Below are 110,482 nucleotides of genomic sequence, written 5' to 3' on the forward strand. Positions count from 1 at the left end.
TATTAGAATAACCGTTATTAAATGTTATTTGTCTTATGAATATATTGTTTTATGGTTATATGCAAAAAAAAATTTCAGGTCTTAAAATACTTCACACAGGATATAAAGCATCACAAATAAATAATTTCGAAATTTTAGAAATAAGAGAACATGTTTATAAAAGTAGATGTAATTAACAAGAATTTTTTTTTATAAACTCTCTTTTAAATATTTTCCCACTTAACTGGTCTTTCATATTGTAATTCATAATTCTTATAAACCCAGCCTACTCTTACCCCTCCCCCCTCCTTCCACTTCTTTTTTCCAATTGTAATCTATATTTAATTTTTGACTTCGGTGTATACTTCGTTCATGAAACATGTATTGGTTGTATATAATAAAGTGAAGTTAAAAAGTTATTTGTTTCTTAATAAAATAAAGTTTAATCGGATAACATTATTTTATCTATTTCCATTGTATATCAATGCATACGTACATAATAAAATGTAAACATTATATTTATTTATTAATTGGACAATTTGCATGGCGCCGCTTTTGTGAGATATCACCTCAGGGGCGCTATATTGTAATAATCTACCTTTATATATAGATTTTTACTCTCCTGATGAAGGTGTATATATAATCTAACTTTAAACTTTATTAGATACAGTAACAGTTTTAGGAAAAGAATTACCACCAGTTGGAGTAAAATTCACACCTTTTAATTAAACCGACTGCTAATCACATTGCACAATTACCCTCCTTTTATCCATAAACACGGGTACAATTAATCAATATGTAATAATGTATTATTTCTGTCAACTTTGTTGTAACTATCTTTAATTGTTGTGACAAACTATACGATATTGATTCAACTTATAGACATTGACGGTTGTAACACATATTTAAGCACTGCAAGTCTCATATGAGCAAATTATATTAGGTACCATAACAGTTAATATCAGTTGTAGACATGTAGTCAATAATAGTGTTTCATTTGAAATAATCCATCACAAATACGTAAAATTTCATTTATTCAAACAACTGTCATTCTTATTATGCCTAAATTGAGCATGTTATTATTCATTAACTCCTTCCTGTTCCGTGTTTTAACTATATATACTCACCCTCTCTCTGTGAATGACCTAATATCTATCTATTAAATGTAACTGTTGTTAATATCACTTAAACTGGGCGCAGCCCAAGCAAGTGCCGCCCGCAGGGCCTAGCAGCAAAAACCCGCGGAGCGGGTTTTTAACTGCTAGTTATTTAGTTAATACTACAAAAGGGTTAGGTTGATTAACTAAACTTCGGTTGGAATAGCCCTACCGATATAGGTGTTTTAGCTCTCTACTGCTAGCTAGCTTTAGGTACTGTAGCTTAGCTTTTTGGTTAGATTATCTATATTAAATAGGAAGTGCAGCTTTGCAGTTTAGCTGAAAACAATACAGGGTGTAAATGTAACCACCATCAACTCGAAGGATTATACCCATAATTCAGAATCATGGGTTAAATACTTTGATTGATAAGTATATTGCGTAAGTCCTAGAAAAAAAAAATTGCATATTGATTACATAACTAATAACCACTTCTATAATCATCATCATATCAGTCACAGGACGGCTATTCTACGCTGCCACTACTAAAATACATAGATCGGAATGTATAAAACAATTAACCTACGTTACTTAGGTATCTGAAACTTACTAAAATTATTTAACTTACATTCAAAATTTGCTCTTCAAAAGCTTCCTGCGTTATTCTTTGTGATTTGTTTATATTTTCCAACAAGGAAATGTCATTTTCAACGAAGTCATCGTGTTGATAATATATGGGCGTTGTTTGTTTGGAAGTTGAAGGTATATCTTCAATCTGAAACAAAAAGCAGGTATGTACACAGAGGGGAAAAAAGGGGTCAAGCTTTGTTTTTATCCCTTTGGAATTGCTTGACCCCCCCGGCAGTCGATTTATTCATTAATTACAGGAATTATTATTTTAAATACATTTATGTACAATGAACTATTTAAGTACTAACTAACAACAACATTTATGTACACTCCCCTTCCATACACAAGCAAATGCTTTCAATGGAAGAGTAGTAAAAAGACCCAAGATGTAAAATGAATTATGTACCATGTAAACATATTATTAAAAAAAAAAAAAAAAAACTATTATTTTTGTATCAAAATCGCGTCCGGTACAACTATTTCCAAATGGTTAACCAAAAAAGGCCTAGGTATACAATATGTCATCGTTACTGCTTTTAAAAACTTACACTTATGACAGGTGGATTAATAACATCCTTGAGCGCATTAATGTGTGCTGTAAACATTGCCCGGTACCCTATAGTCGGAATCAATTCTTTAATATTATCTTCAGATATTATCAGTAGTGTTTTAGAGTCTATGGCTTGTTCTGAAATAAAGAAAAAAAACGACAAGAAAATACAAAAGTTTTCAAAACAAGAAAATAAAAATTTATTTTTCAAAGGAATGAAAATTATTAAAAAAAATATTCATTAAAAAATGTATATTTATACAACAGCAGATACCGAACACCCTGTATCATGAATCAAGCGGAGATAAATTGTTTTAATAATGTAATTATTTCATTTATATGAAAATTTCCAATGTAAACATAAACAATGGGTGGTCACCCTGTATTTAAAAAAACATAGATATCCCTCCCAAAAAAATCAATAGAATTCAATGTTCAAAATGTTATGTCCGAATTAATAATTGCAATACATATTTTTTAAAATTAAACATAACCTGCTATGATTGACCATCCATCGGTACGATTTCAAAGCTAGTTTGGTTGGTTCTAGTTTCTGGCTAGGGTAAAACTGTAACTTAGAAAATACTGCAGTTTCAAACAACATTCGTTCAATACAAAATAATACTGGCGGAAACGAACAAAGATATAAAGGCGCCCTTGAGGTGATTTTGCACAAAAACGGCGCTATACAAGTCATCTAATTATTATTATTATTTTTGGTAAATATTCGGAATCGCTGAACACGGATTATACGAAATATTTTTTTGATAAAGCCTTCTGATTTACCTTAATTAATATAAAAGGAATCTGACTGCATTTGGGATATTTTTAATTTTAGCATTTTAATTTTTAATTACGTAAATCGAAAATTCACTTTCGTTAAAAATTAAAAATGAAAAAAAAACACCTTTTTTATAATTTTTTTTATCAATGAATTTTATATACTCAAAATATATATCCTCATATAAAAGCCATTTCGGGCCATATTGATGTTTTGGTGCATAGTGTGAAAAAATAATAAAAAAATTTTCTTTCGTATGAATTCCGAATTCTGGCCGCCCGAGTATACTCGGGCGTGGTCCTTTAGAGGTTAAATTACACAGCAGAACTTGCTTATAAATTGGATATTAATATTATTGAAAAAATAAAAGAAAAATTAAATAGAGTTCTACAACTTAAGAGTAAAACATAAATTCAGTCATACACATTGAATTGATATTGCAAAGAATGAAACAGTGGGTTAATTTTCTGATTCGGTTCTGTGCTTTTCTTGAACCTTTGCACCAGGTTCATAAGTAAATCGCTGCTAAGGAATTTATCGACTGTGCGTTGACACGAGCCGATACAGAGGACACTTTGCCATCAAAACCAGGCGTTTATTTACTGACGTATCAAACTTTATTCAAGGCATAAATTACTGTCACTTATCATTTTAAATGGCGGAGATATATCAACCTGCCAATATTTACACGCTGTTTTGCAATAATACAATAGCAAACTTGGAGATAAAGGAATGAATTTAACCCTTCAAACTCAAGAGAACTTTATTAACCGGATAACTCATCAAAATGACAATTCAACACAAAAGGTGATTTAAAATAATAAAAAGCGTTGAAACCTAAGATAATTTAACTATGACTGAAGCAAATACTAAGTTAAGTAGGTTTGGTTTTTACTGGAAAGAAAAACGAGCATGGCTGATTTATTAAATCCTGTTAAAATGTGAGAGTATTCCATTTCCCAACAGAGTATTAGTTGTTTCATAATATATCGGAATACTTGTTCAAGCAGCTGCGCTTATACTGTTATTATATAAGGAGGCATCATAAGGATGCACTATTCCTGTATAAAGTAGTTAACAATAATATTCAATGCCCAGAGTTGCTAAACAAGATTCCATTCAATGTACCTGCGCGTTCAACACGCTCTTGTGTCCTGTTCAGGGTTGATCAAAGCAAAACGAACTCTAAGAAGAATTCTTGCCTGAACAGACTATGCATTAATTAGAATAGCGTATTATCCAAGGTTGATATTTTCAGTTCCGAACTTACCAAATACAAGAGGTCAATAAAAGAATATTTCTCTGATGGTTTTTGAATAATGTTTATGTCTCTATTGTCTATATCTCTATTATGATTTGATTTATACCTACAACCTCTCTCCATGGCTATAAATGTATTGTTTTGTAATTTTTCGTGTTTTTTTTTATTTTTTATAATTTATTTAAATAACTTATTCCTTATTATGCTGTCTCAGTTAAAGTCACAAGGAGGAAATCCATAATTGGTTTTATTTTACTATTTAATAATTGTCACTGTGTTGAGTTATCGTGGAACCAAATCCCATCAGGGGTCAAGCTGCCGAAATTGGGGAAAGCAACTTTAGAGGCTGTGCGAGGTTGATTCTGAAATCCCCGACCCAAATTAAACAATGTGTTTGGTTTTGAAATTACAATATGCATAGTTCCTACTGGAATGTTATTTATACAGTTCCTACCTATCTCCAATCATTACCTTGCTGGAAAAGGATTTGAAATTTAGAACAATGACAATAATATTTTGCAAATTTGAATGCATTTTTTTGGAAAAGACAGAAGAAGAATTGAACTATTGGAAGTAAGTCGTTGATGTTTATCGTGTATATAATCTTTGAAAAGAAGGAATTAAACCAATTTGAAAGTTCTTATACATGAGTTGTGTTGTGACCACAGGTATCGCTGTGGAACTCATTTGATTATGTTGTACTTTAACTAACTATACTGTGTTGTGTGTTGTTTCGTGGTGAGTGATTGGTCAATGGTCTCCTTTTTTCCTTCTCTCATACCTTGTTTCATTGCTACACGTATGATCACCAAATTCCAACAAACATAATTCATTTATTTTAGTTTCAAATTTATATACAGTACATTAGCGTTAGTTCAGACACGGCGGATTCCGCGCGGATGCAAACCGCGAGGTTCCCATCCGCGCGGATTGAAAGTGTTCAGACACGCGCGGTGAGCGTGAGGAGTGGGGTAAGGTGACAGGTTGACGGCCGCTTCATTTCAGTAATGGAAGTCGAAGAAGCAATATGTGTGTACTTACTCCTAAAAAAAAAAAAAACGAAAGTATTGGGTGCATCCAATTTTGCGTGATCGGCTCACCCATGGTCAGTTTATGACTTTATACCCAAAGTTGAGGAATTTTGAGCCTAAATTTTTTAACTATTTAAGAATGTCTACAAATTCGTTTGATGAATTACTTGAAACGATCAGTGAACAAATTGCGTTTTCTGATACCCATAAGAGGTCGAGCGTGTCAAAAGAAGAAAAACTCGTGATTACTCTAAGGTAAGGTCTTTATTTTTACATAATATCAGCATATATATTTTGTATGATAGAAGACTGTGAGTCAGTGCTAATGCTTGATGAAGGAGATGGAGACGCTGGTGGGATTGTATATCCAGTAAAATATCCTAGTGGGTTCGAGTACTGTTGACTCTGCAAAAATCCTGTATTAGGCATGTTTTGTTGATTTATTATACGAACCGGCAATGGTAATATCTGCCCCTTCTCTATTACCTTGAGCAATTCGATTTTGGTAGCCAAACGCTTGTTTTCTGGAACTTTTTTTAGTTCCTTGTACAGCGATAAACAAAAAAGCTTATCATCATCTTGATTAGAAATATTATCATTGATTTGTCTCTGTATTTTATCTCGTGACTGAATACTCTCTTCCAATATGCTAGCCAATCGATCTTCTGATGCCATTTTAATTTTCTTTCTTTTATTGGGCAGGGAGCGTATTTCACGTGCGTTGACAAAATTGTTTTGGTCTTTGTTAATGTCTTCACTTTCCTCAGTTTTCGTTTCTTCTATGTTTGTTGTTGTTTCTTTGTTTTCTACCGACTTTTGAAGAAAAGAAAGCCGTTCAAAATACATGTATTTTGAACCTTTACATGCACCTGAACCAGAAGGAATTGATTTTCCTTTCTTGAATTCCTTATTGTAAGCATCACGTATGTTCTTCCACTTTTTTTGCAATGATACACCTGAAAAAAATATCACTATCGTTAAGGAATTGTTTAGTCTTATAAATTTGTGTTGTTATTTTATTGTTTCAGATATCTGGGTACTGGTTGTTCCTTTGGAGAACTTCATTACAACTTTCGTCTTGGCAAATCTACAATTACGGGAATTGTCCGTGAAGTATGTCAAGCTTTGTGGAAAACAATCGCCAAAAAGCTCATGCCCGAACCAAGTGAAGACACGTGGAAGAAAATAGCTATAGACTTTGAAAAGTCTGCAAATTTCCCGAATTGCATAGGCGCCATCGATGGCAAGCATATAAGGATAACAATGCCTAAAGATTCTGGATCTTTGTATTATAATTACAAAAACTTTTTTTCTATAGTGCTGCTGGCACTTTGTGATGCTAACTATTGCTTTACTTTTATTGACATTGCACTGAAAGAAATGTTTAGGTACGATTTACCAAATTTTCAGTAATTATCTACTAAACAGTTTAGTTGCTGTGGTGACTGCCGAACTTTTAGCTACTGTTTGCTAAACAGCAGTTTATTTATGACAGCTTAACGATTCAGATATTCTAGCTAAACTAATCGGTTGAGACAGCTTTCTGTGTTTAGTTGTGTTACCTAAACTGTATTTATGACAGCTTAACGATTCAGATATTCTAGCTAAACTAATCGGTTGAGACAGCTTTTTGTTTAGTTGTGTTACCTAAACTGTATTTATGACAGCTAAACGATTCAGATATTCTAGCTAAACTAATCGGTTGAGACAGCTTTGTGTTTAGTTGTGTTACCTAAACTGTATTTATGACAGCTTAACGATTCAGGTATTCTAGCTAAACTAATCGGCTGAGACAGCTTTGTGTTTAGTTGTGTTACCTAAACTAAAAATTATATACCTAAACCATTTTGTAGTGTTCGGTTAGAAAAACTTAACTGTTTAGATGTAGTAACCTTATTATTTAGTTAATATTACAAAATAGTTAGGTTGATTAACTAAACTTCGGTTGTAATAGCCCTACCGATATAGGTGTTTTAGCTCTCTACTGCTAGCTAGCTTTAGGTACTGTAGCTTAGCTTTTTGGTTAGATTATCTAAATTAAATAGGAAGTGCAGCTTTGCAGTTTAGCTGAAAACAATACAGGGTGTAAATGTAACCACCATCAACTCGAAGGATTATACCCATAATTCAGAATCATGGGTTAAATACTTTGAGTTGCAGGTAGTTTATTACAACCCTTTTGAGAGATGAAACCTAAATAAATAAATATTATGTTTTGTAAGACTAGAAAGTACTTATTAAAAACCTCATTCATATAAAAGTTATTTTGTTAAGAATCGTCTCTCAAAATATTGTTTCCAGCTACCAGCAAAGCCTCAAAAAAGAAAACACGTTTGATCATACACACATTTATATTATCATTTTTTATTATAATTTTTTTTTAAATATAGTAAAAGATGTTTGTGTCCTGATTTGGCAAATTCTTTTCGGCGCTGCCTGTATGTGTCTAGTAATTTACCTTTTGCAGCAATTTTTTGGGTAGGCCCAAAACACACATATGGGGTGAAATATACAGCTGCGCTTTCTTTATTAAAGACTTTGGTGATTTGAAAAGCAAATTCATAAAATCTCTTGCTTGTAATGGATCTATCTGGATTACCCTGCAATTCATTACTTATAATAGTACTGCACAGTCTGGCAGAATTGTCCAACAGACCCTTTGACTCAAACTGCATTAAAAGTGCTTGCCCTTCATTGATTGATAGGAGATGATTGCGTAAGTCCTGGAAAACAAAATTAAATTGCATATTGATTACATAACTAATAACCACTTCTATAATCATCATAATATCAGTCACAGGATGGCTATTCTACGCTGCCACTACTAAAATACATATATCGGAATGTATAAAACAATTAACCTAAGTTACTTAGGTATCTGAAACTTACTAAAATTATTTAACTTACATTCGAAATTTGCTCTTCAAAAGCTTCTTGCGTTATTCTTTGTGATTTGTTTTTATTTTCCAACAAGGAAATGTCATTTACAAGGAAGTCATCGTGTTGATAATATATGGGCGTTGTTTGTTTGGAAGTTGAAGGTATATCTTCAATCTGAAACAAAAAGCGGGTATGTACACAAAGGGGAAAGAAAGGGTGAAGGGGTCAAGCTTTGTTTTTATCCCTTTGGAATTGCTTGACCCCCCCGGCAGTCGATTTATTCATTAATTACAGGAATTATTATTTTAAATACTATTATTTTTGTATCAAAATCGCGTCCGGTACAACTATTTCCAAATGATTAGCCAAAAAAAGCCTAGGTATACAATATGTCATCATTACTGCTTTTAAAAACTTACACTTATGACAGGTGGATTAATAACATCCTTGAGCGCATTAATGTGTGCTGTAGGCAGTGCCCGGTGCCCTACAGTCGGAATCAATTCTTTAATATCATCTTGAGATATTATCAGGAGTGTTTTCGAGTCTATGGCTTGAGTCTGAAATAAAGAAAAAAAACGACGAGATAATACAAAAAATTTCAAAACAAGAAAATAAAAATTTATTTTTCAAAGGTATGAAAATTATTCATTAAAAAAAATGTATATTTATACAACAGCAGATACCGAACACCCTGTATCATGAATCAAGCGGAGATAAAATAGTTTTAATAATGAAATTATTTCATTTATATGAAAATTTCAAATGTAAACATTAACAATGGGTGGTCACCCTGTATTTAAAAAAAAATATCCCTCCCAAAAAAAAAAACAACAGAATTCAATGTTCAAAATGTTATGTCCGAATTAATAATTTGCAATACACATTTATTAAAATTAAATATAACCTGCTATGATTTAGTTTCTGGCTAGGGTAAAATTGTAACTTAGAAAATACTACAGTTTCAAACAACATTCGTTCAATACAAAATAATACTGGCGGAAACAAACAAAGAAATAAAGGCGCCCTTGAGGTGATTTTGCACAAAAACGGCGCTATACAAGTGATCCAATTATTATTTTTTTTATATACCACTCTCTGTAACTTGTGTCATGACTCCTGACACAATCTTGGTTGTAGCGTCAACACGCACTCTTCAAACTAGGTACATAATAAATACAAATCTTCTAAATCTATTGCGTAGGTACTTGAGTCATGGAATAATGAAGGTGCCAGTTTCTAAATCAAATAGAATGGATATTATCATAATATATAATATCATAGTTCCATGATCTAAATTCTAAATCAATAAAAAAATGAAAAAAGAAAACTCACCTTTAAATGTTTCTATGTAAGCCTCCATATTCCAAGAAATTAAATAATCCTCCACGGTTTTGTCTGCCATTATCACTAGGAACTAGGAACAGCGGTTAACATAAATTCAATTCAATTCAAAAATAAATTCGCAACGCGCGCAACGAACGTCAATTCACGTATGGGTATGGAGCGAACTGTGGCGATCTGAGAACTGCGTCGTAAATGAACACCTGCGCGTCGACCGTTAGCGACGATAAAAAGATCTACCAAAGTTCGGGACATTTTAACTAAAGTTTTGTTGCACTTTGCCTAAGTTTGTGCAAAGCAACTAATTGTTATGTAAAAATACCAAATTTAGATATTCCAACCTCAGTTTTGCTATATGAACAAAACATTTAACCAAACTAGATGTTTAGTTAAATTTAGCTAAATACTTTGGGAAGTAACACATAAACTTAAGTTACTAAAGTGAAATAGGTTTAGTAAATTACTTTAGCTTGATTAACCAAACCGATTATTTTGTTCAGGTAAGTATGCTTTTAGTGTGCTATTATTAAAGTTTAGTTGTATTAGCTCAAGCACATTTTACTAAACAACGACGGTATCTGCACATAAAGTATTTTAGGTAAAGTAGCTGAACTTTAGGCGATGGTTACACAACTTCAATTAGCTTAACACTTTAGCTAACTCATTTTTTTCAGTGTGGATCGTATGGAAAAAGTAGTGATACTGCAATATTTAAAAATTCAGTATTTTATAAAAGATTAATAGAAAAATCATTACATATACCAAAACCTACACCAATATCTAACACAGATCCTACACCATTACCATATGTTATAGTTGGCGATGAAGCGTTTGGTTTATCGGAAAATTTAATGCGACCCTTTCCAGGAAAAGGGTTAACATATGAAAAAAGAATTTTTAACTATAGGTTATCTAGAGCCCGACGTAATATTGAGTGCACTTTTGGGATTTTAGCAAACAAGTGGCGTATTTTTCATAGGCCTATAAACGTTAACATAGACTTTGCCGAAGACATAATAAAGGCATGTTGCGTGCTACACAATTTTGTTAGAAAAAGAGATGGTATGCAGTATGAAGATACTTTATACACTGCGCCAATGAGTAATCTCAATAGATTACATGCAGGAAGAGGTACACCGTCATCTTTAAACATTAGAGATAGATATGCTAATTACTTTGTAAATGAGGGTCGTGTAGAATGGCAAGACACAAAAATATAATCTTACGTATAAGTTGGTATCTATCACAAAGAATGTAAACTACTTAACTTAACATGTAAAATAAATAAAAATTACTAACCAAAAAGTGCCTTTTTTTCTAATGAATCCTCGTTTTCACCGAAAAATTCCACCGCGCGGTACCTATTGTATGAACGTTCTAGTAGGATGCCATATTATTAAGATCCGCGCGGTCGATCCGCGCGGTTTGCATCCGCGCGGAATCCGCCGTGTCTGAACTAGCCTTTATTCATGTTCATCTGAAACTGTAATTCGGAAGCAGTTTCTGATGAAACAAAGGAAAGATGATAATATGAGATGTCCCCAACCTAAGAAATTCAAAATACATAACAAGGTGAAAACCGATTTTTTTCAGTGTAATATCTACATAGTACAAACAATGCAAAATCATTATGTATCTTTGGCTTTATAAAATGAGAATAGCTGCTAATGATATGTTTATGTTTTATCTACCTTTATTGCTGACGGAACAGCGAAGGCATCAGCATTAAAATGATTGCGATGATTTGAGACACTGGAATAGGATCTATTGCGTCAGATAGTCGGATGCAAACACACGTCCACTAGAGATGGTTGATAGGTTACCTGAAATGGGTTATCACTGCAGTTCCAGTTACCGGAGACCGATGTGGTACCGGTTGTCTGTTCAGAAAAAACATGGGGTTTCTAGGAAATTCTGGGAAACACTGACAGCTGTTTCGCCTTCTGAAGGTATTGTCAAACATTCAAACATTTCAATGTTATTTGATAATGCATTCAGAAGCAAAACAGCTGTCACGCGTAATAATAGCTACACGGCAGAACTTCTTTATAAAAAACTGTTATTTTAGAAATTGTATATGTATAATATCATTGAATATAGGTAATAAAAGAAACACTTTCAATTAAAACGGATTTCTGCAAATTAAGCTTGAAAACAATATATATTTTTTGATAAATATTCCAAAAGTAACCAGTTAAAATAATCGGTTGCTCAGAGAAATATTATCGACGGTCGCAGTGATAGCAAGGGAACTGGTTCCATGTAACTGGGACATGAATATCAACAAGCTCTAAAGTCCACAACCTTATGATCAGTTGAAATCAATATTTGAATGATGTTCTCTTCGAGTTGGTACCGAGATATTCAGCACCTGGGGCCATTGCACTGGAATCTATAAATTTAAAAAATATATGTAAATACGGCACAAGAGTCCTAACCGCCGAAACCAGTTGGACTATGGGATATAATAATGGTTATAAGAAGTAAGCTGGATTATACTAGTGATGTGGACTCCGCGCCAAACTAAATATATAAACTATATCCCGACGAGCAATACGGCAATGTATCAACAGACACACACACAGAGGCGGATTTGCCCTTAGGCCTATGTAGGCCCGGGCCTAGGGCGGCCAGATATTAGGGGCGGCCAATCGTGACAAAAAAGTCACAGATGATAACAAGAAATTACTTCCTAAGTACCTAAATATTCTACGTACGAAATAGCGATATGCAAGAGCGTGTTCACACACAGCACACAGCGCGCCCCCACGCCCCGCAGCTGCCCTCGCCATACCTATCAAAATAGTTTAGTCTAGTTTTAAATGTTTTATTCAAATCCTTGAAACCTTAGAAAGTATTACAAACTAGCAGCTATTATAGTTAACTAAATTTCTGAATCGATTTCGATAAAAGTTGTCAATAAAGTAAATTCATTATGTAGTCTATAGTCTATATCAGGGGTCTCCAAACAACGGCCCGCCAATGTCATCAATCCGGCCTGCGACAATCGACAATTATACAGTAATTGAACTAGCGAATTTAGCAAGCGTATTTTTTTACATTAATTCCACACAGGAGGCTTTGAGGAAAATATTTTCCCTCACGAACTATGTCATCTTAGGTGATGCTGTGTGGAGGGTCTTTTTAAGGAAGGGAAGGATAGGAAGTTCTGAAAAGGAAAATGTATGAGGGGTGGGTAGGAATTTGGGGATTAGTGTGTCCAGGAGTGACAAACGTATGAATACATCCCTCCAACTGCGGTGCAAGGCGATGGGTCAAGATAGTCCGGCTGGAAAGGTCGAAAGGCCTCCCTCACCCAGTCTCTCTCGATCCGGCCCGCCACGCAGCAGGTTGGCAAACGTATCCGCCGCCAAGACCTGGACAAATCTCACCCCATGAACCATGAATGATAATGGCAGGAAAATTAAAACGGTTTTGACCCTAGGAACTTACTAAGAAATTTGGATACTCCTGGTCAATATGATGGGTACTGAGAAAGGGGCGGCTACATGGTCTGGGGCCTAGGGCGGCCAAGACTGCAAATCCGCCTCTGCACACACATACTTGGGACCTAAACTGTACAACAAAATCCCCCCTGAATTAAATATAAAAACTTGTAATATTTCCTACATAGGACCAAAAATAACTAAATGGTTGATTGGACTGGGTAGAGGAGAATCTGAAAAAATGTTGAAAAACGTCACATAATAAATAGACATAGTGTAGACATAGACTAATCACACACTATATGTATCTTTCACTATTCTAATTATTGCTCATACACAATTGAAACATACACAACAGCTCAAGTTCGACTCTATCATAAGATTTTAACGATTAAACATCACCAATTAAAACATTAATGAGATATATTATAGACATAGACAAATCACACACTTACTTTCACATATTTTTGGTTCCTTGGAACGGGCAATTTGCCTAGTTAGGAACCAATAATTTCGACCTGATAAGGTACAATAATCTATAATCACTAAAAATATTTTAATTATATCATATTGTACTGTGTGTAAATCTAAAGGAATAAATAAAATAAAATAAATAAATAAACATGCTGGATGAAATCCAGAAAAATAAATCCTTACGTGCACGCATGGAACTTAACCGAGGTGTATGGAACTTATCCGAGGTGCATGGAACTTGTCCGAGGTGCATGGAACTTATCCGAGGTGCATGGAACTTATCCGAGGTGCATGGAACTTGTCCGAGGTGCATGGAACTTGTCCGAGGTGCATGGAACTTATCCGAGGTGCATGGAACTTATCAGAGGTTTAGCCTAGAAAACAGACTTTATGCAAATATTTTAATATAATTCATAACTCTATTGGTAACCCATTCCTCTTGATATGATATGACCAGAGATGTGCAAAATGGGTACCCAAAACCATTTGAAATGCAAAATGGAAATGGGTCAAAACTTTTCCATTTGAAAATGCAAAATGCAAAATGGTTTTTAGAAAAGCATTTCAAATGCAAAATGCAAAATACTTATTTTCAAAATGCATTGAAAATGCAAAATGGTTTCTCAGGTCAAACAATCAAAATAATTAGAGAATTTTTAAACAATTTTGTCATTTACCAATGTACATCACTGTAGAACATATTACATGATGGTAAATCAAAAAACACCACGACTACAGATTATGAAACCACAAAAAATTTGCGCGGGACTAATGTTGCCAACGTAAAAACATAGAAACTGATATCTAACATTTAATATTACAGCGTCATGGCCGGGCCTCCATGTTCAGTATTTGAATCAGTATTTTTTGTAATGGTATCACTCAATTGCCAGGGCTCCTACCAGGGAGCAACTTGACAAATGTAAATTATCTCTCATAGCGAGGTTGAGGACCGACGGATATTTGGGGCTTATGAAAAAAAGATGAGTGGAGATAGTAGGAAGAATGTTGCAAAAAAGCATTTAAAATGGAAAATGCATTGAGAAAGGCATTTAAAATGCAAAATGGTTTTTAGAAAAGCATTTAAAATGCAAAATACCCATTTTGCATTTCCATTTGAAATGGATTTATTTGAAATAAAGCACATCTCTGGATATGACTAAGCTAAGCTGTGGCAGAACTGATGCTATACCACAGTATAGCATGACACAAGGAATAGTGCTTTTGAATTAAATTTTTGAAACAGTTGACGTATTTAATGTATCTTTTTAGCCTTAAGATTTTTTGTACAATTATCTTACCGAAATTGTTAATACTGTCAGAATGAGAAGATTGTACTTTCATTGGATGAATAATCTGTCGAGTAATAAAAAAAAATTGTATGATTTTCACAGAACTTGAATAGAATCTTTGAGATTCAAATTCCGTGAAACATACCGCTTTAAATCGTCTCCATTTTTTCACAGTTCTTATTTTCAACCATTTTTAATCGCATGTGAAAATTACAAATAAAAATAAATACATGTTTTTAAATAAAATATCAACACGTATCTTTCGAATTAAAATGATTGCCGCTTATAAAACTGAGCCGGTTTTAAAGAAATCATTGCTACCTGCAGCAATTTTATTATTTCAAATTGCCTGCAGGTACAAGAAACTACGTGTGTGAATATTATTTATTTATTTTATTTAAAGGAACAAAGGGCTTTTACATGCAATGCAGTACATATTTTTATAAAAAATTACAGTGAATATATAATAACAAAATATAAGTAACATAGATTTACTGTCAACAAAATACAGGTAGGTTATATAAGGTACGAATAAGTAACTAAGAAATAAATAATTTGCCGATTTTCTCCAAATCAAGGACAATAAAGTCGCTATCCGCGTCTGTCTGTTTATGCGTTTAGTTCTTCTAAATTACCCAAAGGATTTTGACAGGGTTTTTACTATAATTTAGAGAATTTCTTCCGAAAGGTTTTTATATATAACACATGCATATGCCATATATAGAAAGTTGATAAAAGTCGATGTTTATCCTAGAACTCGCAACCTCAAAATTTTACTCCAATTCATTCACAACCTCGAGTAACGCCGGGTGCTCGTCAGCTAGTTAAGGCCCCGTAGTAAGCGTCCAAAGATGGTTTGAAAGGGAGATATGTAAATACGAATGTTAGAGGGAGCGCGCCAATATTAAAAACGATAATAATTATGCGAAAAAGGTGAAAATATTTTATAAAACACGACTCGTTTGAAATAGAGCAAAAATTTCTCTAAAAATTCTTTAGTTGCATTTAAAGATACACTGCGATTTTTTTCATGCCTTTAACATATTAAATAACAGGAAAAAACGTGTTTTTTAAATAATTTTCGGAGCTTAGTTTGCAATTTTTTTCTATCAAGGGAATCTCATATAATTAACGTTTCGGCAAAACAAATGTATTGATATTATTTTCAAAAATAACACTTTTAAGAAAAACTTAGAAACTTAAAGGGTCAACGAAAAACTTGTAATAAATCGGTAGAAATTGGGAATGCGGGGGCTTTGTAATTAATAAATAGGTTAGAAATAGTTCGCACATGGTGTTATACGTTTGCAAAGTTTAAATTATTGTCAAATACATCCATATCGTTTGAATATTTCTTACAAAGACTATGTAAACGTTTTGTATTGGGGAATTTTGTTATTGTTTGTCTAGTGTTTGTATAGGTACAAGTATTTTTATTAAATTCAGGAGTTCACAACAATCGAGTTTAGAGTTTAACAATTTTTACAAAAAGGTTTGGTGGTATAATTTTCATCTGTTTTCTAAAGTTAGAATATTTAAAATATGCATTAACGATAGGTACATTATGTACTCTAAAAAGACTTAAGTTGAAAATGTACGAAACGTAGAAATTTTCTTTGAATTCTTTCTACATTATGAATGTATAATTCATAGAAGGGCAACTAAACTATGGAGTTATGTTCTCTTAGGCCTCTAACTGGGGATATGTATAACCGTTTTATGATGTTCTTAATATAAATAGTAATACAGGGTTTTCCAATAAAATGTGTTATTTTGAATAGCCCGCTATTTTGGTAGAAGTTACTTTTGAAGCTGTCATTTTTTGACATTTGACAAGTAAAAACTACGCCATTAATAAAAATGGAACGATACACGCTTCAACAACGCATTGAAGTTATTAAAATTCACTTGATTGAATCAAATGCAAATCATCTTGATTGATGAGGCCCATTTCCACCTCGGTGGCTTCGTAAACAAGCAAAATTGTCGCATCTGGGGCTCGGAAAACCCAAGAGTTTTGTTTGCGATTGTTGAAAAGAATCTTTATCCTCAACGTGTGACTGTTTGGTGCGGTTTATGGTCCGGCGGAGTCATTGGACCTTCATTTTTTCGAAAATGAGGCTGGAGCAACAGTTACGGTGAATGGATCGCTATCGAGAGATGATTAATGATTTTTTATGGCTGGAATTGGATGGTATTGATCTGGAAAACGTTTAATTTCAACAAGACGGCGCTACGTGCTACACAAGCAACGAAACCATTGATCTTTTACGATTGAATATCAAAATAACACCTCTTATTGGAAAACCCTGTATAATACTTGAGCAGGTTACAGATGCCAGATGAAAAAAATATCTTTAATAAATCTAATTGATTAATGTACGCACGTTTTATCCGTTTTATTTTATTTTGGAGTAATCAACAATTTATAAAGTGACTGAGAAACCTATTATAGAATTCCTTATTATTCTAATAAATTAATAATTTAACAATTACAGCCCTATTCGGGCGCAATTGGAGAAGTTTCGCTCCGTGCGCCGAATTGTCTAGGCGCTGATAAATAGACCTAACGCATCGCCCTTGAGATTATTTTTCATAAAAAACACAAAAATGCAAATCATAGGAATATTATTGATTATAATATCTTTACACAATACATGTCATAACATAATATATCATTTTATAATATATCATTACATAATGTAGCATTACATAATATGTGTCGTCACATTATATATCAATACATAATATAACATTACATAATATATCATTATATTATATATCATTTCTTAATATAACATTACATAATCTAACATTACTCATAATGCATCATTACATAATATATACTAACATAATATATCGTTAAATAATATGTATATCATTACATAATGTAGCATTACATAATATGTGTCGTCACATTATATATCGTTAAATAATATGTATATCATTACATAATGTAGCATTACATAATATGTGTCGTCACATTATATATCAATACATAATATAACATTACATAATATATCAATACATAATATAACATTACATAATATATCATTACATAATATAACATTACATAATATATCATTACATAATATAACATTACTCATAATACATCATTACATAATATAATCGTTACATTATATATCCTAACATAATATATCGTTAAATAATATGTATATCATTAGATAATATATAAAAGGACATAATACATGTCATAACATAATGTAAATTTCATAATATGTCATTTCATAATATATGTCATTACATAATATAATAAGTTATAAGGCAAGTATTTTTATTTGACAGAACAATAGACGGCCTCTCACTAGCGATCCGAAGGTCGAGGGTTCAATACCGGCGTGCGCAAGTAAAATTTATTTTATTGATTTGTCTTATTTCATAATTTAATTATACAAGGTATATTTGCGGCACGTTCCAAAGTGGAAAATACTCTCAGTGTCGCCCTGGTATATAAGACAAACGATGCTTGAAATGGCTTTAGCCGTGTTTGTTGACCAGCCTGAATAGCCAGGTACTTCCCCACCATCCTCTTCCTCAACTACTTCCCTCCCATTACTTTCAGCCTTACAACATAGCCCAATTGGGATGCCATAGTCTCACTGGCTCCAGATGGCTGTGAGCAGTTGAGACTATTGTGCGGTATTAACATAAAAAAAATAATCATAAAGTCGGTATATTTAAGCTGGATATAACCTGCCTCACCAGACAAAACGGTGTTGAGACAGAGTTTTTTGAAAAAAAATTAAGGCACTGGCTATTATTTATCAATTACATGTTACATATTATTTCCTAAAAAACCATTTAATTACTAATAAAACATTTCTCACCGTCAGACGTACAATATTTTATACGAAATTCGCTAGTGCAAGAACTGCTGTGCCGTTTAATATTTAAGCTGTAGATTTTTTTTAAAGACGCTGGTATTTTCGTATTCAGTCCGAAGAAGCTATATCGTAAAGCGCCTTTTGAAATACACGCCCGAGGCGTCTAAATATTTCTTTCCAGTTCTGCTGAGATGTTGTTAAAGACGAATTATTAAATATGGAAGCTAACTACCAACCCACTTTAAGATAAGAAGACAGGTCATGGATAAAAGCTAGACAGATGAATCATTTTACGTTGTTATGTCTCGATTTATTAATCTGTGACACGACAAGAACTGGCCATAGAAGATATTGAAACGTGTTATTTTACAGCCTAGGCGTATGCTTCTTTTATATAAATGCCTGAATACTGAGAACGAAGATGGCCGCCAATCTTGTTCTAACATAGACCTAAAAAGCCCTGGACGGAGCGATTCGAGAACCTTTGAAAAACTGCGGAATGGGGGGAAAATGTATAAAAAATGCCAAAACGTACTTAATTTTTCCCATCCTTGTCTATTAAATACCCCAAAAATCATCAAGCCGTTGTAACTGCATTAACAGCACAAACATAAAATAATAATACTTCATTATGCACCACTTTGCATACAAATCAGTTCAAAAGATAGTCATACAAGATGGGTGCCGGGCAATTTCCCTCACCTTCGATTTGGATTCAATGCTATTTATACAAAATCTCACTAATGCTCTGACCGGGGCTTTTTAGGTCTATGTGTTCAAACGAGACAACACAAATTACACTAAATGGAAATTGGACACTAAATCTTAGATCCAAGACAGATCAAACATCAACGATTTTTTTTAATCTCCTTTTATTCACATATTATCACCAATGGTACGATGTTGACTGTTTTTTTAGTGTACACGTTATTGATTGACTTTTTATAGTAATATTGGGTATATTTGATATGAAAATATCTGGAGTCGGTGAATTATTTTCCCATTTGATCTCTGGTGAGTTGACGTGTTGTATTTGTATTATTTTGTATTTATTATGCTTACATAATGCACTTGCATAATGTGGATTGACTAGATTATCATTTGTGGAAAAGTGTGTGGAAGGGTTTAGTTTTTCCTTTGGGGAAGATTTAACCCGGACATAAAGTCAAATTTTCGCTAATTTATCGCTAGTACATATTATATTCATTAAATAAAAATATCAATTTGAGGTTTTACTCATTAAGTTATTAAAACAAAAAACTTTTCTTTTACAATAACCTCACACAGAAGGCTCTGAGAATAATAATTTCCCTGTAGGCCTATTGTGGAGGGTCTTTTTTAAGGAAAGGAAGGAGAAGAAGTTCTTAAAAAGTCTCTTAAAAATGATTAGCCGTAAGTACGTGGATTGTGTAGTTATTTCCAATTTACTATATAAACATAATATGTATTTAGAGTCGCCGACTCATGACGTATTTATCTACAAATTGATATAGATAATAATATATGGGCATTTTTCACAATATCAAATTAAGATTAGTCTCAAATTTTTTTCAAATAACCCACCTCTACTTACTTTAAAGCATTTGCACAAGAGATCATTTATATTAATGCGTAAGTATTATAATGTTTAAATAAGTATTGGGGTTAAATACATCGGTGGGTTACAAGAACTTGTTTGTTGTATTAGAATTTTTATCGTCTAGCTTTTATGAAACGAAACAGTGTGCGCTGAAGTATTCAGGCATTTTATTTAGTAAGGTGTTGCCAGAAGTCACTATTATTTCGGTAGCTTGATTTTAATAGGACTAATTTAAAGGAGTATAGTTTTACAATGCCACGCTCATATAAAATCACTTTATTATTTGATGATACAATGGAATGCAGGTTTATATCTTTACAATGGGCATTTATTATCACCAAATATTAAACAGTGGTCAATCGTTTCGTAACAGAACGCGTTAGGTTTTTATGAAATTATATTTGTTGTTTGCAGTGGGCAGAAATAAAAGTACGTTGACTAGATTTTTGGAGTAGTGATTGAAAGCCGAAACAAATATTCCTGTCTGAGACATTCTGATAATACATCTAGATATTAACTTGTGAAGGGTTTAAGATCCCCATACAGGCTCACACCAACCCAACCCAAACCCAAACTCATTCCAAATTCACTTCAACGCTAATCTAATCCCACCCAAATCAATTATCAATCCAAATTTAAACCAAACATCTAAATCCAATCTTTACCTTATCCTTAACTTGATTCCAATCTTTCACAGACAATTCGAATCTTATTCAAATCCATTCCAAACCAAAGTCAAACATAGCCCAAATCTAAACAAAACACTATCCAAATTTAATTTGACCTCAACCTTACCCAACCCCATTCATACCCATTCCGACCACAAACCTAATCCAAATCTAATTTAACCCCAATCCTACCTAACCCCATTTAAAAATTAACATTTCGAGTACAAACCCTATCCAAAGCTAATTTAATCCCAATCCCATTCATACCCATTCCTAGCACAAGCCCTATCCAAACCTATTAAAATCAAGCTACCGAAATAATAGTGACTTCTGGCAAATTTAACCCCAATCCTATCCAATCCCATTCATACCCATTCTGAGCACAAACCCTATCCAAACCTAATTTAACATTTATACCCATTCGTAGCACAAACCTTATCCAAACCTAATTTAACCCCAATCCTATCAAAGCCCATTCGTACCCACTTCGAGCACAAACCCTCTCCAAACCTAATTTAAAATGTATTCCAATTCCTAGCACAGACCCTATCCAAACCCAATTTAACCCCAATCCTATCCAATCGCATTCATACCCATTCCGAGCACAAACCTATCCAAACCCAATTTAACCCCAATCTTACCAAACCCATTCCGAGCACAAACCCTATCCAAACCTAATTTAACCCAAATGCTACCCAACCATTCATACCCATTCCGAGCACAAATTTATCCAAACCTAATTTAACCCCAATCCTCCCAACCCAATTCATGCCCATTCTGAGCACAAACCTATCCAAGCCTAATTTATTCTCAATCTTACCAAACCCATTTCGAGCACAAACCCTATCCAAACCTAATTTAACCCCAATCCCATTCATACTAGGCACAAACATTCCAAGCACAAACCCTATCCAAACCTAATTTAACATTTATACCCATTCCTAGCACAAACCCTATCCAAACCTAATTTAACCCCAATCCCATTCATACTAGGCACAAACATTCCAAGCACAAACCCTATCCAAACCTAATTTAACATTTATACCCATTCCTAGCACAAACCCTATCCAAACCTAATTTAACCCCAATCCCATTCATACTAGGCACAAACATTCCAAGCACAAACCCTATCCAAACCTAATTTAACATTTATACCCATTCCTAGCACAAACCCTATCCAAACCTAATTTAACCCCAATCCCATTCATACTAGGCACAAACATTCCAAGCACAAACCCTATCCAAACCTAATTTAACATTTATACCCATTCCTAGCACAAACCCTATCCAAACCTAATTTAACCCCAATCCCATTCATACTAGGCACAAACATTCCAAGCACAAACCCTATCCAAACCTAATTTAACATTTATACCCATTCCTAGCACAAACCCTATCCAAACCTAATTTAACCCTAATCCTATCCAATTGCATTCATACCCATTCCGAGCACAAACCTATCCATACCCAATTTAATCCCAATCCTACCAAACCCATTTCGAGCACAAACCTTATCCAAACCTAATTTAACCCCAATGCCACCCAACCATTCATACCCATTCCGAGCACAAACTTATCCAAACCTAATTTAACCCCAATCTTCCCAACCCAATTCATACCCATTCCGAGCACAAACCTATCCAAAACTAATTTATTCTCAATCCTACCAAACCCATTCCGAGCACAAATCCTATCCAAACCTAATTTAACCCCAATCCCATTCATACCCATTCCAAGCACAAACCCTATCCAAACCTAATTTAACCCCAATCCCATTCATACCCATTCCAAGCACAAACCCTATCCAAACCTAATTTAACCCCAATCCCATTCATACCCTTTCCAAGCACAAACCCTATCAAACCTAATTTAACCCCAATCCCATTAATACCCATTCCGATCTCAAATCATATCAAAATCTAATCAAACATCCAAACTCAATTTAAACCTAATCCAAATTCTATCCAATCGCTATCAACAATTTTCCAAACCCAATCCGAACAGAGTGGAAGATACTCTCAGTATTACCCTGGTGAAAGACCACCATTCAGAATAGAAACTTTACTTGAAATGGCTTTAGCCGTGTTTAATAGTCAAGTACTTTGTCAACTCCATCTCCTCCCTCTTCTCACCGCCCTACCTTAGCCCAACAACATTTATCAATAATTGGAAACGCCATCGTCATACTAGTTGATACAGAAGAGGCAGTCAACTCTTAGATCACAACATCAACAGCTGTAGGCAGACTGATGGAACCTAAGCGCAAGCCAAATACTAAGTTTGGTGATCGCGCTTTCAGAGCATCTGGGCCGAAGCCTTGAAATAAACTCCCTCCGGAACTAAGATCATAACAGTCCAACAGAATTCAGGTGTAAACTAAAAACTCAATTTTTTAAGCTATCATACCCTTAAATTAAATATATCATTCCTGAGAGAAGGTCCAGTTATATCCTATTTTTCAATTATGTCCCAAATCCTGTATCTAAATTTCGCCAATAAACAATTAGTTAATGTTAATTAAGTGTTAATCTCAAGTGACCTACCAGATAAGTATTGTACTGTATATTATCTCCATACGTTTATTTTATTTTATTTTTATTTTATTTATTGTGTATATAAATATAAATTACAAACAATACAAAACAAAATGAACCTTTGTCTGTCCAACTGGGAAGGATTCCCGTTTCAGGACAGCCTATTTAGTACATAATATTCTTACAATGGAATGGCGATGCTGTCAAAACAAATTTTGAGAACATAGTTGATTGCATTCGAAGTGACAGGATGGTTTCTTTATCCTTGAAAGAATCGCAAAGATGTAATTTATTACCAGGGTCAATTTGGATAACATTAGTAATTGCATTCAGAACAGATGATTAATTTGGTTTCTTTCGGGACATCACAAGTCTGAGATTCTTTCCAGGGCATTTTGGAGAACATTTACAATTGTATAGTTAGAATTTAAATGTTCGTAATAACATATATCATTGTAGAAATGTGTTAAAAAAAATTACAGCGCCCTTGAGGTGATTTTGCACAAAAACGGCGCTATACAAATCATCCAAATATTTTTCAACTTCCGATTTTATTGTCCGGGTTAAATCTTCCCCATAGGAAAAACTAAACCCTTCCACTCACTTTTCCACAAATGATCATCTAGTCAATCAACACTATGCAAGTGCATTATATAAGCAAAATAAATACAAAACAATACAAGAACAACACGTCAACTCACCAGAGATCAAATGGGAAAATAATTCACCGACTCCAGATATTTTCATATCAGAGGGTTCGGCTCGGTAGAACTAAATTATTAATATTATTATTGGGAGCAATTCGAATTGTTTTACTATATCCACATTAAAAGGATAATTCAAACAACAAAACAGTAAAATTCAATAATAACCCAATACACTTGTTATTGACCCATTTAACTACGTCAGTCACTCATTTCAAAATATTTGTCTGCATTATCAATCCCATTATGCTTTCTCACGAAGCCATTAAGCATAATTAAAAGTGTGCAATTTGGCCGCCATTAAAAAAAGAGAAGCTAGCAAAAATGTTGACTGCATTTAACAATAATTTCCCACACAATAAATTATTAGTGTCCAGAAAACTTTAATGAAAAGTGCTAATGGAACCCATTGATCAACGTCTCTCATATCTAAATCAATTCCATTAGATAATGGTATTAAAAAAAGACTTGATTAGTCAACCCATTGTTTGTGAATCAAAAATTTACTAGCAGATATTTTTTAACATTAAATTTATATACAGGGCCCTAAGGAAAATAATTTATCTTGTGGGATCTTCCTTGGGGATGCTGTGTGAAGGCTCGTTGTGAGGAGAGGAAGGAGTTAACATAAACAATCTGTTGAACTCGAGAACATGTCGTAAAAAGACCCGTTCTCATGTAATAAATGTTACATCAGCTCCACACTATTTCATTTTTAGGGATGCTGTGAGAGTGTCTTTTTATGAAAAGAAGGAGAGGAATTTCTGGGAAGGAAAATGGTACGAGGAGTGGGTAGAAATCATGGTGATGAATCCATCCCTCCCACTGGGATGCAAGGAGATGTTCCGAGAGAGTCCTGTTGGAGAGGTCAAAAGGTCTCCCTCAACCAGTCTCTCCCGATCCAGCATGCCACACAGTTGGTGGACAAACGCATCCGCCGCCAAGACCAGGATAAACCTCACCCCATGAACCCGGGCACCCCTGCTAAGTCAACAAACGTAGCGAACCTCATAATGTAACCTATGGCGGAGGTGTTGGTTATCAAATAAATTATTACCGGGGCGGCGGTACTCATACCCACCTTCCAATGATTTTATAACAGTTACTTAAATATCTACCAACTTAATTATACAGGGTGTATCGGCAAGTACCCGACAAACTTTAACCAGCTATTCCTCAGCACATTTGGAGTAAAAAATGTTATGGGCGCTTTGCTGTCCGGTAACATTTTTTTTCCATTAAAAACAAAAAATAAATAAAAAAAATCCACACTCCGTCACTGTCATTTGCCTTGATTCTCGCGTTCAACAGCTGTTATTAGCAAGTGCGTCAAAAAGTGTCCTCGCTCTTTCGTACACACTAAATAATAATAGTTAAAAATGAGACGAATGGTGCTGTGCCATTTCGTTGTGATTGTAAAAGCGCGCCAACGTAGGTACGTACGTACATTATTCAATGAAACTCGAACAAAATATTACCAGTCGGGTTTTCAAACTTTGACAAAGGATAAAACATTGGTGACATGTCGTGAAAATATGAATAATATTTTTTTTATTAAAAAAAAATGTTACCGGACAGCAAAGTGCCCAAAACATTTTTTACTCCAAATGTGCTAAGGAATAGCTGGTTAAAGTTTGTCGGGTACGTGCCGATACACCCTGTATAGCATAAATTTTATGCAACTCTTTTATAATTTCAAATAATGAATTCGTTTTTCAAACTTTCTTCATTAGCTTTTACTTATTTCTTTCCTGAACTATTAAAACTGCCACCATCTTGAAACGGAAACGGAACGTACAAAGAAATTTACAGACAGACCAAAGGCAAAACGGTCGAGTAAAGCAGGATTTATCTACACGGTCAGTCAATAAAATGTTACAATACGAGTAAGTTGATCTAATGATTCAGACTAAAATATACCAACGAGTTTCTGTTGGAGACATTAAAAAAAAGACTGTTTTATTTTTATCAGAAATATCAATTTTAAGTGACTGAACTTAAAACAGGGTTGGCAGAGACAATTTATAAAAATAAATACCTATTTTCCTTAGAATGAATGACCTTTAAAAAATGTAATACTTAATATAATATACATATATAAAAAAATTTCTATACTTTCAGAAATGCGTCTAAGGACATCATATTTTAGATTTGTTTTCCGAATTAGTAAAATGTCGATTTATCGATCAATCGATTTAAAAATCGACTAGTGATGAAATTTAAATTTCTCTTCTGTCGTGAATTTCTAGATTTCCAGGTAAAACATAATTGTTTTTAGCTCTGAACGACATTTCCATCATGAGCCTTGGAGCTCTGAAAGATCAATGTTTATCTATTTTATTTACTATAAAAATAAGTTTTTGAACTCAGGTGACATCGATTTGCAACTTCTAGAAAAAAAACTCGCAAAGTTCAACATCATTTTATTCTTACGAGGTTTTATTGGTAAACAGAAGATATATAGCTACTTTTAAAATTTACACATACGATGTAAAGTTTTTCTGTTTCAAATTTTTGTTTAGGTAATATTATCTTCAATAATTAAATATGACAATTTGAGGTTTTACTCATTACGTTATTCAAAAAATAAAATATTCATCCTAGATTTGCAGGAAAAGTCAACAGATGTCGCACATTAAATTAAAAATAAGAGATATTTATCTAAGACACTAGATTAGACACTAGACACGTCTAGATTGCATTTAGTTCGGCTTGAATCTTGCGATCATACATAAAGATGTTGGTAATTCAAGATACAGTTAAATATGACCGAAGGAGATAGGGTCCCATTAGCTCAGTTGGTAGAGCGGTGCTCCAGCAAGGCAAGGGTCCTGAGTTCAAGTCCTAGATGTGACCGTATCTTTCTATGGTTTTTCTGTTTCAAGCTTTCGTTTAGGAATCGCTAATATTGTCTTCAACAATTAAATTATATTATATTGTATCCGGAAACTAGTGAATCTGTGAACTGTGGTACAAATTTTTTATGATTTTGGCTTTCGTTTACTAATAATGGAAAATTTCGGTCAAATTTTACAAAAATGTGTCGCTTCTGGGTTATTATAAGCTGTTTATTGTAATTTAAAATTAGATCCGGCTCCAATAGTTAAATAAATTACCAAAAAAAAATCAAACAAGTTCACGCAAATATTAATTGGCAGCCCTGAGTATTAAGTGAGGTCTCATTTGTTTGATGGCATTGTGTCTCCTAAGTGTTATTGTTTCGTTCAATCGGTTTGGTTTGGTCGTTCCTTTTTTCAGTCTGCAGAGATTCCTCTATTCCCTTCCCTTCCCTCCCTCTACCTGGCGCCCGGTAACCGACACCCCGACCTATACCTTTTCCCTGTACCCTTTAAACACCGAGAATAATAATATTATCTAAATCAACTACATTTACATTTAGGCATAGTCAAGTTTTAAAAATAATTCACCAAAGTTTGGTAATTAAAAATAATTAATTTGGTAATAATAATACTTGGATGACTTGTATAGCGCCGCTTTTGTGCAAAAACACCTCATTCAAAATTAAATTAATTCCTATGAAAGCTGCTTTAAAGTAAAAAATCTCCTAATTACGAACCCATTTTCAGTTATGGTTTTATTGTATGATGTGGCAATTTAAGCTAATAATAAAATGATCGAAAAACATTTAAATATTTATGCCTGAACATCCACAAAATAAAATAAAAGGAACTTTTTGTCCATGTTTTTTTCTTGCATAAATCAAACATGTGGATGGTGTTAAGCGGGAATTTAAGCATTATCGCCATCTACTACGTAAGGTGTGTTATTGATAGCGGCTCGATTCAAAATATTACATGACGTAGTGCATTCCAGGAGCGTCTTATATTTTACTTCAATATGAGGTTTAGTCATTATTATTCCGTTGATGAAGTAATGAGTTATTTTAACTGTTGTATTTTTCAATTAAAATATTCCCGGCCCTACCCGGGCATTCAGGGGGTTATGTCGTTACTTCGGTATTAGCGATAAGCAGAAATGGTCGTCGTAAGTATCGATAGATGGCATTCGATGTATTATTTGTCTGGAGTGACGCCATCATTATCTGCTGCTCAAGTACCCGCCGATAATACACGAATATAATTGAACTTTTAGATAGGATTTCGTTTGAGAAACTATTCTATTATAGTTGAAAGGTTTTAATTAAATCGGTGCTGTGTTTTTTTTTTATTCTGAAGGAATTTCTGGTATTTTCATTTTTGAGTTCCAGACTTCGATTAACGTCGATTCGTTCTGTAGGTACCTACTTATCTTAATAGCCCTTAAAATTCAAACCTTTTGGTTTTAATCAATATTTTAACTATCAGCCATTCTTCATTTTGACGGAGTCCGTGGTCTAATGGTAAGGGTCTCGACTAGCAAGTTGGAGGTCGCGGGTTAAAATCCATGTAAATAATAAGTAAAATTCATTTGATTAATTTGCATTTTTTCACGATTTACTCATTTAAGGCGATGCACTACGTCGTGTAATATTTTAAATTAAGCCGCTTTATATAATAACCCTTACGTAGATGGCGATAAGCTTTAAATTCCCGCTTAACACCATCCGCCTGTTTTGATTTATGCAAGAAAAAAACATGGCCAAAAAGTGCCTTTTATTTTATTTTGTGGATGTTCAGTATTGTTCAGGCATAAATATTTAATTTTTTTCCGATCATTTTATAAATAACTTAATTTGCCACAATATACAATAAAATTATAACCGAAAATGGGTTCGTAAGTAGGAGGTTTTAAACTTTAAAGCAGTTTTCATAGGCCTTATACATTGTGTTTTTCTGGGCTTATAAAAAGATTAATCTAAAAAATACTCAATTATTTCAAAGGCCAAGATGTATTCTTCTCGCAGTATTTAATTAAAGCATCTAAAACATTTCTAGGCGACCAAATTTTCAAACCAAAAACACTTGATTTTGCATTACTACGTAGTGTATCGCCTTAAATAATATATTGTATATTTGTGGCACGCTCCTAATTGAAAGATACTCTCAGTATCACCCTGGTGTAAGACCACAAATCAGATTTTAAACGTTGCTTGAAATGGCTTTGGCCGTGTTTGGTGACCAGACCTGAATAGCCAGGTATTTCCCCACCTTCCTTTTCCCCATCTCCTTCCTCTCGCCACCACCTTCAGCCTCACAACATACCCCGATTAAGGGTGCCAAAGTCTCACTGGCTCCAGACGGTAGGGAGCAGTTGATACTCAGATAAAAAAAAATCTCATAAACAGCATACATAATTCAAAAAAATATCTCTCTGCGCAGATGTTACAGAATTAGATTTTAATTTGACTAGCTGACGTTTACCTGGCGTTTTCTCTACTTTCTACAAATATCATAGGCATGTATTATATATATATAAATCGTCCGAAATAAATTCTCTTGTGATAGTGAAAACCCTATCTAAATCCGTTGCTTAGTTTAGAAGAACTAAGCGCATAACAGACAGATGCGGATAGCGACTATGTTTTATACTGTTTAGAGATTCGAACCAAGAATTCAAACTTCTCCTAAATTCATTTGATTATCTGGATTTTGATTTATTTAGAATTTACGGCCTAAGTACCATTTACATACATACAAGTTATTGACAGTCAATATGGAATGAACGCAACAATTATAAGATTACAGATTGATGCAATCCTATTACAATACACGTGAAAATAACAATATATTACAAAAATATACAAAGCAATAACCGATATTTTAGAGTTCTTGCCTAATCTTCTAATCTTCAAGGCCAATGTTGGAAATGTCAAGAGACCTAGAGGTATCATTCAGCAGCACCATACCTCTTGTCATGCTATGCTGGGCCATAACGTCCGTTCTTCCGTGTGGAATACAGAGCAAGTCGTGGCGTCGACCCTGACGGTAGTTGTTCGGTACAAACCATTTATAGCATTCCAAGAGGTATGGGCTGTCAATGTAATAAATAGTTCATGATTTTAAAAGCTGTTACTTGAAGGGTCCAATTTCTCCTAGATTGGAGACTTTCTTAGTGCCTTTCGGAGAGCAAATCTATGTGATGCATAAATCGTGGGTATTCACCATGCGTTCTCATATAAAGATAGCTTAGAATTTTTTTTTGAATTTCTTCTAATAATTCTATGTATTTTTATAGCAGAAGCGTATTCTAATTTAGATCGTATAAGGCAGTTGAACATCGATGTCATTGCTTTGGGCTTGGAGAATTGTTTGCTTATTCTTATCACAAATCCAAGAAGTTTATAAGTTATATAAGTTAACAAGAAAAATGCAGGTAACTCCATTAATGAAGGACTGAACGCAGTTGGCGCTAACAAAAAATTGTCCAAGGAAGCGAAGCTAGCATTCCACAATGGAGTGTTGGTGTATGGAAGTTAGGCATGGAACTGGCAAAGAAAGAATGAAAGTAGATTGAATACTGTTGAAATGAGATTCCTGGAGCGTATGTGTGGTAAAACCATGTTTGATCGTGTGAGGAATGTGGAGATCCGCAAATAGTGCAAGGCTGATGTAAGCGTAATGAGTAAGATTAATAAAGGGACGCTTAGATGGTTTGGACATATAGAGTGAATGAGCGAAGAAAGGAGTGTAAGGAGGATATATGATGCAAATGCGAATGGTAGCAGAATTCGAGGACGCCCGAGGAAGACATGGCACGATCAAGTGAATCAGATACTCGAGTCGGGCCATGTCAAGAGTCAGAATAATAGAAGAGTATGTATGAGACGATGTATGAATGTGAATGAGGCAAGGAGTGTGTGCCAAGACCGAGTTGTTTGGCGGTCCGTCCTCTCTGCCTACCCCTTCGGTGAAACGGCGTGATGGTTAGTTAGTTAGTTAAGAATACACATTAGTAGAAAGTTATTAAAAGAAATAAAGAAAAAACAAAACAAAAACCCTGTAACGCAGTCATCTCATTAAAATCTGCACTGCCAAAATCAGTACAAATTTATATTTCGGTGGAGGCATATTAAAAACATCAGCTAATATAGAATGCGAGTGACAAGTGGTGTGTTATCTATTAACAGAATGGAACCGTAGTAAAATTGTTACAACAATACATTATGGAACCTTGATATTATGGTAGGAACATTAAAATGAATCAACATCAATATATCAGGGCTATCCATTTGATTTTAAGAATATGTTCTGTCGTTTATGTTTATAGTGATTAAAAATAATATACAAAATTTAAAAAAAAAAAACAATTGCAGCAAATTCGGCAAATTTCAACATTGCCCCACGTTGGGCGCCATTATACAAAATAACACCTCCCATAGACCATAATACGCCATACACAGCAACTCTCCGCATTTCGCTGAAGTAAAAATCGGCGCGGATATGCGAAATTACAGCGCGGCCTTTGGGGCTCGATGCAAACCTAATTACAAAGCAATCGGGCTAAGAGGATGGGATGGCTGTTTCGCCTGGCGCGGGTAAAGTCCCGGCGCGGGGCAAACATATTAATACACCCATAAAATTGGGGGCCAACGTTCATTTGTTCCTATAAAAATTCAACCGAAACGACGTTAGCCGCGCCACGGCGGGAAAAGAATGAACTAGATGGGAATTTATAGAAATAAACGGGAACAATAATTTATCAAAAAGTTTAGTCGTGTTAGGTTAGGTTAACTATCTAATTAATGATAATCGTTAATGTGATATCAAAACAAATACTTTTGACGGCGCAAAGTGGGCTGAAAATCGCCTTTCATAGACATAGAGACTTGAATTTTCAAGGGCATTTTTTTGGCTAGAAATGGATTCTGCTGATCATTACTATGTTATAAAATTTCGTACGAAGCAATTGCGTGTACAAATGAAGGAGTTATCATTTTTTAAAGAAAAAATCATTTGATTAACTTGCATTTTTTCACGATTTACTCATTTAAGGCGATGCACTACGTCGTGTAATATTTTAAATTGAGCCGCTATCAATAATAACCCTTAAGTAGATGGCGATAAGGTTTAAATTCCCGCTTAACACCATCCACCTGTTTTGATTTATGCAAGAAAAAAACATGGCCAAAAAGTGCCTTTTATTTTATTTTGTGGATGTTCAGGCATAAATATTTAAATGTTTTCCGATCATTCCATAAATAACTTAATTTGCCACATTATACAATAAAACCATAAACGAAAATGGGTTCGTAAGTAGGAAATTTTGATCTTTAAAGCATTTTTCATAGGCCTTATAAATTATTTTTTTCTGGTCTTATAAAAAGACTTATGTAAAAAATACTCGTTTATTTCAAAGGCCAAGATGTATTGTACTCGCGGTATTTAATTAAAGCATCTGAAACATTTCTAGGCAACCAAATTTTCAAACCAAAAACACATGATTTTGCATTACTACGTAGTGCATCGCCTTAAAAATCCAAGTTCAGGAGTTCATTAGACCAGAGTCACAGAGAGACAGAGTCACAATTGAAATTAGTATTTTTAATTAGCTTTAATTTAGAAAACCCTTGCTCGATAATACGGTAACAAAGCATACGAGTAGAGACAAAACAAGAATAAAATCACGATGTCATTTTAATTGTCCATCACACACAAAATAATTCGTTTCTTTTGGTTAGTCTACTGCTAATTGAATTTGTTGTACAAAATTTATAAAAAATATTTGCTAAAATATAATATTGAAAACAAAATATACTATTAGATGGTTTGGGCATGTAGAGCGAATGAGCGAAGAAAGGAGTGTAAGGAGAATATACGATGCAATTGTGAATGGTAGCAGAAGTCGGGGGCGCCCGAGGAAGACATGGCACGACCAAGTGAATCAGATACTTGAGTCGGGCCATGTCAAGAGTCAGAACAATAGAAGAGTATGTATGAGACGATGCATGAATGTGAATGAGGCAAGGAGTGTGTGCCAAGACCGAGTTGTTTGGCGGTCCGTCCTCTCTGCCTACCCCTGCGGGGAAACGGCGTGATGGTTAGTTAGTTAGTTTTTAAATATACTATTAAAACATACGGAATCCTCTACTAGACCGCTAATTCATCACATTAAATCGAAGAAAAAAGACAAAAAATTTCCACGTTTAAAACCACATTTGGAAAAAGAAACTACATTTATTTTGCAACAAAACTCCACATCATCCTTCCCCAAACATAAAACGAATAGAAAAGTTTAATTTGTACAAATAAAGAATAAAAATCTGGCTGAAAGAATTCAATGAATATCTCGAGAAAAAATATGACATTGAATACAAATAAAATAGAAATAAATAAATTTAGTACGCCTCAGCACAAAAAATCCTAGAAAGGGGGACTAAGAAATACAATTACTATACATAAATTAACTCTAATATTTTGTATTTATAATTTTTTATATGTAGCTAAAATAAAATGAATATTGTATGCTCGTTGGGCGGAGGGCGTACCTAGTATATCATATGTCAAAGTCTTTACAAACCAAACGCGATTCATGCGATTACAATTCAATTGTTCCCCCCGTGTTGCCGGCGTTCGAGATTTGAATTTTGATACTTTGTAATTGGAATAGGTAAGCAGGTACTATCACTAATTGATTTCGTATTAGATTTATCGAGTTTCAATTATAACAGACGATAGGGAACTCTTGACGATTTTGTAAATGGATTTTCGAATAAGAATAAATAATATATATGACACTAGCAATTTAAGGATAAATAATTGAGGAGATAAATGCGGACTTTTCTGTAAGTCTTTTTAAGATAAATATTTCCGTAGTTACATTATTTTTATGTATCTCATAAGGTTTTGCGAGCGTTAGCAATGTAAGCGCCCGAACATATTTTCAACTTTTCTATGCTTTATATAAATATAATATGCATATATTATATATATAAACCTTCCGGAAGGAATTTTCTAGATGCTAGTGAAAAGCCTGTCAAAATCCGTTGCGTAGTTTAGTATAACTGAGCGCACAAACAGACAGACGTGTAGAGCAAAATTGTTTTATACTATTTAGAGATTATTTGTTTTGTCTGTAGGATGTTGTTTTGCTGTAGGTGGGAACTGAGTAGGTGAAGAGATTAGGGTAGGAGTAGAAAGGAAGAGGAAAAAATACAAAATAAATCAGTTGGGTTGTCGTGGGAAAAACACTAGACAGAGAAAAAGTGTGCTGTTTTCAAAGAAAATTTAAAATTACAGCATGTTATACAGTCCAGTAGAATCATTAGCGATTATTGCTTGTGTGGAGTGGTGTACTTACTGTATCGTAGGACTACTGTGGGGTAAAAGGGGACTGATGTAGGGTATTCTAAACTATATCCAACCAATTTGAACCACTATCGGCGTGCACAAATACATTCAAACGTGCGCTCTTTAAAATGATTTGCAATATATGCAAGCTTTCAAATGGGAACCTATCAATTTATTATTATTATGTACATTTCTTAATTGATAAAGACATGCCAACTGGTTTCGTCGATGATAAAAAAGTGTCCAAAAACTAATAAAGTGGTAATCACACGGAGTAAAAAGACTAATATTCAATTCTGCTAATCTATTAAGAATCTTCAAATTTACGAATAATTAATATCAGGAAACGGCGTCCAATCCCGTTTTTAACCGGATTAACAATAATAGAGATTCTTTACAAATTAGCAATACTCAACATGGAAGACATAGCATTATCAAGTGCGCCAAATACTTAAGTCGGGCCAAGCCAAGAGTCAGAACATTAGAAGGGTATTTTGAGACGAAGTATGAATGTGAATCAATCAAGAGATATGTGCCAAGGAATCAACCACTCTGCGACATTCTCAATTGCACGGAAAACCCGTGATTTGCAGTCCAAGCCACCCATCAATCCCAGAAATGTTTCTGCCCCACCCACCATAGGCCACTTACTTCCATAAATACCTACCCCCATGGATAATGCAAGCCACCCTAATATCTTATAGACAATAGCCGAATAGCCACAGCGTTCGGCTTCTGTTAAATTCATTGGATTTGTAGCTTGAATAATTCAGGGTGGCCCTTCTTTCACAGTCGTAAACGTCTCCTTGTATTGTTCAGAAAGGAGATATTATTTGGGATTCAAGTGACTAGCGAGACGATCCGAGGCTATGTGCTATGGGCTGTGTTGCGGGGTATGTGGTATGGGCTGTGCGCTATGTGTGGTTTGTGGTCGGGGCCTTGGAGGATAGTTTGAGAGGGCCTGGATATATGGGGAACGCGGCTAATAAAACCATATTATAAAGAAAGACTTATTGTTGCGGACGCTTTTCCGAGGCTTCTCAAACTTTTGACAGATGTGTTTAAGCTTATGCCAGAATTTTTTTATTTTTTTGATTTTAAATACTTTTGTTCTAAGCTAAAAATTAGGCAAAGTCTGATATAAAAATTCACGTTCTTGACTCCTCAGATTGTACATTCTGTGCAAATAACCTCTCTCATCAAGCTTTATCTAAAATTGCCTATCCATCCATTCAACATCTTATCTCTTCTAAGTCTGAACTCGACTGTAATTTTCATTTAATTTTAAAATTTTCCCATTCGGCGGTCCGTCATCTCTGCCTAGTGATAATAATAATAACATGGCATTTATATAGCGCAGTTTAGTGTCATATCACTTCAAGTGCACTTAACTATAACCAAAAACGGTAATTTAGTATTAGTTGTCATGTTCTTAAAATTATTGCTACAGTGTGCCTTACTCAATACAGATCTAATATGATAACACTAAATATACTGTTTATACAAAGTGATGACAAAACTTATAGTAACAATAACAGCAGGACAGGACAAAACTAGAATATTAAAACTAAAAACATAATATAAAACAGGAAGCAGTTTGTGCTTAGAAATCAGAATCTTCTGAGCAGACATTTTAAAAGGTACAATAAGGAGGCAACCGAAACCAAACAATAACCGGAAGTTTTAGAATATGGCTTATTATAAAATATCGAAAAGAAGTTAAGATTTATGAATGGTAAGATTTTTTAAATAATTTTGGTTTTAAAGCCCGTTTAAATTCAGCCAAATTCTAGAGATTAGTAAGAGCTGGGGGAAGTTTATTCCAGATGAGCGGGCATGTTACACTGAAAGAGCGATTATAGTATACGGCTCGATTTGACATAGAATGTTCGATTAGACGATTACTAACATCTAGATCTGTTGACCTTAGAGTAAGCTGTCCTCTGCGGTATACGGTGTGATGGTTAGTTGATGTTAGTTATTATTTATTAACTTTCGGGAAATCGACAGCTGATTAAATATCAGTTTGTATATAAGTATTATATGGCCAAAATAAAACCAATTATGGATTTCCTCCTTGTGACTTTACCTCTACTGAGATAGCATAATATGGAATAAGTAAATTAAATTTGGAAGAAAGGAATATGAATTAAAAAAATTATACAAAACAAAAGATTGTATTAAACGAAAAATTTACAAAACAAAACATTTATAGCCACGGAGAGAGGTTGTAGATATAAATCAAATCATAATATAAATATAAACAGTAGAGACATAACATTATTCACAAAACATCAGAGAAATATTCTTTTATGGACCTCTTGTATTTGGTAAGTTCGCAACTGAAAATATCAACCTTGGATAATACGGTATTGTTATTATTGCATGGTCAATATCTTTATGTTATCTGAAACTGTAGACTTCAACCTAAAATAAAGCAGTTTATTAAAAAAACATATATTATATTTTTTAAACACACGTTTTGACTCTTGCGTCTGTTTGTAAGATCTCCTCGTGATGAATATTGGAATTTTTTTCGACTTTCTCAAAAACAGTAAATAAAAATATTTAGAGCCGCTGCTCCACGTCTCAGCACGATCCACTTGTAATGCATGTAACAAAACAATAAGTTAGTGCCGCCCCCGCTTGCTCACGTGACCAGCATGCTGATGTCCCCCATAGGGAGACGGGAGGTCACCCCATCCGAATACAATGCAAAATGAGGGAGTGGGGGAGGGATTGTTCTGGAGGTAGGGTGACCATGGTAATATGCTAATTTGGGTTTTTTTAAGTTGATTTTTATATTTTCTTTTCATCAGGAGAACGCAAAAGAAAGGTTGAATTAATTGCATTAATTTGAGATTTCTAGAGGCGAAAGTTACTATTAGTTATATTAGTATTTTGCTTCCTCCTACTTTATCTAGCACAGCACCACATCATCAGGTCTACATCTTCCCTGATGATGAACAGTATGAACAATGTTTTTAGTCAGGAATAACTTTTTCTTTTAACTTATTTTGACGGTTTTCTGTCCCAGAAAGACAAGAGTTCGATTCCTAGTATATTGTTCTGTTTCATGTTTTGTTTAGATTTATTATTATTATCTTCTTCTTCAATATAGTTAGACATTTACACATAGAATTTTAAACAATAACATCGACTGTACCGAATTTCTGTCTCTTATTAATTTTAAAATACCTTTGAAGGGTACACGACATGCAGTGCTATTCCACACGCTTAATTTCAAAACAAATACAGCGTCTAATTCGCCAATTAACCAAGTTCTTCATTTATTTTATTTATTTATTTATTTATTTATCGTTTCTTTACATTGTATTTTTTTTTAAGTTATAATTTTTAACCTCACTAGGACAAGCCTGTGTTGAGGTTAATAATTTTACAAAATATTAAAAAAATAGTACAAAGATTATAAGAGATTTAAAATAGTACAAATATTAAAAAAAAAATAATTCAAATATTAAGATAACAATATTGTTACATTGACGTTTCTGCGAATTGGATACCTACATGGTACCTATCAGCCTATTCATTACAATATAATACTGTAAACATGTAGGGTGACCATGATATTTAATTGCAATAAAAATGTAACAAACTATTATTTTTTTTTTAAACAGAGAAGAAAAAAAGAGAGAAAAAAACATTTACATTAAAAAAAGAAAAGGATGAAAAAATTAACTTATTCAAAATATTATGCCACAATTTAAAAGGACAAAGATGAAAGAATATGTTGGAAATCCTCGGATGGCAGAAATAATTTAACATTCTTTTTAAATGTACACAAGGAATTTGACGATTTAATGTGATCTGGAAGCCTGGTACAAATAATGTCTCTGCCCAAATGAGGATTTAGGGTGAATTGCCATAAAGTTCAGACCAGAGCCAATTCTTGTAGTACGAATTTGTTGCGTTCTTTTAGCAGAACTAATATTGTTAAAAAATCTGCATAACGTTTGTAGGATAAATAGTTGTTTTAAATTCATGATATTACATTCCTTATAAAGTAACTGTGTAGGATATGTAAATTTTTTCTTATACATAACTTTGAGAATCAGTTTTTGGGCAATATTAAGTGGTTCTATTACAGTCTTCAGGCAGGAACCCCAGCACACTATATTATATGAAAGTAGGCACTGAATTATAGCAAAATACACTGTTTTTAATTTTTCCTTGTCTAGTACATGTCTGAGATCTTTAAAAATATAGATAAGTCTCCTAACTTTATTTACTAACATTTCGACATGATCATTCCACCTCAAAAATTTATCAATTTTTACCCCCAGGTATTTGAGGCTGTCTACACTTTCCAAGGGGTTGCAGTTACACGTTTGCACACAATTGTGAATAATCAAATTATGAGAGGTAGATGGCTGACTTTTATAAGAAATGCTAAAAGTGATGTATTTGGTTTTTTGTGTATTTAAAGTTAAAATATTATTACTCAGATAATTATTAACTATTCCTAAACCTGTATCACATTTTTCAAAAGTTTCACTCCAATTTTTACCCTCAAATATTAAGGCAGTGTCATCTGCAAAACTAACAATGTTACCTGGAATTTTTAGACTGCATAAATCGTTTATATAAATAAGAAATAATATTGGCCCGAGTACACTACCTTGTGGTACTCCAAATGAGATAGATTTACTATCGCTTAACATTTTATTTATTTCTACTTGCTGTGTTCTATCACTAAGGTAAGATCTGAACCAACCCATAGCTGTATTATCAATGCCTAAAGATAATAATTTCTTAAGAAGCAACTCGTGGGAAACCGTATCGAAGGCCTTTGATAAGTCTAAAAATACCGCTATAGCTTTGTTGCCATAGTCCAGTGCGTTTATAACTTTGGTCAATACCTTTAATATAGCATCACTCGTACTTCTGTTCTCTCTGAAACCAAATTGGCTGTCGGAGAGTATTTTGTATTTTTCTAAAAATGATACTAATCTTGACTTAGCCAGTCTTTCTATTATTTTTGAGAGAGTATTGAGCAAAGATATTGGTCTGTAATTATTAACATTTTCGTGATCTCCACCTTTGAAAAGAGGTATAATCTTGGCATTTTTACAATGGGAAGGAAATATGCCATTCTTAAAACTAAGATTAACAATATGAGTTATAGGACCAGCTAACTCATAAACATGCTGTTTATACACCATTATACTTAAGCCATCGATACCACAGGAAAAAGACATTTTTAATTCATTTATAACTTTAGTAACTTCAAAAATGTTAGTAGTTTTAAATTCAAAACTATCTCCTGTAACTTGAGTACCAGGTTTAAAATTGTTAACAAGATACATTTCGTTGGTTTTATTAGCACTGCACAAGTTTTTTGCGTATGTAGGACCAATATCACTGAAGAAGTTATTAACATGGTTGGTAATTATATGTGGATCCTCCTCCAATGAGATAGTTTTGTTATTGATTACTAATTTTTTTATGGACACTTGCTCCTTTTGAATATTTATGGCTTCCTTTATAATCTTCCACTGTTGCTTGTTATTACCGTTGACTTTATCCAGTTTCCTTCTGTAATACGTTTGCTTTGTATATTTTATAATTTTTGTACACCAGTTTCTGTATCTCTTATAATAAGCCAGCAGTTGAATATTATTAACCTCTCCTCGACATTTGTTGTGCAGTTTGTCGCGGGTTCTAAGGCATTTGATAATTCCATCATTTATCCAAGGTTTTAAGTATTTGATGTTATGTTTTACACTTTGTACCGACGAGCAACTTTCCACGTGCATTTTTAAACATTTTACGAAGTTTTCAGTAGCTGAATTAACATCTTGCGATGACAGGACTGACTGCCATGATTGTTCTTTTAATTTAGCCTTCAAAAGAATGTTATTTATGACGGTTTTGATTTTTTCATTTTCCTTTGCTATTTTCTTTTGTCTAAAGCTCATAAATCTCAGCAATACCGCATCATGATCTGTTATGTCAGTAGTGAAGACAGCTCCCTGTGGTTCAAATTTAGATTTTACCATAATGTGATCGATGCAACTTGAAGCAGTAGACGAAACTCTTGTAGGTGAAATTATAATAGGCTTTAAGCCGTGAAAAGCCAAAAGTGAGAGGTATTTTTGAGTTTTTATACTGTTCAAATCTAATGTATTAATATTTATATCACCACATAAAATGATTTCCTTATTTTGTATAGATGTAGAATCAAGTAGGACACTCAGTGATTCAAGGAAACTATCTATATGAGTCTGGGACGGAGATCTGTAAATGGCTATTAAACATATATTATTCGATATCTGCATTCTTAAGCAGTTTGCTCCAGGGAAAACAATTTCCTCAACAGTCGCCTGAACATTTTGTTTCACGTAGGCAACTACACCATCGTTTTGCAAATAGTTATTATTTGTATTGTAAACTGTGTATCCTGGGATGCTAGGTATATTGATCAAATTTTTTAGCCAAGCTTCTGTAAAAACTAATACCTCAGGACGATGTTCTATGCCATCAAGCATAGTTAAGGTTTCATCAAAGTTTTTACTTAAACTTCTAATGTTTAAACAAACTAAAGAAAAGTTTGAATGTTTCAAAAAATTTTTGCAAGTAAATGAATCTTTAATAGTTAAATTAGGTTCTGTATTGTCATCCAAATCAATGTTTTTTCCTAAATCGATGTCCATTTTTAATATATTATTTTTTAATATAATATCATTCTCTAAATAATATTTGTCTAAACTCAAACATTGACATTTTTCGGATTCACTGCCTAAATTCAAACGTGGCATCATGTCAATAATATAAACTGTTCAAGGCGCATAAATATACACACGAACTCACACATTCATTCACACACACCTATATACTACATAGGTCACTTGGTAATTAAGGAATAAACATACCACTTCGCAGACATTAGAAGAAAACATGTCATAGCTACCCAACATAAAATATCTAATTCCTGTATATTGTTTCATCACTGTAACTCAATAAATTAAAATAAACAATAATTAAATTAAATGAAATATCTAATTTCTGTATATTTTTTCATTACTTATTATGCAAGATGCCAAAAACATACCAGCGTGCCTATTCAAACAAAGAAATGTTTTTAACAATGTCCAAACTGCTCGTAATATATCTGGAAAATTTTAGTACAAGCGGGAAACTGGTGGATCTGAATCACATTTTGTAGTACATTTTTTTTTTTATTTGAGATTTTGAAGTTTGATTTTTTTAATGTTAAAAAAGTTTAAATATAATCGAAATGCTCAGATCGAATTAAAGAAGATTTTTGGGTCTTCTGTGTACAAGTAGGTACTACAAGTTTCCGGAAACCATGAGGTATTGTTGTTGTAAAAATAAAAATGCTACTGATATCGATAATTTTACGTTAGTAAGTAGCGATCCAATAGGAAATTCTTCTTAGGTAAAATAATTATTAATATCTCTTTATTAAATAAATTTCTTATACATTATAGTCCGGGGGTAAAGTGCGCTAACTTCGGGAGGTGATTCTTCATGATGGTAGAAATAAAAAAAACATTAATAACTCTTTAGGAAAATCCAAGGTTGATTTTCCCATAAAAAAGATTTTTTTTCCATACAATTAATTCAACTTCTTTACCTAAAAACTTCCTTAAAACGTTGAAATTTCGAAAATATAATTCTTTTTTTTACTTGTAGTATCATGTAGAATATCACCCCTCGAAGTTTACGCACTTTACCCCCGGACACCCTGTATAGGCAATATTACAATTAAAATTCATGTTCATTACTTCGTTGATTTCGAAGTATGGAGTTAATGGAGATACAATATTTTGACCTCTAGCCGATCATATTGACAAAATACGAAAAAAACTACACTGGCTTTGTTATGATTGCAGTATAGCACTTGTATGTTTATTACCCAGCAAAAACAAAAGGAAACCCCCTAACGTTTGAACCCATTCTCCCCAGGGGGGTGGAGTCCCCATCATTTATTTATAATATCGTAAAAATGAGCAGTGGGGTCCTCCCAGCCCCCACTTCCCCATTTATTTACTTATATGGGAGGACGCCACTGGGCTGGTACAATTATTAGTATCAGCGCACATCGTACGTCTATACGCTGTCCGTGGTATCGTTACTCTTATTGTCATGGATGTTAGAAGGAGGGTGGATATGGCTTAACTATGCTTGGAATTACGAAAACACTTTTTATATGGAAACTAAATCGGTACCCATATGAAAATCGCTGCTTTTCATACTTACGATTTCATACAGATAGTTTCCAATAGAGAAGAAATAATATTTTGGGACGTTGAGGACTCCAACCACTTTCCCAAACCGTTTTAAGGACCAGATATTAGTTCTAGCGTCTGTTGTTTTTAAAATACTTATAAGAACTAGTCGATCCAAAATTCTTTTAATTGCAACAACAATATCAGGACTGAGTCATTTAGATACTCCCTTATACCTAGATTGCATGCAGTTGGCCATGTTTTCTCAGAAGTAGTAGATGTATTCAACTACACCGAACATAGTTACAAGAAGGCTATAATAACATACCTCAATCATATTACCCGGAGTGCCGCAGGGATCCAATTTGGGACCCCTATAGTTTTTAATTTTTATAAACAATATTCGGGAAAAGATTAAATTCGTCCGTTTTCTACTTTTCGCCGATGACATTAAACTCTTTCTGAGAATAAGGTCGTTAGAAGACTGTAGAAAGCTCCAGGAAGATATCGATGCAATTATTGACTTGAGTATTGATAACAAACTTGGGTTCAACTTCCAAAAATGTTCAGTCATATGCTTTACAAGGGCACACAAGACCATATATTTTAATTACAAAATGAAAGATACGTCACTGAAGCACATGGTGACTTGCAAGGACTTAGGAATTGTGTACGACATTCGCTTAACATTTCACGCTCATATTGAAAAGATATTTAAATCAGCCACTAATATGTTGGGTTTTGTCATACACAATTCAAAAGACTTGACCAACCTTGCAGTTATAAGACTGCTTTACTTTAGCTTAGTGCTTAGCATTCTCGAGAATGGATCTCAGGTATGGGGGCCATAGGATGTACTAACATAGGTCTATGTACTAATGGTCGAGAAGATAAAAAAGAATTTTTTACGATACCTCTACATGAGAGAGTTTGGTTATTACCCATGGCTGTTTCCAACAGCATTTATCTCTGGAATGCTGGTTATATGCAGCCTTAGTTCCAGAAGGGATGTTGCATTACTCCTGATGGCGTATAAGCTTCTAAACGGTTTAGTATCAATACAATACATTCTGGCTAAAATAGGCTTCCAACGCCAACAGAGGCTTTTGATTCTTCCTAGCTGCAGAACTAACTACTACCAATGGTGATGCCCTTAGGAAGAATCACTAGGTTAATTAACTGCCTCGCAGGAAATGTGGATATTTTCCACATGTCCTACAATGTATTTAAACGTGAAATATTATTCAAGACTTAACATTGTAAACCAAAATTTGAAACATTTTTTTGTCCCACTTGTAAATGTATTTGTTATTCACTTTTTTGTAATCTTTAATTACAGATATTGCAATGAACTGATATATACTGTTTTTTCAAATAAATAAATAATCAATGTTAGGCATGATAAAATTCTTGTGCGTGGGTCTTTTATAATATTTTACTACATCTAAACTATTTACTCCAGATATATTATATATAGTGTTAGCTATCATATGCACCTATTATTTTATTAAAAATTATTATTTCTTTTCCAAAAGTATCATTAAAACGCTGACAGCCCTGAATTATTAGAATCAAATTGCGATACTTGCCCAGCTATTCCAAGTAGAATTAATTTTGAAGGCAACAATAAACTCACTACTAATTATTCTTTTATAATATTTTGCTAGATTACACATGTTAACAAGTCACATTTTTGATACATAATAATATTCTGTTCAAATAAAATATTCTCTGTTATTATTACATTCTATACCTCAATAAAATTTATTTTATATTAATTACTATCTATTATCATAAACACCTCATATTTGATTTATGTCAGATCTTATATAAACCTAGTATTCATTCAACTGTTATTACACTGGTAGATATATTTTTTAAATTATTTATTGCCACACTGCTGTACCACACTTTATATCCTGTGTGACGTATTTTAAGACCTGAATTTTTATCAAAAGTGTGATCATTATTCAAAAGGTGATCTGCAAACTCAGATTCACTATTTCCATTTTGAGCTCTGAGATGTTCTTTAGTTCTGACTTCAAAGTTTCTATTGGTTCTACATTTGTAAAATAAATTACAATCATTACAATTGAGTTTATAAACTCGTGATTTTTTTGTTTGATTATCGCCATCTTTTCATTTTGTTCTTCATTTTGTTATTAGTGTAAAACTCCGGTTGAATAGTACCAGGAATGATTTATTTATAATTTTGGAAGTATCATTATCCACAAATAGAATTCTACGTCATTGTTTATTTCTATCTTTAGAAATAGGGTAAATATACCGTTTGAAGAGATTATGTTTAATTTTGTATTTAGTATTTCAACTATCAATTTATTAGAATAACCGTTATCAAATGATATTTGTTTATGGTTACATGATTTTTTTTTCAGGTCTTAAAATACTTCACACGGGATATAAAGCATCGCAAATAAATAATTTTTAAATTAAATTTTTAAAAGTAATTTTTTGTAACCCTTTCAAATTATAAAGCGAAATAATAGAAGAAAAACATAACATTATACAAAAAAAATATATAGCGGAGAAAGGTACAAAATAAAAACATAACATTATACAAGAAAAATATATAGTGGAGAAAGGTACAGAATAAAAACATAACATAACGTTAATCTTTGTTATGTTGCAAACATTTTATCTACATTCTTCTTTCCCGTGTCCATAATTCATATCTTAATATTTCTTTTGAAGTCGATTATTTTTTTTAATGGTTTTTATTCCGACAGGAAGGATATAGAAGGGTATAGGTAATAAGGTATATTATAAGCAATAATTAGTCTCCTGTAATATCAATACAAAGTAAAAATAACGTAGCTCAGTGGTCCAGAGCGTCTGACCGGACATCAGAGGGCGCGGGTTCAATTCCCGTCGGCGGCATTTATTTTTACTCGGGAGATATTTTTCTTGATAAATTTGTATTGATATTACAGGTGACTAATTATTGCATATAATAATTTATTATCCTTTGCGCTATGCATAAAAACCTTGTCTCATAAACATTGGTTTGTCATTAAAAACAATTAAAGTATGTTGCCTGTTGTATGCTGATGATGCGGGGTTGATTTAGGGTGAACGAAGTATGTATGAAGAATGAGTTAATGATAAATGAAAGTAAGTCTAAAGTCATATTGTTTGAAAAGGGGAGTACGAAAACAATGTGCAATATAGTTGTGAATGATGAATACTTGGAGCAGGTGGATGAGTTTGTGTATTTAGGAATGGATGTAAATCTAGAGAGATGGGAAGGCTGACAGAGATATTGAAAGAAGGTTAAATGCAGGTAACTCCATTAATGAAGGACCGAACACGGTTGGCGCTAGCAAAAAAATGTCCATAGAAGCGAATCTAGCAGTCCACAATGGAGTGCTGGTACCTACCCTGATATATTGAAGTGAGGCATGGAACTGGCAGAGAAAGGATGAAAGAAGACTGAATGCTTTAGAATTGAGATCCCTGAGGCGTATGTGTGGTTAAACCATGTATGCTCGTGTGAGAAATGTGGAGAATGCAAGGCTGATGTTAGCGTAATGAGTAAGATTAAGAAAGGGACGCTTAGATGGTTGGGGCATGTAGATTTAATCAGTGAAGAAAGGAATGTAAGGAGAATATATGCCACAAATGTGAATGGTAGCAGAAGTCGGGGACGCCCGAGGAAGACATGGCACGATCAAGTGAATCAGATACTTGAGTCGGGCCATGTCAAGAGTCAGAATAATAGAAGAGTATGTATGAATGTGAATGAGGCTAGAAGTGTGTTCCAAGACCGAGTTGTTTGGGGGTACAACCACTCTGAAACGGCGTGATGGTTAGTTAGGAAGGATATTAAATAGTTTTATAAATAAATATTGTGACTTATTGTGAGAAATATTATTATCTAGTGACTTACGACTAGGTCTATAAATATATATTTACAACTGTGTTTTAAAGTTAGAGACTTACAACTTGCATGCCTACTTACATTTAAAAATCAGCCCTTGATTACTTCATAACGGCCGGCAAAGTCCAGTGGTAACGCATTGGACTGCCATTCCGAAGGTCGCGGGTTCGAACCCGGCGTGCGCAAATAAATTTTATTTGATTAATTTGTGTTATTTCACAATTAATTAATTAAAATAATATATAGTATATTTGCGGCACGTTCCAGAGTGGAAGATACTACCAGTATCGCCCTGGTGTAAGACCACCATTCAGAATTGAAACGTTGCTCCAAATGGCTTTAGCCGTCTTTAGTGACTAGATCTGAATAGCCAGGTACTTCCCCACCTTCATCTTTCCCTTCCCCACTTACCTTCAGCCTCACAACATCCCCCGATTGGGGATGCCATAGTCTCACTGGCTCCAGACGGGAGCAGTTGGGACTCTTGTCACTATAAAAAATAAAAATAATATATCATAATAAATTTATTCATAACATTACATAATTCCTGAATGTGGCGTAGTAAAAACTGATTTTCTCGTGTGATTTTTGGTATCCTCCAGTTATGATTATAATCATTATAAAACCGTATTGAAAAGTATATTTTGTATTATGTACCGATTTCGGTATGGTATAGATTTCTATACCATTAAATCTGTGTCTGTTATTTGAGGTACAGACTGTCTATGGATAGATTCGAGACAGACACAGGAAATGTAAAATCATAAATAACATATCGATTTGTCGCCCTCAAAAGACCTTCACTAAAGAAATACCGAAATGTCATCCGTCAAATAATCAATGAAACAACCTAAATATTTAACAACACAATTAGAATTTTATAAAAAAAATGAGGACACATTAATAATAGAGCATTTCTTGTGACACATTTAGTAAAAGGTACAATGAATATATATGTGATGAGATTTTTGTTGTAGAATTTATTTAGAACCTTTTTGTGTATGGTGATGTCTGCATGCGTATTTTGACATATCCTGGAGGAACCTTTCTGAAAATGTTAAAATATGTTGAGTGGATTTTACACGGTTTTCTTGATTAATCTTATTATTTTAGAATGATAGACTAATGTTTATAAGACAAGGTTTTTTATGCATAGCACAAAGGATAACAAATTATTATAAGCAACATTTGTACATGTACCTACTTTTTTAATGTGAAATCGCACAAGAGTGCTAATTGCTCCCAAACGTTTGGATTCAGTGAGACTATGGCATCCCCATCGGGGGACGTTGTGAGGCTTAAGGTAGTGGAGAAGTGAAGGAGATGGGAAAGAGGAAGGTGGGGAAGTACCCGGCTATTCATATCTGGTCACCAAACGCGACCAAAGCCATTTCAAGCAACGTTTCAATTCTGAATGGTGGTCTTACACCAGGGCGATACTGAGAGTATCTTCCACTCTGGAACGTGCCGCAAATATAATATATAAATATATAATTATAAATTCTTACCCTTTCTGTATATGGGCGTAGCTATAGCATTCACATGGGAGGGCGATTCAACCCCAAGAGGGCGGTTCGACCTGGGGGGGTAGGCAGGGGCAAAATAATTAGAATTTTTTGTTACCTCTACTTAACACATGTTATTATTTAAATCACATTGATTAAAAAGATGGTGCAAATAATATTGTTATATTTTCCAGGAATTTCATCTAAAAGTAAATTTCTATTTAAGCCGATTTGGGGGGGGGGGATTTGATCTCTCTAACTTTATCACTATAACTACAGGGTTTTCCAACAAGAGGTGTTATTTTGAATAGCCCGCTATTTCGGTAGATGTTACTTTTGAAGCTGTCATTTTTTGACATTTGACAAGTAAAAACTACGTTTTTAATAAAAATTGAACGATACACGCTTCAAAAACGCATTGAAATTATTAAAATTCACTTGAGTGAATCAAATGCAAATCATCTTGAGTGATGAGGCCCATTTCCACCTCGGTGACTTCGTTAACAAGCAAAATTGTCGCATCTGGGGTTAGGAAAACCCAAGAGTTATTGTTGAAAAGCTTCTCTATCCTCAACGTGTGACTGTTTGGGGCGGTTTATGGTCCGGCGGAGTCATTGGACTTTACTTTTTTCGAAAATGAGGCTGGAGCAACAGTTACGGTGAATGGATTGCGCTATCGAGAGATGATTAATGATTTTTTATGGCCGGAATTGAATGGTATTGATCTAGACCAATGATACTCAACCTTTTTCTTCTGCGGGCCACATTCATATGTTTGTAAGGCTACGCGGACCGCAACACTATACTGGTATGACAAAAAATATCACGAAACCCACCACCCCCGTTTTTTTGGAAAACCATTTGAGTAACCATCAGTGTTGCCAACGGATCTTGGTGATCCTAATGTCGCCGTTCTTAGCCGAATTTCAATTGCAGTAATTCTAATGAACTCACATAAATTCTGCCCACATATTCCCCACAAATATTCTACGTGAGAGTGATTCCCCCTTTTATTATTCGAAATCCGTGGGGGGGGGGGGTTTGTTAGAGAATTTCTGTAAAACATAATTCCCCACAAAATAATTTTTATCCAGGGGGGGAGGGAGGGTTGTTACAGAACTTCGCTGAACATTTTTTCGAAATCCATGGGGGGGGGGGAGTAGCTACGGAATTCCATTTTGAAAAATTCCTCACATTTTTCCGGTTGCAAAAAATATTATGTCAAATACCGGTGTATTTTTGTTCAAAAGGTAAGTTCAAGAGGTTTTTGTTATGTTTAGTAGCCTAAATGGCGATAAATCGCCTTCGTTGGCAACACTGGTAACCGTTTAACTTTGGAGCTGTCAAAAATTTATGTGTTGCCACGAGCAAAATTATTTGCGCGCATATTTGTCTTTCAAATCTTTGTTTTTTGGAGATAGATCTAGCGTGTGCAGTAGCAACACTCTTATACCAGATCTGATGTTGACACGACAATGACTATCCTCTTCGGGTTTCAATGTCTGTACGTCAAACTCGCAATTAATCTCAAATTAACGTGATATAGAATGCCAGATTTTGTAAATCATGTTCCTGATATTAAATGTATTGAGTGCCGCACAAAATAGCTTGGCGGGCCGCAGGTTGAGTATGACTGATCTAGACAATGTTTACTTTTAACAAAACGGTGCTACGTGCCACACAAGCAACGAAACCATTGATCTTTTACGATTGAATATCAAAATAACACCTCTTATTGGAAAACTTTTTATTATATATTTTTCCTGTAGGTGCCTTATCGAATTCAATTTATCACAAAAACAATAATACTTTCTCCACAAAACTAAAACCAGAAATCGAACCAAATTTTTTCGTATCTATAAAAAAAGTGTCGTGGGTTTTGGCGCCGCCCTAATGAATGGCCGGGAGATAGAATGGGAGGGAGAACCCGAGGTGATGGGTGTGATAGATACAGACAAGAAGTAGAACGCCCAGAAGGTGAAGGAATGGTCGGATCTTGGATCTCTGATCGCCCACTACTCTTTCCAGCCACTTCCGCAAATTAGTGTAGCTTGGTAAATTTGTTGCTTTCTTTGTCAAAATGCCGACGTATTTTTTAGGTTTATGTTTGTTTAAATACGCAAGGTTGTAGGAACTGCTCTCTCGTATTTAATTTTTATTTACTGGCAAGGTCTACCAGCTTGTTACACCAAAACGACACGTAGCCCCCATCAGCTGGCGCGGCGATCAGATGTAACATTCCGACCCGTGCACTCTTTTATTAGAGACAAATATATATACACTAGCAGTTAAAAACCCGCTCCGCGGGTTTTTTTCTGCTAGGCCCTGCGGGCGGCTATTCGTTGGGCTTCGCCCATTTTAAGTGATATTAAAAACAGTTACATTTAATAGATAGATATTAGGACATTCACAGAGAGAGGGTGAGTATATATATTGTTAAACACGGAACAGGAAGGAGTTAATTAATAATAACATGCTAAATTTACGCATAATAAGAATGACAGTTGTTTGAATATTACGTATTTGTGATGGATTATTTCAAATGAAACACTATTATTGACTACATGTCTACAACTGATTTTAACTGTTATCGTTCCTAATATAATTAGCTCATAGGAGACTTGCAGTGCTTTAATATGTGTTACAACCGTCAGTGTCTATAAGTTGAATCAATATCGTTTAGTTTGTCACAATTAAAGATAGTTATAAAAAAGTTGACTTAAATAATAGATTATTACATGTTGATTAATTGTACCCGTGTTTATGAATAAAAGGAAGGTAATTTTGCGATGAGATTAGCAGGCGGTTTAATTAAAAGGTGTTAATTTTACTCCAACTGGTGGTAATTCTTTACCTACAACTGTTACTGTATCTAATAAAGTTTAAAGTTAGATTATATATACACCTTCATCAGGAGAGTAAAAATCTATTTATAAAGGTAGATTATTACAATATAGCGCCCCTGAGGTGATATCTCACAAAAGCGGCGCTATGCAAATTGTCCGATAAATAAATCAATATAATGTTTACATTTTATTGTGTATACACCGAAGTCAAAAATTAAATATAGATTGCAATTGGGAAAGAAGAAGTGGAAGGAGGGGGGAGGGGTAAGAGTAGGCTGGGTTTATAATAATTAGGAATTACAATATCATTAGATGGGAAAGACCAGTTGAGTGGGAAAATATTTAAAAGAAAGTTTATAAAAAAATTCTTGTTAATTATATCTGCTTTTATATTAACAAATATAGTATATAGTGAAGTATTTTTAGACCTGAAAAAAACAAATAGCATATAACCATAAAACAATATATTTATAAGACAAATAGCATTTAATAACGGTTATTCTAATAAATTGATAGTTGAAATACTAAATAAAAACATATTCTCTTCAAACGGTCTTTCTAAAGATAGAAATAAATAATGGCGTAGAATTCTGTTTGTGGATAACGATACTTCTAAAATTATATATAAATCCTGGTACTATTCAACTGGCGTTTTACACTAATAACAATGAAGAAATATATTCTTAATAATAAAGATAGAAAAATTCAAACAAAAAATCGGATGATTGTAATTTCTTTTACAAAGGTAGAGCCAATACAAAACTTTGAAGTCAGAACTAAAGAATATCGCAGGGCTCTAAATGGAAATATTGAATCTGAGTTTGAATAATGATAACACTTTCGATAAAAAAATCAGGTCTTAAAATACTTCACTCAGGATATAAAGCATCGCAAATAAATAATTTTGAAATTTTAGAAATTAGAAAACATGGCAATATAAAATCAGATATAATTAATAAACAAAAAAAATATAAATAATAATAAAAAATGCCATTACAAAGTGATAAGCTTCCAGAAGAAACCTTCTTATTAAACGCTTGTTAATCGTAAGTAGTCAAATATTGTGAGCTGCATATTTAAATATTCGCGCCATTCATTTGATTGGTTTTTATACCGCCAGAGGTGAGCTCTGTCGGCCATCTAATCTATAGCCGTGCGTATCGGCCATTGAAGGAACGCATGATTTTTTTTTATAAACGTCAAACATAATCACGTAACTGTGGATAATTTTCACTGTAATGTAATTAATCCAATGGATTATGAACTTTCTAAAACATATTTACTTCGATATTATCCAAAAATTATATGAGCAGAAACAATGCTTTTGAAGAAATCTCGTATTATTATGAGGCGATCCTATTTTAGTATGAAATCGTGTCTTAATTTTCAAGTTACCCGAAACAGACAATTTTAATTTGACCAATCAGAGGGCCTACATCGTCCAGACGCTGGGACAATAATACTATCAGATATGTAAAAATGTATCACAAAGTAAAGTAATCAACGAAAAGACTCAAAATTCGTTTTTCTTATAACAACACTGTTAATATAAGCTAAAAAGCAGTAAGATCGTAGATGGGTTAGATAATATATATTTTTTAATTATCTATTTCCACGATTTATTAACATAAAATAAAGAAAATATTTCACATAAAATCCAGAATGTATGAAAGAAAAGCAATCCGCTAAACTCTCGCCGCTAGGAGGCGGTACTGTAGACTGTAGTGTACTGCCATCAGAATGTATGGGAAATGTCAGAAGTTAGAGATGTCTCATTATGTCTATGAAATTAAATATGTAATCAACAAATCGTGAGCTTACTTAATATAAAATTGACGTTGCATTTCCATTTAGTTCCATTTTAGGACGTGTTGAATTTGAATAATCCATCAAATTTCGAAATTATTTTTTTTAAGTTCTGGTAATATTGATAAAGTTGCTTCGCAAAAGTTAAGTAATAACCAATTTTGAATAGAACTTTCACCAAACTTGAAAAATAACTTTTAAATTTTATGAATTGTTCTGATTCTGTGAAAAAAACCGTCCTTTATAGGTAGGTAACTAATAAATAGATTTATCACACTAAGGGGGTATTTCATTATGTCGGGCTAAATATCTGACTAGCTATCCGTTGGCTGGCTTTAAAGATCAGAATAACTTCGTTATTCAACGGCGACCGTTTCACCATTGTTTCCGAGCTTCCGGATAGATAACACTCGAAATAGTCTGGCAACATCGCAAAATGTTTGCAGTTACTCCATCTACTGCCACGGCTGTCATGCGTCACAGTCCGCACACCGCAAAGTGTGCATTTTTTTGGTTATGTTATGTTGATTATCAGGTCATTTTAGATAGATTCGTGTCGAATTAATACATTGTTTCTTATTTTGAACACAATCAAATAATTCAGGATGGATCATACAAGCATTCAAATTCATTCAACAAAATTCGACTCACTTCTCCGCTGTCAAACTCGGAATGTTTTGACGCCATCTTTGATTCGAGGAATAGCGCCTAACGTGAAGTTCGAGCACTGATTAGTCAAATCGAACTTTAACCCGAGCGTTAGCGTTATTCAGATATAGTGAAAACGAAAAAATGACTAATCCGCGGATTAGTGCTTAGTCAGAACATAATCAGATATAGTGAAATACCCCCTAAACTAACTAACTAACTAACCATCACGCCGCTCCCCGAAGTGGTAGGCAGAGAGGACGGACCGCCAAACAACTCGATCTTGGCACACACTCCTTGCCTCATTCACATTCATACATACTCTTCTATTATTCTGACTCTTGACATGGCCCGAATCAAGTATATGATTCACTTGATAGTGTCATGTCTTCCTTGGGCGTCCCCGACTTCTGTTACCATTCAGATTTGTGGCATATGTTCTCCTTACATTCCTTTACTTTGCACTGATGGGATGCCCAAACCAACTAAGCGTCCCTTTCTTAATCTTACTTATCTCGCTTACATCAGTCTTGCACTCTTTGCGGATCTCCACATTAGTCACACGATCATACATTGTTTTATCACACATACGCCTCAGGGATCTCATTTCAGTGTACTTTCACTAGCGCCAACTGCGTTCAGTCCTCCATTAACAGAGTTACCTGCATTTACCCTTATTTCAATATCTCTGTCAGCCTTCCCATCTCTCGTAAACACACTCCCTAAATACACAAACTCATCCACCTGCTCGCTTTATTACAATCAATTCCAAATTCAAAAATGACACTTAAATTCAAAGCAAATCCGAGTTCTAGAGTTCATTGAACTAGAGTTACATACATACACACAACCGAATTTAGTATTTTTGATAATCATTTTTGAAAAATTCAAGTAAATCCGGGTTCTAGAGTTCATTGAAGCTGGGTTACAGACAGACACACAACCGAAATAAGTATTTTTGAAAGTGTAATAAGTACATAATATTTTTATCTTCATTATTTCTTGCTTTAAACGTTTTCATTCAGGAGCTATTTTGTTAAAAAAGGCGCTATAAATATTCGAGTTGGTACCTATCAAACAAAAACATTATCCAATAAATGATACCCAAAACACAAGCAATCGTTCGTCAATGTTTGGTTTTTATGACAGACTGAGATTCGATCCCAAATGATGATTACAGATTGCAGGTAGAGAAACGATGATAAATATTTTCCCCGAACACATAAATTGCCTCGCAGACGGATGTGGCCAAAAAGGGTCTATAGGTAACAACTTGCTGACTAATTGGCTTGTTAAGTGTCCTTTTCTGTTAAACACTTCTGTTCAGTGGATTTTTTGCTTGTTTATAAACGGGTAAATACTTGTTATTTTTAACAAAATTACAAGTATTTTTGAAGGTCAAACTTTTCAATAAAATAACTGCTATCAATATATTAATTATGTGTGAGTTTTGTATGTATCGTTACGAAATCGTCACCTATTTGTGAAGTGCTTAACGGTAAGCAATTAACATTTCTGATATTTAGATACTTAGGTAGATTTCTGTAGAAAAGCAATATACCTAATATACAGGGTGGTTATTGATGATTTCGTTCTTCTTGTCGGAGAATGACTTTCTTCAATGTTTCGAATACATGAGGTGCGGCGTCTTCTCAGCGGGTTTCTAGGGAATTCCGGAAACCAATAAATAACGTTGTATTAAATGATAAATGCTTCTTTGCTAGCAATGATTACAGACCGCCACAACACGTTGTATCATAGGTAGGTACTGAATAAAGAAACAAAATAGACACCATATATAAGTGTGATAATTTCAAGCGGGAAACTGGAGAATCTACCCCAAATTTGGAATCGATTTATGGTACCGATATATAGCTTTTTTGATTTGAGCTTTCGTTTTCGAGAAAATCAAGGCCGAAGTTGCAATTTTTAAGGTCAAATTTGAATAAAATCGATCGCTTTGAGGTTAATATCATTTGTGTAATGTCTTTTAATGCGTCAAAGCGTAGACCTCGCTGCATGAGATTTTAACCATAAATTTGCATGAAGAAATGGAAAAAAAAAAGTTAAATAGAAATTAGGAATACATTTATTATTAAAATAATTATATTGTAATACATAATAGTAATTAATTAAGTGTATTGTTTTTAATGTATTTTTAGTTTTTATTTTCTGTATGTTTTCGCGTGCTCAAAATTACTATTTCTCGTGTATAAAGAGACTTAAACCATGTAAAAATAGTATTTCTCTTGAATAAAGAGATTTAGGGCATGTAAACTTAGTATTTCTCGTATATGAAGAGACTTAAACCATGTAAAAATAGTATTTCTCTTGAATAAAGAGATTTAGGGCATGTAAACTTAGTATTTCTCGTATATGAAGAGATTTAGGCCATATAAAATTAGTATTTCTCGTATATAGGAAGATTTAGGCCATGTAAACTTAGTATTTTTCGTATATGAAGAGATTTAGGCCATGTAAAATTAGTATTTCTCGTGTATAGAGAGATTTAGGCAATGTAAACTTAGTATTTCTCGTATATAAAGAGATTTAGGCCATGTAAAATTAGTATTTCTCGTGTATAGAGAGATTTAGGCCATGTAAACTTAGTATTTCTCGTGCATTGAGAGATTTAGACCATGTACACTTAGTATTTCTCGTATATGAAGAGATTTAGGCCATGTAAAATTAGTATTGAACGTGTATAAAGAGATTTCGGCCATGTAAAATTAGTATATCTCTTGTATGAAGAGATTTAGGCCATGTGAAAGCTCTCTGGTCGTAACATAATATTAAATTAGTTTCGTTTATTAATGATCTATTCCATCGGAGGTTGATCATGATTAGGTCATGAGGGCAATATTTTTATTTATAAGTAAATAAAATAGCGGTAATATTATTTACGTTGCGTCATTATTTTGTATATATATTTTTACATCTATCGATTACAGGTCATGATACAATAATTGACACAGCCGTGCGGAATGTGACGAAGTAATAATATTACATCAATCAAGCAATTACTATTAAGCCATTATTAACTCTGTAGTTTCCATAGTTGACGTCCTCCGCGGCCGAGGGGTAGGGCTCTTGACTAGCAAGCCAGAGGTCTCGGGTTCAAATCGCGACGAAAGTAAATTTTATTTGATTAATATACTCTCAGTATCGCCCTGGTGTAAGACTACCATTCAGAACTGAAATATTGCTTGATTTGGCTTTGGACAAGTTTTGTGACTAGATCTGAATAGCCAGATACTTCCCTATCTTCCTCTTCCACAAATCATTTCCCTCCCCGCTGCCTTCAACCTCACAACATCCCAATAGGGGATGCCATAGTTTCACTGGCTCCAGACTATTGGGAGCAATTGGGACTCTTGTGCAGTTTCACATTAATAAAAAGTATTGCAAGTTCCTACCGACGCGCTGTACTTGTATTAACGTCTTTAAAGATCCAGATTAATGAGTCCTTTGACATGTTGAACTAAATTATGGCTATTACACCCCTCCCCCCACCCCCGATCACTCTGCATTATCACACTCTTAAAGCACTCCCACCAACATTTAAAACCTACACAGAACCGGACCATATTATGTACAAACCGTCAACCAGCAATTTGCAAAATCTGACTCTCTGGTGAAACCTAATTCATTAATAGTGAAATATAATACACCGAACCGAAAAGTTCAACGTGGGTTCACAACCTTAAAACTTTAAAATAATTATATTCAAAGAATAAATTCACGAGTAGCTATATTTATATACCTACATATATTTTTATATAAACAAGTTTATACAAATGTTTTGCCATTCCGATAGTTTGCTTTGATATTTATTGATGTTCTTTTCTTCTATTTACTATCTTTTAACTTCTATTTACTTCTATTTACTATATTTTTACTTCTATTTATTATTTTGTAACTTCCATGTTCTATCTTACAACTTCCTTTGCTATCTTTCAACTTCTATTTATTATCTTTTTAATTATACTATATTTAAACTTCTATTTACTATCTCGTAACTTCTATTTACTATATTTTAACTTCCATTTACTATCTTTTAACTTCTATTTACTATCTTTTAACTATATTTAAACTTCTATTTATTATCTAGCAACTCCTATTTACTATATTTTAAATTCGATTTACTATCTTTTAACTTATATTTACTATCTTTTAACTTCTATTTACTATATTTTAACTTCTATTTACTATATTTTAACTTCTATTTACTATCTTTTAAGTACTATTTACTATCTTTTAACTTCTAGTTACTATCTTTTATCTTCTAGTTACTATCTTTTATCTTCTAGTTACTATCTTTTAACTTCTATTTACAATCTTTTAACTATATTTAAACTTCTATTTATTATCTAGCAACTCCTATTTACTATATTTTAAATTCGATTTACTATCTTTTAACTTATATTTACTATCTTTTAACTTCTATTTACTATATTTTAACTTCTATTTACTATATTTTAACTTCTATTTACTATCTTTTTACTTCTATTTATTATTTTGTAACTTCCATGTTCTATCTTACAACTTCCTTTGCTATCTTTCAACTTCTATTTATTATCTTTTTAATTATACTATATTTAAACTTCTATTTACTATCTCGTAACTTCTATTTACTATCTCGTAACTTCTATTTACTATCTCGTAACTTCTATTTACTATATTTTAACTTCCATTTACTATCTTTTAACTTCTATTTACTATCTTTTAACTATATTTAAACTTCTATTTATTATCTAGCAACTCCTATTTACTATATTTTAAATTCGATTTACTATCTTTTAACTTATATTTACTATCTTTTAACTTCTATTTACTATATTTTAACTTCTATTTACTATATTTTAACTTCTATTTACTATCTTTTAAGTACTATTTACTATCTTTTAACTTCTAGTTACTATCTTTTATCTTCTAGTTACTATCTTTTATCTTCTAGTTACTATCTTTTAACTTCTATTTACAATCTTTTAACTATATTTAAACTTCTATTTATTATCTAGCAACTCCTATTTACTATATTTTAAATTCGATTTACTATCTTTTAACTTATATTTACTATCTTTTAACTTCTATTTACTATATTTTAACTTCTATTTACTATATTTTAACTTCTATTTACTATCTTTTAAGTACTATTTACTATCTTTTAACTTCTAGTTACTATCTTTTATCTTCTAGTTACTATCTTTTATCTTCTAGTTACTATCTTTTAACTTCTATTTACAATCTTTTAACTATATTTAAACTTCTATTTACTATAGAGCAACTTCTGTTTCCTATCTAGCAACTTATATTTACTATCTAGCAATTTCTATTTACTTTGTTTTAACTTCTTTTTACTATTTTTAACTTCTATTTATTATCGTTTTATGTTTTAAAGGCTCATAAGCGCTCTTTATTACTTACACGATTGTAATTTCACGTTATAGTTCTTATAATATAGGTATCACATGTGAAAGTCGAAATACGTTTATTGTATAAATAAATAAATATTGCGGAAAAATCCATGTAATAACAATAATAATATTTGGATGATTTGCATAGCGCCATTTTTGTGAAAAATCACCTCAAGGGCGCTGTACAAATACATAACATTTTTTTTGTTTGTTTTTGGGGTGTCATGCCGTGTTGTGCTAACTCCTTCTTTAGCCGACGTTTCGGACAGCGTTGCAGTGTCCATCATCAGGGCAGATCCGGTAGATCCGAAGATGTACCGGATCTGCCCTGATGATTGACACTGCAACGCTGTCCGAAACGTCGGCTAAAGAAGGAGTTAGCGCAACACGGCATAACACCCCAAAAACAAACGACAAAAATGCTTTTGGCCGTGAAAATCTAAAAACTTACCTAAATACAAAACATATTTCTACAATATTCTTATTGATTTATATGTGCTTTGAGCTAGAAGAAATTAAAACAATTTCATTGAAACCGTGTAAGCCACAAAATATTTTTTTTAAATATACAATTTTTAAATTTGCCTAAATCATATAACAATAATAATAATAATAATTGGATAATTTGTAGAGCGCCGTTTTTGTGAAAAATCACCTCAAGGGATTAAAATGTAACCTTATTTATAAAATAATTAAAATTTTGAATTCGACACACAATAAATAATGCTTCTTAATGAAATATTTATTACATATGTTACCTAAATGATTTTTCTTAATTCCGGAAACTTCAAATGTGATCATCTGAACTTTCATTTTGTGGGTTGGATGGGTTATGTGTAACATGGTTCATGTATCAAACCCATAACCAGAAATATTTTGGTACGGTATATATATTTTTTCAAAACATATTTTACTACAGAATAAACATTCATTTGCAGTACAGGATTTATTATTTAAACATTCTCAATATTTGGCAAATAGGTAGACCTATTCTCAATATTCGACGGCCGGCATAGTCCAGTGGAAACGCATTGGACTGCCATTCCGAAGGTCGCGGGTTCGAACCCGGCGTGCGCAAATAAATTTTATTTGATTAATTTGTGTTATTTCACAATTAATCAATTTAAATAATATATAGTATATTTGCGGCACGTTCGAGTGGAAGATACTACCAGTATCGCCCTGGTGTAAGACCACCATTCAGAATTGAAACGTTGCTCCAAATGGCTTTAGCCGTGTTTAGTGACTAGATCTGAATAGCCAGGTACTTCCCCACCTTCCTCTTTCCCTTCCCCACTTACCTTCAGCCTCACAACATCCCCCAATTGGGGATGCCATAGTCTCACTGGCTCCAGACGGGAGCAGTTGGGACTCTTGTGAGGTATTCACTATTAAAAAAAAAAAAAAGACCAATAAAATAATTTCAGCGTTATTTTAAGATTAATTAAATATATTTACTGTTTTAGACATTTAATTAATATACTGTGCTAGAACATCTGTTCTGCCGTGTGGTATCTTGGACAAGTCGTTGCGACGACCACGGCTGTTTTTCAATACGAAACAATTAAAAATATTCATTTAAAAGGTGCAATATAGGTTTTTAGGTTTTTTAGGTTGGAGGTGCAATATTTTATAATTTATAAATATATAAACGATTTATCTGGTAAGACGTTACAATTTACAAAAACATGATTTTGAATAAAATGAGCAAGTCATTACGAAAATAGTACCATTCTGAGGGTTAAGACAACTGTGTTAAAATATGAATATGAATGTTTGAGGCCGTAACAATACACTTATACACGGTATCCAGAAACTCGCAGAACAAGCGAGAAACTGGTGAATCAAAAATCTACATCACACAGACGTCTTTCGCGCTTATACGACGAGTTTCCAGACACCGTGTATAAGTGTATTGTTATGACCAATTTTGACAAGTCAAAAAAAATCTAAAACTGTAGGTCGTCGTTCAGCAAACAATTGAACTTGGATAGGTAATAAAATTAATGTACGAGGCATATCCAGAAAGTAAGTGTACTGACGCTCTCACGACCGAATGAATTTTATTTTCGATATGTTGGCTACATTTACGTGTAGCCTGACTCTTCCCCTCCGCAACGAGACCTGTTCAAGGTCAGTACGTTGAGATGTGTCATCGCGACAACACGTTTCGTGAAAAATGTCAATCCAATCTCCCGCCAAATGCGAAATACGCGGCGTCATCCGTTATCTCGTTTGGACGGAAAAACCTCCGTTTGAGGTTTATAATGAGGTTAAAACTGCATATGGTGATAAAGCTATGAATTGTACGAGTGTGTACAAGTGGTATCGCGAGTTTAAAAACGGTTCTCACCTCTTCACCCTCCACCAAAAAGTTCAAAACCACAATTTCAGCCAAGAAAATCGTGGCATCCGTGTTTTGGGTCTGTCAAGGCATAATTTTGATTGAATATCTGCCTCAAGTGGAGACCATCAACTCTGCAAGATACTGTGAGACCCTAAAAAAATTGCGGAAGGCGATTCATAACAAGAGGAGAGGCATGCTGACAAAGGGAGTCAGCCTGCTGCACGACAATGCCAGACCACACACGACCAACGCCTCGAAGGAACTGCTTGCTTCGTTTAAATGGGATATCCTGAACCACCCCGCGCATTCCCTTAACCTAGCACCTTCAGATTATTATCTCTTTACCTCCCTGAAGCTGTACATGGGAGGAAAAAGGTTTTCAACCGACGAGGAGGTAAAGGAGGAGGTGGAGAAGTGGACGGAGGGGTTGGCGGGAAACTTCTTCGAGGAAGCCATCAAAAATTGATACCCCGCTTCACCACCTGCATTGAGAGGAATGGCGACTATGTCTAAAAATAGCTTACATATGTTCTACGGTAACCATGTCATTTTTTTGTTTCAATAAAAAGATTTGTAACCTACAAAAATTCAGTACACTTACTTTCTGGATACGCCTCGTACCTTCAATGTTTTTAAAGAGTTACTCTCCAGGATGTTATTTAGCTCATTTGCCACTCTCAACTTTGAGTAAAATTTAAAAAAATACAGCCTCTGAAATTACTTCTCTTATGTGAACTGTCAGAATGCATATTGCGCTGAAAATATGTTCGCATTACATTCGATTCCAGGTAAATTCCCTATTTGTGAACGTGTTTCAAAATATATTAATGTTTTTGAAAGCAGATGTAAGACTCTTTCAGATTTTATTCTTACAAATCGACATTAAAAAATATTTAAATGTTGAACCCAAACATAGACAAAGTTTTTAAAGTCGCTTACCGTTAGTTTTACCGTGTAAACTAAACTAACCACAGGTTTAGAAGAAAATAAAAACATATGTAATGAGAAACGGGTATTATTAAAGTTACTGTCACTTTAAAAAATTTGCACACCTCGACTAATATTTTTCGACTAAGTTGTTTCATAAATTTTTTGGAGCATATTTGCTAATTTTTTTATGCAAACTGTGATATCTGTGTGAATGTGTGTAAGTGCAAGCGAGATAGCATGCTTGCGAGATGGTATAAAAGGCGATGCATACTAGGATTGTCCCTCTTTTGTAACAAGCAGCTCCCCAATAAATATCAGTACAAGATCAAGTATCATTATTGTGTACTACCTTCACCCGCTACAATAATACTACCTTCACGAGCTACATATGGCATACATTACATTTGGCGCAGCCGGTAGGATCGCGATATTTGATCTTTAAATTATATATCACTATAATACAAAATCAGATAGCATAACTTTCATGAAACCGCGTCAGCCTGGGATATAAAAGACTTAATGTTGTTTGTTTTTCTGAATAATGTCCCAAAATTGCTCAATGTAAAAAAAGTTCAATATATTATTGAATTGTTTCTTGTACTTTCTGTTTTAATTGTAATAGAGAGCGTAAAACCAGAAAGGCTAATCAAGCTACTGTACAGAGTGTCCAGCCTTCACCACTTAAAAAGCCGATGATTTATCACGTGTTATCTCATCTTATGACAGGAGGAAAGCTACCAACTACCAGCTAAAATACCATCTATCTACCAGTGTAAACCCTGACTAGGGTTGTCAAAACTTACATGGCGCATAATTTTAACAAGAATAAAATAGGTGTGTGACTCATGTGGCTTGAAAAACTAATTTTTATTTTTATTTCAGGCGAACAATTATTGCTTATAAAAATAATTAATATTAATTTGTTTAAAACGAAAGGAAAAATATATTATATTCCATAAAAACATATAAATATTGATTTATTTGAGTCTTTGAATCGATTGTGTGGATCTTGTCACTCGACCGACCGATTGACATAGAATAGTAATTTCGTTTTTCTCATACAAAACTTAAATTTGGATTTGAGGCAAAAATACTTAACCGAACTGATTTTTTTTATAAAAAGGTATTGCAAATATCTAGTACGAACATGTGCTATTTTATTTTTTGTGCTTTAAATATTATATGATATACAGGCATTACATTAATGAATTAATTCTGCATTATTTTAGACGCAAAATGAATTAATTCTGCATTATTTTAGACGCAAAATGAATTAATTCTGCATTATTTTAGAAGCAAAATGAATTAATTCCGCATTATTATTGAAGCAAAATTCTCATTTCTTTGTGAGTTAATCGGAATTATTAACAAAAATATATGTCTCGCCTTTCATACTGTGTTATTATAATTAAAAATAAAACTTCGTAAAAGGTGTTTTTTGGGTAGAAATTTTACAATAAATTTGTGTTCCAACGTAAATCGGTTGTTGTTTATTTAAATTTACGCCCACCAAAATCATTTCATATTTGCATAGTAAATTGAGCAATTTTTTTTAATGACTATCTCATAAATAGTTGCCAAAGTTGCCTCTAAAATCACGAAAGATTTCATTGTTTTACAGCCTATGTTTTATAATTTAAAACCCAAAAAGATATCCCTGCTAGATATTTCATAGAAAATATGATTAAACAGCTAATTTTACGTTTTGGTTGGGTATTTTAGCCTCAAATTCAAATTTAAGTTTTGTATGAAAAAGCACGTGGAAAAGTTCCAATTTGATTTCTTGAATAAAGTTACTTTTTGACAGACTTTTCAACTTAAATGAATAATATTTTATCTACCTACAAAATCTCTTTTATCATCGGAAATTCAATTTTATGCGATTTTTGGACACACAACTTAAATTTTTGCATTAATTTATCGAGTAATGACAAAATGTAACACACGCACATTTGAACGAATCGCGATAATTTGTTCAAATTTATTCAGTGAATCGATTCATTTTCTGTTGGACTTCTTACCACTAGCACTTTCTGAATTGTTGTTGACTGATTGTTTAAATGTTTATTTATTATTATCAAGTTTAATTTGCAAAAATAATAATGTTCTTTTCTGAAATTCATTCGTTTATTTGCTATTAAATCTTCGTCGATAAAGATGGTGCTATTTTAGACCCGTTGGAATCATTCAATATATTCCACATATTTTAGACCCAGAGGTATCGTTCAATATATTCCACATATTTTAGACCCGTAGGTATCATTCAATGTATTCCACATATTTTAGACCCGTAGGTATCGTTCAATATATTCTACATATTTTAGACCCTTAGGTATCATTAAATATATTCCACATATTTTAGACCCGTAGGTATCATTCAATATATTCCACATATTTTGACAACCCTGCACGATAATCCTCACTTCTCAGAAAAATCTCATCTCAATATAACTGATTAATTAATATATTGCTGGACCCATTAAACTGTTTCTGTCTCCCTTCACAACCACTTCAACAGCCTCCTTCAGTGGAGATCTGAGAACAGACGATGCTTTAATATAAACAGGCCATTAACGGGAGCTCTTTCAGAGATTACAGCTTCATTAACACTCGCTACAGGTAAATTAAGCTGTGGTCCACTGCAACAACAATGCTGGTTACCCCGTTACGCGTACATCTCTTTAAGGTTTTATGCAACATGAAGATAAAGTATCAAATAATGTTGCTTTAAAAAAAGAGCGGTTTATAATAATTTTAATATCGGTTTATCTCGGGACGACTAGGTAAAGGCTTCCTCGAAAGCGATAGCTCTTTGCACTGAAAAAATTAGTAGATATTCTTAATTTATTAAGAACCTCTTTAAATTATTCTTAGTCTGATTAAAAACCAGATTGCAGGCCTATAACGAATGAAATGATAGGTTTACTGATAAACTTTTCGTTAAATGAGTATTACGATGTAGGAACACAAAAATTCAAATGCAGTTGGATGAACACCTCTTTCGATATGTTAGGAATTCACTAAGAGTTTATCAAGAAACTGTCTGCAATCCTATTTTTAACCGGATTGCCAATATTTTAAAGAGATTCTTAATAAATTAGCAATACTTATTTTTCTCCGTGCGGGTTCGAATCTGGATCGTAATATGACCTTTTTTCGTGCGTAGGTACTTTTTAAACACCCACCGATTGATTAGTGGAAAATCTGAACCTTACGTCGTTTATTTCAGAAATAACTATTGCTTATCTGATAGTTGGAAGTGGAAACCAAAAATTCTCAATCTGTGAGCTTTGGTGTCACTTGCAAAGCTTTTCTGTGGGAACTATATTTTGTAATTTTGTTAGTTATTATTTTCATTATTTTCTGCTTAAAACTTGAGCGAAGCCGGTAAAAAATGTACGGGTGTAATATTTCATATGAAATACACACTAAGCACATGTTCATTCTTCCGTGTTTTTTTATCATTTGCACATACCACTTTTTTTTTTTTTTTTTTTTTAATTTATTAACTTTCAAAAATACATTTTTTAGAATTAAGTCCCGTTAAACTGATTGATATCAGTTTGTCAACGGGTTCTTTTAACAATTACTTTTTAAATACATATACAATTTTTACAAGTACATAAAATATACACATAATTACATTAGTACAAAAAAATTCTTTCACATAACCATTTTTTTAACATACATTTCCTTCTGTGAGTCAATTCACAGCTTTTTATTGAGTTTGGTAACATGTTGTAAATTATTGGAACGAGGTATTCTAGAGTTCTTTGACCATATTTGAAGGATTAGTGTCATAAATATATAGGAAGTAAATATACCTCGAAGGATTAGTGTCATAAATATATATACATTTACCAAATCATTTAATTTATACCATTCCTCAAAATATTAATATGGAAACATATAAAACTGCTTACTGGGGATTAAAGCCAATGAATCCTCTTAGATTTCACCTTAGTTTATTCCATTGTTTTAGGTTCTATAAATTTGACACATTAATGTATTAACTTTTTTTTTCAATACATAATAAATTATGCTAGTTGTAAGTCTCTTAACTTTAAGTCACTAGTTTGAAGCGTTCAGTCATAAGTCACTAGCTATAAGTTTTCGATATAAGTCACTAGTTATAAGTCTTCGATTTAAGTCACTAGCTATTAGTCTTCGATTTAAGGCACTAGCTATTAGTCTTAGATTTAAGTCACTAGCTATAAGTCTTCGATTTAAGTCACTAGCTATTAGTCTTAGATTTAAGTCACTAGCTATAAGTCTTCGATTTAAGTCACTAGCTATTAGTCTTAGATTTAAGTCACTAGCTATAAGTCTTCGATTTAAGTCACTAGCTATAAATCTTCGATTTAAGTCACTAGCTATTAGTCTTCGATTTAAGTCTCTAGCTATTAGTCTTAGATTTAAGTCACTAGCTACAAGTCTTCGATTTAAGTCACTAGCTATTAGTCTTCGATTTAAGTCACTAGCTATTAGTCTTAGATTTAAGTCACTAGCTATAAGTCTTCGATTTAAGTCACTAGCTATTAGTCTTAGATTTAAGTCACTAGCTATAAGTCTTCGATTTAAGTCACTAGCTATAAATCATCGATTAAAGTCACTAGCTATTAGTCTTAGATTTAAGTCACTTGCTTTTATTCTTAGATTTAAGACACTAGCTTTTAGTCTTCGATTTAATTCACCAGCTTTTATTCTTAGATTTAAGTCACTAGCTATAAGTCTTCGATTTTAGTTACAATCTTTTAGTCTTCGATTTAATTCACCAACTTTTATTCTTAGATTTAAGTCACTAGCTATAAGTCTTCGATTTAAGTCACTAGCTTTTAGTCTTCGATTTAAGTCACCAGCTATAAGTCTTCGATTTAAGTCACTAACTTTTAGTCTTAGCTTTAAGTCACTAGCTATAAGTCTTCGATTTAAGTCATTAGCATTTAGTCTTAGATTTAAGTCACTAGCTATAAGTCTGCGATTTAAGTCACTAGCTTTTAGTCTTAGATTTAAGTCACTAGCTATAGGTCTTCGATTTAAGTCTCTATCTATTAGTCTTATATTTATGTCACTAGCTATAAGTCTTCAATTTAAGTCACTAGCTATTTGTCTTAGATATAAGACACTAGCTATAAGTCATCGGTTTTAGTCACTCTCTATTAGTTTTAGATTTAAGTCTCTAGCTATTATTTTTAGATTTAAGTCACTAGCTATAAATCTTCGATTTAAGTCACTAGCTATTAGTCTTAGATTTAAGTCACTAGCTATTAGTCTTAGATTTAAGTCACTAGCTATTAGCTATAAGTCTTCGGTTTAAGTCAATAGCTATTATTCTTACTCATAAGTCACTAGCTTTAAGTCCTCGTTTTAAGTCACTAGCTATAACTAGAAATCTTTGTTGTAAGCCAATTATATTTTATGTTTATTTGTACAGCGCCCTTGAGGTGATTTTTCACAAAAATCGCGCTTTACAAATCAGTAAAACATTATTATTTATATTAAATAAGGAGGAAGTGCAAAACGGCATAGTGACCCAAAAATTAACGAGGATACTAATTTTAGATGTGAAAATCTAGTAAATCCACGCAAATAAAATATTCTTTGGGAAGGTACCTACTGCCAACGGGAATAATGTTTTGAAAGTGAAATTGTTTCGATTCTGTACAAGTGAGCGGCATCCACAATAATATTATTGTACGAAAATCACACCAAATCCTCTCTCCAATTTTCAACCCCATAAGCATTTACATCCCTTCCCAAGGGGTGAATTATTGATGTCCTGTAATAGAATACTCGTGTCCTCCGACTACCCCATCAATCCTCTGCATAACCACTCTAGGATGGCTCAGATCTGTGGAACACGCCACAGAAATAATCTTGAATAGACTGCCAACTATCAACTTCCTAGCAACAATAATAACTCTGCTGACAAAAGAAGAGGAGATATAATCAAAAACGGAATGATTGGACACGCGCTTAGAATTACATATAATTTTAATGATTAAAATGATTGTGATCTGGTTTTTATTTTGTATTGCTGTACGGACACGAATTTATAGATTTAAATTAAAAAGCAACTTCAGATAATCAGCTAATTAAATTAAACAACAGATCTGTTCGCGTGATCGTTTGCATGATCGGGTCTGTGTCATCTTCAAGGATGATGTATAGTGTTAGATATAATTTTGTTTTATAGTTACGATTCATTCACTGCAATCCCTAAAAATTCGCCATACTAGTCGAAAATACGTCACTATCAGTGTTAATTTGAATGAACATTTAAATTCATTTACGATATTCTGGCTAATTAGTTAACAGTGAATTGAACGGATGTTATTATTATAGAACACATAATAATTGTAATTCTAAATATTGAAATCTCACCTTAAATGAAGTTATCAATGACGGCAGAAATTCGATGAAACTCACAATCAGAAGATGTCAAAATAATTATCATTTTTGTGGCTGGAATAAGGATTTCAACTGAGTGGAAAAATAAACTCCACTAAAAATATTACAAGCTATAAGAAAACAAAAACTTGGCTTATTTAAATAGCTACAGTTACGGTAAAAAAATCATAAAGTTCGTGTTAATTTGAATGAACACTGGGTCTGAAAGGGTTAACTAGATGGCGCTCGGGATGTGAATGATTAGCTGTTTATTAATTTATATCTTTTTATATTACATAATCGTCATTTTTTAACCATATTACTAAAAATGTACTTATTTTACACACTCCATACTTTGCCAATTCTTCTCCTTAAATATTTATCTAAATATAACACTTTCTAAATCTGTCAATAACATTTCATTGAAATATGTGTAATGTACATTCCTATCAAATACCTCAGAACAGGTTGTAACCTGTTCTACGTATGTATATAAATCATATATTAAATACATACATATGTAAATTTAAGAGGTACATATACTATTGTAACTATTCAAAAATACTGAATCTTCTACAATACCGCGTATTCGTCAAACAAGGTCAAATCACAATGACAAAAAATATTCCAGGTCATAAAACCACATTCGGACAAGGAAATTATATTTATTTTGTGACTAAACTCCACAACATCCTTCCCCCGATATAAAGTGAATAGAAAATTTGAATGATTACAAATCAAGAATAAAAATCTGACTGAAAGAGATTAATGAAAAAACTCTGAAAAAAACATTAAAAACGACATTTATTTATTTATTTATTTATTTACGGACAAATAGTCCATTAACATAGAAAATATATTTATTTCACATATCTATTGACATAGAAAACTAATAAAACAGAAATGAATAACTTTAGTTCGCATCAGGACAGGTCACCCTAATCAGGAGGTCTAAAAAATACAATTTACTATACATATATTAAATTAAATTATATTAAATTAAATAAATAAAAGAACAAAAAAAACAATAAAAATTTTAAAAAAAATCTAAGAAACTAAACAAATAATACCTCATCCCATGCACACAAGCAATTGCTTATTATGGGAGAACATTGAAAAATAATAAATAATAATCATATCATAATATATTTTATCTTATTACTAGCGAAATATGTATGTATATCACACATTGTCAAAAATTAAAAAAAAAAATAATAATCATATTTTGCATGTAAAATGTTTAAATAGTCGCTATTATAAAAAAAAATATAAACTAGAACTTCACAAAATTTCTATCTATTGTTTTCACTTGACCCAAGCTTCAGTTTCATTTCAGTCTGTTGTTTTTGTTTTACATAACTAGGGCATTACTAAAAAACGTGTTTTAAATTTTATACAACTTAAAATGGTAAATGGTTGAAGGGGCTACTATATTATTGCTGTACCAATATTAGACATACTGTTTATTCTTTGTTATTTCCTTGTATTTTTTAATGTTTGCCCTCTGTCTATTATGCCTACATTATAAATAAAATAAGACAAAAATAATCCATTGATTTTCTACGTCCTGTAGTGGCACCATTGCGCAAGCCCTAATTCCGGTGCAGGCGTTAAACCTTAAAGCATCGTTAAGCCATATCGGCCATAACGCACTCCAGATAATGGAGCAGCGATATCGGAATATTAAATTGGCCAACGGATAGCAGATAGCTGCTAACTCGATTACCGCGCAATATGTGCGGATAATAAATTAGAAATAGGGCAGGAAAATTGCATTTTTATTGGCGATCGCGCCCCGCGTTACGCCACTGTGGCCGGAGGGTGGTTCAACATTAACGGCCAGTTATTTCACAGATTTTGAACAATTCATCAAATTTCAAAGTCAATATTTAAGTTCTGTTAAAATTCTATTCAAGTTATGTCATTATTCAAGTACTGAGAATAAAAACAGAACTTTGATGAATTGTTGAAGTTCTGTGAAACTACTGGATTTAAGAGTAAGGATCTAAAAATATCACTGTTAATTTATTTAGGAAAACAAAGGTTAAACTTGTTTTTACTCCCAGTTTAATAATTTTAACAGTTTCACTTTTTTAACTCCCAGACCAACGTATCATGTTTTTCACAACAAATTTGATTTAGAGCAATAAAAATTAAAATGGTGGGGAGCGTTGTGAAGTTTGTTTGTTTCTGTCAGAATTTTCTAAAAAGACAGCTTATACTACTAAAAAAACTAAATCAGAAATTCTTTAATTGAATTTTCCGTTTACAACAACTCTTCCCATGAATATTTTTTAACAGTAAAACATTGTCATGACGCCATGTTGTCTAATCCAAATTTTTATTGTTAAATCTATGAGTACTGGTTTGTATTTTTTAATATATTCGTTAATTTGAATTATTATTTACTACGCAACAGTTTTTGTTATGTTAGTTTATAAAATGTAACAAGAACCACTCACATCTTCATACGTATTTTTTTTCATCTGTTATCAATCTATTGCTGCACGAAGACATTCATAAACATACAAATTGATGTTTTTCGCTAGTGGTATCGAGAATCGAACCAGTAACTACAGGCTATTAAGGCGATGCCATACGTAGTAATGCAAAATCATGTGTTTTTGGTTTGAAAATTTGGTCGCCTAGAAATGTTTCAGATGCTTTAATTAAATAGTGCGAGTAGAATACATCTTAGCCTTTGAAATTATCGAGTTTTTTTTAGATAAGTCTTTTTATAAGCCCAGAATAAAATAATGTATAAGGCCTATAAAAACTGCTTTAAAGTTCAAAATCTCCTACTTACGAACCCATTTTCAGTTATTATTTTATTGTATTATATGGCAAATTAAGTTATTTATAAAATAATCGTAAAAAAATTAAATATTTACGCCTGAACATCCACAAAATAAAATAAAAGGCACTTTTTGGCCATGTTTTTTTCTTGCATAAATCAAAACAGGCGGATGGTGTTAAGCGGGAATTTAAACCTTATCGCTATCTACGTAAGATTTGTTATTTATAGCGGCTCAATTTACAATATTACACGACATAGTGCATCGCTTTAATGAAAACTTTTAAAATAGTGGTAAATACCGAGGCTTCAGTTTCTAGTAATTATTCTATAGTCCTGAAGACTTCCCATTCTTCTATGATCAAAATTACAACAAAATAATAATACTTCTGATAATCTTCTTAATTTCCTCATTTCTGGTTTGAAGAAGCGGTCTTAAAAATGTTGACTTTTGCGAGAAGCGTGCAACATCGCGGATGCACGCGTAGCGTTAATGCCATTTCAATTGTGAATTGTTCTGAATAGTGTCATTTGGAAACTCATTTGTTCTATATTCGCTACATTAATGAGGTTGTTTCCAATTTTTTTTTGGTTGAAAATTAATAAAATTTAATGAGTTAGTAACGAAAATAGAATTCATTTTTGATATCTCCAAAAATTAAGAAGTTGTTAGCTTCCAAAGGGAACTTCGTTAAAATGTACACAATGGTGTGTCTGTACAATTCATAATTTAAATGGCAGTACCGCTATGCATGTACCGTGATATTACAAGCTTTTTGGCTAGCCAAGTACTATTCTGTTTTTTATTTTCCATAAATTCAAAAGGTTGTGTCTTCAGCTCGCCATAATTAAAATAATGAAAAACTATGAAATTTTGCTGTAGGAGAGAACCTCATAAATTACGGAAAAATATCGATTGCAGAAATTTAATAAAAAATAAATATTCTCTGATACTGAACCACTCTTCTATTACGAAGCAGTGGGGTGGCAGAGTGTATGATAGTACAATTGTTTTCCGTGGCAGATGCCCCCTCATAATAAATAATTGATTATATTTTATATCATATTATAAACTAACTATCAGACATTATGAATCACCGTTGTTTTTATCATAATACATAAGTTTATTAATATGGTCCCTTAAGCCGGATTTGAGTACCTACATAGGTCGCTGGTTCAAATCCGGCTCGAAGGACGAAAAACCCGCGGATAGCTGCACGTAGTCCTGCATGTAGTCCTTCATGTAGTCCTTCGAAGCTTTTGATCATTAATGATTTTAAAGTTATCGCATCCTTATGTTGATTTATAAATGCATAAATATATAACACACATATGTAAATTATATAAAAATGCTTTTATCAACCATGATGAAATCCCAAACTGGTTTCAGAAGCACTGGTTCGATTAGCGGATAAGCCTTATGAAAAATCGCTATAACGCATTATTTGAGGCGCTCGCCAGCGGCGCTAGTAATCGAATTAAAATGTCATTTGGTTTGAGGCTCATTCTCTTTCCCCTCCCTATCCCCTTTCCCATTTCCTCCGGCCCCAGCGCCAGTTTTAACAGAGCCGTTCAGTTCAGCGACAGCGGGGACGGCCAACCGTTTTATTTCTAATATTAGATAATTATTTTTTTTGGTAATGACAGAATATTTCATTTTATTTCAAACCAATTTTCAGCGTATACAGTCATACACTTAACAATAATTGAATCTATAGTTATATTTTGTATTCTAAATATTGATAAATAACAACTGAATTTGGCTGAAGCGGTTTTTTATAACACACCCGAAAAATAAATAAACGTAGAAAATTCAACAGAACGTTTTACAAAAGTTCGAGAATATTCTAAAGCGCGTCACGTAGGCAAATAATTCGATCTCGATGTCAAGGTTGCTGGTACTGTACTGTCTATTTCCTTCCCGCTGTCGCTTATATAGGTGAAAAATAAAACGTTCTCGAACATTTCAGTTGCTACAGTAAAAATAAAAGAAAATCCAAGAAGCTTGTTTTACAAAGGCCGAAACTTCTAGAATGACGTCCGACTCAAGTAGTGGCGTACCACTACAAATCTATCAAACATTTATAACATCAAAAAAATTTTAGAACATTCCCTTGATCTCTTTGACTGTCTCAGTTATGTCCAAAAACTAAAATCCAATACTCTTCTATTTATCCTGATGATCACTTTGTAGGCCTTTTTCGAGTGCTGGTAGCCCCCGTTCGAAATTCTAGAAAAGCCGTTACTCTGATTTGGATTAGTGATCATGTTTTCATCGTGGGTAACAATATTTTGAATTTTTTGGCAAAATAAGGAACGTCCAATCCTATTTTTATCCTCATAAACCACATTTTTATATTATTAGGTTTTTCGCCCAGTCGGTCTATCAAAAATTATTCAAAAAAATTAAAACTAACGAATATAAAATTATATCAGTAAAACATATAACAGTAACATAAAATATTATAGAAACTAATAATAATTAACTGTTATATTATAATTCCGACTTTATCTAAATCTGCCCCACAGGAAAAACTAAACCCTTCCACACACTTTTCCAGAAATGATCATTTAGTCAATCCACATTATGCAAATGCATTATATACGCATAATAAATACAAAAAATTACAAGAACAACACGTCAGCTCACCAGAGATCAAATGGGAAAATAATTCACCGACTCCAGATATTTTCACACCAGAGTGTTCGGCTCGGTAGAACTCCTAATTGGATCTATAATCCTACTGAGCCCTTAGTACAAATATTTAAAAAATCTTTCGTTATCCTACATGTATTTAAAATGACTGATTTTTGAATTTTTATATTTAACCTCTTTGATACATTAAATTCGCCTAAATTTTGAATGAGAGAGCTAGGTATAATGCCAGTAGCCGGAATAACAAATGGTAATATTTATAGTCTAAGAATGCCGAATTCTTTTTATCCCATTTCCAAAATAAGTGTATTTTTTCACTGACAGAATTTTGAATATTACAGGAATTCGGAATAGCGACATCACTGATATAAGTTATTTATTATCATTCCTATAATCTGTAATTGAAGGGTCTCTGGGGTAAACAATGAAGGTTACACTTTTTTTAAGTTTACTATGTAATCTGTTTCTCTTGCTTTTACAAACTGGGTGTAAACGATAAAATGTAAGTTTAAACGAATCTCTAAGATTTATTATTATTTATTTTGCAGTGTCGAGCAACACTGAACAGGCGGATCGGAACCGTTCGGAAAGGCCGAGCGCTTCCGATCCAGTCGCGTAAACAGCGAGCGCTGCGCGGAGCCAGCCGCCAGACGGAAATTTACCCTGCTAGCGAGCACACGTTACCAAACTAAGATTGTACAGCTTGGTTGTAATAATATTATATCGTAATAAATCTGAATACGAACCATCCGCGTTTCAATTACACAACGAGCCTTGCGGTTCAGTAAAAAGTGTAGCAAAATACAAAACACTACATATTTATAATTGATAAATCACAGGTTAATTTACTTATTAAAGATTATTTATTTGTAAAACGCAGCATTTATTCCAACGACCGTTGGTTGCCTTCCAATGTTCTAGGATTGGCATCACTTATTATTTAGTGTCATGGCGGCAACACTATTAACAACGCACAGCGATTTTGCGCTGAATTTGAAAACTCAATCTAGAATGATATGCACAAATTATGATATCGTGGTCAATTCAAGGACCTGATTTTAGAGTATTTGTCTCACATCTCGGTTTTAAAATAAAATGGTTTTTACCTCTCAAAAATAATTAAATACGAATGTGGTCGAGACTTAATTTTTTGTGAATTCTTTTAATTTATTTATATTTTATTTATCAATCCACGCAAGAGTTCCAAACGTCATTTTTTTTACATTAAGCCCACACAGAAGACCCTAAGGAAAATAATTTCCATCAGGGTCTGTGTCATTTTTTGGGATGCTGTGTGGAGGGTTTTTTAAGGGAAAGGAAGGAGAGGAAATTCTGAGAACGGAAAAAATTATGATGGATGGATAGGAATCAGGGGCTTAATGTGTCCAGAAGTGAAGGACCTATGATTTCATTCCTACCACTGCGGTGTAATACGATGGGTCGGGAGAGTTCTGCTAGAGAGGTCAAAGGGTATTCCTCAACCAGTCTCTCCCGATCCGGCCCACCATGCAACGGCCAAGACCTAGACAATCATCACCCCACGAATCCGGGCACCCCTGTTTAATATGCCTGTCAATAAATGGTGTCCGGGGCTGCGGTACCCAAACGAAGAGAAACGATAAAAGAAGCGGGTGGCATACCTGTCTATTATGTCAACAAACACCGCTAAAAGTACACGAAGCGATTTTTTGATTCTTAATAGAGGTCTCTCTCTAAGACTCTCAGAGAAACTGCACTCGTACCAGACACACACTTTTCAGAGCCATGTCTTCGTCTGCCGCAACTTCCATAAATTCTGCGTTGAATAATTCATGGGGTCAACTTGTATATGTCACCCCTAATCAAAACATAAAAAATATAATCATTTATTTTAAACACACACACATCCTAATATAATAAGTGCAATTAAATATTCATCAAGCAATCATAATTTTAATGCGAATCAAATCATCATAATTTCAAACACAAACCATTCAAATAATACCCTTGTTACAGTGAAGTCATGACAAGCCATTAATGTCATCATTAAACATAGAAACATCATCGAATTTCATATCTTCATCATTATTTATGCCGGATTTCATCAGTTCATCGTTCATCAGTGCAATAATTCCGGGAAACATTCATCAGGCTGATAGACGCCCAATTAGCCCGGTAATGAGGCGTTAATTATAGTGACTCGTGTTATTTGAACATTTCAAATGATAATGGAAATTAATAATTCTTATATTACAAACAAGCTGACGTGTACCCGACGTGCTGGGAGTCATCCATTAAGAGATACACATAAACCACCAAGGATTTTTCTGTAGGCGTTTTTAAGATATACAATTCCGTAGTACATTATTTTGATGTATCTCATAAGATTTAGCCAGCGTTAGCAATGTAAGCACCCGAAAATATTTTTTTACGACTTACAAATCATTGACTCTTCTTTACTTTCTAACGACTTGGCAATGAATTTGTAGATGTCGCTAATATTTTCGTTTCAAATTTTGATACATTTAGAACCAAATTAATTCATCCTTTTTCAGTAAATATAAATAACGAAATAATCTGTGCATATGCTAAGTATTCTAGATATCTTTTTTTAAATTTTTATTTATTTAAAGCGTTAAAGTTCTTCAGTTTTCAGGTTATAAAATAACCAAGTAAAGGCGATGCACTACGTCGTGTAATATTTTAAATATCAACCGCTATTAATAACAACCCTTACGTAGATGGCGATAAGGTTTAAATTCCCGCATAACACCATCCGCCTATTTTGATTTATGCAAGAAAAAAACATGGCCAAAAAGTGCCTTTTATTTTATTTTGTGGATCAGGCATAAATATTTAAAAAAATTTCCGATCATTTTATAAATAATTTAATTTGCCACATAATACAATAAAATCAAAACCGAAAATGGGTTCGAAATAGGAGATTTTGATCTTTAGAGCAGTTTTCATAGGCCTTTACACTATTTTTTTCTGGGTTTATAAAAAGACTTATCTAAAAAATACTCGATTATTTCAAAGGCCAAAATGTATTCTACTCGCAGTATTTAATTAAAGCATCTGAAATGATTGATTTCCAAAAACCAAAAACACATGATTTTTCATTACTACGTATGGCATCGCCTTTATTTTAACTTTTGTTAATTTAAATTTAATTTTTAATCTTATTGTAAAAGCCCAGTACGGCGTCAATAAATAATAATAAAATAATTGAGAATATATAGTTAATTCTGAGATTGAAATATGACATCGACAACAAATTAGGTAACAATGTCCGAGTGGTTAGATGCGTTGTACCGTTAAAGAAAACCTGGGTTCGATTCCTAGTTGCGACCGTTACCTATTTTTTATTTTCTGTAACATGTTTCGTTTAGAATTATTACATCAAAATTTATTCCAAAAAAATTTAATGGACTAAACACCATTGAAAAAATTCTCCTAATATAACAAACAACCTTTCTACCCTTATTTATAATACAAACATCTGCGAAGTTAATTCTATCGTGTTCTTACCGCCCAATTGAACATCCTGAATTATTTAATTTGTTTACTGCACTTGACAAAGCAAAAAACACAGTTGACCTGAGCTTTGTAAAAAGGCAGTGATGGAGTACTTGCATATATTCTGATTTGATAAATTATTATTATTATAGAAGAGGGGAGGCTGTGCGCTAACATGTCAAAGGCTTGACACACTTAACAATGCCACTTAACAATAGGGTTAGTTGTTTACTTTTTGCCCTTAACTGTTGGGCTGGTTTTTTAATGTGAACTTAAACATTGTGATTATTTTTTATTATTATATCTATAAGCATTATTTGAATGTAACAAGTAGTTATGGAAACAATGGACCTTGTGACCTAAAAAAACTTTTTCTAATTTAAATCATAAATCAAAACAAAAATTTCCTATGAAATCATAAGACATCTAAGTAGATATTTAAATGCCTACCTAATTAATTATAAACCTAATATTTCATGCAACATTTAGGTATTTCAATTACAAATAAGGAAAATATCTCAATGATAATTATTTTATTAACACTTTCTTCAAGCACCTGCTCTTGGTACCTACTCTTGAGAGAAAAAAAATCCGAAAAAGACAAATAAACACGAAGATTTCACATTTGAATTATTAATTACTTAACCATTATAACGGCTACCATCTTAAAACGGAAACGTAACGTATAAACTTACAAATTACAGACACATGAATTGCAAAACGGTCGACTTAAAAAAGGACTTATTATATTGTTATAGTATTTATTGTAGTAAAAAAGTAACGGCAATGTAAGGTTGGTAAAATAATTTCACAATCTACTTGTAAACTGTATAAATTACAAACTTTTACTTAGAAACATTTCGCCAAAATTTGGATCTGCACACTCTAGGATCAGAGTCATAGTTTGTGTTGTTCTAACATTAGAAAAAAAAATATCATTTTAACTGGTAGATACTGAAAAACTTTTTGTAGGTATTTTTTATTTAATTTGGTTTTATGTCCAGCCGGGCTTTGACATGGATTTTAAAAACAGTGAGTATACCTAGTGAGCTATCAAAAATTATACAAAACAATGAAAGCATGATATAACATTAAACTGAATATAAAACATTATTAGTAAAACATGTAACAGTACCAAATAACAATACAGAAACTAGAACAATACTACATATCAGACAATAATCACTAAAACTACATTACCAACGCTAATACAGGGTTTTCCAATAAGAGGTGTTATTTTGATATTCAATCGTAAAAGATCAATGGTTTCGTTGCTTGTGTCGCACGTTGCGCCATTTTGTTGAAACTAAACGTTGTCCAGATCAATATCATTCAATTTTGGCCATAAAAAATCATTAATCATCTCTCGATAGCGCAATCCATTCACCGTAACTGTTGCTCCAGCCTCATTTTTCAGTCACACGTTGAAAATAGAGAGGCTTTTTAACAATAACTCTTGGGTTTTCCGAGCCCTAGATGCGACAATTTTGCTTGTTGACGAAGCCACCGAGGTGGAAATGGGCCTCATCACTCAAGATGATTTGCATTTGATTCACTCAAGTGAATTTTAATAATTTTAATGCGTTGTTGAAGCGTGTATTGTTTCACTTTTATCAATGGCGTAGTTTCTACTTGTCAAATGTCAAAAAATGACAGCTTCAAAAGTAACATCTACCGAAATAGCGGGCTATTCAAAATAACACCTCTTATTGAAAAACCCTGATTACCTAGATTACGCTTAATTCTATAAATGGAGTAAATAAATATATCAATAGTACCCAAAACTTATTGCCCAGATCATGCATCCTATTGGTTAGTGAGTGTGTCTTTTAGTTGGTTGTGTATGTATTGCAGAAGAATGTTATATTTTGTCTTGTATTCCTAGTCGGCACGTGGAATTTAATGATGGCAACGATGGCAGGACTGTCAATTTAATTGTTAATGACTCTGTGTAACACAATCAGGTCTGACATAATTATTATGTTAGACAGTGTTATTATATGCAATTGATTCATCGAACCGACATAATTAATGTATTGACTTAGCTCATTCGTAATTAACTAATGAGGCTACAATTTACAGCTTTTAAAAAAATTTTAGAACTTAATTATTTTTAAATATTAATTATCTGAGATTGGTAGGCAAACCAAACCAATTACACTTATTTATTTATTCACACAGTTTCAAATAAAAATCACCCTAGTTGACAAATCACCCCCCGCGTGCGGGGGTTGGATAATATAACAGAGGGTCCTCTCACAGTGACGAGAAACAGATATCTGTGTTTACTTCGCATAGCGAGTACCGTTGTAGGTAGTATTCAGTAGGCTGTAGTTCATAAAGCAGGGTAAAGTGATTCTAGAGGGGTGTGGGCCGCGTGGGAGAATCGCGCTAGGGGTGCTAAAACACTTGCATCCCTCATTATAAAGCTCTCAGGGGTATGTTGGGATCATTTTGAAAAAGCAAGTGACGATTCACTCTGTGTGAAAACCGACCCCTTGAATCTATTTCATATTCATTTGCAACGCTCATTATAAGGTGCTCAAACATGTGACGTCAAATATGCAACGTTCATTATAAGTTGCTCAGATATGTGACGTAACATTTGCAACGCTCATTATAAGGTGCTCAGATATGTGACGTAACATGTTTGTTATCTATTAAAAGCAGAGAAACCGTTGAAGGTTTTTTTTTAATGTGACACCGCAAAAGAGTCCTAACAGCTCCCAACCGTCTGGTGCCAGTGAGACTATGTACAAATACAATAAATAGTGTAGTATGTGTTAAAAATACAAATTTTTAACACATACTACAACAGCTTATATACCGTGGAGCTGTGGACCAACAACAAAAAAGCGAATCTAAAAATAATGGATGTACAATACAACAATGCGTACCGAATGCTTTTTGGATTACTAGCCACGACCAAAAACGCTCTTTTGACGGCACCACTGGACTGGGCTTAACTTTAGTGTAATTTTCTTGTTTACTCTTAAACAAGTAAACAAATAAACGAGTAAACAAGTAATCAAGTATACAAGTTAACAAGTAAACGAGTGAACAAACAATAGTAATAATATCGCGGATGGGCTGAATGCTCGATAAATCAGATTCAATGTTGAAAATGGCAATTAAAATAATTTTCTGTTAAAAATTTTGTAAAATATGAATCTACTTTATCGCTTGTCTGAATCCCAAATTCTCCTTCATTTCAATGGGGTATGTTGTGATGTTATAGGTAATGGGGAGGGGAAGGAGGCGTTAAAGAGGAAGGTGGGGAAGTGGATAAGAGAGAAATGACTAAAAACTACACAGACAGATATCTGTATTATTTTTATAAGCAATTAAATAGGGGACAAAAATTGACAACGGACGTGTTTTCGTCTAAGTAACTTTTTTGCTGCTAATTTATTTATGATGAGTTTATCCATTGGTAAATGTAATTCAGTAGCCCTGTTTTTACTAACGGCGTTCCACATTCAACTCTTATTATTCCACCCCATTGAATTGCCTAGGCCAGGGGTTAAAAACCCACCATTTTAATTTTTATTGGATTGTGTTATGATATTTTTTTATAAATATTGTAAATGGTTAAAACAATTTGTTGATAGATTGAGATTAAACGATTTGATATTTTAAGGCGATGCACTACGTCGTGTAATATTTTAAATTGAGCCGCTATCAATAACAACCATTACGTAGATTGCGATAAGGTTTAAATTCCCGCTTAACACCATCCGCCTGTTTTGATCTATGCAAGAAAAAAACATGGCCAAAAAGTGCCTTTTATTTTATTTTGTGGATGTTCAGGCATAAATATTTTTTTTTCAATCATTTTATAAACAACTTAATTTGCCACATTATACAATAAAATCATAACCGAAAATGGGTTCGTAAGTAGGAGATTTTAAACTTTAAAGCAGTTTTCATAGGCTTTTACACTATTTTTTTCTAGGCTTATAAAAAGACTTATCTAAAAAATACTCGAAAATTCAAAGGCCAAGATGTATTCTACTTGCAGTATTTAATTAAAGCATCTGAAACATTTCTAGGCGACCAAATGTTCAAACCAAAAACACATGATTTTGCATTACTACGTATGGCATCGCCTTAAAGTGATTTTTAATACAACTACCCACATTACTTTTTTGATAAATTTTTTGATTTTCGCAGGAAAGTATTTTCGTGATTTATTTTTGGGATATTATGCAGTGTTGCCCTACTCTTCTTAAATTTCGAACAGCATCACTTTAATTGGCAGAATAGTACGCTATCTGAAAGGTTTATTAAGCAAGGGGGTAGCGCAACACGGTTTGGAGGATTGTGTTTATCGCCAGTTTAAATGGATTGTTGACTGAATGATTTTGTGGTTCTCCAGTCCGCAGAATCCAAGGTTGCGTGATTACTCGCGGTGTGTCAAAATGAGAATTCGGTTATCTTCAATTTAGTTTTTTATTTTAACAAAACTCACGTTACAATAATTTTATGAGCAAAACAGATCGCGTGCGTTAGAGGAGATTTAGGGCTAAACCGACGGCTAGACCACTGGAGAGAGAATGAATTCTTTGCCGCGCGCAGGCTTACAGTGATACCAGTCTCACATGAACAGTATTGCCAACTCAACTACTTCAAAATATGCTTGAGTGATGGGAAAAATATGCCAGAAATATGCTAAATTCCTTTAAAAAATGCCAAAAAAAGCTAACATAAATTTAACTTAGTATTTATTGAGAAATAGAGTGATGGGAAAAATATGCCAGAAAAATGCTAAATTACTTTAAAAAATGCCAAAAAAGCGAACATAAATTTAACTTAGAAATAAAATCAGTGAAATAAAATATCAATATTATGGCAGCGTGGAGTCGCCAGTATGATAGCGATGTGTGGAGTGTAATTTACGATGGCTGCCGGTATCGTAAATCTGTGTTCAAGGAATTCGGATGATTGAAAGATAAAGGTCTGCGATCTTTGTTGAATTTATTTGCGAAAATGAATTTACAAGTTATGCGAACGCAGAGACGGTGGTAGTGGAGAGTGGTGGTCTGGTCGAAAGTTGAAACTAGAATGACGGAGAGTCGTCTTCCCGTCCGCGCCTAGCTCCTCCGGGGCTTCAGGCGGCGGAGTAATTATTTTAGTGTTATCATATGTGGGATGAGTTAAAGTAGTCCCACAATATCTTCATCTTCATCTTCTTCTTCTTCTTCTTCTTCTTCATTAACAGCAGCTGATGTGGAAGGCTGAGAGAAGGAGTCGTAACTTTCTTTGGTCCCAATGCAGCGTAGTATTTCGTCAGGAACAGTGTAAGAATAACAGCACTTTCCTGCTCTCTTTAGGCCAAATCTCACGTACAAAATGGCATTTAGGGTTCTCACCGCCAAACGATTTCGGAGTTTTGTTTTGACCAGACTCATTTGGCTAAATACACGTTCAATGTCCGCATTTGAATGCGGCAATGTTAAAATAGACACTGCAAACTGACATAAATCACCGATAGGGTTATTATTAGCTGCATCTTTATATTGCATGACTTTATTCCAAAACTTTACAGTGGAAGTCAAGGATTCCCATTTAACTTTTTGTTAGTTAAAAAATTGATTTTTATATTTTCATGTTTCTGTAAAAATAAGCCAAATAAATATGCTATAAGCTAAAAGCATAATAGTTATGCTAAACATGGAGTAATTATGCCAAATTTAGCATAAAATATGCTAATTTGGCAACACTGCACATGAATGTAGGTAAAAGTAATGTTGTTATTATTTTCCGGAGATTAACTCACTATAATTTACCCTACAACGGCATAATACCCCAAAAAATAAATCACGATAGAACTACATATGCTTCGATTTAAATCAATTATTATTTTGTTGTATGTTCATACCTATTCATTTTACATTGATCGAATCTGTGATTGAAACTAACTTTGTACAAATGAGAAAACTTTTGAAAGATTGAACATTTGAAACGAAATTAATATTAGAAAGCTAAATATAGTAAGTACTTTAACTAACTACATTAACATCACGCCGTTTCGGCGCAGGGGTAGGCAGAGAGGACGGACCGCCAAACAACTCGGTCTTGGCACAAAATCCTAACTTCATTCACATTCATACATCATAACGTACATAACCTTCTGTTATTATGAAGCTTGACATGGCCTGACTCAAGTAAGTTGTTTACTTGATCGTGCCATGTCTTCCTCGGTAGTCCCCGATTTCTTCCACCATTCACATGCGCCTCATATAATTACATTCCTTTCTTCGTTCACTTAAGCGTCTCTTTCTTATTCTTACTCATTCTTATTATGCTTACATCAGTACTGCGTCCGTTGCGAATCTCAGTAATATGATAAAAAAATAATAAACGGTCTCCGGAATTATTAATGTTTTCATAGCACAAAGGACAACAAATTATTATAAGCATTAATTACTCGCCTGGAATATCCATACAAATTGAAAACATCTCCCGAATAAAAATAAATGCCGCCGACGGGAATTTACTGCATATTATTATTTTTCCCCTGTATACAACCAAATTTATTTTTGTAGGAAAGGCTTTGTAAGTGCTGAATTTCCCACCAGATGGCGTATAGATATATTATATCTAAATTTGTTGGTGAAATATTTTGACTTGTTAAATATTAGTATTTTTAATGATAAACTAATGTTTATAAGACAAGGTTTTAAGGCATAGCACAAATGATAACAAATTAATAATTATAATAATTTTTAGACTACTTATTTAACTGTTTGTTAAATATGTCTGAACACCACCTCGTTTCTTTGTTTGCTATTTCTATCATGAGCTATTGAGCTTAATATCAAAAAACATTACAGAACGCTAAGTACATAAAATTGTTTGTTCTACATGTTTAAATCTGGTGAATTTTTGATTATGAAAATAATGATAGAAATCCCGCCCCATCCAGATCTATAAATGTTTCCCACCCCTGCCTAGTGCGTAGCAACAGATATAATACGATTTGATATCCCTCTACAACTCAATCAACCCCTGATTAAAATGTAATCGGATAAACCGCCGGGTATTTCACCCCCCACCCCTCCCCTTGGGCTAGCGAGGAGCGTCCTAGGTAGAGAGGGGGAGCGGGGTAAACGGGACACAGATAAACTTATTGTGACGTCAGAAAGAGTGCGACAAGTAGTGCGTGTGATTATATTTTGTTTGTATGAGTTTGTATTAATTTAACGCGCGTTTTCTGTTATTTTCGATGATTTTTATTACAAAGTGTAAAAAAAACGTTGTTACGTTTTGCCAGTTGGAACGCACTTTGTAATCATTCAGGGCGGAGGCTTCTATTTCCCTGCTGTAGGTGTTTTTTTTATTTTTATTTATTAACCAATATACATATAATACATAATTAAACAATATATATAATATTAGTGGTAACAATACCTCCCTAATTGAGAAATTCTCGTGTTTAGGGAGGGAGCACTATCAAATTGACAGTACTATAGATACTTATCAGTTGTTACAATTTGGATGCATGAAGAATTACTTTTTTATATATAATAAAAATATAAGTAGCAATTGTTTTTTTTTTTTGTACATAATGAAAAATTATTTTTATACATAATGAAAATTATAAGATGGCATTTATTTTGTACATAATGGAAATATAGGTTGGCACATCGTAACAAATACTTAAACTTAGGTGTCTTATCGATGTTTAAACTAATAAGAATACTAGCGGTACGTTCCACAGTGGAAGATACTCTTAATATCGCCCAGGTGTAAGACCACCATTCAGAAGTGAAACCTTTCTTGAAATGGCTTAATCCGTGTTCATGGTGGCCAGATCTGAATAGCCAGATGCTCCCACCCTTCCTCTTTCCTATCTTATTCCCATCCACTCTGCCTTCTGCCTCTGGCTTCAGATGATTGAGAGTAGTTGGGACTCTTTAGCGGTATTCACATTTAAAAAAATACGAAAAAATTGCCCCTATCTTGACGGATGGATTTCAATGATTGACTTATAAGTAAATATGACTGAACGAAGTCAAAATTATATACCTAAGACGGACGTACGGTAAAACATGTGAAAAATTGTTGAAAGATAGTGTTAATGTAAAGCGAATGGACAGATAAAGGAGTGCCAGGAGAATAACGTGTACACAAAGAACGGAAGCAGAAATCTTGTAGATAGGAGATATGAAATGCTGTTGGTATCGGTTGCCGTCCCTTCATACATAAATAACTTATAATATTATTATTAATTTATTCAAAAGTTTTGAAATTATTTTTCTCTAGCCGTAAACAGCACTAGGTACTGCAATTTAATGACCGTTCCAACCTCAGATACTTAACACAAACAACAACAACACAAGGCGACGCATGGAACGGCTCGAAATACACAATATAATATAGTCTCAACACTCGAATGTCGCGTAAACACACAGACACCAGCAACAAAAGCTTGATTTTTTAACTAGGAAAACACGGTTGTAATTTTTTTCATATTTCAACTCAATTCTGACTTTTCAAAGCCGGTGGCACAATATGGGATCCTTAATTTGGAGAATATTATAAAGCAGTACGGAGGAAGTCTATATAAAACATTTAAAGGCTCCTAATTAAATTAGCGATATTTTAATATACACCAGTTCCAGTTCATTCGTGTACCTAAATCAAATTACCAAACAATTGTGAGACTCTTCCCCATTTTATTAGCATCATCTATCACGCCAGTTCCCGCGGGGGCAGGCAGTTAAACATCGGAAAAAGTCCGTATACAATATTCACACGGCGCGAGCATGTTATACTAATGGAAAAGCGAGTTGATATCACCTCCCCAAGTTAATTCCTCCCCGGGGGTTCACTTGCTCCTCTCTCCCCTATTGTCGGTACTCGGCGTCAGAGAATGACAATACACCTTACGCGCTTTTGCTTCAAGAATAGAGGAGAATGGGATTAATATGACTATTGTTTATGTTGATGGGTTTATCATTGATCTGTTTGGGGGGTTGGAATCCACTGTTTGGTTAAGTGAACTGAGATGTTTGCGATGTTTGAAGTGTATATTGTGGGAATTGAATTGCAGAAATGTTTTGCCAGAAAACTGACAGCTACTATCTTCAATCAGTTTGCCGGGGTTTCTAAATATTCGCACATTTCAGAACACCTTCGTAACCTTCACTGACTCAAGTGCCCTGAAAGAATCCAGTACAAACTGTGCTGGATGGTGTTTAAATCCATCAATGAAATGGCCCCACCCTACATCTCTGAACTATGCGTCCCGGAAAACACTGGTCTGAGGCAGTCAACTCTTAGTTCACAACATCATCAGCTGTAGGCAGACTGATGGAACCTAAGCGTAAGCCAAATACTAAGTTTGGTGATCGCGCTTTCGGAGCATCTGGGCCGAAGGCTTGGAATAAACTTCCTCAGGAACTAAGATCCATAACAAGTCCAATAGAATTCAGGTCTAAACTAAAAACTTACCTATTTATGTATTTAATGAAGGACTTATATAACAACTAGCGTAGCCCCATGAAAAATCACGGGATAGTACGAATGAGGTCATCTCCTAATTCATTTTTTTTATTTTAAAGATGTATTATTTAAAAAGTTAACTTCAAAGTAAAACGTATGCAATGGTGTCTCGTGAAGTCACACGATATTCAGTATCTACGTGTCCCAATACTACACGAGGAAATTAATTTCCCTCAAGGCCTTTGTCATCTTTGGGAATGCTGAGTGGGTTTCTTTTTGAGAAGATGTGAGAGTGAACATGGGTCTTGAGGGACTCTTCATGTTGTAGGAGGGAGGAAACACAGAGGCCTGCAAATCGATCCACAGCCAAACCATTGAACCCAAGAACGAATCGTAGAAGCGATTCTTTCTCATGTGACAATTTCAACCATCTACATATGTTGGGCGCGCGTTTGGCATGTTTTCCGACTATGCACCGGTGTCGAATGAATCAATGACGCTAGTTCCTCATACCTGCCTGACACCTGTGGTCATGGTTTGTATTCATGGGAATCTATAAAACGGACCGCCCGTTTCCGCACAGAGTCAAGGGTTTTTTCAGATATCTTGGGGCTTCAGACCAGAGGTGGCTGCCAAACTCAACAGTGGGGTGTCCTTTCCATTTCGAGAGGGTCAACAGTTGTACACTATTTAAGTATTTGCGGGCCATGTACACTATGTACAGTACGCTCAGCTTCTGAGAGGCTTAGCCCGTCGTCCCACGGGTCAGCAATCGACATAATAGTTCCACACTGAACTCCGCTGCATACCATAGCAAACGTACTTTTCTGTGTAGGGCCTTGCAGCATTCGGTTAATATCGATTGCTTACCGACCCGTGGGACGACGGGCTAAGCCTCTTCGATGGAGCCCCCGTACCTGAGCTGTACTGTGTATTCTCAATCTACAATCTTGCATGTTGGAATATTTTGTTTTTGTGATTTCAACATTCAATTTTCACTTCAATTTTCATCTCGTTTACATAACAAAAAAATATGTTTAAAGTATAATGAAATTTCTCAGAAAGGAATATGAAATTTTGAATTTATTGTTAGCGCTATATAAACGTTTATATTATATAAACCATTTATATTTACCTACACATTTTTGTTATTAAAAATCTTCACTTTCTTAATTATAATCAATTTAAATAATATTTTTTATCGATCAAAAAATCCAGTGATTTTTTATTACAACGTTGATAACAATCCTCTTGAGACATTAACACAAATCAAAGACTTAGGCATCACTTTTCAATCAAATCTTTGTTATAAGATTTATAACTAGGCTAACCACAAATTTTAACAACATAAAGTATATTTAATTGTTATATTTTGCCAACGTATGAAGTCAACTTGAGTACAATTCTCCTGTCTGGAACCCACATTATAATATACATGTACAAGCTGTTGAAAGAATACAAAAGAAATTCTTACGTTTCATACATTTTAAAATGGGTATTCCAGAAATTGTGTTGAACACTCTGTTAAATTATATGAATATGCTCAAATTGTCAGACAGAAGAATTGTCACTGATTTGGTATTTCTATATAAAATTCTAAATGATTTAGTTTAATAGTCCGGTATTGCTAGAATTGATAAGCTTCCGGATTCCACAACGTAATACCAGAAGTCGGGATTTATTTCAGTGCAGAAATATTAATTATTAAAACTTTCCTATTAAACTACCCTATTAAAACTTTCAGAAAGAAGAATAAACACAGATTTAATAGTACTAAATAAAATACTTTATTACAAAATCTACTGTCCTGAGTTACTCCAATTAATCAGCATCCACATACCCAAAAGATCTTGCCGAAATTTACTACCCTTTTATTTTTACAACACCAGGACACTGTCTTATCAAAATTTCCCGATTCCAAGACTTCACAGTCTCGGAAATAAATACTCTGATCTGGGAGATATATTTCATCTTAAAAATAATCAATTTAAATATTGTTTATTTCAATTCTTTTATATATCGAGACACAAATAGACATCTATAATTTCCGCAGTATATATATTTTTATTTTTATTTTGAATATCTATTTATGTGAGACTTCTTATCATTTTTACTAATGTATCTTATTTTATTATATGCTTTTGTTGTAACATTTAATATTTTTTCTTTTTTCGTTGTATTATGTTTCCTTTATTGTTTTAATTTGGTAGAATTTATAATAACTGTGATACTCTAGTATTAAACTTTGTAGTGTGTAAAAGTCCATTAGGGCGTGTAATAATAAATAAATAAATAAATATGTATTCCTCTTTGCCCAGAATAATAACGGAGGGAAACAATTATACCAAGTCAGTGGACATCTTCAATTTATGTTTAAACATATAATATATAAAATATTGTTAATGTAGCAATTCAGTTAGGTAAAATAAATAATGTATATTTCTTAATATTTACATGTAAAATGCTCAAAAGACGCGTTAATTAACAAATAAATAAATAAAAAATAATATTTCTGAAATAACCTCAATTTTTCAATACGGGAATTTCACGTGACAGTCAGCTGAAATGCGACGTTGCAAGTTCTTTCGGAGCCTATTTAAAGATTTTTTTATTAGTGCCAACTTGAATCTAAGCCAATACAATGTGCGACAAAAACACCGTTTAACGGTTTTGAAGTGATTTTTAGTTAGGGTGATGATGTTAATGTAAAAACGTTTTTAATTTTTATATTCGATCAACGTATACACTAGTCGTAAGAAAGATGAAAGGCTGTTTCTCAAGGACATTTCACATAAAAGTATGTTCACTGACTTTTCTCGTATAGGTACTGACTTTAGGTAAGTTATTATCAGTCATCACTATGAGGAAACTTTCCTAAAGACTCAAAATATTCCTTTGAAAACTACTCTGAAACAAATTTTTGTATGGTTTATCGTAACACTGGCTAAAAAAGATATAAATAAATAACCCATGTCTTTTGGAAGAATTGTTTTATCACATAATTATCCCAACAATAGATGTTAGGTATATAGTAATAATAACAGACAATAATCAGGTAATGGTTACTAATGTGTAATTTTCCCAGTTAGCAGAGTTCTAGGAAGACGTTTAAACCTTTTCTAGGGGCAAGTTCTTTCATTCGAATGATTATTGTTTTCCATTCGCCATCTGTCAATCTTCAAAAAATTGTTTGGGGCAGCTGCAGTAAGACAGCAATCATGTTTCTCCTGAGATAGCTAGCAGTAATAACATTTTCAATGATACTCGTATTATAGCTGTTATACCCGATTGGTATTTGAAATGTGCTGTATTTTAACGAGAATAAAAGATTAAGTAATGTGTTTATTATCTCAGAGAATACTAGGACTGAGAAAAGGAAGTCTTTTCCTGTTGCTGATGTTTGTTTCTTTTGGAGTTCTGTTGGTTTCTGGAAGATTTCGTGGGTCACTTATTGTTCATAGACTAACTCTAATTCTCTTTAAAACTCTTCAAACTTCTTTCAACAACAGCAAAAATTTGAACCATAAAACAGATGACACTGGTGTCACTCTTCTTTTTTCAAATATACTTTCTTTCAAGGTAAGACTTAGGAACGCAACAAAAAAACAAGGAAAAAGATTATTTGAGTAGGAACTGGAATGTGAAATAATCATAAAGCTCTGTAAACAGTAAACAGTAGCAATAATAACAAATTGATTATTGAAGACCTATAGAATTGTTTTGTAGGTGTGGAGAACTATCGTGTTAATGCTATAAAATCACTTCTTATATTGATATATTTAACATCAATGAAGCAGAGTTTATTTATTTATTAATTTTCGGGAAATCGAAAATTTACATTTATTTCAGTTTATACATAAGAATTATATTGCCAATTTCCTCCTTGTGACTTTACCTCTACTGAGACAGCATAATAAGGAAAAAGTAAATTAAATTTTTAAGAAAGCAATATCATTTAAAAAATGTATAAAAAAAAAGATTATATAAAACGAAAAATTACAAAACAAAACAGTTATCAATACATTTATAGCCATGGAGAGAGGTTGTAGATATAAATCAAATCGTAATAGAGATATAAACAATAGAGACAACATTATTCACAAAAAATCAGAGAAATTTTCCTTTATGGACCTCTTGTATTTGGTAAGTTTGCATTTGAAAATATCCACCTTGGATAATACGCTATTACAATTATTGCATATTCTATTCAGGCAAGAATTCTGCTTAGAGTTCGTTTTGCATTGATCCACCCTGGACAGGACGGAACAGCGTGTTGAACGCGCAGGTACATTGAATTGAATCTTATTTAGCAACTCTGGGCATTGAATATTATTGTTAACTACTTTATACAGGAATAGTGCATCCTTATGATGCCTCCGTACACTCAGTGAATCAATTTCAAAGTATGAAGCTGCCTCTGCATAATTATTAAATCTTTAAAATGACTTGTAACAAAGATATTTTAGGAATTTGTTTTGAATTGCTTCAATTTTGCTTATGTGGATTTTGTAAAATGGAGACCAAACAACTGATGCAAACTAGGCAAAGTAGAGTTGCTTAATGATATCGATGCTATTAAAAAGTTTTGTGTTTTTTATGCTGAAGCATAACATTTTAGCATCTTCATTAGTGATTTGATGTATATGAATAATATAATGTAATGTAATGTATTAATATAATGTATATGATTTGATATATATGGCAAGATTTGTTACTGATAGAATAAAATCTGCTTTAAAATACCTATTTATTGTTTTTTTGGGTATCTTTTATAAACGAATTAAAATTTTATTTTTGAAATTTAAAACAAAATCAATACAGAGATTGAATTAATTTTTTAAGGAAATAGTAAAGGGTATGACATTATACATTAAATGAAAAAAACACACATTGTAATTCACCACTTTTATTGAATTAATAAATGAAAGCGAACCAGGTTTTCAGAGTGATTAATTAGTCATTTCAATAAAATCTCTGAAACTAAAATATCACGTAAAAATGTAATTGGAATTAGGTTAAATAATTTAGAAGCCCTAAAAATGAAGAGAGACGTCAATAATAACTCCAACATAATTAATAATCAAATAAATTTAACTGATAGTCCCATATTTAATTTGTTCCGTTAACCTCCACCGAAACTGTTTTCTCCTCCCCTTACCTCCCCCACCCATAATTATGATCTCCCTCTTTTCTATTTGTATCTCTTTCTCTCACCAATAAGGTGTCTTCTTTTCTACTTGTCTCTTTCTCTCATTGTATTATTTTCTTACGTGTATATGTGTCTTTTATGTGATTATGATTATTTATTATAAAGCCCTGACGAAGCTTGAGATAAGCGAAATGTAATTTTGCTGTAATTTATTAATTCAATAAAAGTGGTAAATTACAATGTGTATTTTTTCATTTAATATGATTTGATTGAATTAAATAGGAAAAATAAATTCAAAGAAATGTATTCAAAAGGTTGCGGGCTCAAATTCGTTGGGTTGAGTTGTAGGAGAGAGGGCTCTGGCATCATGAAATTTGGTCAGTCTTTGCAGTATATGATTTCAAGGTTTACGCAATAATTTCAAATCTTCTCCACTTTACAGTCAATAACTTGTTCCGCGTTCAATGATCAATGAGAAAAAAAGACTTAAACACAAGAGTGTTGTAAGTTCTAACTAGGGCGCAGCCTAGTGGAAACTGCTTGTACAAATAAATGCATCAAAATAATTATTATTTTCCTCAATGCAACCAAAAAATATGACCAAGACCTGAAACAAATTCATAACCATTTTAATATTTGCCAGTAATCGTATTGACGCGGAACGACGGGCGATTCATCTCGCAGTAACTTGATTATTTCGTCAGTCCGATTATACCTACTTTACGCGGCAGTGGTGAAAGCTACCATCGTCTCCCCCCACCCTCTCCTCCCACCTTCACCGACCCTCCTCCTTCTTTTCTCCGCCCACACAGCCCTCGCAATAATCCCTTAAGTCCGATACAGCAGCTTTAAACTGGGGGCAGTGAAAGCTTTCATTCAAAAGTGGTTGGTAATTTCATTTATCAATCACCGTCTACTATGAAACCCTGAAACTTTCCATATTCCTTTTCAAGGAACCAAATTAATCGTCTTTCAATTTTTTGTGCGAATATGTCGACTACATAACATCGACTGTAGTGGCAATATATTAATGTATTTAGTGAGAGCGCCTATAACTCTTTTGAATCTCTTTACCCAAATATTTCGTTTTATTCTTACATATTTTAATACACCGATAGTAGACAGTTACAAAAACTATTTGTAAGTTAATCATTTCCTTCAGTACTCTCAAAACTTTTGTTCAGTTTGCAATGTTTTATGTGTATTTAAAATGGGTTATTTAATTTAATTTATTTAATATCAACGGTAAAAATATACCATACACAATGATAACATGTCACAGTTAAAATCGTAGAAATATTTATAATGTTATATGACATCTTATTATTTTTAATTTTCCGTAAAAACAAATACAGGTTTAGAAACTAGATAAAATTATCATTCCGTTGTACGCATTTAAAATCGCACGTGAAAAATTTTGTCAAAAACACTTTGCAAAATTTTTACTTAATTTTTTAGTCCAATCAAATAAAAATTGAGAGAACTCCATATTTGGAAAACACGTTCGTGTATTCGTACCTACCTGTAATATAATGTGTTTTTTACCAAAAAAAATATTTATTTCTATACATAAATGTGTATTTCTTTTGTTCAATTTTTTCATGACGGGCCGTTTCACAGAATTTGAACAATTCGTCAAATAAAAGTTGATTTTCAAGTTCTGTTCAAGTTAAGACGATGCCATACGTAGTAATGAAAAATCATGTGTTTTTCTTTTGAAAATTTGGTCGCCTGGAAATGTTTCAGATGCTTTACTTAAATATTGCGAGTAGAATACATCTTGGCTTTTGAAATAATCGAGTATTTTTTAGATAAATCTTTTTCAAAATCTCCTTCTTACGTACCCATTTTCTGTTATGATTTTATTGTATAGTGTGGAAAATTAAGTTATTTATAAAATGATCGAAAAAAAATTAAATATTTATGCCTGAACATCCACAAAATAAAATAAAAGGCACTTTTTGGCCATGTTTTTTTCTTCCACAAATCAAAACAGGCGGATGGTGTCAAGCGGGAATTTAAACCTTATCGCCATCTACGTAAGGGTTGTTATTGATAGCGGCTCAATTTAAAATATTACACGACGTAGTGCATCGCCTTAGATTAATAACTCATTATTGGCCAGATGTTTCATAACACTGAAATAAAAACAAAACGAAAATAGAACATTCAAATAAATTGAAAATCAACTTTTAAATTTTAATGAATTGCTTAAAATTTATGAAAAAAAAACTGTCCTTAGGTTTAACTAGCAGACGTTTACCCGGCGTTGCTAGACTTTTCTCTACTTTCTATAAATATAATATGCATGTATTATATATGTAAACCTTTGGTAACAAATTTTCTAAATGATAGTAAAAACCCTATCAAATTTCAAACTCCATTTTCGGGAAATCGACAGTTTACATTTAATCAGTTTGTACATAAGTATTATATAGTAAAATAAAACCAATTATGGATTTCCTCCTTGTGACTTTACCTCTACTGAGACAGCATTATATGGAATGAGTAAATTTAATTAGTGAGAAAGGAATATGAATTAAAAAGTTTATATGAAACAAAAGATTGTATAAAATGAAAAATTTACAAAACAATACATTTATAGCCATGGAGAGAGGTTGTAGATATAAATCAAATCATAATAGAGATATAAACAATAAAGACATAATTATTTTTATAAGCAAAAATTGTTCGCCTGAAACACTCATCCACATTGAAAAAATCTCCTGATAAAAAATACATGACGCCAACGGGACTCGAACCCGTGTCCATTCGATTTCCGGTCGAAAGCTCTGACCACTGAGCTATGGAGGCTTATCTCTTGTTATGTTATCCTTTGTGCTATGCATAAATAAAATCTTGTCTTAAAAACATTAATTTATCAAAAAAAAATAATAATTAATAAAGACATAAACACTATTCACAAACCATCAAAGAAATATTCTTTTATGGACCTCTTGTATTTGGTAAGTCCGCAACTGAAAATATCAACCTTGGATAATACGCTTTAGATATATATTATATTTATATATTTTTTATAAGATAAGTAAAATCGTCAGTAAAAAATAAATGATAGCTAATATGCGATTATTATAAATCATTGATTTTTAATTGTGATTCGTGATTGTCATTAAATAAATTAGGAAAACCCTTTAATTTGGACAGGATATTTTGATATGCCTTGAAATTAGCCCCGGGATTTATCAGGTGCGCAGATTCGCGCAGAGGTCGGGTTGGTTGAACGGTTGGCAGGGACCGCGGCCGCTGTCATCGACGTTCTCCCGTCCAATCAATCACACAACCAGCCAGCCAACCAACACCCATCTCTTCCACCCTCCACTTCCTCGTCCTTGTTCTCCCGCTAACCCGGCCACCACCCACCACCCTCCACCCACGCTCTCACAGCCTCTACTGTACCACGTCATAACTTGGATTATATAGGAGTGCGGCTAGTAAATACTGAAGTATTTTGATATATTGAGACAATTTAGAATAATTTTTTTTTAAATTTTATTTATTGAAACCGGTTTCAGCCCATCACGGCCATCTTGAGACTGCTACAATTTATCGTAAAACTTGGTTATATTTACACACTTTTTAGGAGAGGGTATTAGGGGGTCTAGCACGTTTAAATTGATAACTTAACACTATAGGATCAATAGGCAATACTTGCGAAAATTGTATACCGATATGTCTAGCACTGTTGCCCTGTCGATATCCAAACCGATATTGACACGAAATAGATAAGAAATCGTTATACGATGGCAACACTGTTTATAAGTATTATAATACCAATAAATTAAAAATTTCGATTTTTTTTTTTTAAAGAAAGACAAACATTTCCGGGTTACGAATAACCGGAAAATATTTGAAAATCTCCTACTACCACCACAGAAAGCGGAAAATGTTGCTTGTGTTGTGATGGAGGACTTAGCCAGCCGAGGAATTGAACACGCTACGCCTGGGTGGGACCCAAGCGCGATGTTGAAATACTAACTCTAATATTATATATTGGCAGTCCGCGTGTAATTTTGTGAGTTAATTAGTTAATGAGGTCTTTAGTCATAACTCATAACTAGAAGTATTTCAACAATTTACGTGTCTCCAAGCTGAAACAGAATCAATTGATCGCGCCTTAGACAAATTACATAAGTCTATAAATCGCGCATACGATATTTTTCAATTCTAAGAGCTTCGTTAGTTCATTAATAAGCCAGTTATTTTGCATAACGAACGACATAATTTAAAAAAAGTTGTGTTTATACATCGCGTTTGTTGCAAAATACCCACGCTTTTTCTGAAAAATACAACTGCTTTTCTCAAAATTTCACAAAGAATAATGCGAATGTTTCTGGTTGTTGTATATATTATAGTAAGGGCGTCGACGCCGCGACGCTCCAGGCAATTTTCATCGAGGAATGAAGCTTTGGAGAAATTATTTTATGATGCTTTATTTTTTCTTTAGAAGGCGTTCATTTGATTTACTGAATGTTCGTAAACTGAACAATCACAATGTATTAGATTCGGAAAGATGTCGTAAAGATTATTTGGAATGGCATCTTTATTATTGAATGTGATTTTATACGGAAGAACCGCGTAAAAGTCTCATCTGAAGACAGTGAGACTATGGCTTCCCCGATCGAGAATTTTGTGAGGTTGAAGGTAGTGGGGATGGGGAAAAGATGAGCTAGAGGAAGGTTGGGAAATACCTGTCTATTCAGATCTGGTCACCATACATGGCTAAAGCCATTTTAAGCCACGATTCGTATTTTTGTTATCTTTTACTAGGGCGACACTGAAATTATCTACGTATCACTCAGGAATGTGACGAAAATAAAAGTATTACATGTTAAGGGTAAACGCAGCGTACGTTATAATCTAGGTGTTCATAGAGGACGTTAATTTAATTATTTTATGAAAATATACTTTTGTGTTCCCACAAACAGTTCTAACACTCGTCGTGGAAAGAGATTTTAAAGATTAAGGCGATGCACTACGTCCTGAAATATGTTAAAAAGACGCTATCAATAACAACCCTTACGTAGATGGCGATTAGGTTTAATTTCCCGCTTCACACCATCCACCTGTTTTGATTTATGCAAGAAAAAAACATGGCCAAAAAGTGCCTTTTATTTTATTTTGTGGATGTTCAGGCATAAATATTAAAATTTTTTTCGATCATTTTATAAATAACTTAATTTGCCAAATTATACAATAAAATCATAACCGAAAATGGGTTCGTAAGTAGGAGCTTTTGAACTTTAAAGCAATTTTCATAGGCCTTTACATTATTTTTTCCGGGCTTATAAAAAGACTTACTACTCGATTATTTCAAAGGCCAAGATGTATTCAACTCGCAGTATTTAATTAAAGCATCTGAAAAATTTCTAGGCGACCAAATTTTCATACCAAAAACACATGATTTTGCACTACTACGTATGGCATCGTCTTAAGTTTTTTATATTAAATCAGGGATTTATTCAATACTTCGCGTATTACTGTGTGAGTGACTTCGATAGTCGACCTAACTAGGAGTTGGCTAAATCAGATCTGCAAACACCATGTTTGTCTGGAAGCAGCCTAATTGGCCCTAGCGACTACTGACTACTAGCTGCCATCTTGCGGACTTCCAAGCAAGCTCTTTGCACTGCCCTCTATGAGTACATCTGTGAAGCTCTTAGCTAACTCACTTCAAGTTTATTTTTTTATTTTATGACATAACTTGCAAAAAGTTCTTTGTTTTGCGTCCGTACATACGCAATATGATTACTAATAAATAGTTTTGTTCGTATAAAAACTCAATCCTTTCAAGAAAGGCATTCAATTAAAACATTGGATTCAATCACCAATACAGTACTGTCATTAAAAATACTAATTTCAGTTATCTGTAATGTAAAATATACCTGTGTGTTTCTATGAAATGTAATGTAGGTAGTCAATTTCAATGAAAATGTTAATTTTGGAAATCGGAACTGATTGTGGGAACCGAACGATAAAGTCGATACTAAAATAATCATATTTAATAATAAATTTATCATTATAATTTTTTTTTTTAAATCTGTCAAAAATTATTAAAATTATTTATTTATTTATTTGTAAGAAACAAACAGCTTTTATATAATATACAATGATAGATATAAATACACAAGTTAACTGAAGTCAAGCCACAGAAGTTTCTTTTGTTAAAGTGCATTATAAATGAAGTTTTAGTATCTTAAAATTAATTTGGTGTTAAAGGAAGGGGAGAGAAAGAGGAAAATAGGAAGAGGATAGGAGATGCTGCCGATACATTCCATACTCTCATATTAATAATCGATCGTACGCATTAGTTCATATCGATATTTCTTTAGGTTATTACTAAAAATGTCAATGCTGTAAAATTTTTTATTATATTGTGCACATATACGAGGAATTGGGGAATTTTTTCGAATGTTTGTTCTGCACGAGGGTAGATAAAATAAATCAGATTGTCGGGTTGATCTAGACGGAATATGAACATTTATTAAATTGGTAAGTTCTGGTGAGTCCAGACCATTATTTATTATTTATTAAATATTATAAAATAATGTCGCTATCCGCGTCTGTCTGTTTGTGCGCTTAGTTCTTCTAAACTACGCAAAGTATTTTAATAAGGTTTTCACTATCACTTATATATACAATACATGTATATTATATTTATAGAAAGTAGAGAAAAGTCTCAGGTAAATATTTCTTTTTTCTCTCTTTAATTTCTTTTTGGTAGGAAATGATCCTGAAGTAAATATTTTTTAAATCAGTAATTTCAGCTCCACAAATCCAACAAATTATTTATTTTATTTTATTATTTTTTTTTAATTAATCTTTTTTTTCCTCCGCTGCTCATCTTACTACAGAATGCCTGTGTCGAGTGTGATAGAGTTTTCACTAGCATTCAGAGAATTTCTTCCGGAAGGTTTATAAGAAAACTAATATTACAGCCTTTAATAACGCGCATAACCAGTAAGTACATTTTTATATATAATTCATGGAAATTATATTTATTTAAAGTAGAAAAAAGTCGAGCCACGCCGGGTATATGTCAGCCAGTAATTTAATAGGTTTCACTTTTTTTTTAATATTTATTTAACGCCCAGAGGGCTTTTACATGGTTGGTAGTATAATTTTTATTTGACAGATACTTTGAAACATAAAAAATAAGAATAAAATAAAATTTGATAAAATCTATGCAACAAGTCATACAAACACAAGAAACAAAAACAGAAAATTACAGCTATTTGTAGGTTTACATGATGTGTTTAGGAGTATTGTTGAAATAAATGTTTTAAATGATCCACAAAACTTGCCAAGTTGGTATTGAATATGTCAACATCACCCAAGTAATGATTTCCCATGGTGTGAAGTCGTTGTATCGGAGAGTGGGCAATGTAGTTACACTTATGTGTGCTGCTGTAGAATATTGTATTTTGTCGTGTCGTTACTGTGGGTGTATGTGTGTTTATAAGTTTCAGGAGTTCACAGCAGTCGAATTTAGAGTTAAGTATTTTGAATAAGAACGTTAAAACGTTTATTTTACTTCTATCTTCTAATGTATGTATTTTTAGAGTATTTAATAAGAAATTGTATTTTAAATCTTCGACAGGGATATTTAATTTAAAATTTATAAAACGTAGAATTTTTTTTTGTATTCGCTTAATGTTGTTAATGTGAATTTTGTAAGATGGAGACCAAACTACTGAGTTATATTCAATTAGACTTCTTACTAGAGATACGTATAATAGTTTAATGGCTTGTAAAGAATTAAAGTTTTTAGTTGTTCTTAATACGAAGCCTAGTGTTTTCATACCTTTGTTCACAATTTGATGGATATGATTGGTGAAACTTAGTTTTTCGTCCAAAATAATTCCAAGATCTCTCATTTCCGTGACTCTTTCTAAAGCTATGTTATTGATGGAATATTCGAATAAAACAGAATTTTTGTTTCTGAAGAAAGTCAAGGTTTTGCAATTTACTACATTTAAAAATAGGTGCTTACTGGTTATGTGCGTTATTAAAGGCTGCATTATTAGTTTTATTCTTCCAAATATCTTATATAAGATACCAGATAACTATGAGGTCTTACTATGAGGCAGTAAGCAGACGAAAAGGATTTAATGATATCAAATCAATCCATCCCGAACCCACGACTTGTCTAATATCATATCCAACCTATAGATTTCAAGTAATCAATAATAACAATAAAAGAGTTGTTTAAATCGACCTAATCGTCCACTAAACGGTACGTTTATTTTTTATTCGTTCGTTGCAATCCAAAAAGCATTTGGACAGTAATATTAACGTAAAAAATCTTAAGGATAACCCCTGTAATAATTGTATGTCCATAAATGACGAGTTCAATTATATAAGGGAGCAAGTCAATTTTTTTTTACTGAACCATGTTTATTACAAGAATGTTCTTTTAATTTAAATTACTCATAGACACTAAAGAGCTAAGCTCAAATGTGTTTTGGGCGTGTACGTGTGTCTGGAGTACCTACTTACGCTATTTTTGCATTGCTTTAGTGGAATTTTTCAAATTTCGATACATTTACTTTACCAGATTATCAATTTTAATTACGAGTACATAGCCTCCGTTATCGAGGGGTGAGGCTCTCGACTAGCAAGCCGAAGGTCGTGGGGTATAATCCTGGCATGTGCAATTTTATTTGATTCATTTTTGTTATTTCACAATTTGCTCATTTAAAATAATATATTATAGTACATTTGCGGCATATTCCTGAGTGGAAGATATTCTCAGTATCGCCCCGGTGTAAGGCCACTATTCAGAATTGAAATAGCTTTAGCCGTGTTTGGTGATCAGATCTGAATAGTCAGCCCCTCCTCACTTCCTTCAACCTCACAACATACCCCAATTGGGGATGCCATAGTCTCATTGGGACCCGACGGCTGGGAGCAATTGGGACTCTAATAAGTTGAATACAATTGTCAACGTTTAATAATTAACTTTATTTTATTAGTTAGATACAACATAACATACATTATTCAACTGTGTTAAATACAAATTTCAAATAAAAAAAAACCTCAATTTAAACGTAAAAGTAACGCACTTGGAATACACAAAAATGAAATTCATCAAAAATGCTTTATCTATTTCAAAAATAATTTCGGTATTTGAAGTTAAATTAACCTCGGGCACACTGACAAACTCATGTCTATCGGTTTATCTCTTCAGTTGTATAAATATTTGTTATATTTAAAAATCGCGTAAAAAATTTATTTAGCAATGGCTTAACTGACTTGCCCGCCCATAATCCTAAGCCCTCCACATCACCAGTCTGATATGATTGCCTTCATTTATGGGTCTCTAAAAAAGTAAGGGGTAACCAATTTAAAATACTGCGGCCTTTGTTCCCGCTGCCTTCGTGTCCTGCAGGGGTGTAATTTAGTGTTTGGTAGATTGGGGCCCGGCCCGCTGCCCGCGCTACTAAATGTCGCAGGCAATTTACCACGAAACACTTTGGGAAAATTGTCATTTCGATTGTAGTCTAAACGAAAAATATTAGTCGTCGACGAAAAATGTCACTCTAATTTTCGTGGATTCGATTTTTGGACAGAGCCGGTTTAGAAGTAAGTGAGCAATATTTTCTTCTTCAGTTGTCCTTTCTTTCCTTTCTCCTGTTCATTTTGAATTTATTTTGTTGTTATCGACTTTGTTATTATCTTAACTTTGTTGTTTTCAAAGCAAAGTTTTTTTGTTATTTTCCAAACTACGTTATTATCTTATTTTGTTTTTTTATTAACTTTGTTATTTTCTAAACTACGATTTTTTATCTTAATTTTATTATCTTCTTAACTTTGTTATTTTCTAAACTACGTTTTTATCTTAATTTTATTATCTTCTTAACTTTGTTATTTTCTAAACTACGTTCTTTTCTTAATTTTATTATTTTCCTAACTATGTTAATACCTTTACTTGTTCTTTTCTTAACTGTGTTATTATCTTGATTTCGTTATATTCTTAAGTATGTTATCTTCTCAGCTTTGTATTTTTTATGAAGATATTGGTAGTTTATTTGGCCACTTTGTCATTTTATTTATTTGTTTTTGTTAATGTTATGTTTGTGTTTTGTTTCCTTTTGTTATTTTAGACAAGAAGAGGCAAGACGATGAAATACATAAAAAAGAAGAAAAAAAACAAAGCTCAATCAATTCTTTCATTACTTCCCACTACAAAAATCGTATACCGGTCGATTACTCCAACCTCCTTCTCATTCACTGAGCACGCGTACCAAGTCCTAACAAAACAGTGCCCACTAATGTACCGGTCGAACCGGGACATGAGTACTCCTGGCTGAGGCGGTACATGTATAATGAAGAAAGAAAACACACTACATATTAGACAAGGATATCTATAACTTTATTACTATTACGTACAAAAATATAAAAACACAGTAGATATAGAAAGTATGGTATCGACTGTTGTTCTTATGTTGACATGTTGTTTGCTTCTTATTTAAATATGTTTTGTTTTGCTATTTTGTGTTTCAAAAAGCATTGTTTATTTGCTTCTTTGTTACTTTTTGTAACACGAGAACAATATGTTACCGGTACAACATAGGTAGCTATTTCTTATGGTTACAGAAGAATATTACAACGACAAAACACTAATGTAATACTTTCAGGATATAATAACATTTTTACAAAACGTTACACATCCCCACAATTAATAATACTCACCGACTATCTATGATATAACATAGAATATAGATATTTTCCTAACAATCTCCCCACCCTGATCATATTGTAATGCAACTCACCGTAAAATAAAAAAACAAGAAAGGTACAAAACGTCACTCTCTTACAAAACGTTGGTCATTATCTCTCGTGCTAATGAAAATAAATATATAATGACATTTGGTAGACTAATCTATCCACATAATTTCGGTGGTTTCAGATATACGATTTACTAAATTATACTCATCAAATATTTTTGTATTTTGTTGTTTTCCACATAAAAGCATATGGTTGTAATTAATGACATTTTAGTAGACAATATTTTGGTTCATTTATACGAGTTTTGTTCAGTTAAACGGTAGCTATGACATTTAGGCAATTATGATTGCGTATTAACCTTCTTTCTCATCAAACTTAGTTTCCAATTTTCTTTAGTAATAATGAGGTAACTTAATATGTTACATAATAAGGTTTCTCTCTACAAAACATATTTAAAGAACACTGAACAAAAAAATCCTAGAAGTGTGTTCAGTAGCGATTTGAAAGAAAGGTGGTTTTCGACTTCTAACACTGAAAAAATTAGTATTGCTAATTTATTGATAATCTCTCAGTATTATTCGTAATCCAGTTAAAAACGGGATTGCAGGCCCTTTACTGCATATGTTTATTTTTAAACTTTTAATAAAAGAGGAATGTATTATCACGATGTCGAAACACGCGTTCATAAAAATAATAATATTTTCGCATTTCGTCATTACCTATATATTATCAAGGCAAATCCAGGTGCATGAACACGTGTTCCGATATATTAGGAATTGACAAAAAGTTTATCAGGAAACGGCCTGCAATCCCGTTCCTAACCGGATTATGAATATTTTTTAGTAAATCAGCAATACTCATTTTTCATCGAATATGTGAAAAAGTTTGAATTCTGAAAAATTTTATTTTATTTTTAATGTCTCGTCTCGTGTTAACAAGAAGACATTTGTATTTTATCCCTAACTTCTTACGTACACATCAACATATGGGAAATATACATTGACGTATACGTGATTTTTCCAAAAAAAAAATCCGTTTTGTTTCCAAAAAAATATTTTTTGCAACGTTCATAGAATGCACGAATCTACTAAATAATATCCTATTTATAGACGAGCTGTTACGAACTTCAACGTTTAGTGTAGGTATTGCTTATTTCTATAAGCAGAAACTATTAAAATTACAATTAGAGAATCACACGCGAGCGTTGGCCAAATCCTTTTTGTTCTTGTACTTACCAAACTTTTAAAGACGTAAAAGGAATGGATTACTTCAATGAAATAATACCTTAAATATTTTGAACTGATTTTTTTCATCTATCATCAACGTGATGTATGTACTAGATTGATGACATATCCCCTTGATTAGATGGCATTTTCTCATAATTTACGAAGTGCCTACCCAACTCTAAATACTGGTCATTTTACACGATGCCTTTTTATACTGATCCCCATACGGAAACTATATTGGAACCCATATGAAAAATCTTTGTTTAAGGCGATGCCATACGTAATAATGAAAAATCATGTGTTTTTGGTTTGAAAATTTGGTCGCCCAGAAATGTTTCAGATGCTTTAATTAAATACTGCGAGTAGAATACATCTTGGCCTTTGAAATAATCGAGTATTTTTTAGATAAGTCTTTTTATAAGCCCAGAAAAAAATAATGTATAAGGCCTATGAAAACTGCTTTAAAGTTCAAAATCTCCTTCTTTCGAACCCATTTTCGGTTATGATTTTATTACATAGGTAATGTGGAAAATTAAGTTATATATAAAATGATCGGAAAAAATTTAAATATTTAACATCCACAAAATAAAATAAAAGGCACTCTTTGGCCGTGTTTTTTTCTTGCATAAATCAAAACTGGGGGATGGTGTTAAGCGGGAATTTAAACCTTATCGCCATCTACGTAAGAGTTTTTATTGATAGCGGCTCAATTTAAAATATTACGCGACGTAGTGCATCGCCTTAACACGATCATTGTTTTCATACAATTTCACGAAGAAGAAATAATATTTTGGGACGGTACTAAATTGTCAAAAAATGACAACACCTTGAACATAACTATAGAAAGTGTTCGTAAATCCGTACCTAAATAGAGCACGTTCTTTTTTTTATCCCAATTCCATACAAAAAAGTCCCTTACGGCGTTACATAATGTAGGATGATGATTGTAAAAATGATATTGAAAAAATCATTTCATCCGTGAATTGTTTAGTTTTGGTTAACTTTTTTTAAATAATTCAACTTTTTACACAAATTTGCATAGGATCTTAACTACTTCATACCTGATACGGTTAAAAAGAAAGTTATTTAAAAAAGTTCTTGCTTGTCCATTACGTATACTTGACTCAAATGCGGGGTAAGTATATGTAAGCCATGTAAGTGTAAGTGTAATCACTTTCAATCTGCTATTGGGTGACCTATCTGTAAATGAAATTTTTGTTATGTAGAGGGGTAAGTCAACGCACCCATATAACCGTGAACGTCTACTCCTGTATATTATACATCTGAATATATATCTGTGTGAGAATTGTTTCTTTGCACCCGAATTCACTTCAGAATTGATGTATGAGCGCATGTGAAGCACGCACGAATCTGTCGCAAACATTTCCACACACACTTATATACCCACCGAGTTAAGCAAATGACTCTACACAAGAAACAAGGAATAATTGAGCTTAGGTACGCACAACGAGCATACAGATGCGTCCATCACATACATAGAAGTAAGAGTCTATGTATTCATTCTTCAAAATGGTATTTTGGGTATTATTCATGTATATTTGTAAAAATTACACCTTTTTCTTGATTTTCTAAGTTTAATAAAAAAATTATTGTCTTATTTCATTGGATTTATTCCACAGACCATGATATGAAAGCTCCTTTGTTTTGATTGTCAGTTGAACCGTTTATTTGTGAAACTTCTGTCAGTTGTAATAAATATAATTGGCTGTCAGTTTCATACAATACCTGCACTCCGTGTTCCCGTCCTAGTCCCTGCTCTGACAGCAGACTGTCGGTACAGGTCCGGTTCTAATTAATATTATTATGTAAGAAAATACTAAATATTTGGTTGGCTTTGTTATAACTGATTCTATCGGTAGTTCAAATGACATTTTCCGTAATTTCATTTCATTTTGCTATCACTGTACGTCTTCTAATGTCCAATTATCGTACACATATTTGTCTTTTTTGTATTCAATTATCTTGATACATTTTCCAGTTCATTTTTTTAAATATTGATTCATATTTCGCAATCATCTCCAATTATGTAAAGTTTGTCATCGGCAGATATTTACCATGTAATTAATATAAAGTATAAACAATATGGGTACAAGGATTGTTCCCTGGGGTACTCCTAATTTCATGGAGATTGGTTCTGAAAATTGAAGGGTGCGACAACAATAGATGAACCTATTTAAGTATGTATTAGCGGTGTCGCGGTGCTGGTGCAGAGAAAGTATGAAAGTAGACTGAATGCTGTAGAAATAAGATCCCTGAGGAGTTTGTGTGGTAAGACAATGTATGATCGTGTAAGAAATGTGAAGATCCGCAAAAAGTGCAAGGCTGGTGTAAGCGTAATGAGTAAGATCTAGAAAGGGACGCTTAGATAGTTTAGGCACGTAGAGCGAATGAACGAAGAAAGGAGTGTAAGGAGAATATACGATGCAAATGTGAATGGTAGCAGAAGTCTAGGACGACCGAGGACATGGCATGACCAAGTGAATCAGATACTTGAGTCTGGCCATGTCAAGAGTCAGAATAATAGAAGAGTATCAATGAGACGATGTATGAATATGAATGAGGCAAGGAGTGTGTGCCAAGACCTAGTTGTCGGTCTGTCTCACAAATCCTAATTTTTTAACAGGCCACCAGCCAGAGCAGACGTTATTCAGCAGTAATCCGAGTCTTATAAATAGCGTTTATCATCTATTAAAATACATTGTAATACTTCGAAGAGTTCAACCATCATTTTAGAATCCACGAAGAAACTATTATATACATTTAGCTAGTATAACATTGGCGCAGCCGGTAGGTATAGTTCACGCATTCTCCCCAAATTGTAGTCTTCATGATGATACTTACTCAGGACAGTCGGGAACAGTTGGGGCTCTGCCGTATTCACATAAAAAAATATACATTTCGCAATACTTTCACATGAATTTGGTTGCTGGTGTAGAGCCGTTAAGGCCTCCCACGCCATTTAAATAAATTAATTTTTAATTCTTTAACCGGCTCTGCAATCTCATGAAGTCACCTTGAATATATCGAAGAGCGCTTATACTGCCCACGCCGCTCACTTGTTCAAATTCAATTAATGATAAATTCATTTAAGTCTTCTACGAAAGCAATTATTTGCTGTCGGGAAAATCAGAATTTAAGTGTGTGTAATCCGTATTAACTCAATTAATCATTGAAATAAGAATTGAAACAATGGAACAGCAATCATATTAAAATTAAAATATCTTTATATATGTTTGTAAGGTTAACCCATAATCTATCAACGTGTATAAATTTAGTATGTTGATTTACGTAGGTACAAATCGGCGTTTTTTTTTTAATACTTTTGTTCATGGAGCTAGTTGGACTATGTTATCCAAAAATGTTAAAGAGAAACAGGTAAGAGAAGGAGAAAGGAAAGGTAGGGAAGTATGTACGTAATCAATAAGCGTCCTCTCATAAGTGTTTATCAATTTTCCAGGTCCAAAGTTTATCATTGAAGAATATAATATTTGTAAATCAGAAATCTAAATGAAACATGAAACAAAAAATACACAGAAAAAGGTAATAGTCGCAACTGGGAAATCGAATCCATGATCTTTGCCTTACCGGGACAACGTCTTTAAGACTAAGACCAAACTATTTTACGTCATTTTTATCGATCTTATATCTCAATCTTACAATTACCAAAATTATCCTTAACTAATTCTCAATATTTTTAGCTGTTATCTTTATCGTTTAAGATAATCATTCACTTTTTGTTAATTAGTGAATATATATTTTTAAAATTTTATTTCACTTGCCCCGGCATACCCAATTTCTACCGATTAATAAGTTTTTAAGTTCCAAAAAAATATATGTATCTATTATTTTTTCCTTTATAGAAAAAAATCGCAGAGTATGCTACGAAAATCAATTAAAACACATTTTGTTCTGTTATTTAATATGTCATAGGCATGAAAAAATTCACAGTGTATCTTTAAATGCAACTAAAGCATGTTTCGAGAGATTTTTGCTCCATTGCAAACGAGTCGTGTTTTATTAAATATTTTCACCATTTTCGCTCAATTATTATCGTTTTTTTATAATAGCTCTTTCTAACATTTTTGTACATATCTCCCTCTCAGACCATCTTGAAGCGCTTCTCTACGGGGCCTTAAATTATTCTTTCATAAATTAGATGAAGTTTTCCATTTTAGTAAAAAAACACTTATTATAAAACATCTTATTTTTATAACATACCTACCTATCTATGATTGTTAAGAAGAAGCTACAAGCCAAAAATGTGTATATTCTTGATATACTTTATATTGTAGGTAATAGGCATTAAAATCGCTTGACAAACGGAGTCTAGAAACCTTCGATTTCAAGCAAAAAACTGGTTTTTATTTATTTTCTAAATAATTTATAAGAAAGCAAAAAATTTAATCAAGTGAAACTGTCACAGATAATCTTAGCTATAATACTGTATTTTTTAAAAGTTGTTTCCTTTATGCCTTCATACATTTCTATTGAAAAAAAATTTTTTTTAGTAGCCTTCATTTATATTTTTTATTTAGTAATTTATTTATTTATTTGTATTCTTTTCAAGCGATGCGATAGGAAAACCTTCAATTTCTCTAAAGCATATTTTTGGTATTAATAATGTTCACCAATTCGTTATGAAGATTAATCAAAATAGTGATTTGGCATTAAGCTTCGCCTTAAGTACATTTTTTTGAATTTCTAGAAGGTACTTTACGCGCTCACTGAATAAACTTTTTATTTATTCGTATTTCGGCAGATAACTGTCCGGGCTAGAACATAGGATTCCTGAAATGTTACATAGTACCTTCATATATGTACCTACTCACTACTCACGACTATTTGTGTAACTTTTTGCTCTCATAGAATTTCATCGCCAGATTACATAATAATTCTGATTTTGTAGTATTATTTTAACCTTTTATTTATTTTTTTATTTCCGTTAACTAATTCCATTTTTATTTCCGTTAACTCTTAATTCCATTTTTACTTGAACATAGTAGCGTGTCGACAAATAATTGGCTGTCAAATTTACTGTAGGACCAATCAAAACTAGACACGGCAGCTCTGGCTCGCCGGAAACGATTTAAACATTTAAAAATAACCTTAATTGTTGCTGTCAATAATAACAATAATAACCGACTCAGAATTGATCGCATAATAATCGTTTAAGTTGTTTATTTATAACGCGAAATTGTTCTAAAATCGCTTGGGTTTATTGATAGAAAACAAAATATATATTAAATTTTATCAATATGACAGTTCCATGATAACTCAACACAATGACAATTCAACACACTTTTAAAAAGTGATATAAAGTCATTAGAAACAATGAACATTTTTTTAACCTAATTAACCAAACCCACTTAACCCAGTTAATAAAGTTTTTGTTTCATCACTTTCCATGACTTTATATAACTTTTTAAAGATGTGATGAATTATCATTGTGATGATTTATCCGGTCACCCAATATGACGACTCCATACTGGTTATGCCGCGCGCCAAATTCACGTGAGAACGGGTCGTTTATACGATTCGACTTTAGTGCAACATCACGACTGTTGTATAATATTCCGGCTTCTGTGTTTCTTCCCTCATACAACATAGGTTTCTTCAAGACCCTTGTTCACTCCTTCTTTTCATCAACAAAACCCTTTGCACAGTAGGTATCTTCTAAGATTAACAGGAGGAGAAAAGAAAACAATTAAATTATGCAATTATTTTTATTAGTTTTCCATTACAACTACATTTATTTTTAAATATCATTTACACATTAAAATTAAACCGATTATGGTGACAAAAATCATACAAGAACTTTTGTCACTCAACCAAAGTACGGGAAACTTAAAAGTGCTAATATTTCCTTATAATATATTAAAATCTATAACATACCTATTGTTAAAAGTACCTATAGTAAACATATCAATTTATTATAATTGTCATTACACATACCTACTATTTTAAAATGTATTAAGTAAAAATCGTGCAGTAAAATATACATATAATATTTCATACATCATTTAATTATTTATCAATTGAAAACTTTTTTCGAATTTTGAACTTTAACTATAATTGTAAGTTTTTTGTTTTTTATTTTGATTTCGGTTTGAAACAAATATATTATTTCCTGGAATGAATAGGGAATAAGAAATTTTAGACATTTTTAATGTGTTTTTTTTGCATCGAATCACATCAGTATAAATTTACTGTCGTTGTTTAAAATCTCTGCACACTTTTACGCAATAGCTGTCAATAACTCTCGTTTCGTAGATCATAGAAGTTGTTGTCAATCTCTCCACATTGTTACGTAATAGCGGTCAATAATTGTCGGTAGTTTTGTCAGGTCATAGAAATTGTTGTCAATCTCTCCACACTGTTACGCAATAACTGTCAATAACTGTCATTTCCTAGATCATAGAAATTGTTGTCAATCTCTCCACATTGTTACGCAACAGCAGCGCTACACTAGGTCACTGTCCAATGACCGAATTACAATAAAACACACATATTCAGACACATTGTGTTTGGTAGAACACTACACTTTTCCAAGCATATTCAATACATAGATGATACACAAATGTGCAATATGGCGATTAGATGATAAATTAATGCTCTTACTATTTTGACCATATTACATTTAAAAAAACTGTTTCTTTG

The 110,482-nt window shown here is 33.0% G+C and overlaps 1 protein-coding gene and 1 long non-coding RNA gene across 2 annotated transcripts; both read right to left on the reverse strand.

The window, feature by feature from the left end:
- Positions 1-5,599: 5,599 nt before the first annotated feature.
- On the reverse strand, positions 5,600-72,319 carry LOC149411663 (uncharacterized). Its single transcript, XM_089646715.1, has 3 exons — positions 72,240-72,319; positions 10,853-10,914; positions 5,600-6,285 (listed from the first exon to the last, which is right to left on the reverse strand). Exons 1-3 carry the CDS (start codon positions 72,317-72,319, stop codon positions 5,600-5,602), a joined length of 828 nt encoding a protein of 275 aa, XP_089502841.1.
- LOC149411664 (uncharacterized) lies at positions 7,955-9,551 on the reverse strand. Its single transcript, XR_016304814.1, has 3 exons — positions 8,629-9,551; positions 8,237-8,383; positions 7,955-8,052 (listed from the first exon to the last, which is right to left on the reverse strand). It is a non-coding gene; the product is annotated as an uncharacterized LOC149411664 (long non-coding RNA).
- Positions 72,320-110,482: the final 38,163 nt, after the last annotated feature.

This window comes from Hesperophylax consimilis, chromosome 25, assembly GCF_061612785.1.
Source record: "Hesperophylax consimilis isolate HC1 chromosome 25, BYU_Hcon_1.0, whole genome shotgun sequence".
Classification (NCBI taxonomy): Eukaryota; Metazoa; Arthropoda; class Insecta; order Trichoptera; family Limnephilidae; genus Hesperophylax; species Hesperophylax consimilis.

Excerpts from the sequence above, each read along its gene's own strand:
- LOC149411663 (XM_089646715.1), bottom strand. The coding sequence starts at position 72,319 with ATGAAGGACTACATGCAGGACTACGTGCAGCTATCCGCGGGTTTTTCG. Across the intron at positions 10,915-72,239 it reads GATTTGAACCAGCGACCTAT|GTACCGCGCGGTGGAATTTT; the intron begins GTAGGTACTCAA and ends TTCATACAATAG. Across the intron at positions 6,286-10,852 it reads AGAAAAAAAGGCACTTTTTG|GTGTATCATTGCAAAAAAAG; the intron begins GTTAGTAATTTT and ends TATTTTTTTCAG.